This window comes from Balaenoptera ricei, chromosome 4, assembly GCF_028023285.1.
Source record: "Balaenoptera ricei isolate mBalRic1 chromosome 4, mBalRic1.hap2, whole genome shotgun sequence".
Classification (NCBI taxonomy): domain Eukaryota; kingdom Metazoa; phylum Chordata; class Mammalia; order Artiodactyla; family Balaenopteridae; genus Balaenoptera; species Balaenoptera ricei.
Window position 1 is genome coordinate 83748868 of NC_082642.1, and position 125541 is coordinate 83874408.

The window sequence follows — 125541 nt, forward strand, 5'->3', positions numbered from 1 at the left end:
AATTAAGGAATATGGAATTGGGTGACTACTGGTGAGTGCCTGCTGGTGCATTCTGGAGAGAAAATAACTAATCATCTATTAAAGGTAAGTGTGAAAGTCAGAGGTCTTCCTTGGCAGTCTTTAAAGAGATCCTTATCACCTGCAACTGAAAGGCATACTGAGCTGCTGAATAGGCAAAGGACTTGATATTGAGAACAGCAGAACTTCAGAGAAAGCTGAATTCACAGCCTAGGTGACTCTGGATGCCATGATAAGACACACAAGCCTCAGAGAGTAGGAAAGATAAGCCATACAGAGATCCAGTGGCTTGTCACATCTGTGATCCTTTTAGGGAGTCAATGGTCTGGGGCCCTGGTCCAAGGCAAAGGGGAAATTATTTCACCTTGTGCATTCTACCATTAAATAAGAAGCAATGTGCAGCAAACATCACACTGCACTGAAAGATTTAGCAAGTTATGTGGAAAGCTTCCAGGCTTCAGTAGGGACCCTGGGCAAGAAAGGACACATAGAGGCCATAGTACAAGTAGTCCTACCACTTGGATCATGTAACCCAGAAGATCCTATAACGGTGCATGAGTTATTTGTAGGAGATGAAGATATTCATGGAGTCTCTGGCAAGCCCCAACAGAAGAGTTTCAAACAGGCAACTGAGATTTTGGAGCAAGAGCATGCCATCTGCTGCAGAGAACATCATTCAAAATGCAGCTGCTGGAAAGCTGCTCGGCATGGTGTATTAGTTCAGGTTCTTTGGAGAAACAAACCAATAATACACAAAATATATCTTATAAGTATAGATAAAATTATATATATATGTGTATTTATGATAGGACTTGGCCTTGAGTATGGAAGCTAAGAAGTCCTCCAATCTGCCATCTGCAAGCTGGAGACCCAGAAAACCTGGTAGTATAATTCAGTCCAATGCCAAAGACCAGAAAACTAGGAGCACCAATATCTGAGGACAGAAGAAGATGGATATCTTAGCTCAAGCAGAAAGCAAATTTACCCTTCTTTTGCCTTTCTGTGCTATTTAGGCCCTAAGTGTTTTGGATGATGCCAACCTGCATTGGTAAGGGAGATCTTCTTTACTCAATTTACTGATTCAAATGCTAATTTCTTCAGAGACACCCTCACAGACACACACATAAATAATGTTTTACAGATATGTGGGCATCTCTTAGCCCAGTCAAGTTGACACATAAAATTAACCATCACAAGTCTGCCTTTTGTCAACTTGGCATCTAAACATATGTTTAATTTTAATTTTATTTTATATTTTTATCGAAGTATAGTTTACTTAAATATTATATTAATTTCTGGTGTACAACATGGTGATCCAATGTTTTTTTAGATTATACTCCATTTAAAGTTATTATAAAATACTGGTTATATTCTCTGTTCTGCACAATATACTTTATAGCTTATTTATTTTACACATGGTAGTTTGTACCTCCTAATCCCCTGCCCCTAACTTGCCCCTCCCTTTCCCTCTCCCCACTGGTAACCACTACATTGTTCTCTATATCTGTGAGTCTGTTTCTGTTTTGTTATATTGATTCATATGCTTTATTTTCTTTTAGATCTTACATATAAATGATACAGTATTTATCTTTCTCTATCTGACTTATTTCATTAAGCATAATACCCTCCAGGTCCATCCATGTTGTTGAAATTGGCAAAATTTCTTTTTTTTGTGTGGGTAATATTCCATTTGTATATATATATATTCCATTGTGATATATGTGTATATACCACAACTTCTTTATCCATTCATCTGTTGATGGACCTTAGGTTGTTTCTATATCTTGGCTATTGCAAATAGTGCTGTTATGAACACTGAGGTGCTTCGAATTAGTGTTTCTCTTTTCTTGGGGTACATACCCAGAAGTGGAATTGCCGGGTTATATGCTAGTTTTATTTTAGTTTTTTGAGGAACCTCCATTCTGTTTTCCGTAGTGGCTGCACCAATATACATTCCCATCAGCAGTGTACAAGGGTTTCATTTTCTTCATATCCTCACCAACATTTGTAATTTGTAGTCTTTCTGATGAGAGCCATTCTGAAACGTGTGATGTGATGTCTCACTGTGGTTTTGATTTGCATTTCTCTGATGATTAGCAATGTTGAGCATTTTTTCTTGTTCATGTTGACCATCTGTATGTCTTCTTTGGAAAAAAATGTCTATTCAGGTATTTTTCCCCATTTTTAAATTGAGTTGTTTGTTTTTTTCATAGAGTTGTATGAGCTGTTTATATATTTTGGATACTAACCCTTTATCAGTTATAACATTTGCAAATATTTTCTCCATTTAGTAGGTTTTCTTTTCATTTTGCTGATGATTTTCCTTGCTGTGCAAAAACTTTTAAGTTTAATTAGGTCCCATTTGTTTATTTTTCCTTTTTTTCTTTTGCCTTAGGAACAGATAAAAAAAAAACATTGCTATGATTTATGTCAAAGAGTGTTCTGCCTATGTTTTCTTCTAGGAGTTTTATGATTTATAGTCTTACATTTAGATCTTTAATCCATTTTGATTTTACTTTTGTATGTGGTGTGAGAAAATATTCTAATTGCATTCTTTTACATGTGGTTGTCCAGATTTCTCAGCACTTCTTATTGAAGACACTGTCTTTTCCCATTGTATATTCTTACCTCCTTTGCCATAGATTAATTGACCATAAGTGCATGTGTTTATTTCTGGGCTCTCTATTCTGTTCCATTGATCTATGTGTCTGTTTTTGTGCTAGTACCATACTGTTTTGATTACTGTAGCTTTGCAGTATAGTCTGAAATCAGGGCATATGATACCTTCAGCTTTGTTCTTTTTTTCTTAAGATGGCTTTGGCGATTTGGGGTCTTTTGTGGTTCCATATAAATTTTAGGATTATTTGTTCTAGTTCTGTGAAGTGTCATGGATATTTTGATAGGGATTGCATTAAATATGTAGTTTGCTTTGGGTAGTATGGACATTTTATCAGTATTAATTCTTCTAATCCAAGAGCACAGGATATCTTTCCATTTGTATCATCTTCAATTTCCTTCATCACTGTTTTATAGTTTTCAGAGTATAAGTCTTTCACCTCCTTGGTTAAGTTTCTTTCTAGTTATTTTATTCTTTTTGATGCAGTTTTAAACAGGATTGTTTTATTTCTTCTTTTTCTGGTAGTTCATTATTAGTGTATAGAAAAGCAACAGATTTGCATGTATTAATTTTGTATCCTACAATTTTACTGAATTCATTTATTAGTTCTAATAGTTTTTTGTGGAGACTTCAGGGTTTTCTATACAGAGTATTATGTTATCTGAAAATAGTGACAGCATTGTTTCTTCCCTTCCATTTTGGATGCATTTTATTTCTTTTTCTTGTTTAACTGCTGTGGCTAGGACTTTCAGTACTATGTTAATGGAAGTGGCAAGCATGGGCATCCTTGTCTTGTTCCTGATTTTAGAGGAAAAGCTCTCAGCTTTTCACTAACTGTATGATGTTAGCGGTGGATTTGTCATAAATGCCCTTTATTATGTTGAGATATGTTCTCTCTCTATCCATTTGGACTAGAGTTTTTGTCATGAATGGATGTAGAATTTTATCAAATGATTTTTTTTTTACAACTATTGAAATGGTCATATAATTTTTATCCTTCCTTTTGATAACATGGTGTATGACTGATCGATTTGTGGATCTTGAACCATCCTTGCATCCCTAATAAATCCCACTCGATCATGGTATATGATCTTTTAAATATATTTTTGAATTCTATTTGCTAATTTTTCTAAGGATTTTTACATCTATATTCATTGGCGATATTGGTCTGTAATTTGCTTTTTTTGTAGTGTCTTTGTCTGGTTTTGGTATCAGGGTAATGGTAGCTTTGTAGAATGAATTTGCAAGCATTCTGTCCTCTTCAATTTTTGGAATAGTTTGACATGTTAGCTTTTCCTTATATGTTTGGTAGAATTCACCTGTGAAGCCATCAGGTTCTGACCTTTGGTTTGCTGGGAGATTTTTTTTTAATTCTAAATTCAGTTTCACTACTACTGATCAGTCTGTTCTGATTGTCTATTTCTTCCTGGTTCAGTCTTGGAAGATTGTATGTTTCTATAAATTTATCCATTTCTTCTAGGTTGTCCAATTTATTGGTATATAACTTTTCATAGTCTCTTATGACTTTATGCATCTCTTTAATATTGGCTGTTATTTCTACTTTTTCATTTCTTATTCTATTTATTTGCATCCGCTCTCTTTATTTCTTGATGAGCCTGGCTAAAAGCTTACCAATTTTGTTTATCTTTTCAAAAAACTAGATCTTGGTTTCACTGACCTTTTTTATTGCTTTTTTGGGGGTCTGTATTTCATTTATTTTCTCTCTAATCTTTATTATTTCCTTCTTTCTTCCCTCAAGGTGTGCTACCAGCTATGACCTTGGTGGAAGGTGGGACTGGAGAGTCTAGAGCCAGAACCAGGTAGGAGCTAGGACTTCTCTTCTGCTTAGTGTCAACACTACCTTATTGGGGGTGGGATTGGGTCCCAAGTTGCTGGAGTAGAAGCCCTGAGGATCCGGTCTGAGCTGTTTCTGTTCCCACTAAGTGTGTTCTCTTTCAGCTCCCAGCACCAGCACCCGCACCCCAGAGGTGAGCAGCGCTGGAGCAAGAGGGCTTGGAGTGGACACCTGGTGTGGGCCAGGGTGTGCATTGCAGTAGTCCCAGCACACCAGTTAGAGTTCCAGACCAATCCTGATCTGCTGCCTTCATGAGCACCAGTAATGGTTGCCCTTGCCCCACTCAGATGCTGTGCTGAGTCCAAACCGGCTTTGTCCCCCTCAACTGCATTCTCTCCTCGGCTGTGGCAGCCTTTACCCTAGTGTGGAGCTGCACTGAGGAGCAAGAGAGGTTGGAGAGGGCTCTAGTCCTGGGCTGGGGTGCACGCTGGGATGGTTGCAGGAAACCAGCTAGAGTCCTGGGCAGTTTTAATCTGCTCCCCCCAGCCTGTTTCTGGAGTAATCAAGTGTGTGTGCACTCCTCATGAATGGAGTCTAGACTTCTTACAGTCCACATGTCAGTCCACTGGTTTTCAAACCAGATAAGGGGACTCAGGCTCCGGGTCTCTGACCTATGTGGTTCAAACTGCTCATTCCCCAGGCAGGATCTCTGAGCCTGTGTCATCCTCCTTCTCTTCTGTGTCCCTTACTAGGGGCAAAGGTCCTGACATGATCACTTTTCTTCCCTTCCTACCTGATTCCGTGTGGATCTTTCTTACAGCCTTGGATGTGTAAAAGTCTTTCTGATAGTCTCCAGTTTGTTTCAGTGAGAATTGCTCCACATGTAGATGTATTTTTGATGTGTTCGTTGGAGGAGGTTAACTCTGCATCCTCTTATTCTGCCATCTTGGTCTCCTCCCCTATACATATCTTCTTAAACCATACTTAATCTCCAAAAAAGATAATAACAAAGTCATAGTATCACCTTACATGATACAGCTATCCTGCATACAACTGAAAATGCACTAATATTTTCTCCAGAGGAGGAAGTAAAATCCTTGACTGATGTTTACTCTTCTCCTGCTATCCCATAATTTAAATACTATGATTTAAAATTAACAATACTTAAATGCTGATAGAAAGTCAATAAATCTTATGTTATATGGTAAGGAAATATGAGAGGAAAGAAAACAAGGCTATTTGCTTAATATATGTATAAATACAAACAAAACTTATTCATAACAAATTAGGAGGAAATACTCATGATAGTTATAGTCATTATTTCTGATGCTAGTCACATGGTCACAACTGGTATTTATAAATAACTTCTTCTACTACCCATTCTGTATTTCCTTTACCTTCAGCAAATACCTCAGCTGGTTATGGTCCTTTATGTGGCAGTGTGACCCAAACCTTCATTTCCAAAGGATCTGGTAGTTCTTCCTGGATTATGTTGTTGTGCTTTTCCATTGACCTTAATCACAGGGCATGTTAATACTAAGAGATGCCCTAACGGATCTCCTGTATTTCAGACATACTTTTCCTTACCTCCATTGTGGAGTAGTAGCCCAACTTCTCCTTGATAGTCAGGATCACAGGCAGAATAAATATCTGGCCAAGGAACATCAAGTAGCTGTGACACAAAAACTGCTCACTGCTGGTGGCTGTCAAACCCAGCAAATCATAAACTTTAGCAGCCCAAGCAGCAATTATTTATAAAAATGGAAGGGTTACATCTTAGATCAGCCTTAAGCAGTTCCAAAGGGCATAAGTGAGCTGGAAACATAAGTGTCTCAGACTTCCATGTCACCCAGCACAGTCTCAAAACATACCACTCACACAGCTCACAACTGTGGTCTCATGGGGTGATTCTTTATGACCAGCTTAGGAGAAGAAGAAAATAACCCAGACTTGGTCCATGGATAGTTCAGCCTGGTGTTTTAGTTTGGGCCCCAAATGGGCTGCGGTTACAGTACAGCCCACTCAGAGGAAGGCTTGAAAGACAGTAGTGATGAGCAAATTCAAACAGTAGAGAGGGCTTTGGTCAGTATTATTCATCACCCAATTTTGTTGAGAGGCATGTGACTCAAAACAAAGATATACAGGAATGCATAGGCAGTGGTGAATGACTTGGTTAATTGGCTGTAGGCATGTAAGGAACAAAATTGGCAGTTTAGGGACAAGGATGTCTAAGGAAGTAGAATGTGAGTGGACATATGGGAATGGACACAAAATAAGAGGAATTTACCATATGTTAACGAGGTATGGAGGATGACTGGTCCAATAGATTATAAACCAACTTCTATGCTTGCTGAATAGACTCCTGAATGGAGTAGCCATGATGACAGAGATGGAGACTACCTCTGGACCGAATAGCATGGGTTCCCTTCTCACTGAAGTTGATCTAGCTAATGCCCCAGCTAAATGTCCATCCTATCCAGAAACAGATTCTAATGCTGAATCCCTGATATGATACCATACTTTGATGAAACCAAACAGACACTTGATGGTAATTTGATAACACTGTGCCCTTCTTATCCTGACAAGGGCAATAATTTGTCTTGAGCAGAGTGACACATATTCCAAATACGTGTTTACCTTTTTTCTTTAACAGCAGTATCTCAGTCAGCATAATATGCAAGGGCTCACAGAGTGATGTATAGAATGGGATCCCACATATTGTCTCCTCAGACCAAGAGACCCTTTTAATGGCAAAAGAAGCATGATGATGGGAACATGGCAAATAAATCCGCTGGTGTTACCATATATTGAATCATTTGGAGGCTGCTGACCTGACAGAGCATGGAAATGCCCATTTAAGGCACATCTGCAATATCAGTTTGGAGATGATACCCCTTAATTGGGACACTATCCTTCAGAAAGCAGTACCTTTATCCTAAACCAATGGCCATATATGGTGCTATGTCCCGTATTATTCAATGAGTTCAGAAACCAAGAGATGGAGGAAGGTGTGACTTCATTTCACAGTCACTCCAGGGCCCGACTGAGAGAATTTGTGTTTTCCATTTGCTCAACTTAAGACCCTGTGGACCTAGAGGTCCTATTTCCCAGAAGAGGGATGCTTTCACTCAAAGACACTGCAAAAGTCTCACTAAACTTAAGCCATGGCTGACAGCTGATCACTTAGAGTTTTTCAAATTGACCAGCAAACAAAGAAAGGAGTTACCATACTGGCACAATTGTATACACTTGGGTATTTTAACCTGATGATCCTAAGGAGATATGGTTGTTGTTACTTAATAGGAGCATGGAGGAATATGTTTAGTACTTAGGTTAACTACAGGATATTTCTTGGTACTTCCATGCCTAACCTAATTATAAATGAACAAGTACAGCAATCATTGCCTGGTAAAGGTATGGTAATGATGGTATCAAGCCTCTCAGCGATGAGAGTCTGCATCATCTCACCAAACAAGCTACTGAGGCCATCTGAAGTTCTAGGTGAGAATAAGAGGAATTTAGAAGGAGAAGGAGAAGGAGATGATAAGTATCATTTACAAATTTAAAATCAATTGAAGTAAAGAAGGCTGCAATTCACCCTACTAATACTTCTTTTACAAGTTTTTCCAGAAATTTAGACCAACCCAAGTTCTACAATCTATGTTCTGAAGTGTCCTATGGGATTAGATTGAACCTAAACCTCTCCTGAAATCACATTTTTGCTTAATTTCATCTTTTGCCTTTTCTCACTTTCCTTCCTCCCTTACAGATTTCACCTCAGAACTTCCTCAAAGATCACTTGCACAGGACTACCTGTCATATGCTCTACTTCTAGGTTACCTGATCCAAATCAATTGGGTGTGGCAACAACTGCTTTCCTCAACCTAGGGCCACAATCTCATCTGGAAGTCCTTTCCTGTAGCTACAGATCTCTTGCCTGGTTTTGGTAAAGGCCCTCTCCCTTTTCCCTTTTAGAATGCCTTGTGGTAGTGTCTTTCTCTTGTTGAGAGTCCTGAGGTCTTTACCATTCCTTTGACCTTGCTCATATCTTTGAAAACAGTCCCTTCATTTAAATCTTCTCCATTGCCCCATTTGTGTGTGACACTGATTTCCCATCACAGTCCTGACTAATAAAGTAGGGACAAGCAGGGAGTGATCTGATCAGATTAACACTTAGAAAGATCAATTTGGCAGCAGTGTAGAAGAGAGTATAAGAAAGGCAAGTCCAGCTGCAGAGAGATTATTTAGTGGGTGATTGTAATAATCCAGAAAATAATTGAAAATATTTAAATGTCAATATCCATGGAGACAGCATATTGGGGGGTAAATTTGAGAGATAAGTAAGCAGTAAAATTTAAGGATTAAAATATCCTAACATCCTGAGAGAAATAAAATTACGTATGATGTCTTATGAATTCATTAAACAATGATTGTGTTACTACTTCAAATACATTTACTCTTACCCTGTAAGACTTGTGGTCTGGATGGAGACTCATTCCTAATTTGGTAGTTATTATAAAAGGCAAAACAAAGTAAATGTTATACTAGAGTTATAAGCAAAAGACTTTGAAGGCACATAATAAGGAATAGCCATCACTCTAAAGTTATAAAGTACAGAATTACCTAATTTCTTTAACTAAATATATGTCTTCAAAGAAATTGCTACATTACCCAAACATCTCTGATTAATTTCTTAAAGTCTTCAAAAGGACATACGTGGATTTTTAGGCATTCATTTCCCAGGGGGAATATTTAACTACCTTAATCATATTCACTGCTACTATTAAAAGAATTACAAAGAAATGCCTATTAAATATTATTTAAACTGTCATTAGCATTTGATGAGTTTAATGTGCATATAAATTGCTAACTCTAAATTTTCATATAAGTATAGTGGAGTAGGGACTAATGTCTATAATATGTATATAGATTTCATAATTAAACATGCTGGATACTTTATTCCTTATTATATATAATATATATGTGAAAATATATTAAAATAATATAATATATTAAAATTGTGTATGATTATATAATTTTAGCCCAAACTTTTATTTTGGCAAAACATTCAGAATTGAATAACTAAATAACCCCTTTCTCCTCCAGACACAAACAAAAATGTGAAAATGTAAAAAATACAGTAAGTCCCCTACGTATGAACAAGTTCCATTCCAAGAGGGCATTCATAAGTCCAATTTGTTAGTAGGCCCAACAAATTTAGCCTAGGTACCCAACTAAAACAATTGGCTATATATTACTGTACTATAATAGATTTATAATACTTTTCACACAAATAATACATAAATAAACACAAAATAATGAAAACACGTTTAATCTTACAGTACAGTACCTTGAAAAGTACAGTAGTACAGTACAACAGCTGGCATACAGGGGCTGGCATCGAGTGAACAGGCAAGAAGAGCTACTGACTGGAGGAGGGAGAGGAGGTGGGAGATGGCAGAGCTGAAGGATCGTCAGCAATAGGAGACGGAGGGCAAGCTGCAAGTTCACTCACGCCTGACGTTGATGGCACAGGTTCGGTTCCTTGCTGGATTCAATTCTATCTACCCTCTTGAAAAAATGATCCAGTGATGTCTGGGTAGTAGCTCTTTTTTTCTCATCATAGATGACACAGTAGCACTGGATTGCATTCTGAATGGCTGCTGCAACCCTCATGTACCGTTTTATGTTCGGGTCCTGTACCTCAAAAACTAACAGTGCCTCCTCAGATAAAAACAATCCCCTTGCCATTTCCTGCATTGTGAATCTCTTCGGTTCTTCAGTTACTTCTTCTTCCTCTTGTCTCTCTTCGTCCTTTTTCTGGGCTTCCAATTCCATCAGGCCTTCATTAGTAAGCTCCTCGTGTTGCACAGCAAGGAGTTCAGTGAAAGCGTCCTCTTGCAGATCTATCTCCAGCTTCCTGCTGAGGGTCACTAAGTTGCTGAAGACTTCTTTGGACTCCTCATCCACCTTCTCAAATACACGGAAACCGTGAATAAACTGCAGGCAAAGCTTCTTCTAAACCCTGTTCATGGTGATGGCTGTAACCTCATGCCAAGTGAAGTCAATGTTTTTTATGGCTTTGTAGATGTTATAGTCCTTCCAAAATTGTCACAAGGTTGTTCCCAATTCATCACTCACCTTTGCTGCCTGACAAGAAATGTGATGTAAATAATATTTCTTGAAAGTCGCTATAACTCCCTGGTCCATAAGTTGGATAAGCAACGTAGTATTTGGTGGCAGATGCACTACTTTGATGTTGGGATGAAAGTCGTCCATGAATGGGGGGTGGCCTGGAGCATTGTCGAGCAGCAAAAGAATGTTGAATGGGATGTCCTTCTCCAAGCAATATTTCTCCACCTCCTGGATAAAGTGGTGGAAAAACCAGTCCTGGAAAACGGCCTGTGTAACCCAAACTTTGGGGTTACTCTTCCACACAACTGGGAGAGAGCCCTTGGCTATGTTTTGAAGGGCTCTTGGGTTCTCTGAATGATAAACTAAGCGGGGCTTCAGCTTCATATCACCGGAAACATTGCCACCAAACAACAGTTAGCTTATCCTTTGCTGCTTTATAGCCTGGCATCAACTTTTCCTCCTTCCTGATGTAATTTTGGTCTGGCATCCTCTTCCAGTACAGTCCTGCCTCATCTACATTAAAAATCTGCTCGGGTAAATAAGTGCCTTCATCAATAATTTCTGAGAGCACACTGCGGGGGCCGCCCCAGCTGCTGCCAACCCTGCCGCATCTCTGTCTATGGTTTCTCCCTAGAGCTTTGCCTTTGGGGGTAGCTGCTGCGGCTCCGTCCGCCCCGCGTGGCAGCGACATGGAGGAATTCGAATCTGAAGACTTCTCCACCTCGGAGGAGGACGAAGACTGCGTGCCATCGGGTGGAGAGTATAGTGAAGATGATGTAACTGAATTAGTGAAGGAAGATGAAGTGGATGGTGAAAAGCAGACACAGAAAACCAAAGGGAGAAAAAGAAAGGCTCAGAGCATTCCGGCCAGGAAGAGAAAACAAGGCGGTCTCTCATTAGAAGAGGACGAGGGGGACGCCAACGTGGAATCTGGAGGAAGTAGTAGCGAGGGGGAAGATGCAGCTGCAGAGCAAGAAAAAGGCATTGAGTCAGAGGATGCAAGGAAAAAGAAGGAAGATGAACTATGGGCCAGCTTCCTCAATGACGTAAGACTAAAATCAAAAGTGCCTCCCTGTACACAAGTTAAAAGAGGAGAGGAGGCTGAAGAGACAAGTTCAAGTAAATTGTTGGTCAGAGCAGAAGAGCTAGAGAAACCTAAAGACACAGAAAAAGTTAAAATCACCAAGGTGTTTGATTTTGCTGGTGAAGAAGTCAGGGTGGCTAAGGAAGTGGATGCTACATTAAAAAAAGCCAAATCCTTCTTCAAGCAAAATGAGAAAGAAAAAACCCCAGGCTAATGTCCCTTCAGCTCTGCCGTCACTTCCTGCCGGGTCAGGGTTAAAAAAGATCAAGGGGCACGAGCAGCCTTTTGGGGAAAATAGGAGCCAAGAAGCAGAAGATGAGCACCCTAGAGAAGTCCGAGCTGAACTGGGAGGGCTTCAAGGAGGAAGAGGGCATTGGCGAAGCACTAGCCAGCCACAATCGAGGGAAGGAGGGGTACATTGAATGGAAAGCTTTTCTAGACCGAGTGGATCACAGGCAGTTTGAAATCGAGTGAGATCTCAGGCTGAGCAAAATGAAACCCTGATGTGATGAGGAACCTACAGCAGCTTAATCCTGTTTACAACGTGAGCTTTTTGTGCGTCTATGAAATGCTTCCCGTGTTTCCCATTGATTGTTTCCCAGCAAGGTCTTTTTTTCTACATTGAATTTCTGTCTTTGTATCTTGATCTCATGTGATTTCATTCATTTTACCTTTAATAGTTTGTCTTTTAAAAAATAAAAATAAAAAAGTACAGGTTGGTCTTGTGGGGGGAAGAAAAAAAAATTCTCAGAGCATTTCAGGAAATTCCCGGGCAGCTACTGTATCTGCACTTGCTGCCTCACCGCTTACTTTTACATTGTGAAGGTTGGCTCTAGCCTTGAACTGATGAAACCAGCCATGGCTGGCATTAAAAGATGTGCCCTCTGATTCTTGGCCATGTTTATTCTTCAAGCTTCATAAAGGCTTTTGGCTTTCTCTTGAATCAGCATTAAGCTGAGAGGGACTCAGTGCTGATGCTGATTCTGCACCCACACACTGAGAAGCTTCTCTATCTCCTCCATCGCTTTTCCACGCTTCTTCGCTATTACCATTGACATCATTGGCACAGCAGACTTCACATATTCCATGATCTTGTCCTTGTTCTTTAGAATTGTACTGATGGTTGAACGATTCATGTTATAAGAGTGAGTGACGTTTACTGTTTTTTCACCTCGCTCCACTATCTCAATTATTTTCACTTTTGTTTCCATCGTTATCACTTGGTGCTTCTTAGCAGTACCACCTACATCACCGCTGCTTTTACGCTTGCTTCTGGACATCCTGGGCTTGAAATAAAGATACTGTACTCTATACAGTACTGTACAGTAAAGTACACAAAAGCACAACCACTTGTAAAGGATGCAGGCATGTGACAATGCATGCCAGACACATGAACTAACTTATGTGATTGGACATGAGAACGCATGTTCGCATCTTTCAAATTTTGCAACTTGAAGGTTTGTATGTAGGGAACTTACTGTATGTAAAGATTTCAGAGGACAGTGTGGCCAGAGTATAGGGTATATGAGGATAAATATTTGGAGAAAGGGTTGTAAAAGTAGGCTGAGACCAAGCTATAAAAAGTCTTCTTGTCCGTGTTAGGAATTTGGTTGGGATTTAATAACTGATTGGACATTGGCAGAGGAGGGTCAGGTAACTATGAGTTTTCCAGACTGGTTGATTGAGTAGATATAAGTCTATCTACCCAGAAGTATAAGTAGAGTGAATAGGAAGACTGGGCTTTTACTCAGAGAAAAGTATAGGAAAAATAGGCAGAATTCCAGGATAGAGGAAGAGTTAACACTGGAATTTGTGGATTTAGGGTGTAAAAGAATCTGACTAAAGACACTTCCTCCCCGCCCTGATACACACAGTGCTGCTCTGTTATCTGTGTTAAACTGCACTGTTAGTTCCTAGTTCTTGTTGTCTTATCAATCTGATGACATCCAGGGAGATAGACAGTTGGCGAGAGCTATTAGGGGCAGGTAGGCAGGCAGGATTTGGGCTTGGATGGATACTATTAGATAACAGGTCTTTCATAAATTCTCTGTTCCTTCTGCGGTGTATCTCAATTTAGGGAATTTCTCTTCTCTTCCTTCCCGGATCACACACTTGTTGCACTTCAGGAATTTAATTTATCCTCCCTTAGTTACACATCCTCTGACTGCACTTAAGGAATTTGAGTTCCTTCCTATCAGTTTTGAATCACCCTATTTGGCAATCTTGGAGTCATTTGAACATATTCTCATCTCATCACTATTATTTCCATCCTCTGTAAACAAGTCTAGTGTTTTACCCAGGTTCATTCCTTCAGTTGCATTATCTCTTCTTCATTTATTTTTTAAAGGTCCCGCATCCATCTCTCTTAGTATAAGCAGCATAATGCTGTGGAAGAACTCTTTGGAGAGGAAAAGGTCTAGTTTTGCCATTGATGGCTATTCAGCTTTAGGCAAATGCTTTACCTCATTCAGCTTCTGGATCATAAAATACAGGAAGACGCTAAAATAAATGTGCTTTGGAGATTTCCTATTCACAAAATTCTATGACTCGCAGTTTGTCCTAGGTGGCCTGAGAGCCTACCCATCTGTTCTCCCTTTGTGGGCTACGATTGTATCTTTATTATTGTATATATGGCATTGTAATTAAATAATCTTATTCATTTATTTATGTGATATTTATTTATTGAATTACTGCTGACTATACGCCAGATACTGGCAAGCACAAAGAAGAGAACAGTTGTGGTCAGTCCTTTTAGAGTTTACAGGGTAGCTAGGAATGTGATATGATGATATATGACTTGATGAAAGTAGCAGAAGATAAAAGTACAGAATATTAAGGGATTCAAGAGAGATCTCTCCTAATCAGGAAAGCCTCCCTTAAAGGACTTTATGCAGAGTCCTAGAGGAGGAGAAAGGAAAGGGAAGAATGCTCCAGACAGAAGGAATAGCATGTTAGAATGCTTGGAGATGGGAGAGCACAAGGGTTTCAAAGAAGGTCAGTATAGTTGGAGAAGAATGAATGAAGGAGAGAGAAGTATACAGAAGCGGTCGTGTGGTCAGGTTTCGTTCAGGGCATTTTGAGCTGTCTTAAGGTTTTAGATTCTATCCTGTGGGCAATAGAAAGTCTCTGAAAAGTTTAAAGTAGGAATGTGCCCTAATCATATTTACATTTTGTGTTTCAATCTGGATTCATAATGATAATGAAAATAAAATAATAACTAATTTTTATTGCATGCTTACTGTAGGCACGGCTATAAATTCTTTACAGAAATTGTCCTACTTAATCCTCACAGTAACTGTATTAGTTTCCTAGGGCTGCTGTAACAAATTGCAGCAAACTGAGTGACTTAGAGTAACAGAATTTTTTCACAGTTCTGGAGTCCAGAAGTCTGAAATCAGGATGTCTCCTAGGTCATGCTCTCTCTGAAGGCTCTGGGGTAGAATACTTCCTTGTTTCTTCCTATCTTCTAGTGGTTGCCAACAATCCTTGGCATTCCTTGACTTATAGATTTATCATTGCAATCTCTGCCTTCATCTTTACATGGCATTCTTCCCTATGTCTCACATTTTCTTCCCTCTGTCTCTGTCTCTGTGTCCAAATTTCCCTCTTCTTATAAGGATACCAGTCATTGGATCAGGGCCCATCCTAGTGCAGTATGACTCCATTTTAACTTGACTACATCTGCAAAGACTCTATTTCCAAATGATTACGTTCTGAGGTTATGGGTAAACATCATTTTGGGGGGACACAAACCTACCACAATAGCATTAAGAGGTTAACCCAGGTTGAGATGTGAGGAAACATAGGAGCAAATGACTGGCATTTATAGAGGTTAGATTAATTAATGGAACCTTTTATTATTGTTGTTGTCATTAATATTACTTCTTGTTTTTTTTTTTAAGTGAAAAACGTGCATTAGCAGGTCTGGGCTGAGGACTATCTGTTGCTAGGGAGAAATAGGTATAAAATAAATGGAAATGAAATAATAATCAAGAAACACACTGTATACACAATTAATGCAAATATAAGTAGTCAAATAAATCACAAAGATGTAAGATTATTTCACCTGTTAGCCATCTAAAGTGAAAGGTGATATTTGATCCCAGGGTGAAGTAACCTGGCCTTGGTGTTATAGAGACACTGGGGATTGATTTTTCTTTTGATGATGGAAAAATTCAAGAGCATTTAGGTTAAACCAGGCCATCATTTCCCAAGGAAATCAGAATGTTAGAGAGAGGTCTAGCAAGTGCAGCAAAATGTTTTTTCCTGGCTTGAATTATCCCAGTAATTATATACATTCTACATTTTGCTTAGGTTGAAGGCACACAGGTAATTAATGGTCTTAATTTGATAGTGATTACAATTTGGATCATGCTTTACTCAACATTATTTGACTGAAACTGGAGGGCAACTGAAGGTGGTTTTTTTGTTTGTTTGTTTTTAAGGAAAATAACTTAATAAAACTTAAAAGGGGAAAGGAGTTCAGGATTGCTTCTTTCTAATGTCAAACATAATTAAAAATTTTTAAAGAATAAGGAAGGATTACTGAGGGAATTAGTTTTCTTTTTTGAAACACTGTGCCTAGCACATAAATTTTCAATAAGTATGCTGTATTTAATTGTACTGGAATATTTCAGAAACAGGATACAGCATTGGAATCATCTTAATGTAGGTCTGCCCTATATACCTAAGTAGAAGGATGAATGAGATGATCATTCAAGATCATTTCCAGCTTTAGGAATATTTATAACACTATTTTGGAATGTTTAATCCAACTGTAAATTCCACTTTCTAGTAAAGTGCTGTTTGAATTACTTATTTCAGACAGAGCTAATCAGGTTAACTTCTAATCATGTAATTAGAAATCAAATTAGCTATGGCTGGGAAAAGTTGGACAAAAAAATTTCTGTATTTGTTTTTTTTTTCTTTTTTGGGGGCTTATTAGTATAAGTCAAAGCTACAATTCTGGGACATCAAAAAGACCTTGAAATGTTGCTGTTGCCTCAGAAGAGTTTGGGACCCCCAGTGAGCATTTCTTAGAGTTTATCAGGGTTCTGTTGCTTTCCTCATATTAACTCCTCCAGGTAATGAGTAGATCATTGGTTTTAAGCAGTTACAATAGTGCTAAATTATTTCATATTTTACTCTCCTCTTTTTTCTGTCCTTCATTCTGCCCTTCAGAAATAGGTGTCACACAGACCTGAATGTGACAGCATCTCAGTAAGTAGAAGTTGTGTGTCCTTGGGAAAGGACCTTGACCCCAACTTAATCTTAATTTCCTCCCCAATTCCTAATAAACTACTAAGCCCATAGTAAATACTCAATAATATTTGTTGAATAAATGATTTTGTGAAATGGAATCAACAGTGTATTCACCCCAAATAATTATTATGAGTATTAATACAAAGTCACTGAGACTGCCACACACTTGTGAATCCTGTATGTTGCTAATTATTATATTATTAACTATAGTAATGATAGGACTGTGCTACCTTCATTCACAATTCAGTTTGAATGACCTAGTGTGAATAATCTACTCCAATAACCTCTTAACCTCTCCCTGTTTTCTGTCTCTTCTCTTTAACCCTTACTTTCCACAATAATACCAAAAGTTATTTTTTAATATAAATTTTATTATGACAAGTCCATGACCTGGAGCCTCTAATAGCTCCCATTTTTTTTAATGGAAATGGCCTTCAAACTCCTAACAGTAAGAAAACCAAAAACAACAGAAAACTAAAGCTCATACCCCCGAAATATGTATATTTAATTATTTATTTATTATAGCCATGGACCACTAAGTTGTCATACTACTTACATTATAAAACCTAAAAATAAACCTTAAAAAAATTGTGATCATGATTAAAAGGTTTTGCTGATCATAGTGGCTCTATTTTAATATTCAAGCCCCCATATACACTTAGGATAAAGTCCATATTAATAATTGAGATATCAGGTTGTCCTCTTGATACACACATATATATATATATATATATATATATTTTTTTTTTTTTTTCTGACCTTGCTAGACTTGCTTGAAATTACAGTTTTATTCATAAGTTGCTGACAGAGAGCTGGTTCTAGTATTAAAAGTGACAACCCTGCCCTTCTCATGGAGTTGGCCTCTTTGTACATGATTAGTCTTACCTTTAATTCATGGTTTCTGTGTTCATTTCCTATGGTTACTGTAAAAAATTACCAGAGACTCGGTGGCTTAAAAGAACAAGAATGTATTTTCTTACAACTATGGAGGCTAGATGTTTGAAATTAGTTTCACTGGGCTGAAAACAAGGTGTTGGCAGGGCTGCATTCCCTCTGCAGTCATCCTCCAGAGGACGATCCTTCCGTTGCCTCTTCTAACTTCTGGTGGCTGCAGGGATTACTTGGTCTGTGACCACATCACTCCAATTTCTGCCTTCATAATTACATTGCCTTCTCTTCTATCTCTATCAAGTTTCCCTCTATCTCTCTTTTATTAGGATGCATGTGATTGCATTTAGGGCCTGGATAATTTACCCATCTCAAGATCCTTAATTTAATCACAGCTGCAAAGTCCCTTTTTGTAATATAAGATAACATTCACAGGTTTCAGGGATCGGGACATAGATATCTTGCGTAAGGGAGCATTATTCAATCTACCACAGTTTCTCTGCAGAAATGTTTAATAAACCTGGGTAGGCAGAATTCTGCAATGGCTCTCAAAATTCCCACTCCCTGGTGTATATGTCTTGTATGAGTGCCTCCCCTTTAGTGTGGGTGGTGCTGTGATAGGATGGATTTCATTCCTATCATTATGTTATGTTATATATGGCAAAATGGATTTTGAAGATGCGATTCAGGTCCCAAATCAGTTTATTTTGAGTTAATCAAAAGGAGGACTATCTGGGTGGCTCCAGCTTAATCAGGCAGAAGCCCTTACAAAGGAAGAAATTTGAAACATGAGAGAGATTTTTCTCTTCCTGGTGTTGGAAAAGGTGGAAGCCATTGTGAGTTCTACAGCCAAAAGGAAGTAAATTCTGCCAACAACTTGAATGAGCTTGGAAGAGGATGGAAAGTCTCAGGTAGGATGGAAGCTCCAGTCACCACTTTGATTGCAAACATATGAGACCTGAGCAAAGAATCCAGCTGACCCATGCCAGACTCCTGACCAATGAAAACTGAGATAATAAATGGGTGTTCTTTTAAGCCACTTAATTTGTGGTACATTGTTAGTCAGAAACAGAAAATAGTAATAGAATAGCAGTACAAGGCCACTTAGCCTTTTCTGAGAATGAGATTAGCTAAACCTAGACAAAATTGTCCACTGATAGGAACCCATGTAAACTGCCACATGTGACTGTACTCTCAATGAGAATAAAGGAGAGGAAGTGCCATTGTCAATCTCTCAGCCATGTGGGCCTCCCAATTTATTCATCTTAGGATACTTTGTTTAACATGTATTTGACATATAACTGGTGGACAAGTTGAGTATCTGGCTGGTCTAACAGTATCTGAAATTATCACCATGACATTTAAGGACCTCTACAGTGTGGTGTCAACTATGTTTTGATTCCTCTCCCTCAGTCCACCTCTCATCCTCTTGGTCCATTTGTTAAATGATGCTGGAACACTCACTGCTCTCCAAATGCAGAGTTCTGTTTTCCACGTTTTTTAAAACTGTATTTCAACAGCTTCACTATGAATGCCCTGTTTCTCTTCACTTGCTAAACTTTCTTTCATTATTCAAGTTCCAGCTCAAGTACAACCTCTTTAGGAATCCTTTTCCACCAAATACCATATTTGGTAGAGCTAAAATTTGTCATTGTCCATTAGGCCTTTGCACATATCTTGAGTATAACACTCATATTACAGTATTATAGTTCATTTTTATTGCATTTATTGCTAAATTGTGAATGTCTTGAGGCCAAGAACTGCATTTTGTCAATGTCTCATTTCCCTATGGTGGTGGGCATCTCCCTTCTGATAATAGAACATCCTTTTCCTCGGGAAGCACTTCTTTCTCCATGTGTTTTGTGTTGACCATCATGGTTTTCTTGCCCCATGTTGGCAAGACAGGTGGACCAATCATCATAACTTGATGTCTGAGCCAAAGACTGGGATGGCACAAGACATAAACTGGGCCATTACAAGCCCTTTCTACTTTGTAAAAATGATTCCAATAGGGAAGAGTTCTCTTCTCTTTGTAAGATTGTGGAGAATGGAAGACTAGAACCACCTGAAACCATAAGCTGGGTCTTGTGGAGTTTCTTTCATTAAAGGATGAAGCCAATAGGTAGGAGAAGTAAAGAGAAGAGATGGGAAATCCTAAAGGACCCTGAATGGGGATGTCCCTGAGACTAGATCTAGCCCTGCCTTTTCAGATATCCCTACCTTTTTATATTAGCTCATAAAGTCTTCTTTTTTTGCTCAGGGCAAGTGGGTTTCTATATACTTTACAGAGTTCTGCTTAATACTTCTAGAGTACCTAACAAGTAGACTGGCTCACAGACTATGCACACAGTAGTTGTTCAATAAATAAACATTATTCTAAAGATTTTTAATTTTTTGGTGTGTGTGTGGGGGCACTATTATATTTACCTGAAGAAAAGAGATTAAAAGAATCTCAAACATACATGAAACATTAAAAAGTTATTGTTAGAACTCCATTGTGTTGGCCTTACTCTTGCATACAACAAATCCTCCTAGTAATCTGGCCTCTGTTTCTTATACCATCATTACACACTTTCAGAGGTAATTAAATGTCTATGATGAGTAGGGATTACCATGGCTAGACTTAGACTCATTTGCTTTTGACTTGTTAACACCTTTAACTTTGTTGTTTTCATATTTTCATTTCTACTAACACATTGATTTCTGTGATCTTTCTTTACCCCACTTCAGCCAAATACTTAAACAATTACTGACTTGTGGAAAACCCCCAAGTCCTAATCCTTTCTCTTTCAATTTTTGATTTGGGAATACAAGGGCAATGTACTATGCACTTCTGTTTATTCATTACTTTTTGAAAACTTTCTAAGAAAAACTATTTGAGAAATAATTTTGTAGACAGCTTTACTTTTTCTCTAGGATGATGATTTATAATAAGAATTTAGAAAATCTCAGGTCTCACATTATTACAAAAGGTGTAATTTATAGGCTTTAAATATCATTCTCAATAATTCTAATAGTAAAAACTTAAGTTGTTATACTTTCTTAAGAGAAAAATTTCCTCACAATCCTGTGAGAACGAATATAGGACATTTTAATGGAGTGTTCCCATTCACAAACATCCCAGTGGCATGCTCATAGTCAATGTCAGGAGATGACCCATATAGAAGGAAAACTGCAATATAATTAATGATTACTGGAGCTTAGGTATGCAAACAAAAAAGAATGGAGCAGTACCCAGGTCCATAACTAGATTTTTAATTTGTGGATTTTTAAATCTATTTTATTTTATTTTTTTACTTTCTATTTGACAGACATCTGAAGTCCTCAACTTTTACCTTTTACGGTCTGTCACATGAGGATCTTCAGTCATTAAAAGTTGAACTGAGCCTAAAAGAAATTAAGAGGAAAACCAATATGATTTTTGCAGAAAATAGTAAAAACCATCATCTTGGTGGACTGTGAATGTGACACCTTTTTTCTTTTCAGGCTCATACATCAAACAAGTGTAAACAATAATTAATAATTACATCTTTAGTTTATTTTTATAACTGTATTTTATGAGATTGACAAACAAGCTTGAATATGTCTTTTTTCAGAGTGTTCTGCTTTAATTACTGGTAAAATACTGTTATAGTAAGCATAATATGATCAGAGAGCTGCAATAACTTTCAGATTTAGATGATTCTTTTTTGTAACACAATGTTTGTATACATGGAGCATAGATACATCGTGTCTGGACGAATCTGTAGATTTTCCGACTAATGGAAAGTTTTTGAACTGCCAGGCACAAATAATACTGTAGTAAATTACCTATCTGTGGTAAACCAAAGGCATGTTTAACCAAAATGATTATATAACCCTTCCCTAGTCTCATCTAAAACACAGTGTTATTCATATTGAAACATATAAAGTAGTTCGTAACAAAGCTGGCATTTAAAACCGTAGGGTTATGATATTCAATAGGTGGTATTGAAATAGCTCTCATTTTGAAGAAAATAAAGTTACATCTTTTTCTTACACCATAAAGTCTTGCTCAAATAAATATTCAGTGTTACAAAAGAAAGCAAGGATTATCATTATGACTATAAATCATTTATATCATTTTGAATTTTAATGATTACAGATAACATTAATCATTTAGGTTTAAAATACCTTATTATTCAATGATGAAGCATGTTATGCAATATTGTATTCAAATTTGGAACTTGTGTGAATTAGTAAATAAGGACATTAGTATAGTAGGTATATGATTCTTTATACTAGATTATACACAGTCCTGCATTTTATATTCTCAAAAGATAAAAATTAATACTCATATTATGGAAATACCTTCTGATTGTTATCTGATTATGCAAAATCCTTTTAAATATACCCACTTTAAAGGAATTCAACTTAATCATAATCCTCATTTTTTGTTTTTTAACTTAAGAAATTGCCTCCATTTTTACAGAGGATGTTCATATGGCATGAGTATCCTATGGAGTGTGTCATATTAGCTAAATTTTGGCAGAATTCTGGAGATGTGCTTATAAAACATGAAACTTCTCCAAGACTATGTAACTAGTAAACATCAGAGCTAGGATTAGAACCAAGAAAACCTTGGCTACACTTAATCATTAAGCTATACTCTTCCCTGAGAACTTTGAATTTATCTCTGAAAAATTTCTCATAGGGCTTCCCTGGTGGTGCAGTGGTTGAGAGTCTGCCTGCTAATGCAGGGGACACGGGTTCGAGCCCTGGTCTGGGAGGATCCCACATGCCGCGGAGCAACTGGGCCCGTGAGCCACAACTACTGAGCCTGCGGGTCTGGAGCCTGTGCTCCGCAACAAGAGAGGCCGCGATAGTGAGAGGCCCGCGCACAGCGATGAAGAGTGGTCCCCGCTTGCCGCAACTGGAGGAAGCCCTCGCACAGAAACGAAGACCCAACACAGCCAAAGATAAATAAATAAATAAATTTTAATAAATAAATAAATAAATAGCACCACAAAATTAAATTAAAAAAAATTTCTCATATTCATCACCTCCTCTTTATCCTCACAGCCAACACTTTGGTTCAGATGCTCTTCACTTTTAAAAAAAATTATGTGGTAAAATACATGTAATAAAATTTGCCACCCTAACCATTTTTAAGTATACAAGGCAATGGTATTAAGTACATTCATAATGTCATGTAACCATCACCACCATCCATCTCCATAACTCTTTTCATCATGTAAAACTGAAACTTTGTACCCATTAAACAATAACTCTCCATTTTCTTCTCCCTCCAGCCCCTGGTAACTACCATTCTACTTTCTGTGTCTGTGATTTTGACTACTCTAAATACCTCATATAAGTGGAGTCGTACGTACATGTAAAGGTTCTAAGATCCTATTACAATGTTGGGGGTGGAGGTCACCTAAATATCCACCAAGCAATTCTCTGTGGCCCTAGCTGGGTATACTACAATGTAACTCAATTCTGACACTATCTACCTGGAGATGGTGTCAGATCCCACGGGCTCAGTCCCACAAGATGCCCCTCCCCTGCCACACACATCAGAAGCCTGGTGCAAGCCCAGGTAATCACCTGTGCTTCTGATCAACCAGCTATAGAGCAGAGGTTTCAACTACCCTGTATTTGGGTTCAATTAGTTTGCTAGAGCGGCTCACAAAACCCAGGGAAACACGTAGTTTACCAGTTTATTACAGGATGTGATAAAGGATACAGATGAACAGTCAGATGAAAAGATACCCTAGGGCAAGTTCTGGGACAGTCCTAAGTGCAGGAACTTCTATCCCTGTGGAGTGAGAGTGTCTCACCCTCCCGATGTGGATGTGTTTGCCCACCTGGAAGCTCCCTGAACCCTGTACTATTAGGGTTTTATAGAGGCTTCCTCATATAGGTATGATCAAATATTTATGCCATTCCAGCCTCTCTCTCCTCTCTGGAGGATGAGGATGAGTGTGGGTGGAACTGAAAATTCCAAGTTTCTAATGCTGGCTTGATTTTTCTGGTGACAGCCCCTATCCAGGAGTCATCCAGGAGACTACCTAGAGTCACCTCATTAGAACAAAAGGTTGTCCTAGTGCTTTTATCACTTAGAAATTTACAAGGGCTTAAGGAGCCCTGTGTCAGGGATGGGCTCAAAGACAAATATTAGAACAAGAAATGCTCCTGGTGCTCTTGTCACTTAGAAAATTACACGGGTTTTAGGAGCCCTGTGCCAGGCACCAGGCCCAGAGGCATATGTGTATGAATGTGTGTGTATATATCATATATATATATATATATATAGAGAGAGAGAGAGAGAGAGAGAGAGAGAGAGGGAGAGTTTTTTCCCCCTCTTATCTCAAATAGAGTATTTGTCTTTTTTGACTGGCTTGTTTCACTTAGTATAATGTTCTTAAGATTCATACATGTTGTAGCATATGTCAAAATTTACTCCTTTTTAAGGCTCAATAATACTCCATTGTATGTATATACTGCATTTTGCTTATCCATTTATCCTTTGATGGGCACTTGGATTGTTTCCATGTTTTAGTTGTTGTGACTAATGCTGCTATGAACAAATATTCTTCAAGACTTTGCTTTCAGTTTTTTTTTTTTTTTTTTGCCTGTATACTAGAAGCGGAATTACTGTATTATATGGTAATTTTATTTTTAATTTTTTGAGGAACTGCCATACTCTTTTCCATAGTGACTGTATCAGTTTACATTCCCGACAATAGTGCACTAGGGTTCCAATTTCTCTACATCCTTGCCAACACTTGTTTTCTTTCTTTCTTTCTTTCCTTCCTTCCTTCTTTCTTCCTTTCTTTCTTCCTTTCTTTCTTCCTTCCTTTCTTTCTTTCTTTCTTTCTTTCTTTCTTTCTTTCTTTCTTTCTTTCTCTCTCTCTCTCTCTCTCTCTCTCTCTTTCTTTCTTTCTTTCTGACAGTAGCCATTCTAATGAGTATGAGGTAGTATCTCATTGTAGTATTGATTTGCATCTTCTTAATAGTGACATTGATCATATTTTCATGTGTTTATTGACTATTTGTATATCTTTTTTGGAGAAATGTCTATTCAAGTCCTTTGCCCATTTTTGAGTTGGATTATTTGTGCTTTTTTGTTGAGTTTTAGGAGTTACCTATATATTCTGTTTGTTATTCCCTTATCAGATATATGATTTGCAAATATTTTCTCCCATTCTGTGCATTCCTTTTTTATTCTATCAATATTGTCTTTTGACGCATACACTTTTAAATATTCATGAAGTCCAATTTGTCTATTTTTTCTTTTGTTACCTATGCCTTTGGTCATATCCAAAACATCAATGTCAAATCCAACGTGAAGATTTTGTCTTCTGTTCTCTTCTAAGAGTTTTATTGTTTTAGGTATTATATTTAGGACTTTGATCCATTTTGAGTTACTTTTTTAATATGGTACTAGGTAAGAGTCCAACTTCATTCTTTTGCTTGTGGATATCCAGTTTTCTCAGCACCATTTGTCAAAATGACTGTCCTTTCCCCATTGAATGGTCTAGGCACAGTTGTTAAAATCATTTGTATGTATACAGGAGGGTTTATTTCTGGGCTCTCTATTCTATTCCATTGGTCTATATGTCTGTCTTTTTGTCAAAACCACAATGTTTTGATTACTGTAGATTTATAGTATGTTTTGAAATCAGAACTGTGAGTCCTCCAGTTTTGTTCTTCTTTTTTATAATTGTTTTGGCTATTCAGGGTCCCTTGAAATTCTATATGAATTTTAAGATGTGTTTTTCTATTTTTGCAAAAAACATCATTGGGATATTGATAGGGATTGTATTGAATTTATTGATTGCTTTGGGTAGTATTGACATTTCAACAATATTAAATCTTCCAATCCATGAACATGAGATGTGTTTCCATTTATTTATGTCTTTTTAATATTAACATTATGTCTTAATATTATGTCTTCTTAATTTATTTCAGCAATGTTTTGTGGTTTTCTTTGTACAAGTCTTTCACTTCCTTGTTTAAGTTAATCTCTAAGTATTTTATTCCTTTTGATGCTATTGTAAATGGAATTGATTTTGTAATTTTATTTTTAGATTGTTCACTGTTGGTGTATAGAAATGCAATTGATTTTTGTGTGTTGACTTTGTTTCCCACTATTTTGCTGAGATCATTTTAGTTCTAACAGGTTTTGTGTATGTATGTGTGTGTGAAATCGTTAGGGTTTTCTACATGTAAGATCATATCATTTGCAAACAGATGCTTTTACTTCTTCCTTTCCAATTTGGTATTTCTTTTTCTTGCCTAATTTCTCTGGCTAGAATTTCCATTACTATGCAAATGCTCTTTATCTTTGCTTGGACTAAAACAATAAGCCCGAACTATTTTGCTTGTTTTTATTTTTTTATTTTTCTCTCCTCATTTCAGTTATTCTTTCACATTTTATTCTGTTCTAGAGGACTCTTTCTACACTTCAAACATGATCTTTAAGGGCCTCTGATTTCCCAAAAACTAAAGTCCAATTTCTTAGCACTATACTCAAAGTTCTTCATAAACCTGATCTGAACTTACCTTTCTGATTCCTACACCACACCCTGCACTCTTTTACATAGACTACAATTTACATTTTCCCACTTTGGTGCTTTACTCATGGTTTTCTGTCAGCCTAGATTGCAGGTCTTCTTCTTTCTTGCCATTCATAAATCTTCTCTTCCTTTAAAATCCAGTTTAAACATCTCAACCTGTCTAAAGCCATCTTTGAATCTCCCTGTCACTTACATTTCCTTCTAATTTATCCCATGACACTTTATACTAGTCTCATGGCCCTTTTTACACTTTAATTCATATTAGCATTAGTTTATCTCTCTGCCACAACCTTTAAGTTCCTTGAGGGAGGGATTGTTTATTTTACTTTTTACGTTTGCATCTTCTCCAGGTCATAGGGAGTAGCACAGAGGCATGTTAGTAGTAAATGTTCAATACATAGTTGCAGATTGGGATTCTAAATGTGAGATTTATAAATGTTGAGGAACAAGAAGTACAAAATAGTAGGGATCTGAGATTTTGATTTCTGTTCCTTGGGTTCTCTGATCTTTACATTTCTTTCACAAATGAGATTAAATATAATTTTTCTTTGTGATATGGGGAAAATTATTTTCTTCCTGTCTCAAATTCCTGTTTTGTAAGCCCAGAGTGTGACTCTGTGAATTTTATACCATAATAAGGGCCACTGAGAGATGCTATAAAGATAAACCAGAAATAAGTATATTTTATAGAGCAAGTTTTCTCTCACAATGTAAGAAGAATATCTAACCATTAATGCACTCATTTCTCCAGTTCAGCAATTTTCAAAGTAGAATTGCTGCATAGGCCTGAATATGTAAAGTAGAATAAAAACCTGGCAAATCCCTCCTGGGTACAAAAAACGGATCAGTCAGATAGAGAAACTCACTCTATAAATTCTCCAGCACACACAAAAGGTAGATTAGAAAGTAAGAGCATCCCCAGAGACAGCACCACTTGCAAGAGGATTGTAAATTGTGTGGGATTTTGAGATGAGAGCTAGATACTTATTCCCAGTGTATCATAATTAGTCTCTGCAGTGAATTTTTTCCTGGAAAATTCAAACTTAAGTTCATTGCCCGAGACTTTAACAAGCCAAGATTATATTAGAAAACAGATGGTGTCCTGAACAATTGTATGGGCCCATCTAAAGTGACATACAATGAATGTAATATTTTAATTAAATCAAATCCTACTGCAGATCATATTTCTTTCTCCCAGTTGTCATTCTTGGAAGGGCTTCAGTAGTTCTTGAAATTTATATTTCAATTTAGTTGGTAAATTTACCTGAATAAGAGATATTATGGCCCTTCCTTTGGAAAATATTCAAAATCCAGGACATTACTGAAACCTAATTTATTATTATTATTTTTAGAATACAATCTTACACATTGCAGGTGGTCTCATTATGGAATAACTTCCTAATATTCTGTTGTTTTGATACATACATTTATTCAAATTAATTAATAAACTGTTGTTGAAGCCTTTTGAACATTTCTTATAGCACAGTAAGTATGATTTGTAATCAGAGTATCAATTTTCTGTATTAATTGGATACTTAAAAAGTGCTAGAATTTGGTTATCAAAGTGTTTTTAGCACTTTCCTCAATCTTGTTTGTACTATAGTTTGCCCTATCTCTGCAAAAATGTTGCTGAATAAAGATTATTATCAATTTTGCTCCTGAACAAACGTAACATTTAAATTAAGTTCAGACTTTACACACCTTATATGAGAGACTTCTAAATTTGGCCTCTCTCTACCTATTCTGTATTATTAACCATAAGTTCCTTCCCTAGACTCTTGAATTCTAACTCTATGTAAGTTCTTAGTGAATTCTGGTTGAATTAAATAAGTGAATTCAGTGCGATTTTATTGCAATTCTACACTTGTTTCTAACCAGTTAATGAGTATAACTCTCCATTCTTTTTTCATAGGTTTCATGTTCTAGGTTGTGACAAACTATGTTTCCTCAACTGTCACTTAGTGAAAATCTTTTAAATATTTTCATTAGTAATAAGAGCAAAGAGGATACAATGATAAAATCTTTTTCCTCACAGGTTAATGGTTGGAGAAGGCAGACAGTACTTAACAATTTAATGTGATCTGTCCTGGTTCAAAGTAGCTTGGGACACTGAGGAAGAGGAGGCAGACTAACTCTGATTATTGTAGGTGTGAGATTTCAGCCACGTCTTAGAGGATGAGTAAGAGTCCCCAGAGCAGAGAAGATGGTTAGGGTATTTCAGAAGGAAGAGGGAGCATAAAAATGCAAACGAATGACATGGAAAGGCATGTCCAGGGAATTTCTGAAATTTTGTAGCTGTAAGCTATGGTTTAAGAAGGAGCTGTGGGGCATGACATGAAGGAAACTGTGTGGTCGAGCTTTGACAATGCAAAGTATTTGAATGTTCCTGCTGGCCAAGCTGGTAATATTCTGACAAAGACTGGGATTCTTAACTGGGTTTAGCTACCTATGTTGTTGGGTTGGGCTCAGTCGGGATTGAGGCTTGGTTGACCTTTTGCCCCTAATTGTGGAGCAAAGAAGAGACTGACTACAGTATTCAGGACAAAATAAACAGGAAACAAAGAAACCTTGCAAACCAAGTATAGATGCCCGAAGAACTAGAACAGAGAGTCAGAAATCTAGTCCAAGATAAAAGGTCTGCAAAATTCTCTAAAACAGTAGAGGCTATTTCCAGGAAGGGCAATAGGGACATTTCCCCAGATTCCAACATACAGGTCCAGACCCTCTTTTGTAGATAAGAGACCTGTGACCGCATATCTAGGTGGAAAAGTAACTGGGCAGGCAATAAGCAGAATTGTGTGAGCTGTTCTGTGACAAAGTTTGGGTTTCAGAAAGATTTATCTGGTATTGGTGTGGCATGTGAGGAAGCTGAGGCAGGAAGACCATTTTAGGAAGCCTTCTCAGTCATTAAAATGGAGATGATAAGAAACTGAACTGGTGTAATAAGAGAAAAAATGGGGAGGACGAGTGAGGGAAGAACAATGTGTAGCTAGAGTTTTCAGGCCATTTACATTTAATGCAATTATTGATTTGGTTGAAATTAATCCTACCGTCATGTTATTTGTTTTTATTTTTCCCATTGTTTTTATATGTCTTTGTTCCTCCTTTGCTGCTTTCTTTAGATAAACTTTGATATCTTCTTAGAATTTCACGTAATTTTCTCTATTGCCATTTTGACTATGTCCTTTTTTTTTCCCCCCAATGTTTACTCTAGGGATTAAAATATGCATTCTTAAATTATCACAGTCTATCTAGGGGTAATATTATAACACTTAGAAAAGTAAAACCCTTACAAAATATACATATATTTGCCCCTTCTCTTCTCTGTGCTATTTTCAAATGTGATAAAACCCATAATTCTTTGTTACTGTTCTTGCTTTAAACCATCAAATGATTTTTAAATAAATTAGTTTAAGGAAATTAAGGCATTATGTTTAGTGTGAGTTTTCTGGGAGGAAATAATTCCTTAAATTTTTATTTATCAGAAAATGTCTTTTTCTTCACCTTATTGTTATTTTTTCTGATAAAGAGCAAACATTTATTATAATCACACAGACAAATGTAATGAGATTATTTCATTCTTTCATTCGGCCAATATTTATTGAGTACCCACTACATGAGAGTTACCTAATAGTCAGCGAGAGCTTAGTCTTTATACTATTTATGAAATATTCATTATTGATTGGACATTTGAGCATGCATTATCTCATTTAGTCCTTATTTTAACTTCATATTTGAAGGATATTTTTATTGGATTAAATTTATAGATTGACCTTTTGTTTTGATTTGCTTTTGTTCTACCCTTTAAAGTGCCCTTCTATTGTTTTTTAACTTGCATTGTTTCTAATGAGAAAACAGTCATTCCTGTATTTCTGTTTCCCTATACATTATATGTTTTTTTCTTTTCTTTTTTTCTTTGCCTCTGGCTTCTTTCAAGATTTTCCCTTTATTTTTGGTTTTCTTCAAAAACATGTCTAGGGGCTTCCCTGGTGACACAGTGGTTAAGAGTCTGCCTGCCAATGCAAGGGACATGGGTTTGAGCCCTGGTCTGGGAAGATCCCACATGCCGCGGAGCAACTAAGCCTGTGCACCCCAGCTGCTGAGCCTGCACTCTAGAGCCTGCGAGCCACAACTGCTGGAGCCTATGCACCTAGAGCCTGTGCTCCGCAACAAGATAAACCACCGCAATGAGAAGCCTGCCCACTGCAACAAAGAGTAGCTCCCACTCACGGCAACTAGAGAAAACCCACATGCAGCAACAAAGACCCAATTCAGACAAAAATAAATAAAATAAAATAAATAAATTTATATTAAAAAAAAAAAAAACGTGTCTAGGTGTGCTTCTCTTTGTATTTTTCCTGTTTAGGTTTAATGAACTTTTTGGATTTGTACATTGATATTTTTTTCATCAAATTAAAAAAAAATTGAGCAATAACTTTTAAAGTATATTTTTCCCTTCCAATTTTATCTTTCCTTTCTTTCTGAGACTCCAATTATGACCCTGTTACACACTTGCTATTTATTCACAAGTTACTAATCCCCCCAATCCCCACCTTTTTTCTCTCTGTTTCAGTTTAGTTTAGGTTATTTTTATTGACTTATCTTCAAGTTCACTAATTTGTTTTTCTTTTACTTTCCAGTATGCTATTGAGTCCACTCAGTTAATATTATAATTTCAGATATTGAATTTTTCAGTTATAAACTTTCCTTTTGGTTCTTTTTAGAGTTTCCATTTCTTTCTCTCTCATTGTATCTATCTTTACCTGTAAAAGTTTTATCACATTTATAATTTTAAAGTCTTTGCTAATTCCAATAAGTAGGTCTGGATCATTTGTGAGACTGTATCTATCAACTGTGTTTTCTCTTGATTATTGGTCACAAGTTTCTGCTTCATTGACTGCTTTATACTTTTTAATTATATTTTTATTTATAGTTCAGATGTTGAGAATAAAAAGACAGTGAAGACCAAAGTATCATTTTGCTTTGTTTTGTTTCTTTCCTCTGTCTGGCAGTTAGGGTAATGTGCTGGTCAGTTAGATTTCTCCAAGTGTTGAGTTGAGGCTAATTTATGCAGCTATGCAAACAAGTTATACTTACTGGCTGATGTCAACTGCCTATTTGATTGTTTATTGCCTCTTTCATAATAGATATCCTCTGGTGGGCATTAACATGTGATCCAAGGATCACACTTCGTGCCCAGCCCCATAGATCTATCCCTAGACCTCCTTTTTCCAAATCTAATCTTTCTTCCAGTCTCCTGGCCAACCATTTGCCATTGTCCTTGAGGTTATGTATAATCTTACTAAGAAATATTTATCTTATCACACATGGTGAATGATTACTTGTACTACCTGAAGTTCTGCCTACTAGGAGGATTTCTCCTCCCTGCTGTTTTTAGTGCTGTCCTGAATAAGGCTGAAATGTGAAATGATCCACTTTTGGTTCTCAGCACATGTTGAGTCAAACTATCTGTGAATGAAACTTGTCCTTTTTCCCTCTTCCTTCATCCAGCCAGATATAAGGAAGCCCTATGTGAACATACTTTTGGCTCAGAGACAGGTACCAATATTACAGTGATATATGGGTTGGGAGTCCAGACCACCTGTTCATGTAGCTCTGGCCCTGTTCATGCCATCCTGGATGTACCTCTTCGGTCTAACAATAAATTGCTGTGGACATACATGCCTGATCTTATGACTTTGTGGTTCTGATAGGATATAGTTCATGATGGGTAGCTCTCGCTAAATGTCTTTTTGTTGTCCCATGGATACTCTATCTCTACCAGGCCCCAGTAACACATCAGGGACAATTTTCCAAATGGTGTTTACTTGCATGGCCTTTTACCAGAACTTGCTCCATAAATCTAGGGATTTATATGTTATTCTCCTATCGGAACTTGCCATACTTCTAGTAACATAAAGGTTTGCTTGTTCATATGGCTCAAGTGATAAGGCTGCCTTCACTAGAGTCTAAATTAGTAACAGAACCCTTTATGATCTGGGCCCTCTCAAAGCTGGCAGACTTGCATATCATTTGGTAAATGAGGCAGAATATATTGTCTTCAAAGAGGGCTGCTCAGTGTTTTTTGTTTGTTTGTTTGTTTCTGTGAGAGAAGCCTTAGCATGTCTTGCACTAGAGAGTCCCTCAAAACTTCACTGGTGTGGCAGGCCCCTGGATATTTTTAGATGTTCTCATTGAGACCTTGTCTCTTATTTCTCTCCTTTAGCCAATGGGTGCTGTTCTTGAGAACTGGCTCAGATCTGGAAACTAGGACTTTTATTAAGACAGTTGCTCCCAGCCTCCTATTTATCCATCCTTGATTCATTTGGTTGTATAAATTAAGCAACACAGTTTTGGCTATCCAATTCTCTTGTGCCTGAGAACACCATGGTCTATTAACCATCTTCATAGGTGTGCACATCTCTCACCTCCCCTGGCTGCCACTTTGATCTTCACGATAATTACATGTCTTTGATTCGGATGGTGAGTTGCCACCACTGGCCTATCTTCTTCTGGAATCCTCATAATTCTGTAACTGCCTCTCCTGTCATCAGTTTTGATCTACTGATGACAGCCATGACTGATCTTTTCAACCATGCTGATGCCCCACTCATTCTTTATTATATTGGTAAATGGAACATCTTTTGGGCTTTTCCATAGAAAATAATTGGGTGGTGGGCTTCCAGCCTTAGGTAGTATAACTGTTCTGGCATACTCATGTCTTTATTTATTTATTTATTTATTTATTTATTTATTTATGGCTTGTTGGGTCTTCATTTCTGTGCGAGGGCTTTCTCTAGTTGCGGCAAGTGGGGGCCACTCTTTTTTAAATTTATTTATTTATTTATTTATTTTTGGCTGTGTTGGGACTTTGTTTCTGTGCGAGGGCTTTCTCCAGTTGTGGCGAGCGGGGGCCACTCTTCATCGCCGTGCGCGGGCCTCTCACTGTCGCGGCCTCTCCCGTTGCGGAGCACAGGCTCCAGACGCGCAGGCTCAGTACTTGTGGCTCACGGGTTTAGTTGCTCCGTGGCATGTGGGATCTTCCCAGACCAGGGCACGAACCTGTGTCCCCTGCATTGGCAGGCAGACTCCCAACCACTGCGCCACCAGGGAAGCCCCATACTCATGTCTTTAAGCCACTTGATATCTCCTGCCACCATCCTGCATGAGAGTTCTAGTATTTTTACTTCACCTAATATGAGCCATTTCTCTCCTCAAGCTTCCTAGAGCCATCCTAGAAGCCTGTTAGTACTGTCTTCTAGAGTCCTTGATGGAGCATTAAATCTTGCATCATGGAAGAGTGATTCCCATATCAATCAATCTTCCTTACAGAGCTTTGAGTTCTGCCCACCCTCTTTCACTTTGCACTCTTAGGACCTCATCCTCTACATACTCTCCCACCTCCTGTCACTGTATTTTGGCTAAATCCAGTAATTTCTTCAGCACTGTGTCTCATTCCTCCCTTATGTGGCCCAGTTCTTCCCAGCCATGTTATGTTGTTACTTAACCCTAATTACTGGTCTAGAGGAGAAGTGTTGGTATATTCAAAGGTGGGTGGGGAGGTATGTATTGCCTTGCAAGGCAGAAGCCTCTACATAATTCTCAAGTAGGGGGAAACTAGTCTACAACTTGGAGGAGTGGGCCACTCTTACAGGCCCAGAACATTCAGGTTGAGTTCTTCCAGTTCATAAACTCAGTTATTCCCATTCCAAATCTAAGGATCCTACTCCATCCCAATCAGAGCTCTGATCTTGGCATAGCAGACTTTCCAGGCAGCAGTTCAATACTCTTTGGAGCTCTTGAGTCCTGCTTTGCTCCCTTCAGCTATGAGAGGTGAGAGTCTTTGTATATATTGCCTGTGAATTGTACTTTAAGTTGGTAATTTAAATAGGTAATTTATCACCTTTGAGTTTCTGTTGTTTTTCTTCACATGTATGGAATATTGTACCATCAGGGTATTCCATTCCAACATTATGCCATCCAAGTTAATCACCAGTGAAAGTTTTAACAATTTCACTAATATAGTATGACAATAACTATAAGTACTCCACCAGCAGGTAATCTGGCTTCTAAAATCCCATTTTAAAATCTGTTTTTCAGTCCCACTCTGAATACTAGTGGTCTTAAGTCAAATTCCCTGGGAATGAGGATTCAGAGATGGAGACTAGGAATCAGATTTACTGAGACATACTCATTGGAACATACCTGTGAGTGGTGAGGGGAGAAGATTGGACAGAGGGAGAAGTTGAATTGTGATGCAGTTGCAGCAAGGACTTGGGTAATCCCATAGGGAAATCTTGACTTGGGATGACAAGAGTTGTCCCAAATTGGGGAAAGGGGCCATGAATTTGTTTCCCTACATTCCAAGACGTAAGCTGCTTTTGAGGAGGGAGTATGTGCTTGGGTGAGAAGTTCCCTATAACTGAGAGCAATACTGGAAGAGGGGCTTAGTTAGCTATGATTCAGCAGTATCCAACACTCCCAGAATCTTAATGGAGTGAGTGCTTTATTTTTTAGGGAGGTTTGGGCAACATACCACAGCTTCCACTATATTTGATATGGCATGAGCTGGGGCCTCCAAAAAATAAGAATGTCTGAAGATTACAAAAACCTTAAAATTGCTCTGGGGCAGGAAGTGGGAGTGTTCAAGGAACAAGATAAATGAAAACATTCAAAATGTTCATTTCAACCCAAGATTTGAAACCATGAGTTATTTCTAAATCCTTTTTATTGTAAGTGAAGACTATCTTTCATATTCTGCTTCTTTTTGAGTAGGGAGATTAATTTTTTATTCTGAAAGAAAAGTTTTTTTCTTCTTTGTTTTATGACGGGGTAATATATTCTGTCCTGATAACTACAAACATTTGCATTTGACAATGGATATAAAAAGTGCAGCGTGAAACTGTAGAGTGGGATAGAAAGCAGGATAATATATATCATTATTACTTCCATGAAACAATCCTTCTATCCTGTGAGCTTCTGGAAAATTGGTGATGCCTAGGACTTGAAACTATAGGCATAAATTATCTTCCCTCAAGAATTTACTCACACTCCAGCTGAAACCTATCAACTAGTGAATTTGGCCCATGAACTAGAGACTCAGAACTACTATTCTAGTGTGAATTTCTCCAGTGGGGACTTTCACTACACACTTGTTGACTAATCAAGGAGTATATAACATATTAGGATTAGAGGGGGATCAAGGTGAATATTTTCTCCAAGTGTCCAATTAATTTTTGCCAAAGAGAATTCCATAGAAAACAGGGCCCACAGAATATTTTGTTTTAAAGAAGTTTTATTATCCAAAAAGAAACACGTTAGTTTTGTGTTGTTGCCTGAACTCTTCTGGTCACAGACTCCACTTTTTTGTGAAACTCCTTATAATCCATTAGAATTAGTGCTCCATGGGAACACAATGAGGTGTTCCCACGAGGTGTTAGGGAAGTGGATACTGCTCCTGGTTGCAGAGTGGTACATGGATGGGGTAGCCGGCCTCCAAAATAGCTAGCCTCCAAAATAGCTCCCCCATCCTGGTATTCACACCCTGTGTAGTCCCCTCCCACATTTTACAAGTCTGACTGGTAAAATTTGGCAGAATTGATGGTATTTTTGAGATTAGGTCATAAAAATGACTGCAGCTTCCTTCCTGGGAGCACACTCTCTCTTTTTCTCTTCCTGACCACTAGTCTGTGGGAAGTCAGCTGTCATGTCTTGAACACACTAGGCAGCCAATGGATACACCCCTATCATGAAGATCTGAAGTAATCAGCCAATAATCAGTGAGGACCTAGGGCCTGCCAACAATAGTGGAGTGGAAGCAGAGTTCTAAACTTATTGTGATAACCATTTCATGATGTATGTAAGTCAAATCATTATGCTGTACACCTGAAACTTAGTGCTATAAGTCAATTATATCTCAATAAAACTGGAAGAAATGTAAGTATATATATATATATATATATATATATATATATATATATCTGATGGATATATTTTAGATTATTTTAATTGAGAGAGTGGTTTACTTATCTAGATTTTCTACTTTTTCTACAATGAACATTCCCTGAATAATAAAAATGATAGAATAATCAAATTTCACCAATCTTTCACTTCATGTTCCTTTATGAACATTTATTTCTCAAGTCTAAAAGATCTCTTATGTATCCTATATACATTTACTGAGCAACTATTATAAAATCAGACCTACACACAATTTCATTTGAATCTCATAATGGCTTCGTGAGTGAGTCAGTTAAAAGATATACTGGACCTGGGACCTTAGTGGTAATCGCCAGATAGAAAAAGAAAGGTATGGCCAGGTAGAATGGACCTGTAGAATAGACCTGCCTTTAGCCTGGTCTCTCAAAGGCAGTTAATATCTGGATATAGTGTCTGAATTAGAGAGTGGCATATGGAAGCAGGATTTGCTACTCAGTAGACAAATGGGGTGAACAACAGAGTTATGTCGAAGGGAATTCATCTGTTAAGAAACAAGACTCAAGACAGCATAATCCAGAGAAAGGGAAAGGAGAGCTAATCAGGTTGTTAAGCTCTATGACCAGGTGTTTGAGATCCAGAGAATCAGGATATTTTATAAGACTAGTCTTTATGCTCTAATAATACATTATAAGCTAAGATGCTTGTTAAGGTTTAAAGGCATAGTCTTTGCCTGTGTATAAACTGAGATATTTCTTTTGGTAGCAAGTTGACAGAAAACCCAAATCAAATTAGTTTAAACAACGAAAGTGTTTGGTTGGCTTGGATAAGTGAAAAGATATAGAGGAATGATGGAAACACAAGCATTTTTTAAAAATCACAGTTCTGGGTATGTCTCCACAATTCTTTATGTTCTACCCTCTTCAGAATGACAGCTTTGTCCTCCAGGTGGCTTTCCTCATCCTGGCAGAATGGATCCAACATTTACATATGCACGTTTTACCATCTAAGAGACAGGAGACTCTCCATGTACTGGAATCCCCACTAAGAATCTTGAAAGTCACCCCAAATGCACTAACTTAGATCAAATGCCCACCATTCTATCACTGTGGCAAGATGAATGAAATGCACTGATTGGATTAGTTTAAATTATTACGTTAGGTATCTAATGTTGTATTACAAATTATCCCCAAATTTAGCAGACTGGAATAACAAACATTTGTTTCCATGGGTCAGGAACACAGGGTCAGCTTAGTTGGGTGTTTCTGATTCAGAATTGGTCAGGGCTGCAGTCTCATCTGGAGGCACAACTGTATATATACAGGAATATTACTCAGCCATAAAAAACAGAATGAAATCTTGCCATTTGTGTTAACATTGATGGACCTAGAAGGTATTATACTAAAAGGGAACTATTGACTGTTTAAATTTTGGAGTAAATTATCCTAGCCTTTTTCTTACAGAAACTGAACTCAGTAGGTGCAAAATAAATTATTGATTTGCTAATTAATGGATAAGACACTGGATTATTCTGTCCAATTCAACTGGCAGCTGAGATTTTGCCCACTCCTGAACCCTAGTTCCAAGTTAGGCACCCAGACATCTGCCCTGACTTTCTGCCATTCTTCTTGGTTCTATATGTTGCCAGACCCCAGACTCTCTGACACTGGAGCCTACATGCCTGCTGCCCCAGGTGGTTGAATATCTGCCTGGCTGGGCTGCTTCCTGTCCATGGCTACCACGATCTTTTTTTCTGTCTTCTACCTCCTGTGCTGTTTACCTTCATATCTCAGTGGGTTTAGTGTGGCTCTGAGTACCTGCTCTAACATGAAGTATGTTTCATCTCTGGGTCCCAGGCCCTACCTCCTAGTTTTCCTCATTTCCTACTTAGCTCACATCCTGGCAGGACTTACTGTACTTGAAGTCTGGTTAATGATAGATCTTTAATTTTGACAGCATTTGAAGGTTTTTTGTTTTTTGTTTTTCCCAACCTAAAGAATTGAAAAGCTTTGCAAAAAGAAACAGGGTTCACTTTCAGCCAAAGGGCTCATCACCAGATCCTTTCAGAATTGACACCGAGCTCTTTCATGCCCCCTTGAATCTTGGGCCAGTTAGTAACACTCTCTGAACCTCAGTTTCCTCAAAAGTAAGTGGAATTAAAGAGCTAGCATTTGTGGAAATACATAATATGGCCCTTGGCACCTAACAATTACATGCAAATTAGCTCTCTATTCCTTTTCTTAAACAGAAACACAAAGGCTTGGGAATTGGCAAAGACCTACCTTAGTTATCAAGGTCTTCGTAATGCAGGTGGCTTGTTTCTGATCTGTGTATCTGATCTACTTGCCAGGGCCTGCTTCTCAGGCTCCTATTCCTGACTATTGGCATTAGCCTTTGACAGCTCACCTCTGGTATTTTTGGCTGCCTCTCATTCCTTATTGTATATGCTGATATCTGCCCAGTTCTCAAAATGCAGCCTCTTTTTGTTTTTTCTGCCTCCAGTCCCTGACATAACTAACCCTACTCTGTCCCTGTTCCGTGTTTGACATATGTAGGGTTTAGGAAATTCAAATTAGAATAAGACTTTTACGGAGCTGAGAGTTCCCTTCCCTTCCTCCCCTTGCTTTGAAGATGAGTCTAAAGGCAATGAAATATTTTTCTTAAAATAATGAATATATGTCTGAGTCAGAGCTGAAACTTGGGTCTTGCAGAGCCTTTGTCCATTGAGTCATTCGCCTTGCTCCTTGTTCCTTATCCATAACTTACCTCCAACTCAAGGGTGTCACTGAGACTATTAGCTAACAAATTCTTACTTCATACCTATGACAGTAGAAACATTTTATTAGTGATTCCATAAACCATACAGGCAAAGAACATGTTGTATTTTTAAGAGTGACTCATTTATGAAAAAAAAAAATATGTTCCCTGGTTCCTAGTCTGCTTGGCAAGCTCGAGTAGAGAAACTTTGAATTCATTCTGTTTTTTTAACAAAAGTCTTAAAAGAGACTCTTCTTTTTTGAAACTTCTTTAGTACGAGGAGTGTATATGCCTCAAATATAGCTGTAACACATGGTATTTAACTAACTTACATTACCCCAAGTGATGCTATTATGCTCAAGGTAGATTGTGAGCTCCTAGAAAACATTCTGTTAGTCATCTTTGATTATCCAATATCTAATACAGTGCTCAGGCAACGGTTTTTTTTTTTTTTTTTTTTAATGAATAAATTTCTCAGAATCCGGCAATGATGTAGAAAATCTATGACTGGTTCTTCAGAACCAATCAATGACATAGAAAATATATGACAGTTCAGAATGTGCCCATACTTTTATAAATAGAAGGCAGTCATAGTACTGTTTTTATAGTCTAGTTAGAGATCCAAGAGATCCTTATACATAGTTACCCTGCAATTAAAAAGCTCTTCTTGCTTGTTAGGAAACTCCTGACTCCCCTTTTCTTCCACTTTCGTAAGGAGAAACTTCCCAGGGGTTATCTCGGGTGCTTCTCATCTCTTATACTTGATGACAGTAAGAGGAGGGATTTTAGGCAGCAGAATTTGAGCTTGTTAGTTTATATCTTATGTAAGCATAGAACTCAGACACAGAAAGGTTCTATAGAGATCAAAATGCAGATCAAAAAACTCCAGATACCGAGAATCTATATTGATCTACCATGTGAGAGGTAGGACCATCCATCACTGGAAGCAACAATACGAGTTTCTCCATTTTCCCTCAACATTGAAAATAGCCTGTGTGTGTGTGTGGGGGGGTGGTGGTGGTGGTGGTGGTTTCCCCTGAGACAGTCAGAGGTCCTTAATGTGTACAGGGTCAAACATGTAAGTTTTCAACAAGTTCCATGAACTGCTTTAGACCTGAAAAATTTCAGTTTCTGAAGGATGCTATTGAAAGGAGTGGCAAGCTGACTGTTTACTTCCCTCTCCTCCTTCCCTTTCTAATACCATGAAACACTCAATTCCCTAACACTCTGCAGGACTGGACTCACAGTTGGCCATCCGTTTGGAAAACAATCTTCTTGTGGTTGAACCTAGTACGTGCAGCATGTGCAGTTCAGCAGGTAAGATTCATGAGTTCTCGCCCACATCCAGACACCAACTTATCTAGCTAGATCCAGGCACATCATTCGTTAGAATTAATTTTTCAGTTGACACCTATTTAAAAAAAATTCAACAATACCAGTTATTAAACAGAAAAGAGTCTTTTTTGTTGTTTAAAAAAAACTCTGAAGGCTACAATACCTAAAAGAACATTCTAAAAAGTTTATACATACTATATGCTGAGTTTTAATCTATATTTGCTCTAAATTTAAGCCTATTTAATAAGAATATAACCAAAGAGTAATTAGGTCTATCATTGTATGTGGCATCTTCAAATTCAAAGTAGCAGAGTAGGGAACAGTTAAATAAGTTTAAATGGCATTAGATTTATAGGTCTATGGATTTATATCTGAACCATGTTTCTTTATAAAAAGGGGTATATGTTTGCAAAACTTTCAAAGATCTCTTGTGTGTTATTGTGAAGTACTATATTTCTGTTTTTCTCCTCCCTACACCTACCCCTCTTATTTTTATACATTCAGAAGGAATGTCCAAACTCCAGTTTAGTGAATTACACTTTAGATAAATGGTAAGCAGTCCTACCTTTTCCTTTCACATATAATTCTGGAAGATCAAATAAATGGTGTTCGCTTAAAAACTTACTGACAGCATTTTTGCAAATGTTAACTGACCAAGGGGATTTAGGCTATTTTATTTTGTTTTGAAGACTTAGCATGTAATTTTGCTTCAACCTCTGGGCTCTTCGGAATGTCAGGGTTATGAGTATAGCCTCATTATAGGTCTGAGTTGGGTCAGACCGGAGAAAACCCTTAGCCATGCAGGACCTCAGCTGAAGGGAGACCCACATAATGGGAGTAAGAGAAAATGCTTCAGACATGGATATGGCTCATTAAGGAAGAAACCAGTTTGTTCTGTGTTGTAACCCAGTTACAGTTGAGAGATTTAGACATGTCTGCTTAAAGAGGATGGCAGAAGTTTTAAAGAACAGAGTGTAATGGTACTACTTGAAATTATGGACATAAATTGAGCCAGATACTCTTTCATGTATTCATTCATTAATTATTTATCTGTTTATTCAACATTTGCAGTTGATTCCCTTCAAGAGTCTACCCTCTACCCAACAAGATATTTGTGAGTTAATCCAAAGTGATTCATAGGTTTTCTATTTTTAGACGATTCAGCTTCTCCAACTCAAATGTTACCTTCCCCTGGTCATGTTCCTTCTCTAAACCTTGTCCATTCTTCACTCTTTCCTTAGCTTAGCTCTTTCACTTAAAAAATACTTGACTAGTTACCTAGTTCCAAAATTATGTCTCTGTTGTCTCAGTATCTTGATTTCAGATTTTCACATCTGGAACAGTAAGTCCAGTAACCACCTCCTTCACTTTGTCAAGCATCACAACCATTCTCACTTACTGTTTTACTGACAGGTCCTGCTTGGCATAGCTTGGAACTGAAGGAACATTGGGGTTGGCTGGTTGAGGCACAATTTGCAAACGAATCCACACTGCCTTCAGAATAAATTTTTCCAAAACCATCTATTACAGATTTATTTATTATTAAGAATCTTGTCTCTTTGGAAGAGCTTCAAGATGGTGGAGGAGTAAGACATGGAGATCACCTTCCTCCTCACAAATACATCTACATGTGGAACAACTCCTACAGAACACCTACTGAACACTGACAGAAGACCTCAGACTTCCCAAAAGGCAAGAAACTACCCACGTACCTGGGTAGGGCAAAAGAAAAAAGAAAAAACAGAGACAAAAGAATAGGGATGGGACCTGCACCTCTGGGAGGGAGCTATGAAGGAGGAAAAGTTTCCACACACTAAGGAACCACTTCACTGGTAGAAATGGGGGGTAGGCGGGGGGGAAGCTTTGGAGCCACAGAGGAGAGCCCAGCAACAGGGGTGCAGAGGGCAAAATGGAGAGATTCCCACACAGAGGATTGCTGCCGACTAGCACTCACCAGCCTGAGAGGCTTGTCTGCTCACCCGCCAGGGCGGGTGGGGGCTGGGAGCTGAGGCTCAGGCTTCGGTGGTCGGATCCCAGGGGGAGGACTGGGGTTGGTGGCGTGAACACAGCCTGAAGGGTGCTAGTGTGCCACCACTAGCTGGGAGGGAGTCCGGGAAAATGTCTGGACCTCCTTAAGAGGCAAGAGACCATTGTTTTGGGGTGCGCGAGGAGAGGGGATTCAGAGCACTGCCTAAACCAGCTCCAGAGACGGGCGTGAGCCGCGGCTAACAGCGTGGACCCCAGAGACGGGCAGGAGACGCTAAGGCTGCTGCTGCTGCCACCAAGCAGCCTGTGTGCAAGCACAGGTCACTCTCTACACCGCCCCTCCGGGAGTCTGTGCAGCCCGCCACTGCCAGGGTCCCGTGAGCCAGGGACAACTTCCCCGGGAGAACACAGGGTGCACCTCAGGCTGGTGCAACGTCACGCCGGCCTCTGCCACCGCAGGCTCGCCCCGCATCCGTACCCCTCCCTCCCCCCGGCCTAAGTGAGCCAGAGCCCCTGAATTAGCTGCTCCTTTAACCCCGTCCTGTCTGAGAGAAGAACAGACACCCTCAAGTGACCTACATGCAGAGGCGGGGCCAACTCCAAAGCTGAACCCCGGGAGCTGTGCGAACAAAGAGGAGAAAGGGAAATCTCTCCCAGCAGCCTCAGAAGCAGTGGATTAAATCTCCACAATCAACTTGATGTACCCTGCATCTGTGGAATACCTGAATAGACAATGAATCATCCCAAAATTCAGGCGGTGGACTTTGGGAGCAAGGATAGACTTGGGGTTTGCTGTATGCAACAGACTACTTTCTGATTTTTATGTTTATCTTAGTATAGATTTTAGCACTTGTTATCATTGGTGGATTTGTTTATTGGTTTGGTTGGTCTATTCCTTTTAATTTTTAAATTAATTTTTAATTTTTTTATTTTAATAATATAGTTTTGTAATTTTTTATTTTAATAACTTTATTTTATTTTATTTATTTTCTTTGTTTCTTTTACTTTTTCTTGCTTTTCTTCTGAGCCATGTGGCTGACAGGGTCTTGGTGCTCTGGCCAGGTGTCAGGCCTGAGCCTCTGAGGTGGGAGAGCCGAGTTCAGAACATTGGACCACCAGAGACATCCCAGTCCCACATAATATCAATTGGTGAGAGCTCTCCCAGAGATCTCCATCTCAACACTAAAAGACCCAGCTCCACTTAGAGACCAAGAAGCTCCAGTGCTGGACACCCCATGCCAAACAACAACCAAGACAGGAACACAACCCCATCCATTAGCAGAGAGGCTGCCTAAAATCAAAATAAAATCACAAACAGCCCAAAACACACCACCTGACACACATCAGAAAGACAAGATTCAGCCTCATTCACCAGAACACAGGCACGAGTCTCCTCCACCAGGAAGCCTACACAACCCACTGAACCAACCTTAGCCACTGGGGACAGACCAAAAGCAACAGGAAAACAGGAACTACGAACCTGCAGCCTGCGAAAAGGAGACCCCAAGACAATACATTAAGCAAAATGAGAAGACAGAGAAATACGCAGCAGATGAAAGAACAAAGTAAAAAACCGCCAGACCAAACAAATGAAGAGGAAATAGGCAGTCTACCTGAAAAAGAATTGAGAGTAATGATAGTAAAGATGATCCAAAATCTTGGAAATACAATGGAGAAAATAAAGAAACGTTTAACAAGGACTTACAAGAACTAAAGAGCAAACAAACAATGATGAAGAACACAATAAATTAAATAAAAAATTCTCTAGAAGAAATCAATATCAGAATAACTGTGGCAGAAGAACGGATAAGTGACCTGGAAGATAAAATAGTGTAAATAACTACTGCAGAGCAGAATAAAGAAAAAAGAATGAAAAGAATTGAAGACAGTCTCATAGACCTCTGAGACAACATTAAATGCACCAACATTCGAATTATAGTGGTCCCAGAAGAAGTGGAGAAAAAGAAAGGAACTAAGAAAATATTTGAAGAGAATATAGTTGAAAACTTCCCTAATATGGGAAAGGAAATAATCAAACAAGTCCAGGAAGTGCAGAGAGTCCCATAAAGGGTAAATCCAAGGAGAAACATGCCAAGGCATGCATTAATCAAACTAACAAAAATTAAATGCAAAGAAAAAATATTAAAAGCAGCAAGGGAAAAACAACAAATAACATAAAAGTGAATCCCCATAAGGTTAACAGCTGATCTTTCAGCAGAAACTCTGCAAGCCAGAAGGGTGTGGCAGGACACACTTAAAGTGATGAAAGGGAAAAACCTACAACCAAGATTACTCTACCCACCAAAGATCTCATTCAGATTCGATGGAGAAATGAAAAACTTTACAGACAAGCAAAAGCTAAGAGAATTCAGCACCACCAAACCAGCTTTACAACAAATCCTAAAGGAACTTCTCTAGGCAGGAAACACAAGAAAAGGAAAAGACCTACAATAACAAAAACAAAACAATTAAGAAAATGTGAAAAGGAACATACATGTTGATAATTACCTTAAATGTAAAAGGATTAAATGTTCCAACCAAAAGACCTAAACTGGCTGAATGGATACAAAAACAAGACCCGTATATATGCTGTCTACAAGAGACCCACTTCAGACCTAGGAACACATACAGACTGAAAGTGAGGGGATGGAAAAAACATATTCCATGCAAAGGGGAATCAAAAGAAAGCTGGAGTAGCAATTCTCATATCACACAAAACAAAGTTTAAAATAAAGACTATTTCAAGAGACAAAGAAGGACACTACATAATGATCAAGGCATCAATCCTAGAAGAAGATATAAATATTGTAAAAATTTATGCACCCAACATAGGAGCACCTCAATACCTCAATTAGCACCTAATTGCCTCAATTAGGCAAATGCTAACAGCAAACAAAGGGGAAATAGACAGTAACACAGTCATTGTAGGGAAGTTTAATGCCCCACTTTCACCAATGGACAGATCATCCAAAATGAAAATAAATAAGGAAACACAAGCTTTAAATGACACATTAAACAAGATGGACTTAACTGATATTTATAGGACATTCCATCCAAAAACAACAGAATACACTTTGTTCTCAAGTGCTCATGGAACATTCTCCAGGATAGATCATATCTTTGGTCACAAATCAAGCCTTGGTAAATTTAAGAAAATTGAAATAGTATCAATTATCTTTTCCAACCACAATGCTATGAGATTAGATATAAATTACAGGAAAAAAATGTAAAAAATACAAACACATGGAGGCTAAAAAATACACAGCTAAGTAACCAAGAGATCACTTAAGAAATCATAGAGGAAATCAAAAAATACCTAGAAACAAATGACAATGAAAACACAATGACCCAAAAACTATGAGATGCAGCAAAAGCAGTTCTAAGAGGGAAGTTTATAGAAATACAGTCTTACCTCAAGAAACAAGAAAAATCTCAAATAAACAACCTGACCTTACACTTAAAGCAATTAGAGAAAGAAGAGCAAAAAAATCCCTAAAAGCACAAGGAAAGAAATCATAAAGATCAGATCAGAAATAAGTGAATAATAACTGAAGGAAATGATAACAAACATCAATAAAACTAAAAGCTGGTTCTTTGAGAAGATAAACAAAATTGATAAACACTTAGCCAGACTCATCAAGAAAAAAAGGGAGAAGACTCAAATCAACAGAATTACAATGAAAAAGGAGAAGTAAGAGCTGACACTACAAAAATTCAAAGGATCATGAGAGATTGCTACAAGCAACTATATACCAATAAAATGGACAACCTGGAAAAAATAGACAAATTCTTAGAAAAGCACAACCTTCAAAGACTGAACCAGGAAGAAATAGAAAATATAAACAGACCAATCACATGCACTGAAATTGAAACTGTGATTAAAAATCTTCCAACAAACAAAAGCCCAGGACTAGATGGCTTCACAGGCGAATTCTATCAAACATTTACAGAAGAGTTAACACCTAACCTTCTCAAATTCTTCCAAAATATAGCAGAGGGAGAAACTCTCTCAAAATCATTCTACGAGGCCACCATCACCCTGATACGAAAACAATACAAAGATGTCACAGAAAAAGAAAACTACAGGCCAGTACACTGATGAATATACATGCAAAAATCCTCAACAAAATACTAGCAAACAGAATCCAACAGCACATTAAAAGGATCATACGGATGATCAAGTGGGGTTTATCCCAGGAATGCAAGGATTCTTCAATATATGCAAATCAATCAATGTGATAAACCATATTAGCAAATTGAAGGATAAAAACCATATGATTATCTCAATAGATGCAGAAAAAGCTTTCGACAAAATTCAACACCCATTTATGATAAAGACCCTACAGAAAGTAAGCATAAAGAGAACTTACCTCAACATAATAAAGGCCATATATGACAAACCCACAGGCAACATTGCTCTCAGTGGTGAAAAATGAAACCATTTCCACTAAGATCAGGAACAAGACAAGGTTGCTCACCCTCACCACTATTATTGAACATAGTTTTGGAAGTTTTAGCCACAGCAATCAGAGAAGAAATAGAAATAAAAGGAATCCAAATTCGTAAAGAAGAAGTAAAACTGTTACTGTTTGCAGATGACGTGATAGTATACATAGAGTATTCTAAAGATGCTACTAGAAAACTCATAGAGCTAATCAATGAATCTGGTAAAGTAGCAGGATACAAAATTAATGCACAGGAATCTCTTGCATTCCTATACACTAATGATGAAAAATCTGAAAGAGAAATTAAGAAAACACTCTCATTTACCATTGCAACAAAAAGAATAAAATACCTAGGAATAAACCTACCTAAGGAGACAAAAGACCTGTATGCAGAAAACTATAAGACACTGATGAAAGAAATTAAAGATGATACAAACAGATGGAGAGATATACCATGTTCTTGGACTGGAAGAATCAACATTTTGAAAATAACTCTACTACCCAAAGCAATCTACAGATTCAGTGCAATCCTTATCAAACTACCAATGGCATTTTTCACAGAACTAGAACAAAAAATTTCACAATTGGTATGGAAACACAAAATACCCCGAATAGCAAAAGCAATCTTGAGAAAGAAAAACGGAGCTGGAGGAATCAGGCTCCTGAACTTCAGACTGGGAAAGCTGAAGTACACCTTCAAAGCTACAGTACAAAGCTACAGTAATCAAGACAGTATGGTACTGGCACAAAAACAGAAATATAGATCAATGGAACAGGATAGAAAGCCCAGAGATAAACCAACACACATATGGTCACCTTATTTTTGATAAAGGAGGCAAGAATATACAATGGAGAAAAGACAGCCTCTTCAAGAAGTGGTGCTGGGAAAATTGGACAGCTACACGTAAAAGAAAGAAATTAGAACACTTCCTAACACCATACACAAAAATAAACTCAAAATGGATTAAAGACCTAAATATAAAGCCAGACACTATAAAGCTCTTAGAGGAAAACATAGGCAGAACTCTCTATGACATAAATCACAGCAAGATCCTTTTCGACCCACCTCCTAGAGAAATGGAAATAAAAACAAAAATAACAGATGGGACCTAATGAAACTTAAATGCTTTTGCACAGCAAAGGAAACCATAAACAAGATAAAAAGACAACCCTCAGAATGGGAGAAAATATTTGCAAATGAAGCAACTGACGAAGGTTTAATGTTCACAATATACAAGCAGCTCATACAACTCCATATCAATAAAACAAACAACCCAATCCAAAAATGGGCAGAAGCTCTAAACAGACATTTCTTCAAAGAAGATATACAGATTGCCAACAAACACATGAAAGGATGCTCAACATCACTAATCATTAGAGGAATGCAAATCAAAACTACAATGAGGTATCACCTCACACCTGTCAGAATGGCCATCATCAAAAAATCTACAAACAGTAAATGCTGGAGAGTGTGTGGAGAAAAGGGAACCCTCTTGTGCTGTTGTTGGGTATGTAAACTGATACAGCCACTATGGACAACAGTATGGAGGTTCCTTAAAATACTAAAAATAGAACTACCATACGACCCAGCAATCCCACTACTGAGCGTATACCCAGAGACAACCATAATTCAAAAAGAGTCATGTACCACAATGTTCATTGCAGCACTATTTACAGTAGCCAGGACATGGAAGCAACCTAAGTGTCCATCAACAAATGAATGGATAAAGAAGATGTGGCACGTATATACAATGGAAGATTACTCAGCCATAAAAAGAAACAAGTTTTTGGTAGTGAGGTGGATGGACCTAGAGTCTGTCATACAGAGTGAAGTAAGTCAGAAAGGGAAAAAGAAATACCATATACTAACACATATATATGGAATCTAAAAAAAAAAAATGGTTCTGAAGAACCTAGGGGCAAGAGAGGAATAAAGACACAGACGTAGAGAATGGACTTGAGGACGCGGGGAGGGGGAAGGGTAAGCTGGGACGAAGTGAGAGAGTAGCATCGACATATATACACTACCAAATGTAAAATAGATAGCTAGTGGGAAGCAGCCGCATAGCACAGGGAGATCAGCTCGGTGCTTTGTGACCACCTAGAGGGGTGGAATAGGGAGGGTGGGAGGGAGACACAAGAGGGAGGGGATATGGGGATGTATGTATGTGTATAGCTGATTCACTTTGTTATACAGCAGAAACTAACACACCATTGTAAAGCAATTATACTCCAATAAAGATGTTAAAAAAGAAAAAATTAATGTTGTGACATTGTACTCTTGTACAGATTATGTCCTACTCCAAAGGTCTGAAACCTCATCTCTCTTCTTGTTGGAGGTGTGTGTGTGTGTGTGTGTGTGTGTGTGTGTGTGTGTGTGTGTGTGTTATACATATATATATATATATGCATACATATACATATGCATACATATATAGATATCACATTGATATGAGTGTGGTCCTCATAAAGCTTGGGAATCAAAAGCTTTGCATATGAGATCAACTTAAGATTATTGGATGTATTTCTGCATGTTATATGTTATGTGATCATAAGGATTTTATTTACTCTGGGAATATGAAAGATTAGAACCTAAAGAAATTAAAATTTTGGTTTAATTCAACAAGTATGGATAGCATATATTGATGATTGCTTAAAGAGTCACAAAATTGAAAAAGACTTAGTCTCTGACATCTGGGGTTCAGAATTCAGAGGGATCCATGCACAAATACATAAATATAAATCAGGCTATAAAGTGTTACAAGAGAAAAAGAAATAAAAATATCTGCCATAGTAATATACAGCAAGGAGAGATTAACTTTAAGAGAATATGAAAAGGTTATCAGAAAATAATGGTATAGATATGCTCATGTATAGCCAGAGGAAACAATTTGAGCAAAGATGCTGATGATTTGCCCACTTCATTTATTCATCCAGTGTTTATTACTGATCTAATGCCAGCTAGCATTAGAGAAATGGAAGGCATGTCTCTGCTGATAAAGACCTCTTAACCTGTTAGGGAGGAGAGACACAGACAATAACAGTCTGATGTAAAAGGGAAGTTATCTATGGCAGTAAATTCCCGGAATCTCTGGGAGATATTTAAGAATTTATGATGTTTGGAAATCACAATCTCTGCGGGTATCTACTTTTTGGTAACCACACCCCAGGTGATTCTGTTGAGCAAACAGGTTTTAGAGTCAACCAGCTATGAGGTAATGAAACCTGAGTCCAGAAGGAGGCAGAGGAGTTAGTTAAGTGGTGAGGAGAGGGGAAGGGCAAGGATCTTCCAGGCAGAGGGAAAAGTTTTTCCAGATGCTGGAGAGATAGTCATTGGTTCAAAGGAACATCACTGCATGTTAGAAGTCATAACAGGTGAATCTAGAGAAGCAGAGAAGGGTCAGATTGAGAAAGATCTTGCATGCTATGTTAAACACTTTGTATTTTATCCTTAGAGTGATGGGAATCTTTAAAAGGGTAATGGGGAGCAATGTGGTAAAGGAGGCATGAAGGAATTACTCCTAATGCATTTGATCCCCAAAGAATTTTTTTCACTAATGTTTGAATTTTGTAGTTGGAACATTTCACTAAAATGGAGGAATCACATGATTGGTCTCCTTCTACCATAAGAGTTTCCACTCTTGGGCTCTATTTTGGGCTTTATCAATTTTAGTTAGTTTTATCTCTGTAAATCAGTTTAGCTTAGCAGAATTTAGTTGGTCCCAGGTTAAAAAAACAAAACCCAAACCAACTTTTTGCTCTTCTGTTTTAACGACTCCTTAGATATGCAAGTAAATTATAGTTACTAGTGTGTATTCTATGTGTGTAATTAATAATCATGGTATGCTGTAATATCTCAGTGTGTTCTAATTAATGATCTCTGATCACAAAAAATTCCAATAAATTGAATTCTTAAGCACTTGCTATAAACAAGATATCTGTGCAATACTGCAGGTGATAAGAGGATGAGGAGGTGCCCTCCATGGCCTTATGAATCTCTCAGGCACTATGTAAAGTGTGAAGTGGAGGGGTTTTGGGTCTAATTAATCTCAGTAACAATTGAGTCACCTAGGATAAGATATTTTCCTGAAGCCTCAGTTTCCTCATCTGTTAATCCAAGGTAGTTTTCCAATTTTAACCATGGGTTTCCAGTGACCTAGTAGAAAAAGGTATGGTGATAATGCAATGTGGAAGTCTATAGTGCATAGTGATATCAGGACCACCTTCTCTGGAGTCAGTCAGACCTGGGTTTGGATCCTGGCTCCATTATTTGCTAGTTGTGAAAACTGGGACAAGTTACAATATCACCCTAATCATCTGTTTCCTTATCCATAAAGTATATGTTTATAATAGAACTACCTCTTATGATTGTTGGGAGAATGTAAAAAGATAATACTCAAAAATCAATTAGCTTAGTCCATAGCATGTAATAGGCCCTCAATAAATGTTATACAAGCTAAGAGTTAATATTGATTCAAAGGAGAGATTACATAAAAATAGGAGCCTTGCGATGCACTGAAACAATGATAACATTTGAGAAGAGCCTGGAAGATGGAAGAGCGTCTCAGCAGGTAGGTTTGGGAGACAAGAGTGAGAAGAGGCAAGAGTGGGAGGAGAAAGTTTTCCTGAAGGAGGGTAGAACTTCACAGTGTTTCTACACGTACATAAAACAGGACATGAAGTACAATGGAGCTTTCCACCCTTCATGAGTGATGTCACTGCCTCCCTGAGGGCAGATTGGTTGAAACTATTTCACTGATAAATTCAAACAAGTAAAATGACATGCTTCATAGTATCAGCAGAGAGCTTTCATCCTACCAGGATGGTAATCCAAATATCACGAGAGCCAGGTCCTGATTCTTTCCTATTCAGTGGTGGTTAGGACGGATCTTACATATGACTCCTACTTTAGGATTAAGGAGTCAGAATGTTGGACAGGTAACAGGTGGAGTGGAACTGTCCCTGAACACTTGCCAGGTTTAAGTGGGTCTGCTATCCTCGGGAGGACTTCCATTTCCCTGACTTACCTCCATTGGCTTTTATAGTTTCCATTGGCTGCTTGTCTCTGCTCCACTTTGGTTGCCTTGGATCCAAACTCTGATTTTGCCACCTTCCAGCTCCATCAGGTTGGGTAAGTAATTAAACAAATGATCCTTATTTTCCTCTTCTGTATATGTGATATGATGCCTCTCCAATTGTGTCTTTAATACAAAATGAAATAATACAAATGAAAATGCCTATAAACTCCAATTAAATATGATTAAAATTAGGAATGCTGATACAGAGTTTTTTCATAAATCCTTTAAGCACTGGTATATAGACCTTTTTGCTCATTTGATGCATAAGTAGAGAAATATACTTGATTTTTTTGTTTTAAGCCTCAGTTATATAGATTGGCTATCTACAATGATCAAATTACTGGACAGTTGTTAAAGGACCTTTTTAACATTTATTTTATTATTTTATTTATTTTGTTTTACAATATTGTGTTAATTTCTGCTGCATAGCAAAGTGATTCTGTTATACATATGTATACATTCTTTTTCATATTCTTTTCCATTATGGTTTATCACAGGATATTGAATATAGTTCCCTGTGCTATACAGTAGGATTAAAGGTCCTTTATTTTCATGTAATACAAGCTAAGAAAATCTAAAATGTACCTTAGACTGAAACCAAGTATATGGAATTCCAGCCCAATATTTTCTATTAAAATGCCCTGCATCTAGAACATAAGATACATTCCAAATAAGCTATATTATAACTGGGCCACCTTTGAAGGACCTCTTTAGAATACTCATGCTAAATTTATAGCTTTATCTCACAGAAAAACATCAAATATCTATTAAGAGCCTAAATACTATTGAATATCTTTCCTCCACTAGAATATTTTGTTCTTTGATGTGTTTCTAGTGTCTAGCATGATGCCTGGCACATGGAACTTATTCATTCATTTATTCATTCACTCACATGTATTTATTGAAACCTAGCATTCAATAAGCTACTCACATAGTTCCTATTTCTATGGGGCTTAAAATTTTAAACAAACAAATAAACATCCCCAGCATGTGCGCTTCTACAATGATGCCATCACTGTACTCGATATTGTGGAGCATTTAAAGTACAGGCAAAAAATGAAATAAAATATAAAAGGATTCCTGCTTGCTTATTGGTGCTTGTCACAAACTCATTTCTCAATAATGTGATGCACATTCACACACCTCTCTCTTTGTTCAAGATGTTTCCCTTGTCTGTTCCCTTCCTTTATGTTTAGCGAATTATTATCACTTAAGAACCAAATCAGCCATTTTCTTTTCCACGAAGCTTTTTGTAAGGATTGCCTAGAGATATCAATCACTCCATCATTTATGCTCCTAAAACATTTTTTCAAAAACATATATTTCAATACAAGATTGATCTATCTATCTATGTATCTATCATCTATCTCTTCATCTCTTCTCCCAATCAACTGCAAACTTCTTGAATGGCGTTTTATTAATATTTGGATATGAAGTAACTAACCCTGTGCCTGACACATACTTTCTACTTGGTGAATTTTGTTTGTTTGTTTGTTAAACATCATCTGGAGACATCAAACTAATGTATAGAAAACTTGAAATGATGTCATGCTAAACTATGTGGTTATTGATCACATGTCAGACAGAGAGGTGAGTGAGCTAGAGACATCATATAAGGCTTTGTGAAGTTAATATTCATCCCTTGGTTGATGATTAGGATTATAATAAATGGTGAGAAAAATAAAAAGCATTCCATCCAGAAGAGATAGCATAAACATATGTTAAGAGACAGAAGTAACCAGAGGTTAAGAAAGAAACTGCATAATGTCTAGAATGGAAACTCTGTTGAGAAGGACTGAATGAGCAAAGAGAGGTGATATATAATCTTCTTATTAGATGTGTATTAGGGTTCTCCAGAGAAATAAACACACACACACACACAAACACACACACACACACACACACACACACACACACATACACATACACTTGATTATGGAGGTGGGCAAATCAAATCGCAAGATCTGCATGGTGAGTAGGCAAGACCCAGGTGACCCAGGAGAACTAGATACAAAGTGCACAGGTCTGAAAACCAGGAAGGCCAATGGTGTAGTTCTCATTTTAAGGTTGGCAGGCTCTAGACCCAAGTTCAGTTTCAATTCAAGGCTGAAGGGAGGAAAAAAGCCAAATGCCAGTTCTAAGGCAGTCCAGCAGGAAGAATTCTCTCTTATTCAAGGAAAGGTCAGGGCTTTTGTTCTACTCAGGCCTTCAATGGATTGGACGAGGCCCACTCACATTAGGGAGGGCAATCTGCTTGACTTAGAGTACTGATTTACATGTTAATCTCACCCAAAACACCCTCACAGAAATACCCGGTTATCTTGACCAAATATCTGGTCACCCTCTAGCTCAATCAGTTTGACACAGAAAGTTAACTATCACAAGATGTATAGAGGAAACATTAGAAAGATAATTTTCATCCAGCATTATTAGTAAGAGGCTTTATGAAAAAGACATCTTTAAGGATATATAGGTTTGGGATAAGTGGACTTTGGGTTTTATTGGGGGTCATTCCTGATGACAAAGCAGCATGAACAAAGGTATAATTCAGGAAAGGATAGGGTATTCGTGGTTCGGGCAATGGTCACCTACATGGACCATCAGTGAGGATACAGGAAGGGAGTGGCAAAGTACCCATCCTTACCTCCTCTCCCCTCAACAGTCAAGACCTTTGAGTTTCTGTTCTCTTCTCATTCCCTCCTGCTTTTCCAGCTCGAAGTTGACTGTGAAAATACTGCTGGAAAAAATTATGAAGATTTACAAAACTTAGGCTGGTGGATTTTTTATAAATTAGTAAAATTTTAGCTCACCTGCCAAGGAATCAGAGAGACAATCAAGGCTTGGAGTTGCTTCCCCTTGGTGGGCAGAAGGAAATAGATCTTGCAAATTAACTGATACCAAGTAGGGCCCCCAGGACCAGAGCTGCAGAGGATGCAATGGAGGTTATTCAGATTGGCCAGGAGGGTGAGTATGAGCTACGCCTTAGGGAGCACCAAAGGTAAAAGCTAGGGAATACAGTCAACTCCCCAAGTCCAAGGGGTCAGTGCTGGGATTTAAATGACAGATAAACTACAAAGGCTCTGGATCCAGGAAGACAGGGCAGTGGTACAGGGTGATGTGCAGCAAAGTGCAAGGGACAGAGTGAAGAGGGAGGACCCGAAATAGTTTCCTAAAATATAATTAGTCGACTAGAACTTGTTTTTATTAGCTTTCCCCACACTTGGCTGGTAGCAGATCTTCTGGTTTAAAGGCTAAGGATTAGGGCAGTTAGGAATTAATTTTATAAGTCGTAGTAAGAAGGGAGGCTACCTGACCTGTCTGCTACTTGACCACTCTCGCTCTCTTGTCTAAAACCTTCAGTGGCTCTCAACAAATAGCACGTTAATCCACACTCCTTAATCTAGGATTGAGGATCTTCTGCAATGTGACTGTAACTTGCCACTCCCACTTTCTTTTCCTCTACTGTCCTAAATATATACTTAACTCTCTGCACAGCAGAGTACTCAGGGCTTATTCATCATATACTTTGTCCTTCTGCCTCTAGGCCCTTTATACTATTATTTTTATCACTGATGTCATCTAGCACCAGTGTATTGAATGAAACCCCAAATTAGTCATCTATTGTCTTAGATAGGGACTTTGTGCAATTTTCATTCCAAATGAGCTGAGTTAAGAATACATCAATTGGGCTTCCCTGGTGGCGCAGTGGTTGAGAATCTGCTTGCCAATGCGGGGGACACGGGTTCGAGCCCTGGTCTGGGAAGATCCCACATGCCGCGGAGCAACTAGGCCTGTGAGCCACAACTACTGAGCCTGCGCGTCGGGAGCCTGTGCTCCGCAACAAGAGAGGCCGCGATAGTGAGAGGCCCGCGCACCGCGATGAAGAGTGGCCCCCACTTGCCGCAACTAGAGAAAGCCCTCGCACAGAAACGAAGACCCAACACAGCCATAAATAAATAAATAAATAAAAAAGAATACATCAATTAAGCCAACTGGATTGTAAAGGTGAGCACAAGGGCAATGATAAGGACACAACCTGATAGTTTATAAGAACATCTCCTACAATTTCCTGACAATTTCAATATTTTCCTGCTCAATGTGGACTAAGTATACACTGAACATTCACCATTCATATAGCCTTCATAATTTACAAAGAAGAACTGAAACTGACTCCCTAAGTGAATGCTTAAATATGCGGAGAGAAAAGAAGAAGAAGGAAATGCAAAATGGTGAGGAAAAAAAATCACAGTTGTCAAGTGAATGCGCTTGAGTCAAATGAAGAAAGTTCAATTTGTGAAATAAACCCTGATTCTGATAGATTTATTTAATACTAATTTAATAATGAACATAAGGATATATATGGAACGGTGCAGGCCATTCAAGAGAAAAGTTTCATGTTAGAATGGCTTCATGAGTTACCTGTTAACTCAAAGAGAATAAAATGCTAACCTTTGATACCAGGTTTATTACATTGCAGTTCCCCTAGAGCACCCTTGATAGCTTAATCATACTGTACCATGATGAAAATCTTGTTTTTCAAGGTGAAATAAGTTACAGAATGAGTAATGATACATACATTGCTGCTGAAGTTGAGGTGTGATTTTTGACGAATGATTCAGAGTCATCGTTAAGGTTTGCTTAAGAAAGACTCAAATTCTGTGTAAGGTAAGAGATAAATTAGGAGCACAAGTTTTCCTGGACCCCATGCTCTCCAAGCATTCTCCAAATCAGAGTACAATTATCCCATCATGAACTGATTCATGAACCCTCTGCCAATGGTAATCCTTTCTCTGTTTGAACAGTTCCAGTATCAAGAAACCCATAAGACCAGACCACTTCCTTTTCAGTCAGTTCTGATTTTTGGAAATTCTTCCTGAATTGAACACAACTTTGCCTTTCTGTGCTTTTACAATATTTTCTAGTTATGTTTTCTGAAGCCTCCTAGAAAGATTATTATTATTATTATTAAGGATTATTATTCCTTTCCCATTTGACAACCCTTCCATTATTTAAAACCCACTGTCGTGTTTACTATCTCCTTTATTTAGATTTAAAATACCCTCTTCTTCCCAACTTCCTTCAGTTATACTTAATATGAGATAGCTGCCAATCTCCTCACTAACTTCACTAACTGGAACCTTCTCCTCTAGGTGGGCTCCAGTCTTTCTTAAATGATGGTACTCAGGAGTAAACTCAGTGAATCCAGGTGTGGTCTAGCCAGGATGAGCACTAGAGTTTCAGTCTAACACTAAATGAGTGTGTGTAGAGGTTTTTCCATTGAAACCATTTTAGTTCCAGTTTTGACTGAAGTCACTAGACAGTAAATACCACACTCCCCAAGCAGGAGCTGCAAAAGAGGTGTCTTAGAACCAGTTTTGCAACTCTTAGTGGGCCAGCTATCTCCACCCTGCCCACTCTTCCCCATTCCTCGACAAAAAAAGACAAAGTTATCTCCAAGAAAAGAGATGAATATTAGGAGAGATTTTTGGAGACTGACATGTATTGAGTCCCACTTCCCTGGCACCATAGAGGAGAATGATAGTTCTAATACCTTACTTTAAGCCCAGAGAAAGGAGTTCCAACTCGTCTACACTGAAAGCCTGGTATTTGTTCCCTGGACCTGGAGAGACATAATGGACTGCTGTTCGTCTGGGGCCCAAGAAATCTAAAGGGCAGAGACCATGGCAGGCGCGTTGCTATGAGGGAGGCCTGCACGAAGGAGGATTGGCTACAAAGGGCTTGACCTCTGTACACTAGTACAGATGTTTACATAACTGGAATGAGGCTGTGTCTTTGTGCCTTGAAATGACCAGAAGAATTTATATTACCTAAGAATGACAGAAATGTCATGGGACCTAACCTAGATTTCATCCTAGAGGCAGGGGAAGAAATGGCCCAAAAACGAATGTATTTGAAAGGATCATGGGAGAGAAAAATGAAATTTCTTCATGGTTACACCTTTTGTTTCCTCTGTGTTCAATTGACTAAGTTGTTTTACTATGTATCTATGTATGTATCTATGTATCTATGACGTCTATGTGTACGTACATATATGCATACACCACGTATACATACCTATACACACGTGTATATATATTGATATATATATATGGCACATATGTAGAAGAGCAAGATTGTAACATAAAAATAATAATAGCTATAACTTATTGATTGTTTATTATGTTCCAGGCACTGTATTAAGACCTCTACAAATGTTATTTATTTTTCACAGCCATCTTAGACAGAATTTGTCATTTTCATTTTATTGAGCCAGCTATTAATTAAGTAGCAAGTTGTGTGCCCAAGAGCTCACGTATGTTAAGTGGCTTAGTCTGAACTTGGGTCTGCCTGACTCTGAGGTCCAAACATTTTAACCACTGGTTTATTTTGCCCTTAGTTATAGGCAGTATGGCCTTTGACAACAACAAATGATTTTATTATGTACTTTTTTTCCAGTGAACATTGGGAAATTAAAAAGGAGTGAGAAGATTATTCATAAGATGTGGTATAAATCAGCTTATTCCTCCTAAGGACGTATAATGAACATAGAAGGAACAGTGTGTGACCCTAACAGAAACAACAGTTAGCACAAAAACAACTTGCTGTTTTTCTCAACTGAAAATGCAGAGCTACTTCCACCTGCAGGCCAAAGGGACAACTGCAGTATTTATCCAGCTGAGCAGAGACTGACAGTTAGGGTGTTGGACCGAGGGCACCACTCACTTCATCACCAGGTGGCTCTAATTCTTCAACCAGGAGTAATGCACGTACTGGGTGAGTGGAAACACAGTGCTAACGAATCGACCACGATGTCTTAGGGATCCTGCAGAATGAAAAGCTCTGGAGCTGCAAAGATGACTGAGCCACTTCTGCCAGCCCAGTATTTATCCTGGGGGGCCCTGGATGATTCAGAAAGAGCAAGCCCACCTTTACTATCTCTTCTGTCGAACATGGGGGCTTTGAGGATTATATGAAATTCATCACCTAGTTGTTGAGAGCCTACTATAAGCCAGGCAGAATTTTAAGCATTTGGGGTACATTGATGAATAAAATAAAGCTGTCTGTCTTCATAGAGTTTAGATGAGATAATGTATTTGAAAATATTTGATAAATACTACTGGGTCACATGCAGAGGGATGATTGTCCTTTGTGTTTATACTATAATGGGAATCCCTGCATGTTTTTAACCAATGTGTCCATTTACTACTATCTGAAGTCATACTATCACTTAAGACTGTACTCAGGGTTGCCTGAACGGAGCTTTTCACTTCCTCTCATGTGCCGGGCTCTGGTCCACTCACCGTAGCTTCTCAAGGACAGGGACCAGGTCTTCCATATCCTGTTTTCTCTGTGTCTCCAGAACCTAGCATAATGCTGGTCAGAGTAGGCTATATGTATATGTGTACTGAGTGGAATGGAGCTAAACTAGGATTGAGTAGATAAAGCTAAGTATTGGAATCTAGAGCATGGGCAGAAAGAAGAATTGATTTAACTACATAGGCTCCTGAATGTTTTTTGTTTTTGTTTTGTTTTAGTTTTATTGAAGTATAGTTAATTTACAATGTTGTGTTAGTTTCAAGTGTACAGCAAAGTGATTCAGTTATATATATATATATATATATATATATATATATATATATACACACACACATATATACATATATATAATTTCTTTTTTCAGATTCTTTTCCATCATAGTTATTATAAGATACTGAGTATAGTTCGCTGTGCTATATAGTTGGTCCTTGTTGTTTACCTATTTTACATATAATAGTGTGTACTTGTTAATCCCAAATGCCTATTTAACCCGTCCCCCGTCCCACTATCCCCTTTGGTAACCATAAGTTTGTTTTCTAGACTCGTGAATGGTTTATTCTTCATGTGCACCTCCGTGCTCACAGCTCCCAACACATTTGTCTCCTCCTTTGAAGTGCACTCACACTCCACCCACGGAGTCCTTCTTACACATCGGTTAGTCTGCATGTCTCTCCTTTCTTGGATCTCCTATCATATTATGGCCTCACCCACAGAAATGGACCCTTAAGCATGTTTGTCTTACGTTACTCTCTAAAAGTGCTATACTTTGATTCAGGAACAGCTCTATAGTCACATTAATAGTCTCCCAATTCTTAACCACATAAGACGTCCAGTACAATTTGGGGAATGAAATAAATTAAGGTACAGCCTATATATTTCCTGTGAAGGAATCTCTGATTTCCAGAGATATATGTGTACTGGTGTGTGTTTGCATGCATAGTGCATGCATGGTGCTCAGTGTTTTTTTCCTTTACTTCACCTTCTTCATTAAGTCCTGATATTTGGATTTGGGACCTGTTATGGTACTAATTAGGGAAGACTTTGGTACCAAAGATGTAATTCTGGTGTCCCCCTCCCGCAGCTTTGTCTGTGAGCTATAGTATATGAGTCTGTAAAGTAATATGCTGGTTTTAATGCTGATTTTTCTTCTCTTCTTCTTAGTCTCTCAAAGCATGGTCCTCTGGTTCAGAATCAGAATTTTATACAAGACATTTACAAAATGTGAACTCTTGACTTCCGTTCCCAATTTCCCGAATCCAGATCTCTGAGGGTGGACCTCCCAAGTCTGCATTTATAACAAGTGGCTTTGGAGATTCCATTGTGCACTCAAGTTTAAGAACCATTGCCCTGGGGTGCACTCTTAGCAGGAAAAGTACATTGTGGAAGGTCCCTGGGTGGCAAGCTAGCAGCCAAGTCCAGGACTTTTCCTGTAATGGGCATGTGCTTTTGGAATTGGTTTCCCTCCCAGATCAACAGAGCATGAGCATTTTAGATTTTAGGGCACAGGGACAGATTCGCTTTGACTCACCAAAGCTGCATGTGTGCGTTGTAGCTGCCTTACACCATAGGTAGTTCCATTCTTTGAATGAATACTTTAAAAAATAAGTGTTCTTTTCCCCAATTGTTAAGTGAAATAAGTCAAATAGAATAAATAAAATTAAAAGCAATTGTAATGCCGCTCACAAACTAATGATAATTACTGATAACATATATACTTTATTTATGGCAGTAAATAGACATATTCCACATATGGTTTTACAAATGATTTTACATTTATATTTACAGTTTATACTTTTGAACACAATCAATTAAAATTAGAAAACAACAAATTTTAGTCACAAAAGTTTATTATTTTAATATAGACTTGAAGGATGTTTTATCAATACTGATTTTAGTCTTTTACCCTAAATATTATGACTGAATCATTATTAAGTGGAAAAAAGTAATCCCTTCCTGAGCTGCCACTAAAATAACTTTCTTAGTAGATGATTCTTCCCAGAGTAATGACCTATTTCTAATCCTTTTTTCCTTGTTCCTCTTTCTCTTTCTCTCTCAATCTCTCTCTCCCCCGCCTTTCTCATTCCCTCTCTTGCATTAAAAACCATGTAAAATATTTTTTATTATCACTTAAAAATCTGTATTTTAGTGTAGAGAGGTCTATCTGATAATGATTAAATGAGGGTATGTATGCTGTTTTAAGTATTTTTTTTTTTAATTCTACTGGTTATGGAATATTTATACTCAATAAGGCTATCCATTCTGGTGTAGGTAAAACTCTAGTTGCCCCTGCTATATCACAGACTTAAAAAAATCCTTTTATTCTAGAATAAACAGTTTCTTTCTCAAGCATATTTTCAAACATTGGTTCATGGGGGAAAAGTAATCATATAGGGAATTCTTGGTCATGTTAATATTTACCATTTAGCTACTTTTGTCAGACACTGTTCTAAGTGATTTACAGACAGTATCGTTTAATTTTCCCAAACATTTCATGATGTCTGTTTGTATTAATATCCCCATTTTACAGAAACCACAGCCCAAGTGCCTTCAGCCTGTAAACTTCAGAGCAAGGATTTATACCCAGAGCTCTTTGGGTTAAAATGTGCACTCTTTCCCACTGAATGATGTCGAAAGGTTAGGAGCCATGGCTCTACCTGGGGCCCAGGTGCTTGGAAACCCTTTATGGGCTGTTCTGCCCAGCACTTTGGAATGCAAACTCCCTTGAGCAAGCCCTTGTTAGCATAGTTTCACCAGTGGCCTGTCTGTCTAAGGTAGTCAGCGAATATTAAAATAGTCCTAATAATAAAAGCACTCAGTCAACCATATAGCCCCCTTACTGAGGGGAGGAGGAGAATAACTCACTTTCTCTGGAGGGCCTGAGAAAGATCAGTTTACAGGCGTCAGCATGGGGTGTAACCCTTCTTCCTTCTCTCCATCTTGACGCTGGCACGTGCCTCTGGTGACCATCATCTCACACTAGCCCAAGGTCTGGGCAGAAAACATTACCGGGGCTCCTTTTCTCCCCCACCCAAAACATTCTCAGTCCTTTCACTGACCTGGCTTCTGATTGGAGGCTCGTTGCTTCAGATAATGACCTCCAGGACCCCTCTGTGGGTTACAGCCTGTTCATATTACTCTTACCGCAGCTTAAGACTCCTGCAGTGGGGAGTAAGGAAAAGGAAAAGACCAGCATTTTCAACATCCCCAGGTACCAGAAGCACAGAAGACTGACGGCATTCCAGCTACCTGCATGGGTCCAGGGCTGACAGCTGCCCATGTGTCCCTTGCAGACAGGCTGTTCGTTAAGATGAGGGATCTTTTTCAGTATGTCGCCTGCTTCTTTGCATTTTTCTCTACTGGGTTCTTGGTTGTGGCCACCTGGACAGACTGTTGGACGGTGAATGCAGATGACTCCCTGGAGGTAAGAAGTCAGCAGCTTCTTTTACTGACCCGAGGCTGTCCAACTTTTCTCTAAGCCCCACTGGCCCATTACATTCACTAGGACTAAGATAGTAATAATAGTCAACATGGTTGGACTTGCTTCTTACTTACTATTTACTGAGTCTTTACATTATTAGCTTATTTAATCCTAACAGCTCATCTATGTGGTAGGTATTGCTGTTATCCCATTTTACAGATGAGGTAACTGAATAAGCCCTTTTTTCATAAAGGTAAATTTACACAAGCGTAATAAGCTTTCCAGAAATTCACCTCTTCCATTGCTGCATATACCAAATTGAATAACATTCCATTAACATCCTTTCTCACAAACAGAAATTTGTTAATCTTGAAGACAACATTAAAAGTAGTATGATAGACTTTCTTAAGGAGTGATCATCTAAATGTTGATCAAGTGATCAAACTCAAGCCATATAAAACCTACCCAATTACTGTGCAATGGAGAAATGTCATTGTAAGGAGTTTCCAAGTAGGAGAAAACATTCTGTGGGAAACCAAGTTTTTCCAGTGTGTCCCAAAGTACAGGAGACAGATATGGGTTTAAGAAACGCTCTTTTAAAAATGAGTTGCTCTTGGGAACCTACTGTTCATGTACAAGATGAGTGAGTGGTTCATATTTGAAAATTTTATTTTTCTCACTGGAGAAACTCTGAAAGAAGTAATTTTCAAATTTAGAATTATTGTCTGTGGTTAAAGGAATCTGAGAGAGGTAAAACTAAGTAAAAATCAATTCTTCCGACTCAGCAACTATTCATTTGTAAGGTTTCAAAAAGTGTAGGTGAGAGAAAGAAAGAATATATCAGGAACTCACTGAGAATATACAGCAACTCACTATGTTCTCCTATGTACATCCTGAATGGAACAATTTACTCTAGCAAATGCTATACCTTTATGAAGTTTAAGAAAGATACCTGAGGGCAAGTTTTTATATTTTTTCTTCTAATTTTATTTATTAAACTCCCAAGTTGGAGTTTCGAATGGAAAGTAATAATCTTTTATTTTTCTGTGTATTATTTTTGTGTTTTATTTTTTTCTTGCTTTTAAATTTCCTCTGACTCTCACATGGTATTTCAAAACCAAGAGAGTTTTTAGTACTTCTTTAGCACTAGAAAATTATTTTTCTGAAAATTGTGATAGAACTGAAATACTATAAAGGATGTCTGCTATATGTTGGTCCAGTGATGCATTATCTGGCCATGCACATAAGTGGTGAATGAAAAAAAAAAACCCAAACTGTCCTTTGAACAGTACTCAGAAAAGTGCAGATAGACATGTTCTGCTGCCATTAGCTTGCTAGAATATGGGCTGCCAGTAGTAGGTGATGAATACAGAAATATGTTGGACTTGAGCTCACTTAAAATTATGTTTTTAAAAACATGCAAAATCTCATCTAAAAGCATTCTTAAAATATTTTCCAAAACAATTTGAAAATCTTTCTCCTTAAGCTGATGGAATTACTAACTTCACTTGATAAGAAATGAAAGTTTAGAAAGGGTCAGACCTTGCTGAGGCAGATTGGGAGTTCTGGTATTTAAAGTGCCTTCTTGCTTTCATCTCAGTACATACAACCAATCTGCCATCTGTTCTTTGCCAAGAACACTTCTAGGTAAAATGAGTGGAATGAGTAGTCTAGTTTATTCACCTTGAGTAAATCCTTGCTAACCTCGGACTATAGTTAGTAGTTCTTAGCTTCTTTCATATTTCCCATACTTGAGATGTATTGCAATAAATCTTCCCCAAGAAGCCTCCCCATTAAAAGAAGAACCCTTTAGTCATTTGTAGAGACGTGGATGGATCTAGAGACTGTCATATAGAGTGAAGTAAGTCAGAAAGAGAAAAACAAATATTGAATATTAACGCATATATGTGGAACCTAGAAAAATGGTACAGATGAACCGGTTTGCAGGGCAGAAATAGAGACACAGATGTAGAGAACAAACGTATGAACACCAAGGGGGCAAGGGAGGGTGGTATGAATTGGGAGATTGGGATTGACATATATACACCAATATATATAAAATAGATAACTAATAAGAACCTGCTGTATAAAAAATAAATAATATTCTAAAATTAAAAATAAAAAGAAGAACCCTTTAACAGATGAGGCCCCCTCCTCTCCAACAGTCTCTTTATTTGCCAGTATTTTTAAAGGGACATGGATCTCTCATAATAATTACTCCTTCAGTTGGCAGATAAAGTCATAATATTATCCATAAATGTCAAGGTTCTGATACTCACTGACTCAATTTTACTGTTCTGTCTCTTTGCTTCCTTCCTTGTGTATATATCGTCATTGGTCCATATTAACAGCTCACTTCAAACAACTACTGGACAAAAACTGGCAAAATAAAAGGGCTTTAAAAAAAAAGCATACCCATAGAAAATTTAAACAAAAAGGAATATAATGAATTTTTCGCTTTGTTAATCTTTGACAGTGATGTAGGCATCAGTGTTGGAAAATGGATTCTGTAGTTCAGTTCAACATAACAAACATGAACTGTATGTCATTTCAAAGGTGCTGTGCTAATCCTCCAAGGAGAGTCAAAGCTAAAGCAAGAGCCATTCCTGCCTTTCATGAAAACACGTTTAGGGAGGAACAAAGATGCACATGAAACTCTAATAAAGGGTGTAGGCCAATTCATATTTGAGAAAGAAATGAACAAAGTGCCACTGGAGGAAAGAAGAGAGAACGATTATTTCCTGTCAGGGACATTGAGACAGGCCTAAAGGAGGAAAAGACATTTGAACAAAGCGTCAAAAAAGATGCCAAGGATTTCAAAAGGTAGAAATGGCAGCAGAGGTCTTCCAAGAGAGAGGACAAATAACAAAACTACAGGCTAAAGGTGAGTAACAGGGAGTAAGAAGCAGATAGAGCTCAGGTATCCTTTTGCCTTACTAGAGAATACTCAAAATACTACAAAATAGTATTGGGCCTCATTTATACCTGTCTTGAAGAGGGAAGTTCTTTGAGTTAAGTAAAAACATTAGGAAAAAGAAATAGCACACTGAATTGTGCACAGCCCCAAGTCAGGGACCAGGGGTCCTGAGCTACCATGCTGCCCCTGTCATTCTTGATTCATGTGTGTCTTGGGGAAGACTGATGTGTGAAGAGAACTTGGGTTTTGAAATTATTCCAGCCTGTGTTCGCATCTTAACTGTCTTCTGTTGAGCAGTCTCAGCTTGTGTCTTCGGCTCAGTTTCCTCAATTATAAAATGAAGTTGAACTCAGTTGTTTTAAGGTCCTTTTTAGTCCTCCATTCTTTAACATCAGAACTTCTTGACTATGACTATTTCTAGAGACATGACTATGTCTTCTAGAGAGATGGCCAGCCGCTGGAGGACTGATGGCATCTAGAGCCTCCCTAGAAATTTCCACTAGGAAATCTAGTGTGAATAGTCTTCATTTTTCTGTTAACTTTATATGTTCTTTCTTCCTATTCCCCACTCTACTTCTCTCCTTACTTTTTTTCTCCCTTTCTTTCTTCTTTCTTCACTGCCTCTTTCCTCTTTCTTCTTCTTCTTCTCCCTTCCTTCTCCCCTTCTCCCTTTTCCTCCCTTTTAATAAACCTTTTATCCCCTACTTCTCTTTTATTCTTCTTTTTCTCCCCCCACCTTTCTCCTTTTTCTCTTTATCTCTCTCTTTTGTGCTCCCCTTTTTTTCTTTTCTTTCTATAATCTTTCATTCCACAAATGCTCTTTGATACCTACTATCTACTTGGTATTGTGGTGGGTACAGGTTATGAAGGAGGAGGAAACTTGGATCTTCCTTAGGTTTCTCCCAGCATATTGGGGGAGACAGACAGGTAAACTGATAGTATGATATGACCAGTGCTATGATTACAGATAACTCTGAGTGGCCAGCTCACTCAATCGTGTATAATCAGTGAAGGTTACCCAGAAGAAATATCTAAACTAGGCTTGAAGAACAAGTGAAGGGGGCAGAAGAAGTAGAGAGTATTGCACACACAGGAGATGATATAGGCAGAGATCTAGGTATGAGAGTGCTGTACGTTTATCACTTTGGACATATTGGAAAAAGTTTCCAACATAGGGAGGAGAATATAGGGGCTGGATCATTGAGGGCTTGTATTCATGTAAAATATAGATCTTATACCATAGACAAGGGTGGTTCACTGTAAACAAATATATATGTGTGTTTTAGAAAGAGCAATCATTCTGGCTAATGTGGGGAATGATTAGAAAGGGTAAAATGAGTTATAGGGAGATCAACTAGGCAGATTTCCCATAAAACAGGAGGAAAACATTGATGGTCTGAACTAGTGTGGCAGCAAGCATAAAAAGGGTACAAATGAACTTGTTTACAAAACAGAAGTAGAGTCACAGATGTAGAAAACAAACTTATGGTTACCAGGGGATAAGCAGGGAGGGATAAATTGGGAGACTGGGATTGACATATACACACTACTATGTATAAAATAGACAACTAATAGGAACCTACTGTATAGCACAGGGAACTCTACTCAATACTCTGTAACAGCCTATATGGGAAAACAATCTGAAAAGAGTAGATATATGTATATGTATAACTGATTCACTTTGCTGTACATCTGAAACTAATACAACATTGTAAATCAACTATAATTCAATAAAAAAATTTTAAAAAGGCATAAAAAGGCATAATGTGGGAAACTAAAGAACTCAAATTGATGATTAATAATTGATTGCATGTGGGGAAAGAAGGCTGATGGAGAAGGAGAAGTAAAATTTGAAATCTACTTTACTGTTTCGGGGTAATTGGAGGAAGGTTGGAGCCACTCACCTAGAGCTTAAATGGAGGAAAATTAGTCTCTATACAGAAGTCATTAAGCAGCAATATCCCTGGACCATGCCACTATTTTTTTCTTACTTAGATTGTTGCACAGCACCTTGAGGGGGCCAGGAAGGGAATGCTTTTCAGTGTGGATGTTTACAGGTTGAACTTGATGTTACAGGGACCTGAGATTAAATCCCACCCTGCCAGGCAGTAGCTGTGTGAATTTAGACAGATGTTTAAGTTGTGTAAAACTGCATTTCCTCTTCTATAAAGGGAGAGTAACAATATACACATAGTAAGTGTCTTGTGAGGGTTAAATGAGCCTGTCTATCTAGTTTGCCGCAGTACCAGTCAAATACAAATCAGTCAATAAATGTTAGATATATTATCGTCTATTTGCAGTTTATTGTTTTGTTTTTGTTCTGGAGGAGGAGATGACATTTTGTACAATGTTCACTGAAGGGAGAAATATGAGATTTAAGTTTTGTTCCTATTTTCTCTGTTGATTCTCTTGGGCAAATTTTGTTTACTTCTCTGAGCTGTTGTTTTTTCCATTTTTACACTTATGACTGTTCCCTTTTTGTCTAACCAGGGGAATAAGGCAGAGAATAGAGACGAAATAGCATAAGTTATATATTAAATACATTTTGAAAGAAAATAAATTATGAATTAATAACATAAATATGCTAATTACATCATAAAATGTGTAATTCTTCATTATCCACAGTAAAATAGAAAAGTAGCTTCTTCACAAAGTTACTGGTCTCTCAATTATCGGAAAGAAAAAAATGTTTTAACAAGTTTATTTCATTTTTAAGTTCAACTTTTGTTAATTATTTACTGAGAATTTGTCATGTACCAAGCACTGTTATGATTAAAATTTTATGACCTCAAATGAAAGGTAATCCACATTTGGATTTATTTTATCTTCATTACCAGGTTCTCCCCTGGGATTTCTATTTTCATTAATGATGCTACAATTCTTTCATACATAAATATTGAAATTATTAGAGCTAGCATGTACTCTGATTATCTATACACTTGCTTTGCTTTCCAACTGATTTTAAACTCCTTTAGCAGATATTTGAGCCTAGAAATATTCTTTAATTCACCTCATGGTCTCCTACAGCTCCTAGCACCCCCTTCTACATAATGGGATCTCAGGATGCATTTGTTAATATGAAGTGAATGGGTACCTATTATGATACTTGACATACTTACTAAAAGAGTGAATAAATGAGTGAAATATAATGTGAAGTGATATTTGGAAATCTCACGTTGAACACTAAATAAGAAGTATCTCTGTAGAAAGACCATCACTTTTTCTTAGGGAAGATCTTTCATCTTGCTGCAGTTTAAATTTTTTCAAGATATGGATTTGGTCCCTCTTTTTAATCAGATAGGAAAAAAGAGCCAATCCCCTGAAATGTATAATAAAGTTGGTGAAGAGTGTATTCTTACCTAGAAAATATAGCTTTTCTTCCTGGTGCTTCAAAGAGGGAAAGAAATGAAGAAAAGGAGAGAGAGAAAAGGAAATTAATATTTTGTAATAATTCACTCAACGTAAATTGTGATCTCTGCCACTGGCCAGTAATCTTTGCAAAGTTGTGATTCCATACTTTCATAAGGAAAACATTCTAAAATGATTAAATGTATGACTTAAATTAAATAATAAATATTAAAATTGAAATATTTATATAGTCCATATATGTAAATTAGGTAATATGACCATGAAGGCCACAAACATTATATTATTACCTACTAGGTTTGCATTATCCCATTCTTGCCATTTATACCTTTAGCCAGTGCTCCACAGCTAAGCAAGAAGAGTTAAACCAAATATATTTTAGCAAATAAACTCATGGTACATAAATGGAGTAAAAAAGAAAGGTGACATCTATTATATTTATTTTAATCTTGCTTTCTCATCCTTATAAATACCTGTCTTGAGTTCTTTTAGGCCCTGGGATAGTGAGAAAAAGAAAAGAAAAGGTAAAAATTAAAAGTTCAGAACTCTAGTATGAGAAAATTCAAATGCCTTTTTGTTCAAAGTGAAAATGTTTCATGTTTTAGGAGTAAAACATTATTTACCATAGTATTATTAAAACTTTTGCACCCCAATAAATATACTTAATTAAGTACTGGAAACAAGTAAGTTGCATCTTCAACATTAAAGTACACTAGCACAGGGATGGTAAAGTTGTGTGAAAACAATAAATCTCTATTTTATGCATATGCAAGGTGGTTTTTGAAAGAATATATCTTCATGACTTATCCCATTTTTCTTTTGGCTAATGATTATTCTTCCTATATATATTACATTTACACATAAATTCCAATGCATATGCATTTATAACATAATGCATAGTGACAAAGAAAAATCTTGTTTAATTGTGGTCAACCAAAAAAAAACATTTACTAAGCCTGCTGTGTATAATTACTATATATATTGGGTTGGCCAAACGGTTGGTTCGTTTTTTCCCATAAGATGGTTCTAGTAGCACTTAGTTGTCTTTTAAATTCATTGAAAACAATTTTGTTAGATTGTATGTGACAGCTGTCATATCAGCATGCATTTAAAAAAGATCAAAATTGGTGAATTTTTGTGTAGCCATTTTAATATTGAAGACGGAAGAAAAAAAGCAACGTTTTCAGCATATTATGCTCTATTATTTCAAGAAAGGTAAAAATGCAACCTAAATGCAAGAAAAGATTTGTGCAGCATATGGAGAAGGTGCTGTGACTGAAGGTGTCAAAAGTTGTTCACCAAGTTTCATGCTGGAGATTTCTCTCTGGACGATGCTCCATGGTTGGGTAGAGCAATTAAAGTTGATAGCAAACAAATCGAGACATTAATTGAGAACAATCAACGTTGTACCACATGGGAGATAGCCGACATACTCAAAATATCCAAATCAAACACTGAAAATCATTTGCACCAGCTTGGTTATGTGAATCGCTTTGATGTTTGGGTTCCACATAAGTTAAGTGAAAAAAACCTTCTTGACCATATTTCCGCATGCGATTCTCTACTTAAACATAATGAAAACATTCCGTTTTTAAAACAAATTGTGACGGGAGATGAAAAGTGGATACTGTACGATAATGTGGAACAGAAGAGATGGTGGGGCAAGCAAAATGAACCACCACCAACCTCACCAAAGGCCGGTCTTTATCCAAACAAGGTGATGTTGTGTATATGGTGGGATTGGAAGGGAGTCCTCTATTATGAGCTCCTTCTGGAAAACCAAACGATTAATTCCAACAAGTACTGCTCCCAATTAGACCAAATGAAAGCAGCACTCGATGAAAAGCATCCGGAATTCGTCAACAGAAAACACATCATCTTCCATCAGGATAACACAAGACCGCATGTTTGTTTGATGACCAGGCAAAAACTGTTACAGCTTGGCTGGGAAGTTCTCATTCATCCACCATATTCAACAGACATTGCACCTTCGGATTTCCATTTACTTTGGCCTTTACAAAATTATCTTAATGAAAAAAATTTCAATTCCCTGGAAGATTGTAAAAGGCACTTGGAACAGTTCTTTGCTCAGAAAGACAAAAAGTTTGGGGAAGATCGAATTATGAAGTTGCCTGAAAAATGGGAGAAAGTAGTGGAACAAAACGGTGAATATATTGTTCAATAAAGTTCTTGGTGAAAATGAAAAATGTGGTTTTTATTTTTACTTAAAAACCGAAGACACTTTTTGGCCAACCCAATAGATATATACATAAATTTCTCCTATGTAACAGGAGGAGAAAATGACAATTAATTAAAGTATTTTTAAGCTTCTCTCTTCTCAAAAGGTATATAAAATATATGGAGGCATGACAGGCACACTCAAAACTGCAGAAGATAAGACAATGCAGGCAAAATTGTGTGTTGCTACTTGTAAATATTTTCAGAGGGATAAGAAAAGGGAAATTGGCAAAGGCTACGATAGAGAAACCTTAATTGGAAACTGCTAAAGAGGTTAGAATAAGAAATCCCAGGATTAAGGAATTAATTTATGCCATTATAAACTCACCTAGGAAGAGGGACCATCAGTCCCTCTTCCTGAAAGTATACTGAAACTATTTTTCTGTGTGGTATCCTGCTTGCTCATCCTTAGTATTGTGGTAAACACTTTCCAGAGCCAGTTGAGTAGATAGGGTCCAGGCTGACACCAAATCAGCATAAACTCTCTGGTCTCAATAATATTTCTTTAACTCCTGGATTTAGACGTTCTAGTCTGTTCAGTCAAGTCAAAAGGACATATTAAGCCTCAATTGTGTCTACAGTATATCAGTAACCATTTTCTATGCCAAATGAGAGCTAATGTGTATGAATTAGAAAAACTGACAAATATTTTCCCTCAGTAAACATCTATTGAGCATCTATTATATACTGAGAAGGAGGGTTTGTACGCTCCTTGAAGCAAGGTGCCATGCCTATCTTGGTCATTGCTGTATCCCCAGCACTTGGCTGGTTGACTGACACACGACAGACATTCAGTGAACATAGTCTGAAAGGCAGACTTGGGAGACAGATGCACATAAATGCACATAAAAAGATAACGCAATATTATACATGCTATAGAAATATGGACTAGTTACTGTGGGATCCAAGAAGAGATTAACTCCAGCTGGAGAGACTGGGAGAATCTCATGGAAGGAGGGATATCTTTGAGGTGAGATTTAAATGAGAGGTAAAAATTTGAAGATCCACTCAGCTCCGGCTAATTGCTGTTATGTGGAACCAGGGAGTCCAGGTGGCCAGACTGACCAAGTTTCCAAGGGAAGCCAGAAATCTGTACTCTTCTGTAAACTCTCTATGTTTCACTGTCGGCAGGTAATTAATATTAAGAAATTTAGGTTGGCCTCATGTTTGTGACTTGCACCTTTATTGCCACACCTTGGATAAACTGACTTCTTCCCACTTCAGGACCAACAAATATTTATTGAAATGATATAAAAATTCCCTGAGTATTATTTTATATGTTATTTGTTAATATATGAATCACGTGTTAAGAGTACAAAGCTTAAATTTGTAATCGTCTATTTTGGACAACGCTATGAGATAAAATTATTAGTTAACATTGTTTTTACCCGTTAAGTAAGGTTAACCGTAATATTTTAAGCATGAGTCTGCTTTGTAAAAACCTTGTCTTAAAACTTTAAGAATGTAGATTTGCTTGTTTTAGAGAGTTCTTAATAAGCCATTGTACAACAGGAGGATAAGTGAAGATTCTAAATTATAGGCAAGGAGGGCTTTCCTAAATGTGATAAATAACGAACAGTCTTTTAACCTTGTATTTTGTGCACAAAGGCACCTTTAAGGGTGTCTCCAGTAAGTGCTATATTAACACAGAAGTTTAGTTAATTACAGCCACTATTCTCACGTACCTTAACTGAGTGTGAATACCAAGCAATCTAATATTGTGCCCCTAAGCATTAATACATAATGAAATTGGATTCCTTGTTTCCTTTAATGAGCTCATTGCTTTTCTAAATATGGTCATTGCAGGTAAATGATCAATAGCCTTGAAAATGACACCACTACTGGTTTATTTTGGCAAGAAAAAAATACTCTTTTTAGTCTAAATATCCTCACATATATAGCTCAGCTCATTTTCTAAATAACCTCACATATAATGAGAATGACTATAGTAGGTTTTATTTGTTTGTCTTAGTGGCTGAGTTAGACAGCAGGAAATTGGGGACAGTCACTCTCTGATTATAGAATAGTGACTTCAGGTCCATATAACCTAGCTCAAATTGGAATGAACTGGATCCAGTGTGTTCCTGTTAATTGAGAGACTGAAGGGTAATAGGCTATGAGAAGGCTTGTCTTCTGTTGTGGTATAATAGTTCAGTACAAATCGTCTCTACTATCCATTTCCTAGGGCTTCCATAACACATTGCCACAATTTGGTGGCTTAACACAAGAGACATTTTTCTCTTACAGTTCTGAAGGCCAGAATTTTGAAATCAAAGTTTTGGCAGGGCTACACCGCCTCTGAAGGCTCTAGAGGAGAATGCATTCCTCGCCTCTTCCAGCTTCTGGTGACATAGGCATTCCTTGACGTGGGCCCACGTCACTCCAGTGTCTGTGTCTGTGGGCACATTGCTTCCTTCTCTTCTGTCTGTCTCTCCTCTGTGTGTCTCTTCTTATAAGGACACTTGTCATTAGATTTAGAGCCCACCCTGGTAATCCAAGAGGATCTCCTTATCTCAAAACCCTTAATTTAACTATGTATGCAAAGTCCCTTTTTCCAAATAAGGTCACATTCACAGGTTCTGGGGATTAGAACATGGATACATCTTTTGGGGGGCTGCCATTCTACCCATTACATCTGCCTTTCTCCACTTTCATACGGTTAGTTAGTAATGCTGAACTTAGTCACTACTCAGGTTACTATGCTGTTTAAGTACTTTACTAGTATTATCATTTATTGAGCAAATCATTTATGTTGTGTGTGTTTGTAATTTTTAATTCTTAGTCACCCTAGCATTAGCTCCTTTATAAAGATAAGGAGATTGGGCTCAAAAAAGGTAAGGCCTTGCCAAGGATGCAACACAGCTAATAAGAGTGTCAATTTAAAGTCTGTGTTTTTTCAGTTATAGCTTAAATTTCATGTGCGTGTAAGTTTAGATATTCACATCCTTCTTTAGAAATTGATATATTAGGTTTCACAAGATGGTTTTTCTTTATTAATATTTTGGTCTCTGTGGTGCCTCAGGTCAGATAATATTCCAACATTCTAAAACATCACTACTAGATTTAATCTTAGGAAGAGAAAGCCAAAGTGGGGTTTCATAGAATAATGGCCATAGGATGAGATTAAAGTTAGGGCTTACTACTTCACCCGAAACTATCTTCCAGTTTCCAATTCTGGAGTACTTTCACCTGAAGTAAAATTGGAATTAAAAAAAATAGGTTTTAAGTATACTGCAATGCTTAAGAGCGTACACACAGACTGCTGTGTTTGAATCCTATCTCCTCCATTTAACTACACTTTCTGGGGTTATCACTTAACTTTCCTGTGCCTCATTTTCCTTATTTGTAAAATGGACAGTAATAATGATAGATCACAGGATCCTTTAATTAATAAGTGAGGTGATAATACACTTAAACAGTAACTGCTTCAGAGTATAGATTCAATATAGAATTATTAATTATTACCAATTATAAGCATTTTACATACAAAGTGAAAATAGAAGTACAACATTCAAAATTGTGATGGAGTAGCCAGCAGTAGAGTTTTATTTGGTGCACAACACAACTTCAAATCAGAACATGGGTCAAAAAGTTTCACAGAGCAAATATTCTCTGATATCATTTTCTTTTGCAAATCAAAATGTTTCATGTTCCTTCCTTTCTTCTCCGCGCCAGTTATAATCTCCCTGTCTTTGCATTTCTCTTCCCACTCTGCTCTGTTATTTATTCTTACTTTAAGGAAAACTTTAAGCTTTCATTTTCCAAGATAATTTGTGGTTAAATCTTACTAAACTATTTCCAGATTGCCAAGGTAATGTGAATCTGTAATCAAATCAGAACAAACAGTCATATTAGTTCTGTTCCATATGTATGAGCTCTGTCAAGAATACTTGAAAACATTTTCTGTTGGCATGTTTCCAATTCTAGAAAATCTATTTTGACTTACAGCTTATAGGTAAAGTATGAGAAGGCTCAGGACACTTGTACCTTTTAGCTCTAAGTGGATACTTAGAATCATCTGTACAGCATTTCTAAGTGATTTACGACTGCAAGGTTGTATGAAATTAATGTTCAGTTTGTTTACATCCATCTCATAGCTTAAACATTGGTAGTCCATCAGTTGAGCAAGGAAGAAGTAGTATGGTCTTTATATTTCATTTATGGTCGTCTTTATGTATAACTTTCTTTGACCATTATTTTAAATTTATGAGCCTCATATATAATAACATGTTTCTTCATGGGACTCATTGTTCATGATGAAGAAAAATTAATGTACATTCCTAATAGACTCAAGATGTCAACAGTTATCACCTATTGTTATATTGATTTTTTTTTTTTTTTTGGATAAGTAAATGTCAGCATATGGTAGTGAAATGAATTGTCGCCCTATTAAACTGACTTGATGATAGAACCAGCCATAGGCATTTGCATATGTTTAATTCTGATTTTATCCATCTTAGGCATGACTTCTTCCTGCCCCCCACCCCCAAATCAGGAAGTGATTTTACTTCCTGGTGGTGAAAGCCTTGAATTGTTAGTGCTTAAGGGAAAATACTCTAAAATGCATTGTGTTTGTTGTAAATGAAATTCCGATCATGCTTGTAACCACTGTACTTTGCTATCAAACTCACAACAGCCAAGTTCTTCCTTTGATCAAGGTGAATTGAAGTGTGTCTGCCTGAATTGTTTCACACAGTGTCTTCTCCAACATCTAGGTGAGCACAAAATGCCGAGGCCTCTGGTGGGAGTGTGTCACAAATGCTTTTGATGGGATTCGCACCTGTGATGAGTACGATTCTATATTTGCTGAACACTCCTGTACGTATGCCTTAGACATCACCCTTGTCAGGGAGGGAAGACCAAAGGAAATTGAACTCAGGTTTCCATTATGTGTTTTTGTTTTTTACTATTCTATATTAAGGTTCTGTCCAGTTTTAAGTGTTTCAATTAGAAATTTAGTTTATTTCTAAAATGTGAATTGAAACATTTTTAGCATATTTTATCTTTTCCCATGTATTTATAAATTCCTTTAGGGTAAAAATATTATCTTATTCAGTTCTGTTCTCCCACGAAGGGTCTGGTATAGTGTCTTATACACAGCAGGCTTATAGTAAACAATTTTTAAATTGAAATGAAATCTTCAGGGTGCAGTGATTTTATGATTAGAATTGACCGGTCAGATGAAAAGCATTTCGGAGATGTCTTTTAGCTATGACTTAGGTCAGATAGAAAGTTTACAGTATTTCAATGGATGACTTGTTAAGAAAGAGAGACAGTGGATATAGAGGGGCAGAGACAGAGACAGAAAAACAGATAGGGAGACAGATAGGCAAAGAGAGACCAGACTGTGGGATCAGGGAATGAAAAACATTAAAATATGTGACACATTCTTAGCAGAAATAATAAAGCCATCTCCTTCACCTTCCCTACCTTTAGCTTTAAATTATAATTAGGTGTTAACAAGGCCCATGTTTCTATGAATAAAAGATTTCATAGATTGAAAAACCTTATTACTGATTCTCTCAACTCTTCTCCATACCATTTATTTATTTATTTGTGTGTTTGTTTGTTTATTTATTTACTTATTAGAACACCCAATCGTGCCAAGAAATACTGGTGCTGTTATTAAAGCAAATTGGTTTTAGTCTCTTTCAAATCAAATGATGGGTGGTGGTACAATATCACAACTTCTTTTCTCAAGATAAATGAAAAGTAAACCCTTAGAGTGTGACTTTTCCCCTGAACAGCTATTTCAGTCCAGGGAAAAGCACTTAAAAGGAGCTGTGCTCTACAAATATCTTTCTGTGCCATTTAGGATTTGAGTGCCTGAAACATTTTTTAATTCATAAAGCTTTTATTTCATTTTTTAGAAAAAGGCCTTTTATGTTTTCCTCTTTTTTCCCTTCTTGCACTAACCTAGTTCTATCTACAAAGAGGCATGATTTGGTCAATAGGAATGGGCATTCATGTTCATGTGGACCCTAGGCTATTCCAGAAATACAGTGCTATGGTTAGAGTTGAGAAGAAAATAGAAATATGAAATATTTCAAACTTTTAAATATTTGTTATGTACATTTATGTAAGAAGAAAATAAAATTATTCATAAGCCTACTACACAGAAAAAAATCACTGTTTATATTTTAAAATGGTCCTTTATCTTTTGCCTATACTATCTCACATTTGTCTTTTGATATATTTTTACCTATTACTTTCAAATAATATACTAAAAATCCATTGATTTTCTTTAAAAAATTCTATCATATGCTTAAAGACAAGAGAGATGAAAATGTGTTCTAAGAAAATAATATAACTGTACCCTCTAAGGATGTTACCTGTAAGAGAGTAGGATTTTATTTTTAGTCTTTGGTATCTTTTATACAATCACAATTAGATCACCTTTCTCATTACCTTGTATACTTAAAGTATTTAGACCCAGATGCCTTTTTTAGGGTTCCTGTTGATACTGTTAATTTTAACCCTTCTCCACCCCCCAAATCAGGGTATTTAACATTATTCTGGCAGCCAAATCTCAGATAATCTCCAAAAGGAAATTCCTGGCTGGCCAGCATTAGCAATCTCTTGCAGAGCTGCCCTCTTGGAACTGGGCTAGCCATGTGGCCCCTGGATGACACCTTAGGCATGAGTCCTGTAGTTCCACAGACCATCTGAGACACACTTTGCATGGGAGCAAGGGTCAGAGAGGGGAAGACCAGGGCCCACAATGATTTCAGGGCACCCCATCCAGATAGCAACCCTGGCCCTGTTGATCCCAGGTTCCAGAAGAGGACTTAGAAAATTTCAAGGGAGGCACTCCAAAATGTGGGACCACTTGGTTTGGGGTGCTGAATAGGAAGCCCACTTATATATAACATTTGAGGATCAAGGAGATCTGCGAAAATATAAAAACTGATATCACCTAATGAGTTACATATTTTTCTCTTTCCTTAATTTGGAAAAAAAAAAAAAAAAAAAGAACCTTAGATTTGGCCTAAATTTGAAATTTGAGCCTAAATTTTAAAAAATAATGTCACATTTTGAGATCTTAAATATTCACCTATTAATAAGGTAGAAACTGATTTTATGCATTGATTTCCTCTCTTAGATGGATTATAAAAATATTTTATATTTGAAATGAGGAAAATTGGCCACATTTTTACAAGCCATCTATAACTAAATAGCCCCTAAAGTTGTCTCATCATTGGGGAAAAATTATTTCAATACAAGTAAACTCCAGATCACTATGAAAATAAAACATAATTATGATACCATCAAAGGAATAAATTTTATTACTCCTCTCCAGTAGCCAGCTAAAGTAACAATAGTTCTGACTTCAGATAATTAACCCTCCGTTTGTGACAACATTATTCTAGTTTTAATTTAGTGTCACTGGGACTCACAGGTGAGGAGGCTTTTACAGTTGATGGTGCTCCCATTGCAGGTGACTGCTACTATTCTACTTCTATTTACCTGATCTTCTCTTTCCTGGACTTTCTACCACATATTCTCATTGGCAATAGCTTTAAAATATGCTACGTTGACAATGCAAGGTTTAAGGATTAATGCAGGGTGTTGGCCGAGAAGGGTCACAACCTGAAGGAATAAAAGAAAATAAATAGTCTTCTGTTTAATAACGGAAGCTCCTTCTCCTTCTAAAGATCTGCTGATGGCTCCTACCTGAACTGGCATGAGATGTCTTGAAGTATTTTATTCTGCTCCCCTATTTTAACCAATTTGTTACATTTTTTTCAATAACACTTCAAACAAATGTAGTGATTATTTATTTATTGAATATTTATTGGTTGTCTTCAGAAGAAGAGATACTCTACTTTCAATTCAGCATTAAGCTAATACTTGTGAATGAGACTCATTCCAAAACAGGAGGCAAAAAGGAAATAGTTATTTAGTCCCCACCATATGGCAGGCATTTTACTAGATGGCCAACAAGACTATAATAAACAGTCCTTAACCAAATAATACTGTTGATAGTCTCATACTGTTTTTGCATTTTGTGAAAAATTAAGGGTATTTATTTCCAAGTTCATGCATATTTAAAGTCTGATTTTATTCAGTGGGCATGTGTTAATGTACGTGGTTTTCTGTTATTTGGTGTACCTCTGTGTATTAACATGTCTCCTTCCTCTGATTATGCTGAAACCACATGCTCTGATCTTCTAGTGAAGCTGGTGGTAACTCGGGCACTGATGATTACTGCAGATATTTTAGCTGGATTTGGATTTATTACCCTGCTCCTTGGTCTTGACTGTGTGAAATTGCTCCCTGATGAGCCATACATCAAAGTCCGCATCTGCTTTGTTGCTGGAACCACATTACTTATAGCAGGTATTGGTCTGGACTAGTGATGGGGATAAAGATACTCAACTAAGGTCTTGGGATGAAGAAGGGTGCTGTTCTGAAGTAGTTCATTTTAGGATAATATTTGACTTGTTTTTCTAGATTGAAGGAATAAGGAGCACATCCACCAACCCTGCTTTCCTTAGTTTTGGAATCAGATAATTAATCTTTTGTTAATATCCCTGGTCAGGGTTTATTGATGTCCTCGAACTATTTTTTAACTATTTAAAAAGTTATATAAAGCTTTAAATTAAAAAAAAAAATTTGTGATTATTCCTGAAGTTAAATCCTAAAATAAGCCTCCAGCCGCCACCTTCTTGCCTGTACACACCCTTACCAGTTCTTCGTGGCAATGAACTAAATTGTACCAAGTCCTGTGTTAGACTTTTCTCATGTGCCAACTCACATGATCATATCTGTAACAATAAACAGATTATGCTATTGTCTCTACTTAAGAAGCTGGTGGATAAATGGAGTTCTGAAGACATAAATCAAGCATGAGTAATAAACAATAAATCAAGAATCACTTTATATGGTGTTTATTAGTGAAACAGCAAAATTGATATTTTACTGAGGTCTGTCATCAAATTCAATTTAGTCTTCCTTTATCACCATGTCTTTTTTGGATCATAATACAAGTTGGGAGGAAGTACACTGTGAAAGAAATCAAAGTGTAGGAAGATTGAAAACCAATGTGTCCACCCTCCAGAGAGAAAACCATCTTCTTTTATGGTAGCAGCAAAAAGTTAGCAAATGCTTGCATATATATATATATATATATATATATATATACACATATATAAAATGTGTGACCTTAGGCCAGTTAATCTGTCTCCTTTTCTTGGTCTGCAAATTAGGGTGAAGCCTCAGCAATAATATCTACTCCTAATTGTTGTTGTAAAGATCCCAATGTGGGCAGAGTAAGCCCATAGCTGAAAGTCTCACCCATCACATAGTCAAGAGTGGGGCCTCCCTGATATTTTCACACAAGGCCCTAAGGATCCTTAGGTTGTACTAAAAAGTCACAAGAATTTAGTACTTTTTTTTCCTTTTAAAGATATTCATTCCCATATCCAGCCTAGTGATAACATAAAGCTTTTGTATGTAACAACGTGTTCATGTAACAAATTTAAACATCATTTAATGTTTTGCAATTTTATTCTAGAATGCTTTTTGAGACATCACTAATCTACTCCATTTTTTGTAAAATAGCAAAACGAATTAAATTTAAAGAAAAATAAGTCACTGAAGAAAATCCCTGCAGGAAGGGCTAAAGAGATACTAAATTAAATTGCCAGAGATGGCCAAAGCCTTGGAATCATCATTTGAAATTAGTATACCATGTATATATTTATATATATACACGCATACACATATATATATACACACACATAGATATATACACGTAACTAAAAGTGGGGTGTTGTTGCTCGCCGCTCAAAAGCCAATAAAGAGGTAAAGATGGTGGAATAGAAAGTTTGCTTTATTTTGGATGCAGGCAACCAGTGGGGAGGGCAGACACCTGTCCAAAGGCTCACCGGCCCCCCCCTTCCCCGACAATCGGGGGGCAAGAGCTTTTATAGGTGGAGGGAAGGGGCTCCATGTAGAAACAGCACAGGCAGCTCTGACAGTCGTCTTGAAATCGGTCATTGGTGGTCTGACCAGCATCATCTTGATTGTTTTAAGTACAGTTAATCTTCAGTTCCAGGGTCAGTTTGTTCCCATTTCTTTGAGGCCAGTTCTCGGAATTGTGGCAGCTTATGTCATGGCTACAGTCTGCTCATCATGTAGTTAACTTCTTCCACCTGGTAGGGGTTTCAGTATCTACAAAACAGCTCAAAGGATATGGCTCAGAGTACTATCCATAGTCCTTGAGAAGGAACTAAAGGTCCTTGACTTTGCTTACTGACTAAACTATCGTTGTTTTGTCCTGTCTGACTGCTTTTCTTTTCTTCTGCATTTTCTCACATCTCTGATTAAACTTATTATTTGGCTAAAGTTTTTCCACAGACAAAAGGCAGACTGAGGACATGGGGGAGAAAGGACCATAGGGTCCTGCTCCGTTTCACACACATACATATATATGTGTGTATATATATATGTGTGTGTATATATATATATATGCATATGTATATATATGCACACACACACACATATATATATATATATATATATATATATATATATATATGTATATATACCGTGATCTGTTTTTAAGTTTCAAAAAAAGAGTTTTCATCCTAAACCTATGGGTTACAGTATTATGGAAAAGGTGTGGTAATTTACATCCTGTTTTTTAATGGTTACTATGTGTTCTTGATCTGGTCCTTCTTAAACTTCTTGCATTAAACAATTGGGAAAATAATGCAATTAAATTGTGACTTCAATAGATATCACACACAGACTTATTAGAGAAAAAATGTGAGAGTTTCTTGGGGGTTACAGATTTCAGAAACACCATTTTCATATAGCCTTTTGTCTCACAACTCCCCACTCTTTTTTCTTACCTCTGAGCCCTGACATGAAATGTATACCTTTAAAGCAAGAGGACTCTAGTGGCATCGTTCCAAGACAATCAATTTTCAGAAAGACTAATCTGTGAGGATTAAATTTTATTTAAAATGAACAAAATTTCTTAGTCTATCCTAATATGGTGTGGGAGTGTTAGATAAATTTTCAATTTCTGCTTTAATTATTTGTTTTTAACCTCAAAGTACTAAAATGAAGGACTTTAAAAACATAGTTTCCAAATGGGTGCTGATTATGTAGCTGACATAACTTCAGTCATGGGTCTGGGGAGCCATAGAATACTCTTAAATACAATACAATACAATACTCTTAAATCTCCTTGGATTTAACTTTTTAAAAGGCCTGCATTATTTTTAGCAATTTTCATCTCCTTCAGGTGCCCCGGGAATCATTGGCTCTGTGTGGTATGCTGTTGATGTTTATGTGGAACGTTCTTCTCTGGTTTTGCACAATATATTTATTGGCATCCAATATAAATTTGGTTGGTCCTGCTGGCTTGGAATGGCTGGGTCTCTGGGTTGCTTCTTGGCTGGTGCTGTCCTCACATGCTGCTTATACATCTTCAAAGGTAAGAACAAAATAAAATAGCACACTTCCTTGCCTCCAGTATCATTCCTCCCAACCCAATGGAAACACATCTCACCAGCTCAAAGTAATGTTGATAACTTGATCCCTACCTATTACCATTAGAAATTTCAGTTGTTCAAGGACAACTGATTTGCAATACTAGAACCTTACTATCCTGTTAGTGGTATATTTGTTGAAAAGAAAAAAAAAAATCCTACAGCTACAACTGTATCTAACATTCAAATATATAATTTTTATTTTGACGTGTCATAATCTTATATATCTCACTTCACCCAATCAACTAAATTTATATCTAGAGTTAAACAGAGAAGTAGACAGAAAGCCAAGTCAAATGCATACTTGTTGTTAAAGAGTGTAATGTGTTACTATTGGGTTTCTCAAAATGTCACTGAAAAAAAATAAGGAAATCCCTCTTCCCATAAGAAAGAAAAGAAAAGGAAATTACTTGACTGAATTTTAAATGTAAAAATAACTTCAAATTGAAAATCTTAGAGTTTCTTCTAGGTTCTTAGATGATTCCTTCTTATAATATTTATATTATTGCCTCTTTGGGGGAAAATGTAATTTTATATACTCTTACCCAAAAGTTTACTGAGCCATAATTATTTTTATATCGCTATGTTTATTTCTTCCAAACAGATGTTGGACCTGAGAGGAACTATCCTTATTCCAGGAGGAAAGCCTATTCAACTACAGCTGTTTCCATGGCCCCGTCATACGCAGCCCCTCGGACACAGACTGCCAAAATGTATGCTGTAGACACTAGGGTGTGAAGTGACACATATCAGTCTGTGTGTATATGTTGTTTAACTAACCAATCAATATGTTCAAGTTAATAAAATAGCTGGCCAATCCAGGAACAGTTATCTAGACTTCCTGTTCAACTAAATTAATTGCTTAGCTTAATCAAAAAGTTTGATTCTCCTATCACTTCTCCTTCTCAATTATTCTTATATTCTTCCACATTCTTTTACCCTCTCTCTCTCACATATATACACATGTACACTTTCACTGTATTTTAAGATAAGGTTGCTGGGATATAAAACTGTTTGTTGTGATATTGCTGCTAGAGATAGTGACATGTTGATATTAAAATTAAATGACACTTTAAGAATAGAAAACAACTTTCAAAAGAGGTCAGAGATTCTAATCTTTGAAAGGATTGACAAGCTCTTAGCTCTTTCCCTGGCTTTTGGCTCACTTTTTGTATTCTCAACTGAGTGAGTTATTTGATAACTTTGAAGAAGATGATTCTTCCAAATTCAAACCAGTATATCAAAACTTACCATTGCTCTGATACTGTTAAAATAGAAAAAGAAAATAACAGCTTCATGTACCAGCCACTGGTGGGAGTTAAAGATAAAAAGGTCCCCCTCCAAACTCTAAATGTCAAAAGCAAATGCTAAATTAATACCAGAGTCAGTGCTGACCTTCTTCCTCATTAACCACATTAAAGATCTGTGTATTTTTTTAATCACTACTCCAAGTTTGCCTATATATTTTCAAATATTAAACTACAGCAGTTAATACCTAAACCGGGGAGTTCACTTAGTATTGATTGAGCATCCAAATGTATCTCAAGAATGTACCATATTAGAATTTGCCAATTCAGGTGTCCTCTCACCACTGGATCCTCAGCACCCAGCAAAAGAGCTGACATATGATAAAATGTAAAAAATATTTGTTGCTTGAAAGCAATAAAGGCTCAACAATTCTCTACTGAAAAAAATCAATTTTCCTCACAAAATATGTGCTTTTTTGAAAAAATAGAATTATATACACACTGAAAGAAATCAATGAATAATTGCTAATGGGATTTTGTTCATATCCATAATATAACCATATTTCAATTTTTTTAATTGTAGAGGTTTTTTTTTTAAGTTATAAAATTTAACCTCAGGTTTTCTGGTTCCTTGAAACTCACATGAATAGCATTAATAGCCATACAGTACCTTAACAGACTATCAACTGAACTAAAAATTAGTTCTTTGGAAAATGGAAATTTAGTTGTGAACGTCTGAAGCTCCCAAAAGAAGTGTTTCCAATTTAAAAAGCTAAAAATAATGTGAAAACGAGATGATGGAAACTGGTACATACATTGCTGAGAATGATGTTCATGACTTCATACGACATCTCTTTACTAGTATCTCAGGAGAATTTATAATCTAATCTTAGAATTAAGAGCAATTGATTCACTTTTATTTCATGGATGTTATTAACTGTAACTGACATTTAACAAAAGTAATTGTAGATTATGTTTACTAGTTATATGGGTATTATTCTAAGCATTTTAAAGCTTATTTTGTGTTGTTCTTTTTTCTCAACCTGAGCTTTTAAATTTTTTATTCCCATATTTATTTTATGATATATTGTCTGTCATGTTTTATATATTCTAATAAGTCTCTTGAAATGCTTCTGGGGAAAGCCAAGGTAAAATTAATTAAATAATTAATTAGATTTTAGAGATACAAATTTTTCCCTCCTTAAAGGTTTCATTTCTATGAGGAAATATTTCAGAGGATTATGGTGATAATCGAAATCTATTAATGTTTTGAATATTTTTCTCAATAAAAACATTTTGCATATCCTGGGAAGAATATTAGTTTTTTTTAAAAAAAATCCCCTTGGGAATTTTCATTCCTAATCCACTGTAATCTAATGAAGCATTCCAAAATAAAGCATAACAAAGAATATACTTTGTATAGCAACTACAAAATATATTTGTTGTATAGTGAACAGCAAAATAAATATCAAATTGTGAAGAAGCAATAATTGACATAGTGGTAGCTCAACATACTCAGAAAGAAAAAAATAACATAAGCCCAAAGTATACTCATATCTGGTTATTAGGTTGAATCGTTAAAATAGCCCACAAAATTCTGAGTACTATAATTTAGTCATGTCCTGTTAATTGCAATAGGAAAAAATAAAAAATGTATAAAATGGAACAATCTTATTTACCTATCCCTTTATTAATCATGACTTTCTAATATCACATTTTTAACTGAAATTAGCCTTTTGTTATTATAAAAGTTATATATGTGCATTGTAGAAAGTTGGAAAACAAAAACAACCAAAAATGTATCTTGTTTAAATATCATGGGACCATATTCTCTCCACCTATATCACTACTCCTAAAACCCTATTGAACATCTGCACATTCTTCCACATATTCTGTTTATACACATACACACAAAGACTATATATTCTTCTTTAAAAGATCATTCCATATCTGTGGCTTTGTAACCTAATTTCCCCCCATTAATTATCATTGTCTTTTCATAGCAATAAATGTTCATCTTATTGATAACCAATCCATGTTTAAATTTACCCAAGTTTCTCAAAATGCACCATACTACTGGTTTGTTTAAACCAGTATTTGCATTTCCTCTGATTATTATGCCCCTTAAGTCTCTTTTAATCAAGCTACATTTTTTCATCATCCCTGATTTATTTTAAAAAAAAGCAAAAAAAAAACTGAACCAGTTTTCCTACAGTTTATTCCACCTTCTGGATTTGTCTGGTGATGTCACTTAGCTTGTTTCTCTATACCTTGTGTTTTAAGTAAATTGAAATTTAAATCAAAAGGCTTTGATGGAATCAAGTTAAATAGTTTCTAAAATAAACCATAGGTGATGTGAAGCATATCTGGAGACCTAATATCTTGTTGATTTAGCCTTAATTATGATAAAAGTTGTTCACTGGATTAGGGTGATGCTAATCTGATCCCTCCATTCTTCAGTTGTATGTACTTCTCCTTTAGTGACAAAAACAAGTGATTATTGTGGTGTTATTTTGGAAACCATAGGAATATCCTATGCTCCATCAACCATAATAATAATTTTAAAATAATACTTTTAACAATTGATAATCTTTATTGGAGACAGTACATTTGTTACAGTTTGTAGAAAGATGGTTCTCTAATTCTATTTTATCTTCATCTGTAGTAAAAACTCTTCTGTAAAATAAGCCTTGGTCTCTTCATTTGAGTCTATTTAGTTACCCTGAAAAGGCAGGATAAATGCTTAAAATTCTTCCCCTTCATTTATCAATTCACAATACAAAATAAGGAGCTGGCTTATTAGTGAGATAATATGTAATTTATCAGCCAAACAGGGACAATTTGAGAGTAGAAGTGGGACCCATTAATAATTAAATCCTGGGAAAGTAAGGAGGTACTGTCTTTCTTTTAGCTCAAAGAGTGATGCATATTATTTTTCGATATTTCTTTATATTTGAGTGTCATTGTGAACCTACATATTACCATTGATTCAATGTGCTTTGATCCATAATAACTATTATTATTATGGTACTTAAATTGTTCATCTTTGGTCTGTGTGGGCTTTTTTAAACCGGCTCCTGTGTTTTCTTGATACAGTACTTACAAAAAATTTTTCTTTGGTAATCATAATGTTGAGGTACATCCAGAAGAGTACATGTTTACAGCTAGATGAATTTTCACAGAGCGAATATACCTGCATAATCTGCATTCATGTCAATAAATAGATTATCCTTTCCCAGAAGCTCCCTTTGCCCCACCTTCTTGTCCTTACCCTCACCGTTCTGTGGGTAACCACTATCCTGACTTCCAAAACCATAGATTAGTTTTGTCTGTTTTCGAACTACTGTATATTTAATTCTTTGAATCTAACTTCTTACCCAACATTATGTCCTAAGATTCAAAATTCATCTATATGGTTTCATGTAGTTTAGTTCACTTATTTTCATTGCAGTACAGTATTCTATTGCAGAATATACCACATCAAAATGTTTAATCCATTTTACCGGTAATGGACATTTGGTACGTTTCCAGTTTTTAGCTATTACAAATAGTGCTGCTATGAACATTCTTTGTTTCTGTTTTTTATTGAAGTGTAGTTGATTTACAATATTGTGTTAGTTTAAGGTATACAGCATAGTGATTCAGTATTTTTGCAGATTATATTCCATTATAGGTTATTACAAGATATTGGGTATAATTTCCTGTGCTATACAGTAAATCATTATGCTTAAACGTTCTTGTACTTGATTTGGGGAGAGCTATACCTTCCCTTCTCTGATACCTAGGAGTGGAATTGCTCCATCACAGGTGCGCTTGGGTTCAGGGGTAGTGGATATTGCCAAACCATGTTCCAAAGTGCTTGTACCAATTTACACACTCACAGCAGTACATGATGTTCCACATCCTTGTCAATGCCTAATATTATCTATGTTCTTTCATTTTAACCATTCTAGTAGGTATGTAGGGGGTCAAAAAATAAAAATTTGTAGTTTTTAACTCATCTTCCTAATAACTAATGAAGCCATACACATTTTACTAAGGTTATTATCTATTTGAATATTCGATTTAGTAAATTATATGTTCAATTTCTTTGCCAATCATTCTATTTTCTTTTTTCTTCAAAGAGTTCTTTATATATTCTTGATCTGAGTCCTTTATCAGATATATGTGTTACAAATATCTTCTCCTAGCCTGTGGGCTGCTTTTCCACATTATTAATGAAATTTTCTAATGACAAGTTATTTTTAATGTAGTCCAGTTCATCATTTTTTCCCTTTATGATGATAATTTCTTTGTATCCTGGTTAAGAAATTTTTGTATGCCCAAAATCGTGATGATATTCTCTTCTGTTTTCTTCTAAACTATTTTAGTGATCCCTTGTATATTCTTTTATGTATTTTCTTTCTTGTATTTAAGTATAACATATATACAGAAAAGTACACAGAGAATAAGTGTATAATTTGATAAATTTTTACAAAGTGAGCATACTATGTAATCAGCATCCAGATCAAAAATAATACTATGCCAGAATTTCAGATTTATTTTTAATATACTTCCTAGGTGATTCCTATGCAGCTTGCATCGTCCCACTTAACCGACCCAAGGGTGAAAATCACTTTTAGAAAAATATCTAGGTAAAGATAATTTCCATAAAAGGAGATAGGATAATACAACTGTACAGATTCCCGATTATGTCCTTCACCATATAATTTCCTTGTTCATAGTACCGTAAACTTTAAAATTTTCAGATATACTGATATTAGAATGATCAATATATAATTCACAATTGATTGTGCATGCACACGTGCATGCACGCGCACACACACACGCATCCTTACACACACAATACTTACCGGGAGTAAAATCAAGTAGAGCAACTGGAGTACAATGTTGAAGAGTTTTTCTTAGATCTCCAGAGTTTAAGTCCTCTAAACATAGGTTATATTTCATGGGTGCCTGGGATTCATAAAGATTCAATCTTCCATTTTGTTTGAAAGCATGAACAACTGTTTCTTTTTAAGTACAATAGGAATCTCTGTCACTTATTCACCTTAGGGATCAAGTTTGCTACTTAATTTAAATATGAATCCAAGTGGTTTTGAATAAATTTAAAGAACAAAATAAATAGTATCCATAACCAGCATTTTATTGGAAGATTAAAAGAGTCGAGGAAAAACATCTTATACATATCTCCAATGAGTAGGTCAATTGGCTTTAACAAATTTCTTATAAAAACGTTAATACATTTGGTTAGAATTTGTTCCCAGACAACTGAAATGAGGTCCTGAAAATACAGTTCTAAGATTTATTTTTAATTTGACAATTACTCAAACTAATAATTTTAAAATAATTGATTCTTTTCAGTTTTTCTTCATAAAAATGTATATAAAAATATAAAATATAAAAAAATAAAGAAAGGGTTAGGGTATTCCAGAAAACTTTATAATAATGCAAAATATGTAAGAAATAATAGGATGTCATCTAGATTATTATTCTATTTGAAAATTAGCCTTCCATAGTGACACCTATCGGTTTAATTATTCATATCACCTTACCCTCATTTAACTCTCATGTTAGAGAGAAGTAATCATAGAAATGGAAATCTAAGTATCACAGGGTATCTTAACTAATTCTCTGCATAGAACTAGAAATTCACACACACACACACACACACACACACACAAACACGCACAGAGTGATCATTGGGAATATGGCTATTTTCTTTCAAATTGTTTTTTAAAATATAAAAGAAAAAGTTTAATGTTAGAAAGGAATCACTACAATAATGATTTAGAAGTAGAGATTTAGTCCTAGAATGAATTTTTGAGGTCATCTTGTTTAACTCCCTCATTCTATAAATGTGCTTACTGTTTCAATTACTTTTGATAATAACATGATAGAAGTAAAATAGAGAAGTGGTGTGGTGGTGGTGGGATGAATTGGGAGATTGGGATTGACATATATATACTAATATGTATAAAATGGATAATTAATAAGAACCTACTGTATAAAAAAATAGATAAAATAAAATTCAAAAATTCAAAAAAAAAGATGTAAAATAGAGGATTTTTTTAATGTAAGAGGTGTCATACACCACTAGACACAGTATTATTCATTAAACATAGTGTTACTATTACTATATAATATTCTGTAAAAAATATTCTTAATCTATGAGACTCTGTTGTTAGTTCATTCAAAAACATTTATGTTGTTCTGTGGGCTAGATACCAGGTATTTTATGCTTAATAGAAAAATGAGAAAGTTGTCTTTGTCTCTCTTATTACCTTCATTTCTTATTTTATTTTTTTTTAATAAATTGCTCAGTTTTCTTTTTTTTTTTACTATTTGAAATGCATCCTCTTTATTTATTTATTCCTTTATGGCTGTGTTGGGTCTTCGTTTCTGTGCGAGGGCTTTCTCTAGTTGTGGCGAGCGGGGGCCACTCTTCATCGCGGTGCGCGGGCCTCTCACTATCGCAGCCTCTCTCGTTGCGGAGCACAGGCTCCAGACGCGCAGGCTCAGCAATTGTGGCTCACGGGCCCAGCCGAGGCATGTGGGATCCTCTCAGACCAGGGCTCGAACCCGTGTGCCCTGCATTGGCAGGCAGATTCTCAACCACTGTGCCACCAGGGAAGCCCCTTACCTTCATTTCTACAGCCAGATGAACATTAAATGTCCTTAAAAGCCCTGTAAATAATTGTTTTGTTTCAAGTCATTATCTCCATCCTAGTCCAAATTGTTATCTTTTCTCTCTTTGATGGTGGTGGCAGCTTCCTCTTTTCCTTTTTCCAATCCATGTTTACACTACAGCCAGATAGAGCTTTTGAAAATACATATCCAATCATGTTACCTCTTTGCTTAAATGTCTTCCTATTTTTTCTAGGATAAATTAACAAAAATTTTAACATGATTTTTAAAGGTCAATCATGACTTGGTCCTTGGGTACCTCTCCTACTTCTTTTAGCACTCTCTCCTTTGCTCCACCCTCCAACCAGACTGCATTTCTTTCTCTGCCTCAAAAGCCCCATGTTTCTCTTGCCTCTGGCTCTGGAACAGCTTCTTCCTTTTCCAGTTCTTATCCCTATCATCCTTCCTATCTCCAGTAACACATCACATCTTCAAGGGAGGCCTTCCTGACTTCCACTGGACTAGGTTCCCTAACACCTGAGGGCTCTGCTTTCATTGCCCCCATTGCACTTCACTTATGAGTGCGTGATCTCCTGCAAGTTTGTAAGCTCTAAAAGGGTAAAACACTTTATTCTTTGTATACTGCTCTGTTCCCAGCAACTGGCACAGTGCCTGATGCATAGTAGACCTTCAATACATATTTTTGAATAAATGAGTGAGTGAATGATGATAATACCCTAGCCTGGAGAAACTAAGCATTTTATTTGTATCCATTGTATGCAATTATTTGTTCATTGGATTATTCCTTCCATTATTAATGCATACATTTGTGCAGTTTTATTGAAAGACCATCTCTATGTTTTCAAGCAACCAAAGACACAGAGAGGACAGAGGCATAAAAAAAGAAGAAACTTAGAGTACAATAAAATAATTGCTATAATGTGGGTATGTATGGAATGTCATGGAAAAAGCAATCTCTGCATCTGCCTGTGGAGTCAGGGAGGCTTCATAGAGGAGGGAAATTTCAGTTGCATGAAGCAAGATGACAGGCATTTTCAAAGAAAACAAATTAGGGGAAAGAATTCTGTGTAAAGAGGAAAACATGCACAAAGAAATAGAATCAAGAGAGGGCAAGTAATTTGCTGAAAATTACATGTAGTTCAATGTCCTCAGAGCATAATTGGGATAAGGAGGTTTTGATATATTCAGAAATTAACTTTAAAATGAAAACCCTAGGAAGATAGTATTTCCTTCTTTCCAAGTAGGAAAGTGGAGATGAAGATGTTTGCTAAAAAGCCCTCAGTGCTACCATCAGAAATGCAAGCCAAGGTCATAAGGTGCTAGTTTTATTCTGTAGGATAACTATCCTGGTTTCCCTCCTACAGTCAGCTGCTTTGAGGCATGACCCAAGGAGCAAAGTCTTATTAAAGACAACCTTCACCATCACAGATAGAAGTTTCATTCCCAAATTAATATTCCTACCATATCTTCTCCTTTACACTTTCATCTTCTTTCAAATCAGTTCTTTTACCTTATTGGTTTTGTTTCTTTATCTCAACATCCTCATGCTGGAGAGAATAGTTCCAATTTCATTTTAAGGAGATAAACTGGGGATTATGTGGAAAAAGCATTCCTAGAGCAGGTTCTGCAGCTTCTGAGCTACAAAATAAATGCTCTCCAGTGAATAATGTTGGCCCTTGATATGCTGTAATTAATTGGAAAACAATATAGTACACAGTCCTATATTGGTTACTCTATGTTTCCATTCAAAAAAGCTGGTGATTTGTCATTTAAAATTTTATTGAAGTAATCTTTACTTTTTTAAAACAGAAAAGAATAAAGAATAAAACAAACAAAAACACCATTTATCCCTGTACCCAGAGAGTGTTTGTTAACATAGAGGAAAATTATACGTGCATAAGATTTTTCAGAAATTAATAGTACAGAAATGTAAATATTAAACAATGTCTCTCTTACCCATCTCCATGGCTTCCCCCCACCACCTCTCTCCCAAGAGGTGTACCTATCACATATTTCTTATGTCTTTATAAAGAAAATAAATTTTATGGCATATATAGATCCTTTGAAAATGTATACACCATACTCTTACTCTTTATCTTCCCTTTAAAAATAAAATTAATAGTTAACTGTACTTATTGGCATTTTCCATATCACCTTATTCTTTTTAATGGCTGCATAGTTCTTTGTTCATATGTATCATTATTTGTCTAATTTGTCCCCTTAAATGTCTCCATTGCTTCCTCTGCTTTTTGTGTCATAAGCACTGTGGCAATGAATATTCTTTTAAAAGCATCTTTGCCTTCTTATAGGATTACAACTACAGAATTACTTTCCAACTGTGTCTAAAAGTAGAAATGCTGAATCTATGAGAATATGTATTAACATTTTTGATACACATAGCCAAATTGGGTTCCAAAAAATGTTATGCTAATTCACACTTCTCCGAGTGGTATATAAAAAGGCTTGTTTCCTCATATCCTTGCCAACATAAGATATTAGCAACGTTTAATATTGTTACCACTTTTATGGGTAAAAAAATGATATCATATTATTGTTTGGATTTGCATTTATTTAACTAAATTGAGTACAGTTGATAAACTTTTAAAAATAATCACTAATTGTTTGAATATTTATTTCTGCAGATGGAAATTATTTTTTTATTGTTTTTACTACCCTGCTATGGTCTAGTCCCAATTTCAAAACATACATTTATTTTCTCAAAGTGTGTTATACTTCCTACCCATGGTATTTGAAATATTTTTAGGTGGTACATTGAATATTTTTATTTTACAGCCGTCTATTTATTTTTATGTGGATATGAAAAACCATGTTTTCCACTTAGAATACAATTTGAACTTTTCATTTAAATACATTTAAGTTTGAAACTGCATTGATTTTGAAATACATTAAATAAAAATAAGTAAAAATGCTTTTTGGGTTATCAAAAATGGGTAAGTCCATATTTGGCTGACTGAATTTTGGTATACAATGGGCTAATCAACGTAATATTCTTAAAATAAAATATATGCTAAGCAAAAGGTTCAGTAGTTTATTAAGTTTCATTGCTCAGGCAAAGTAGAGACACAGGTTAGAATTAGAGTTAGCAAGTGAAAAATGGACATATGCTCAGATTCAACCTATAGGCTTTCTCCAGAGCCAAAAACTAAGAAAATAAGAGTATTTATTTATTTGGTTATTTAAAATAGATCTCAGAAATCAAATCATTTCACTCATAAATACCTTATTATATATATATAAATAACAGATAAAGACTTTTTAACAATGTAACTACAATACCATTATCACAGTCAACAACATAAACAATTAACAGCTCCTTAACATCATTCTTTCCAATGTCTATTTTGTTCCAATTGTCTGAAAAATGTCTTTTCCTTTTACTAAATTTAAACTACATTATACAGTGCCTTTGTTTTCTAAAACTATGGAGCAAGAAGTATTGATTAGAGGAGGAAATCAGAGGCGGGCTTTATTTTATTGGTGAAGGGAAAAGCTTCAAGTTTAGTAAATAAAAACAAAATAAGCTAATTGGGTTAATATAGCAGCAACTGAAGCAGTTAGCAAACCTTGTCTAAAACAGACAAAATAAAGGTGAAGGAAACTAAGAATAAAATGCATTATTGGAAAATAAAAATTGGAGGCTAAAAACACAGTGGAGACTTAATCACATGGAGTTAATGTTCCAGTATTGGCTGTTCTGAGCATATGTCAATTCTTGTTTTCTTCTTAATGGAATCCTCTCCTTATGCTAATAAATTTATAGTAAAACTGTATTTATAAAGTAGAAAAACTCTCCTCTGAAGCCTTACACAGTTTAGTTTTGGCCCCAAACACTTAAACCTTAAACAGCAAAGCAGAGTTCCTGGGGTTACACAGACTTACCCTTTTTAGTGATCATCTATTGTTACTTGAGTGTGTCCCTTGACTGGCTTACACAGCTTATCAAAGCGTTCTTTCAACCACAAACTCTCCTTTAAAAAAACCCTTATCTCCAGAAAGACCTTAGAACCTCAGTAATGTTTTGGTATCCTTGAGAGATTGGCCTCCCAACCCTTCATCCAACTCTCCTCATATAGCATCAATCTATTTTGTTGGCCATGTCACAGGTGACAAGCATTCCACATGGTATCAGGTAAGCATGCAATCGTCCACTGATTGTTTAAAATCAGTCCCTAGGCTTTCTTATTTTGTGTCTCTCAATACCCTTCATGAAAAAATAATAGCTCCAGACCTTCTAAATCTAAAAGGCAATTAGTCAGTGGTACCTAAGGCTTTTTAACAGTATAAATTTATCCAGATTTAGATAAATAAATGAGAGAATAATCTGAATTGACAGATGAATTCAGGTTTCATATTCGATGAAAAAAGTTAAAGTTGAAAATTTACTAAATATAAAGAGAGACAAAATTATATTAATTACTAGTGAAAGGGAAATTCTCTTAGTTTTGCTTACTGCATCCCATAAACAGATTTTCCAAAGAGGAAACTTTTCCTCAATAAACATGAGAATGAAACTAAGACACCTGAATTCTTTGATAATTTCAGTGCTTCTGAGCAATACCATTTTTCATCTTACTAATATAAAAATATGACATCTTGATTGATATACATTGCTTGCTTCATGAATCAGATAGATCTAGGCTGGCATAATTTTAGAAGGGGAAAAATAACTATTTCCAAATGCACAAATATAAATTACAGTTTGTTTATCACCAAATTATATCATTTTGTAAAAGGATATTGCTTTCATTTCATTTTCCCAGAACTACATTTAGTAAAATAACAAAAAAAAAAATATAATATTTTTCCAAGATATAGTATTAAACAGGAAGAAAAAAGCTTGTATTGTTATTTTGTACAAAATCACAAAGCAAAATGGATTTAAAAGTGAAAGATTCCTTTGGAATGTATATTCTATTTCCTTTCTTTGTTCTGATTAAAAAAATCTTTATTGAAAGTGGAGCCTTATAGCCAACACATTTTCATGGTGTCATTTTCTCTTATTCAAACCTGAAGTATTTCACATTTTGCCTTAAATATAATATTCTGGTTGAATTTCATTTCATTGTCCAGCTGAATGCTATTCAGTCTTATCCTAGCTCTATTTCATTTCCATGAAAGATATTGAATTCTATAGTTGTCTTTTATAAAAGTTGTGCTCCTAACACAAATGAAACAAATTGGAACCACAAAACTGAAAATTAAAGGGGAACTCATGGTCAGGTAGCAAAGTAATAGACTAGACCTATAGGGTCAGTGCTGTAGATGTTATAGACCACATAAGGAGCATATACACAAATTACCCTGCCTTTTTAGGCAACTCAAACTTACAAGTGTCACCCGCAGAAGTACAAGTATATTTCAAATTTTCTAGACTCTCTGATGGCAGGCATCTCACCTGATGCTCAGCTTCATTGTGAGTAACACGAGCTAAAGTACTAAATTCCTCTTTGCAAATTTGAACCTCATTATTATTCTATTCTGCTAGAGTGTGTCAAAAGCCTAGCTTCATGATTTCCCTTAGCCATTAAATTAAATCTAGCTATTGGGCTGGAATCATGGATAGGCTTTCATGCCCTCTGCTGGACATTCAAAGAAAAAGCTACACCCTTCAGCAGTAAGAAAAACCTCCTTTTAAAAAATGAATGCTCTTTAACATGGGAAGAAAAAGAAAATCTAGTCCTATCAAAATTAAAATCTGAGATGCCAGGTTAAATTGAATTTTAATGATTTACTGATGAACTAAGATGCAGGCAAAGATTTTCAGAAATGAGATGACAGAAAGGAGCACAGTTTTCTTTTTTTTAATTTCTATTTTAAATATCATGATAATCTTATAATCCAAATTAGTTTTATCATTTTATTATTTGCAGTAGTTTTCAGTGGACCATAAAGGGCACTTGCTACGGAACTTTCAAGTCTCTGTCTGGAGGTCAGATTAAAGTAGTGGAAACTCTAGTATCATGAAAAATAATAATAACAAAGTTTATCGGAGAAATATATCCAGAACCTTGTACAATACTTGACATACAGCAGTCATTCAGTAAGTATTTCTAAGACATTAAATTAAAATGTGACCTGTGATATTCGATAAAAAATCTTTGTCAGAAAATTTCTCTGAAAACAAACTATTTTCTGTCAACCCTGCCCACCCGCTTACAGCCTATTCTCCACACTTCTTCCCCAGCCCCCAAAAGTAAACCAACCAACCACACACCAAGCATGAACTTTGGTTAGACTTGCACTGACACATAAAATGCAAGTCACTTAAAAATGAATTCTGACGGCTTCAACCCTGACTTTCACTAATGTCTTCATCAAACTCCAGGTGCTGAATCACTAGCCCTGTTTCCAGATGTGCTTATACTTTTCTATGTGTTAATTATAACCTCTGCCTGTTCTGTAACTGGAATGGATTTTAGCATACGTAGCTTATAGGATATGACCAAAATCTCTTTTGTTAGAGTTACTTATTTGAAATAAACATAATTATAACCCACATTCTCTGATGTTTATTTCTATAACCACTTTTGAAGATAAAAGATCATAGTGAAAAAATACTTGCAACAGGAATTAAAAGATCAAAATAGTCTCTAGTTTTGTCTCACACTAATTAGCTATGTACCTTGAGTAGTCAATTATATTTCCAAAGCCCATTTTTCTCATCTATTAAATGAAGGCAGTGTTTTGTGCTTTTTTAAAACAGAATTTTGCTGAGATTTTCAATTATAAAAGTAATGTACACATGTTACTGAGCAATTAGAAAAATCCAAAAAAGTGAATAAAAAATAAAATCACCTGTAGCCCCACCACCTAAAGACACTTACGTTTAACATTTTTCCTTGTGATATGATTTCCTCTGTTTGTTTGCAACTGCAAAGTATAAATCTGCCAAACCTTTATTTGTTTACCTTTATTTTTATTAAAGTAATACTTGCATTTAGTTTTAAAAGTCAAATAGTACTATAGGCTCATGATGAAAATCAACACATCTCTGCTCTACCTGTTCCCACACAGCATTATCTCCAAATACTATTTCTTGAGGAAATAATTTTCAACTCTTTGGCATTTTGTTTCAGATATTTATGATATTTCCACATGATGTACTTTACTACTATTTCTTGATTTTTAAAAAATTTAGATATTATTCATTGATTCCACACAATCTGAGATTAGGATATACTTTCTAACCCTAACCCACCTCCCCTCATCCAAACTTTCCTCCTCTGCCTACACTGTCAATATGAATAACCCTCATTTTATAATTCAACATCAATTATTTACATTATTCACAACTTAACCATTTGGGTCGTTAATCCAACTTTTGTTTTTCATAGATTTATAATCACCTTGTTTTTTCAGTTTCTTCACTTTCCATTTACCAATCGTTAGTTTATCACCACATTTTCATTACGGATTTTTCCTTAATCTTACCTCTTATTCTCCTATAGCTATTCACTGTCATGTTCTGATTGGAACTGGCTCTTCTATGGGCTGCTTCAATGCTATCTTCCTGTAGATGAAGTTCATCATCATTCCCAAAATTCTCTTCACCTCTCTTGCCTCTAACTCTTGGGCATTTCTGCATTGGTACAGTAGGAATTTGCTTGATTATTCTCAGTTTCTTTCCATAAGTCCTTTAGCATAGCGGAGAAACTTGAAACCCCAGTCAGTTATGATTTATCTATCTTTATCTATCTTAGACATCTTTCCATGTACTAAAACTTGTTGCTAATTTTCTTCATCATCTTCTTGCCACTCTCTTTGTTCTTGTGAATTCAAAAGCCCTCTTACTCCTTTACTATAATCTTCGTGGGTTTAAGAAGAGAATGGATATGTTCAATCTACCATGTATAACTTAAAGTTATACAACATTGTCAGCTGTCCCTGGCTCTTAGCCACAGTCACTTTTGTAAGGCTTCATTCCCGTCAAATTCCCGTCCAGTTATTTTTGGAAATTTCGAGAACTAGTGAGCTTTACTTATAAAATTGTTTGAATACATACTAAGTGCCAGGCTGCTTTAGAGGCTTGGGATATAAATTAGTGTATAACACAAAGATACCTCCTTTCATGGATTTATGTTCTAGCAAGGGAAGGCCGACAGCAGATTATAAATATAATTTTACTATGCAGTATTGTAGAAGATGATAAGTAGAAGACAATAGATGTTATGGGAAAAGGAGTAGTGTACCTGAGACAAGGAGGTGAAAGTGCTAGAGTTGGGAGAAATTGCAATTTAAAGTAGGGTAATCAGGGCGGACCGCACTGAAAAAGTGACTTTCAAACAAAGATTTACAGGAGGTGAAGGCGTGAAGCAATGTTGATATCGGGGAGAAGAGTTTTGCAGGCAAAAGGAACAGAAAGCGCTAAGGCAGGAAAGGTCAGATGGGGGTAAGGTACAGCCTGGCAGGCTTGAGGGCAGGGTTCCTGGAGCAAATGAGTAAGGGCGGGAGTCACTAGAAAGGAGAACTGAGAGGCATATGGATCCTCTAGGGCCATGTGTCGAGGACTTTTGTCATTTTCTGAGTGAGAAGTGTTGTCATTGGAGTTTAGTTAAGGAACATGATCCTCCTTATGCTATAAGAAATGCTACTCTAGTTACTGTGTTGGAAATAGAATATAGGAGGGCAAAGCTGGGAGCAAACAGACCCGTTTAGATGCTATTACAGTAATCCAGGGAAGAACTGACAGTACATGTCTCACACCAGAGATGGAGTAAGAAATGTTCAGAATCTAGAACTATTCTGAAGGTAGAGCCAAGCTAAGGCATTTCCTGACGTAGGAAGTCACATCAACGGAAAACTCAAGGCTCAAGTTATTTGGTCTGAGCACCTGGAAGGTTGCTGTTACCATCGATTAAGATAGGGAAGGTTTGGATAAACATGGTTGGGAAGAAATTAGGAGATAAGCTTGGTCAAAGTTAAATTTGAAAGGTATATTAGACTAACAAGTGAAGCTGTCAACCGTCTGTTCAACAAAGACCATATGGCGTCTGCCATGGATGTCTTTTCCTGGACCCCTTGCTCATGGCCACTGCAAAAATGTCACTTGATGATATCTTACTGCTACTTCTGTAGGTAGAGTCCTCAATGGGAATACTGATATCTATGCCAAGGGTTCTTACCATGGTTGGCTAAGAAATGTCAAGTCTTGAGGCACCGGTCTTGGGCTCTGGAGTCTGCACTCACTCATATAAAATGGGAGCCTCTGCTTCTCCACACTGTGGGATTACATGTGCCTCACAGCTTAAATAGTCTCCTTCAGCTTCAATCAACACTTTCTCCCTTCTCAGGCTGTGGCATACAACTCCTTGAACTTTTAATCTTCCTCTTCATTCATCCTTCACCCTTCAACTCCAAATGGTCCTTCTTCCTACTCTCTCCCCTCACCCTAATTCAAATATTCTCTTTCTGGTTCTGGGTCTGGACATGTATGCATCTCTATTTGGGTCACTGTTAAATTATGATAATTTTATTCACTCCGAACTAGGGAAGAGGTCAAATTAAAATAGAGATTGAGGCAGAAAAATTTGTGATGTGTACGACAGCGGAATCCTAAACTTAATGGGAGCCACTCCGTGAGTTAAGTACTGCCTATCTGAGTACATGGAGAAACTTGATTAGGAGCGTAAAAGTATAAAGCAGCAGTGCCATACCAAGAGTCCACTGATTTACTATGGAAACATCTCCATGCCCCAAATTCTTTTCCTACATTCATGCTTTTGTCTATTTGTCCTTTTTTAGACTACATTAATTGATCTCTAGGAATTCCCACTAAATGAAAGAACTGTTCTTAAATTTTATGTTTTGGAATTAAAAATATTTCTAATAATTTCGATTAATCATCCAGATCTAAAATCGGCTTGATTTTAGAATTTTTTCATATGGAGGTGGGGGGCCTAAAGCACCAAAACATGGAACATGATACAGTTCAGGATTTTGAGTTTGAAGGTGCATTCCAACAGTTGGATTCACAGCTGCTTCTGTCCCTGGAAAGAGAAAGGTGGAGACATAATCTTTCTAGTCAGCATAAAACAGAAGCACATGAACTGCCTAATAAAATCTGGCATTTCTTGGATCACTGGAGCAACAGAAAATTGGTTTTTCCCTTGAGAAAAAAGTTACAACCATATCACTCTCTGCCATGATAGTTTTAGTCATTACAGCAAGAAAATTTGCTCTCATGAACCGATTAGACCATCATTGACTAAGTCATCAAGAAACATCTACAACTTAACAGCTGAAACTAGAAGAAATATCCCTTTTGGAAGATCAGAAGACAAGATTCCTGTAAACATTAATGGCATTTTAGCTAATGCTTCCATCATGAGATATGCAAATATCACTAGAAACGTTAAAGTATTACCCCTGAACTTCATTATTTTATATGTATGCTCTGTAAACTGCAACTAACACAATTAATTAATTTCAACATCTCTATGATGAATAGTAAAAATATCAAGTTGTGAAAAGTTTGTAATTAAAGTATACACATGCAAAAATGAAAGGTACTCTCAAATTTTAAATTTTGAAATCAAAGCTCTTGACTTTAGATTATGCACACTACAAGCCATTAAATATCAAAAACAAACATTTTCTTCCTTAAACTGATCACCTTGAGAGATCATGCACTTATTCCAATAGTTCCTTGGGAAGTCTTCTACTAGTATTGGCTTGAAAGACTGTTTTTGAGTTACACAGGAAGTCAACAGTAATATTTTATAGCCATTTCTCTCTTTATATTTTTTCTTTTATTCACAGGGGTATTTACCTTTCTGGGAATGATTTGGCTTCTTCTTCCCAAAACAATAATAACAACCATAAATTCACCTTTAAAAAAGAGACTACACCCTTAAACTAAATCTGGCCCTTTGACTGTTTTTGTATATTAAATTGAAATAGCACAAACATGTTCATTCATTTGCATATTGTCTCTGGCTGCTTTTTCTACTATAATTGCAGAAGTGAGTCGTCCACACAGAGACCATACGCTTGCAAAGTCAAACATATTTTGGCCTTTAATATAAAAAATGTGCTGACCTCTTTCTTAAAGGATTAAGATTCAATACCATTGAGAAGATTCCAAAGAACACGCCACAATTATCAAAATGATTCCAAGAGTAGTTACATATTAGGCAATAGCTGCTTCACTGGAATCCATATGCAGATTACTCAAAATTATTACTATGGAGTGCATTCTATTTATTTAGAACCACTAATTTCCATAGTATAATAATTCAAATATTATTATACTATGTGAAGGGTGGGGTCATATTTAGAATATAAATCTCACCTCCTGGTTCAACACTTTTCTTAAGGGGTTATTTATTTAATTGAATAACCTACTCCTAGGTTATTACACAATTTTTTACACCTCAGTTTGCTGTTGTGCCATAAAAATCTAGTGATGGTATCTACATCTATAAAAACAAGGCTAAATGAATGTAAAGTGCTTAAAACAAAGCCTGACACACATTAAAATTGATTGTCACTAATATTAGTAGTGATAGTAGTATTAGCATTATTACTATACAGCAAGAATTGTACTATGTTAGGAGTATGATGCATTTTCTTTTATTTACAATAGTATTTCCTAAACTATCCTATCTTAATGGTTAAATAATGATTTAATCATTATCCTTACTAATGTTACAACACAGAGATTACTGAATGAAAACTTTCTTGGAGTTAGAGCCTTGAATAGTTAGGAAGTTTAGGATGACGTAGGCTAAGTCTGAGGGTCCTGATAAAACAGAGTTAACACTGTCAAAGTGGACTTGCCTCAGTACTTCCCTCCATATGGATACCAGTAGTAAGTACTATCCATTTTCCAGATGAACTGCTCCTGGTATATCCAATACAAAGTCAGAGGTCATTTGGCTATCATTGTACCTGGAGTGGTTGACCAGATTGACTCGACACAATTATTAGCTCACATTTATTTCCACCACTACCATTATTAATATCATGCTCCAAGCAACAAGTTATTGACACTTGCTCTATGCAATAGAAAAGTTTTACTGTTATTTCCTTACTACAAATTTGCCCATTGCTCTTAAACTTGTGAAAACCACAGGGCATTCATTTGATAAACAGAACTAAGCTCAGAGAGCTTTTGTAAAATTGGACATAAACCACTTTTCAATTTTTTTTCACAGCATGTTTACATACAATATCATGTGATTGTGAGGGGGACAGGTATTATTTTTATCTTTTGCAAACTAAGAACCTGAGAGAACTCAGTTAAAAATGCCTACAAAAATCCTATGGTTTTGACAGAGCTGTTGGTAAAGATATTAGAGTTTGTTTTTAATTTTGTAAAATACACTCACTGCCAAGTTTTTACAGCCAGGTTTCAGATTGCCCAAGTCATTAAGAATCACTCCAATGGACTTAGCTTATTTTAACATGCCTGTCTTCCTCTTTCTGCTCTGTTCCCTTCTCTGTGTCATTCTGTTCTCTTACAGGGGGGTGGCTAAGATTGCCTGAATTTGAGTCACTATTCTACCATCTACTCTGTTGCTTAATCTCTAAGTGCCTTTGTTCCCTCATCTTTAATGTTCACAATGTTAGTGAACCCCTCACGGAGTTGTAGGGAAGAATAAATGAGATGAGAGATGTCAAGGGTTAGCCCAGCGCATGACACATGAGTGCTCAATAAACGTGAACCATTACTATTATCATGCCCGTGCATGACAATGTATAAAGGAAATACTCTCATTCCTTTCCTACAATGAGTCCCAGAATATTTACATGAAGAACACAAAGTACATGAAAATGACATTTCAAAAAGGATCCTAAAAAAAAAAAAAAAAAAAAGGATCCTAAAATAAGACAGGATCCTGGGAGAGGGGAAGGGAGATGAGAGCAGAGTGTGTAAGGACCAGCTTTTTGCCTGACTCTGTCCAGTCCTCCTTCCCCTCTGCAAGTCGGAGCACTCACATTTAATCATTGCTGGAAGACTGGTGTTTCTATTTGCCCTGAAATAAGAAAAAGGTAAGATTATTTCTGAAATTGCAGAAGAAATGAGGTCAGGGAGATTGGATAGTTGAAAGGCAGCATTATCAAGGAGATCAGGCCAAGGCGGAGCTAAGCCAGAATGAGTCCCAGGAGGGGTGTCTCTGTGGCTCTCACCTTGCTGTCTTCTCAGGAAAGGCACGGGACCTGCCTGCTGCCTCGTCAGGGACCCAGCTCTGATCCACGTGAGGTAGGAAGAAAAGGATTCCATGTAGATTTTATAGTAACTTATTATTTTTTGTTAAAGCTTATCTTTTGTTAAGACAGGTAATGGTTGGGACCCCTCTCCTAAGCTCTTAAATTCTCTCTTCTCTAATGAACACTAGATTTTTTTTCTGCTTCAAGCCTTTTGTTCTTCTCTCACCTCCTAAACCCCAAACTTCTTTCTCTTCATTATCTTTAAATGTCATATTCTTCATAAATAAGGGCTTTCATTCAGCTTCACAACCTTATTTCCAATGAAAACTTATTTTCATCCATATTTTTGGTGAATTTGGGAAAAAAATTGTTTTTAATAAATTTTAAAACTCCTCTGTCACTACTTATTTTTAAATACAAATTTAAAAAATAAAGCAATTAATCTAACAAACCCAAAACATTTTTTTTTAAATCATTTTATTTTCTACCTCTTCACCCTGCCTGTATAGACTTATAAAGTGGAGAGCATTGATCACAAATAATAGATATTTGGGATATGGATTTTTGTGTGAGAATTTTAATAATTTTCTCCTCTTCTTTTCCATCTTTACTAAAAATTTGCATACATCCTTTTAAAAAATCACTTTCTATGGTCCAATATGTGTTCTCATTCTCCATGTATACATTTGGGGAAAGAAAAAAAAAAACAATCTCCTATGTTTTCTGCTGAATTATCAGAAAGGAGGTTGTCCAAAGCATCATTAAAATAGGAAATATAATGAGATAAGAAAGCTTTGAAACACTAAATTATTTTTACCCCTTAGATAGGTGCTAAAAAAAATGAATTATACCAGAACTGTTAGGCTCTGATGGTTGAGAGAAGAGAGCAAGAAGGTCTCAGAGACTACTTCATGGATGATCCCATTCAAAAAGATGGAGAGCACAGAATGGATCCCTTCTAGGCTTAGAGCAAAGATGGTAAGGGAAAACTGGATCCAGAAGATGAGCCAGGGGTAAGGGCAGGAAAATAACAGAAGAAGGAACCGTTTAGGAGACCCTGGACCTGGGTCCAAGAAGAGGAGGTGGGCCTGAAGAAGAAGAAAGAGAATAATTTTAGGGCTTGTATAAAATAAATAGGTTTAATTTCTGCCTTTAAAATATCTCCAACTTCAAACTGTAAGTTCCTTCTCCTTTAGCTCTTCATTCTTCCCCTCCCCCTGCACTTTCTTGACCTTATTTTGGTCTTCCTCCTTCTCCTTTTTCTCCAACAATACCTCCCCTTCCTCCGTAACCTCCACAGGGGTATCAGAGAGATCAATTCTCCTTTTATTGGTGCATAAAGAGCTTCATCATAACATGTTATGACATGGAAACATAGATCCTATAAAAGGGGAAGGAAAAGTGAGAGATCTGATCACCGAGCCAGCAGAGAACTGTGAAAAGGCATGATTCTTGGTCCAGGAGATGCTCTTGAGGCCTGAGTGTTTGGCTGAGATTCCTAAGGACCTTTCCCAGACAGAAATCTCATCAGACACTGTGATGGGCTGGGCTGGCAAGGCTTTCCTTAAACACATTTTACAAGGATTCCCAAGCCAAGTGTTTCCCTTTCTCTCTTTAATATTTCTAATCAAGATAATTGACTACCTGAGCCATGAAATATTGTCAGGAGTTCTCAGTGAGAGAAATTTCCTATTTTATATATTTCAACATCAGTGAAGTTCACTCCATTCCAGCCTCTGATAATCAATCAAAATTCTCCTCTTTGCTCTTCTCAGTTGAGGGCAGCTTTCATGGGATCCTGGGAGTCAGACTTCTGACCCACAGGTCAGAAGAGCAGAGTTATTTCAACTAATATATTCAGCAAATAATGGGAATAACATGAAATACGTTTTGAAGAAATAAAAGGAAGGTCTCGGAGGAACCTGAGGTTTATATATCAAATCTAGTCTCACCTTTAAGATGTTTTAAATGACTTATTTCTTATATTCTGTATTCAGGAGGGAAGGTCCTATCTGCCCCTTTGTGCTCAAGGGGTGGCAGGGAGTCCAGAAACCCTATATTCTAATATGTCACCAGTATTTTTCAAACGAGTTCTCATTTTCCTTTCCTGCTTCTGAACAGAGGCTATAGGGAAGACTCAGAAGTACAAACCCATAAGCTGCGGTGTAGACGGATGAATCCAGCAGTAGTGGACTCAGCTCTAAGCTGGGAGCACAAACTTTTTCAGGGCTGTGAAGGTAGAAGCTGTGGTTCGACCCTTACTTTCCTCTGTAGCCATAAAAAGATCCCGTAGTATTTCCCTCACTTCTCTTTTGGAGAGCACCTCCTTTTATGGAAATAGTAGGTAGGGAGGATCGTTTGTCTGGAGAAGTAAACGTGTAATGAGAATCCAGTGTGGAAAGGAAATCCAGTGTGGGTCTGGGTTTCAGACTACCTTAAAATATTGGTTCTCTAGAGTTTACTTCCAGAAATTACTAGCTAAGAAGAGGTGACTAGAGATCACAGAGAATACCACTTCCTAAATTACTCTTTTGTGTTTTGTTTTGGAGGGCAGAAACAGGAATGGCAAGAAGCACAGCTCTGAGAGCCATATCCACATCAAAGATGATGTGAATGGCTCTTTACTGCCTGTACAGCCACCCTGGGCTTCCATAGGACAGGATGGGAGGTGGACGGTGGGTGGGAGAACCCAACACTGATCCCAGCATAGGTGAGGATAAAAATAAACGCAAAGAGGCCACTGAGGTTGTATTCTCTGAGATGAATATCAACAGAAGTGAACTTGGTAATGCAATTTATGCTGAGAAATAGTTAAATGTTCCTTGTGCAAAAGAGCCAGAGCTATACCCGAGGGATTAGGGAGGAAAGGATAGAATGAGGAAGGGAATGAGGGAGGAAGTGAGGATTCTGGAGAGCAATACCTACCATCGCGGAATCACCCAATGGAAAAGTCTGGAGGTTCAGGATATAGAGCCGTACTTAGTGTCCAGGGGTAAGGTGGCTAAGCCATGTGTGCCCTGCCTAAATTTTCATTGTTCTCTACCCTCAATTCTGGACAATCTGTAGTTGGACTGCAGCAAAGATTTATGGGGTATATTTATACAGTAGAGTGAGAAAAGTAGATAACATCCTCTATCGGAAGTAAAAGCAACTTTTCTGAGTTGGTATTTAGGAATTAGAGATAATATCTGAGAAGCCCCTGACCTAGTGCCTAGTACTTGGTAGGTGTGAATTAAATTGTGAGATATATATATATATATATATATATTCTAAACAATTTCTTCCTACGTATTTTCTTCTGTCCATAATGCCTTCAGGGTAATGTAGAGAATGTGACTCTATTGTAACTCACTGCACTCAGTGCTATTACATGCAGATTATTGAAGTACTATCTCAGTCTTGACTCCTTTTCTCACACTCATATGTGTTCAGGGAAATTCAGACAAATTCAAAAGCATGTATGTAAACCACCATCCAGGAAATATAAAAACATTAGATAAATGGGGATTTAACTGTGGCACATAAACTGCCTGAAAAGTTATAACAGTCTAACTGGGTAGCTTATTTACTGATAATTAAAAACAAATTTTTTTATGCTTCAAGGCCGTCTAGTGAAAGAGTCTCCCTCAGAATGAGAGAGGGCTGAAAAGACCACTGTGGATTTTCCTCTTTAGGAACTCAGGTCAAGTTGGAAGGAACATAATTGCATTTATTTATTAAATACCTCTTGTTAGATAAAGAAAAATAGACCAGTGTGACCATGTTGATCCCTTTGACTAACGTATTTTGTTAGAAGGTCAGTGACCCTATTTCCCTGTACACTCAGTGGAAAGTGTTTTTGATTTTAGAAGAAAAAGCTATTTTCATTGGAGACTTTAATTATTCTTCCCCAAATAACCATTTCTCAAATTGACAATGTGTTTCCCTGTTAAATAATAACTTTTAAAAAACCCAATAGTGAATATAATCACTAAATCTTAGTACTGAATTTTGATATTAAAACATTTTAGCTTATTTTTACCCCACTTCCTATTTAGCTGTTAGTTTTTCCAGGACATCTCCTGCTCTGTTGAAAATCTTATGCTGATCCAAGTTTCTGAAGGGCAGCTGTTAATCTCTACCAAGCACTCTTGAGGCAACTGTAGTATACAATGCAGTGCCTTAACTGGAAAGACTCATAGCAGACGGTCTCTGGATGAGGACACTGCTTAACATGAAGAAATAAACTATCAATTGTCACTTGCCAGAAATCAGAAAATTATCATTTCTCTATTTACAGCTGAGGCTGGCAATTACAAATAACTCAAGACCATACTTTCCTCCATTTCATACCTCTTAATGCAGACTGGAAAATAATAGGAAAGGCATGGTTTGGGGGGTGGGGTTTGGGAGCAGACAGAATCAGGATGCCGCCAGTATGTTTGGGGAGAAAGGACATGAGTATTGACACTCGCCTGTCCTATTCCAGTATTTCAGGCTCTGCAGTGGCAGCAGACAATCTGAAAATTGTTGTTCAATATTACTGAGGGTAAGTGAGACATGGAGAGCTTTGTAAATGAGACTATGAACACGGGGTAGGATAGATGGATATCAAAAGCCCAGAGATGCTCTTCTGTACCTTAAACCTTACCATTCACTTGGAGTGGCCAGCCCTGTGTATCTTTTCCCTTCTGCTTGTTGACTGAATGACATGTTTAGGTTCTATCCCCATACTCAACTCTGAGTCACTTCCCCAGGACACTTTTTTTTTTTTTTTTTTTCTTTTGGGGTCTTTTTCTTCTGAAGTTTTCTCATTTAGACTCTCTCCCCAGTGCATGCCTTTGAGTCTTCAATAAACCATGTCTTGTTCTATGTTTACAAATCTGCTTTTCATAGATTAGCTTTTCAACCCACACAAAACTATAAGGTTTCCAAAGAGGAAGTCTAGAAGTGTGTAGACAGCTTACCATAGACAGGGTCCAAGTCTCCAACAGCAAAAACAGCCATGGTGCGTCTTCGGGGACCATTTTGGAGTTTCCTCAGCCACCACTGGAGGCAGAAGAGCACTGCTCCACAGAGAAGAGCCACCAGGAAAATGAGCAGCAAGAACCTTATGGCAGAAGAAGAAGGGGAGGAGTGAGCTGGAGCATGCTGGGAAGTTAAGAGCTCCTGCTACTTCCCGGAAAGGGGCAAAAACTCAGCAAGACTGGATGCAAGCCATCTGGGAAGCCAAATTCCTTAAGCAATCCCCCACCACCACTCATACATTTTCACTGACTCTGGAATGTTCTCTGAGCTTAGAGGGGGTCAGTCTTGCCAGGTAATCTTAACTGTTTTCTCTTTAGAAATTGGAGAGTTGTTCAAAGGAGCAGCATCTTGATTCCTTAACTCATTCATCCATTATTCCTTCTATTCAGCCATCCATTCATTCATTCAACTAATACGTAAGTGACCAAATAGATTTTAGATGTTGGAGCTGGGGATTCACAGGTTGACAAGACAGGGTCTCTGTCTTTGAGGAGCTAACCATCTAACTGAGGGAACTGGTAATGTTTAGTTTTGAAAATACAGAAGCCAGGGTTTAGGAAGTTATAACAATCCTTTTTTGTCATATTCTGAATGGCTTTTAAGGTCAGAACTCAAATCAGTGGAGGAGTCATTTTGGGAGATTTCAAGATAAAGAACAATGATTTTACCTTTAAAAATATCCAACTTGGGAATAAACTATTATTCTTAAAAATAGTAAGTTCCCTGTCATAGGAAGTGTTTAAGTAAACACTGGCCAACAACCTGAAAGTGATGTTTCTGTTGATCTACATGAGCCCTAAAGTTTTCTTATGCTCTATGATGTCATATTTTATCTCAATTATTTAGGAAAAGGAGTGTCATATACCACCAAAGGTTTTTTTTATTTTTTAAATTTATTTAATTAATTAATTAATTAATTAATTTTTGGCTGTGTTGGGTCTTCGTTTCTGTGCGAGGGCCTCTCTTGTTGCGGAGCACAGGCTCCAGACGCGCAGGCTCAGTAGTTGTGGCTCACGGGCCTAGTTGCTCTGCGGCATGTGGGATCTTCCCAGATCAGGGATAGAACCTGTGTCCCCTGCATTGGCAGGCGGATTCTCAACCACTGCACCACCAGGGAAGCCCCATATACTACCAAAGGTTTTATAACACAAATTGAGGATGTCCTTACCAGATATACCAGCCACTTGTGTACTGATCTTTATAGTTTGTGCACCTGGTAATAAAGGAAGAGCAGTTAGTGCTGGACCTCTAGATGGACAAGGATTATTCTTCTGGACCATAGTATTTGTTCTGACCACACTTGTTTCCTCAACAATCACCTACTCACTGCACTCCCCATAATTAAACACATGTTTACTGAATGTCCACTTCATTTAAGGCACTGAGAATACAGGTAAATGTGAAACTGTCAGATATGTAAGCAGATAGTTGCACTGTAATAGACTTGATTCTAGAGTTACAAATACTGTTGTGCATTGAGAAGGTAGTGACTAACTTTTCAGGGCTAACGTGTCATAGGTGTTAGGCATTAGGCAGATAACCATAGCAGTATTCTGTTTATTCAGAGACCTAGAGTTTTTCAAAATGCAAATTCTCCAGGGAAATTTCATAATCTCTATTATCCTTTAATATCTTGGTAAGGAAGATTTTACTAAACCAGGCCTGTAACCTGGTTGGAGAAAAAAAGTTAGAATAAAAGGAAAATGGGTGTGTGTGGTCACACATACCATTTACCAAGGAGTTAGAAGTTGATCTTCCATTAGGATGGTTAAACCATTTTTGTATCTAGGCACAACTCAGTCATTCCTGGGTTTAGGTTAAAAAGATGTCACAAAAACAAAGTTCATAGTGTAATTTTCAGGAGGTTTAACTCCCCAGGGATAGACACTCAAGTGCTATTCATTCCAGAGACACTCACTATATCAGACACGGGCACTAAATGTATGTTTGCTGATGGAACTTTTTCACACCTTGCTGTATGGGCCGCTGTTAAAGTATTGTAGCATTAAATAGTGGAAAACCATTCATCACAGCCTGATAAACTTCTGAGATGGAGCTGTGCTTAATCATGTCTTCTTCAGCCATTGCTAAAATAATACTTAGTACTTTTCAGCTTGAAAGCATTTTTAAATGTCAGCTAATTTATTGCTCCCAGCATCTCTAAAGAGGCAGTGTGTCATGTTTTTTATTATACTAGTCAGAAATGACTTTTTAAAATATGTGAAGTATCAACTTAAAAATTTTACCACAAATATTTAAGACAAACATCAGTCACCCAGATGACAAGACTTTTTTGTGTGTGTGCACCTAGAGCGTTTAACCAAGTACATAGGTACAAATGGCAGGGGGAAAAATGGCAGCTGAAGTATAAATTTCAAAAACATCCTAAAACAAGTGATCATCAATAAAGGATTATAAAGATAATTAATGGAACACCCTTATAAAGGAATATTACCCATTCATCAAAGAGAATATAGATTTATATTTATAATTAAATAAAATAATACAGAGAGCTCAATTCTATTTTGTATATTTCCTTTTATGTAAATACAATGATTTCACTACATAGGTGTTATACAGTTAGTATGTATATATATATATACCAAATTACTAACAATGCTTGCTTCTCTTGAAGATGGTATTGTGAGGCACTTTATATTTTCAGTATTTCTATATTGTTTGAATTTTTATAATGTACATGCATCACTTTTGTAGTCATAAAATTTTTACATAGTATATTATAAATACAAAAAATCTTTAAAATGTAGTATGCCACTTTAAAGATGTATGTAAGGAAATTCTCCTGGTGTCCTGGCTCAATAAAACAGCTCAAAGTTCTTGGTTTTGAATCTTGAAATCTAAGCTTATGACCAGAAAAAAGTATGGATTGCTTTATCTTCCTCCATATATAAATCTCTGCTTCTCTTCTTTACATTTGAAAATAAACCATATACTTATTAAAATGTCAATTCTAAATATTAACTACCTTATATCATTTCTTTTTGACACTCAATAAGTGTCAATTATTGAGTGGCTCTTATTGAACCACTCAATATTTTTTTCAAGTGCTAACAATTATCCAAACTTATTTACTTTACTTCCTTTTTCTGACCCTGTGCACACACTGGTGAAGTTACTGATATGCAATAAAATGGCCAGGAAGCAGTTAGCTGGAGAAATGCAAAGTGGTCATACAATTTCAAAACTGCAGGCTCCTTTGGTATCATTTATTTCACCTTTAGGATTTTGCACACTATGCAACAGACACTCACAGTGGGAAAGGAAATGGGGAGGTCACTACCTGACCAAAGAACTTAAACTAGAATAGAGGTCTTCTGACTTCATGTGCCTCCTTCTTCACCACTGTTTCCATGTCTTTCACAAGTTCAGTTTTTAAACAGAAATTTTTTGAGTTCTTAAAAAAAATTAAAAGTGTCTGAACAGTATCAATATTTTAAATATTCAAATTTTAGGTGCAAGATCTTCAGTGTAGAAAAAGTTATTTACTCAGAGATTTACTTATGCTTGATCAAATTAGGATGAGGGTGCCAAAAAGATAAAAAAAATCCAGGAGAAGTGAGAGCTGAATATAACATTTAAGGAAGACATTTCCAATAATCAGAGCTCTCTAGAAGTAGGTGTCGAAGGAGATAATTTCTGTCCCTTCCAGAACAACCAGTGCCCTACTTTGATGTATGGAGATAATTCCTGCTCTATAGGGATGGTTAAACTAGTTGATCTTAATTTTTTTTCTCAGTGCTGAGAATCTGTGGACCTAAGATTAATTGAAAATTCATTACTTTGATAAATAGAAGAAGAGTGCGAAGTTGTTTCATTGGCTTCTCTACTAGAATTATCCATAATTTCCTGTGCTGGGCATTCTTCTAAACCAGTTGTATAACTTCATGTGAATTAACTCATTTTCAAACTTAAAATGCTATAAAGTGGGGTCACACTATTATAATCCTCACTTTACAGTTGAGACAATTCAGTCATAAAGAGGTTAAGTAACTTGTTCATGATAACATGGCTGGAAGTGGCAGAGACAGGCTTTAAACCCAAATGGTCTGGCTGTGGAGTTCATGTCTCTTACCACCATGCAGCATTGTAACTGGGGAGAGTAAAATTCATCTCTAGCCTCATATTACTATGTGGACTACTGCCTGAATGGATTCAATATCCTGTGTTCCAAAATGCTTTAAGAAAATATTAAAAATACAAAAAAAAAAAATTAGAAATGAGAGCACAGAGAGTATCAGACAAAGAGAATAAGCCAAGAGTGAGATCAGTTTGTAAACTGAATATAGTAAATCCCATATATAAAATTAGTACTGAACTCCAGATCTGGCTTAAGCTTTCTAGCAGTTAATAGGATGAAAGAGAGAATTGGTTATATAGTATCCTCTAAAATTAACAAAAACAGGCAGCATTATTCACCAAATGCACAACTATTCCAGCTATAGAAACGAGAGACAAATTCAAACTATTGGGCTTCATAAAGAGGCTGTCTTTAACGACAGGAACAATGTTTCTCACAGTACTCTTAGAATAAATGCAATAATAAATTTCATGGGTCCTTTTTGTAAAAATTACTCTTAACAGAAGCCAGAATGCAATTCAGCTACAATAATTTGGGGGAGGGATGGGTGCCAAACCATATCATCCAGAGACTAGTGGCCTGACCTAATTAATCTGGGGTGGGTAAATTGTACAGTACCCAGAAGGATGGATGGATTGTGTATCCCTAAGTATTTCACCAGGTGTGTAATTTTATCTACATATTGGACATGCAGTGTGGATTTGTAGTGAAAATCCCAGGCTCAGGAATCAGTCATAGGCCCAGATGCAAGCTCTGCCTTTTACTTGTTTACTCTTGAGCAAAATACTTAACTTCCCCAAGCCAGGTAATATGGTAGACTATCATCAGCAATGTATTAATGAAATTACTTTACAGAATCCCATATGTGTATGATTTTATTTATGTTTTGTAAAATACCCTGTTTATGTACATACATGTACATCAGTGTACGTGGTTATTTCTGGGGAAGGGAAAAGATTAAAGGTGTAATTTTTCAGAGGGACTCTGACATGTTTGATTTCATACACTAAATTACTTATAATATCTAAATTATACACAAAAAGTCTAGCAATGCATTGTTTATACTAAAAATGCTGTTATAAAAATAAATTGATCGGCAGCCGCATAGCACAGGGAGATCAGCTCCGTGCTTTGTGACCACCTAGAAGGGTGGGATAGGGAGGGTGGGAGGGAGACGCAAGAGGGAGAAGATATGGGGATACATATATATGTATAGCTGATTCACTTTGTTGTACAGCAGAAACTAACACACCATTGTAAGGCAATTATACTCCAATAAAGATGTTAAAATAAATAAATAAATAAATAAATTGATCGGGTTAGAGCAGAAAAAATTAGTCTTGTGCTGGAAAAAAAATGTAAATAGAACTAATAATAGATCCCACAAACACCTTCCTGTGGTGGCAAAATATTTGAAATATTGTGTCTGCCTTCAATACATTTACTTACCTTATCCGAGTTCTCCACAAAATCAGCCACTTTCTTGCCTTCTCTGTCTTAATTTTCTGTTAATTTGCATTATATTTGAGGTGGTTTCTTGTTTTTATTCAAAAGCAATGATATTAAATAATGACTGATATAACAGACATTTACATGCAAAATGATGTAGCCAAAAATTTTGTACCTAAGTACTAATTTAAGTCCTGCGATTAATTTGTTACTATCTCTCTTTGGGCCTCAATTTCTTCACCTGAAAAAAAGGCCAATAGCCTCAGTGACTCTAAAGTTAGCTTATAAAGTTCCTTAATACCATATTCTCCTGTCCTGTTGATTGGGGAATTAGATTCAACATTTCTGATCCTTTCCAATTATGAATTTCTTTATTCTATTGTTCTGGGTCAAAGGCAGAAGATGAAAGGGCAAGATGAGACAGCCATGAGGTCCAAAGTTAGGTAAGCACACCAATAGTCAAAAGTCCATTATGTCACCAACACCAGAAGACAGAGAAAAAAGCAAGTCCAAAATCAATGCAAAGAAACAACAATGGAGAGCCATGCAGTAGCTGAAAGAGTGGCACACGTTTAATAAGCAGATGATCAATGATGGGATGATCCATCAGAAATAGGTGAAGGATTCCAGGGCCAAGGAAAGCATCCCACCCAGCATGGCCTCGTAATCTGGAGACAATGCCCGGAGACCCCGGCCTTGAGGGTAACAGTCAATGATAATTAAAAACAGCTAGCTGGCAATGAGGGCTGCTCCCAGGAGAAGATAGGGCTTGGCAGAAGTGCTTTCTGACACTTGCACAAAGTCTCAGTACATTACAGTTATCGTTAATCATCAGCAGCTTTATTAATGGCACCTTCTCTCCATCTCCCGAATAGAATTCTGAGAAGAATTAAGCCTACAGTACGAAAAGTGAGAAAATAGTGTCAATTATTCACATAACATATCAAAAGCAGTTTGAAAGGTACACATAATACAGGTTAGATCTTTGGTAGTTTGCTTATATTTGAAACCAAATTATCCAGAAAACTGTCTCCCATCATCCCTGTGAGTTACACATGTGGGTGGAGTCATAGAGGAAGTCATGATTCTTTCATGAACTTAAAGGACGCTTAAAACTTCAAGGGTGGAGAATGCAGTGAGCAAAAATACCTAGAAATCAACTAGGCCCCTTATTTGTTTAACAAAGCTGATCATAATGAAAGTGCATCTTTTCTGCTTTTAGAAAAATTGAGCCATTTGCATTTAAAAGCAATTTACTTTTTATTTTTCTTGCATGATCATAATGATCATTTGAAACTCATTTGGGGATTCTCAAATGACTTGAGACATTTTTATTCTTTGAATTTTGAAAATGCTGAATAAAACCATGGGGCCTCTTGTTATTTACTTACATTTTGTTTTCTTCACATGGTGAGTCCGATAGCACCAACTGAAACACATGTTTAGAACAATGAAATCCAAACATCTCATGTCTAATCCTTTAATACAAACAGTGCCTAGAGACAATGCGGGTTTATATTATTTCATTTGTTTTTCTTTTTTAATTAAAAGCTCCGCAGCAGAGTCTATTGGTGCACAGAATTGTAATTGAAAAAAATCTCTGGGTAGATTCTCCAGCTCAGCAGTGACAGGAGATATATACTGGGAGCCAGATTCCTATCCTACACACCGCCATAGGTGGGTGTGGAAACACTTTGTTTTTTCTATAGGCAGATTTTGCTTTATCTAAAGAGCTTTTGTGCACCTTGCAGTTTTTCTTTGTTTTCACATATTAGCTAGAGGAAGGAGCTTCATTACTTGTGAATATTATTTTCACGCAAAGGAATCAAGTTCCCTACATGAAAACTGAAGTCCATTCTCTTAGCGTTAGTGGATATTAAATACATGCATGAAGGAGGGAGTGATTTTAACCTGCTCTAAGGCTAAGGTCAACCTAAGATCCATTGACATTCCTGTTGAGATTTACATTTTTCTCTTTATCAAAGAAGAGGGGAAAATTAATAACCTTGATTGCTTTGTTTTAAAAGACCCGAACCATAAGTTTTCTAACACAATTATCTTAGTCCTCTGTGTCGAGTCTTATAGGTTACAATAACTCACGTCACAGAGGAAAGAAAGTACCCCTATCTAGAGGACTTGCTTGCAGGTTTGTTTTTCTCTTGAACTGAGACCCTTTTCACGTACAATGAGAAAAATTGTTGAATATTATTTATATGTAGCCCTAAAAATTGTGTTGATAAGGTCAGTGAAGTATTTATTTTCCTGGACCCTACATACAAATATCAATACAAGTAAGATGTTACAAAATTTAAAATCATAGACTTGGAAATTTTGTGTGAGATACGTTTTTCTTCCCTTAAGCCCAAACTCATCTTCTTCAGCACCTCATATTTATTCCACCAAGTTTGTCTGGGCAAAGAGATTTGTGGAGTTGCTGATGGAGTCATGAATTGGCCATCAGAGAGCGTGGTAATGAACAATTTATAAGCACAGAAAATGAGTTGCACTCTCTTTTGCTAGAATGCTGCAAATAGACTTGCATACTAACTGAGAGGAAAATGAACGTTCAAATTTTGTCCATAAAGAAAGTTTATTTATGAGCAGATGAAATCATTTAGGATCCAGCTTAACAGACAAACAAATAAAGCCAGCATTTCACTTTCAAGTCACTTCCTTGAAACCCTAGCAAGAAGTACACAGTGTTACATTATTACCACCTCACTTCCAATGTCAGACTTTGGAGTTATCAAGAAATGGGGAGTGAAGTCTTAATATATTTCATACCTAAATCTTTCAGATATGCTGCATTCAAGAAACACAGATACAGAAATGCAGGGATTAGTCAGAATGAGATACTAGAGCAGAGGAATCAAAATAGACTCTAAGATGGTTCTGTCTGCACTGTTCAGCACTGAAAAACTGTTGAACCTCAAGTATGTCTTTGGGCAACAGTAAACATGTCTTAAATTAATCCTGCCACGGCATTTTATGTCAATAGCACTTCTGATTTTTAAAAATTTTACAGCATAACAAAGTTAAAAAAAATTTAATCACATCATATTTCAATAGCAATAGAACTAAATAAAGAAGACATAGGACTAAGGTCATAAACCATTTTGTTATCTGCATGTTTAACCAATATATATAATGTCATAAGATTCTGGTAACACATTCTTAAAGGAAATCTTCTAACTGTCGGAGTCATTGTTACCCAAACCACAAATCTATAACAAATCAGATCCTTAGAGTAGTAGCTTTGAAAATCTTTTCCCAGAAAGAGAGATGGTTACCTGGAATAGTGGCAAACACAAGATTCCTGTTTTTGAGACCACCGAAGTGACACTTAGAAGTCTGGATCTCGACATATCTTAAAGGACAATAGGTTCAAAGATAGTGGTTTGCTGCCTGTGTTTAATCTCCGTCTTTCTCAGAACTTGTTAGCTTCTCTCTAAGTTCTGCTTCCTGCCAGGGCACTCATTAATGCTGGCTCCTTGTGACTGGTAAAGTGCTGCCAGGAGCAGGAATTTTAGGTGCAAGCTCACAGGTACTGAAAGTTCAAGGATTTCAGTTTAAACTCAGAACACTGATAATGTTTCTCAAACCCTTAAAAGCCAGGGTAATACATGCTGACCTGCAAAACTACCTGGCTGCTGAAATAGCTTACAACATTCAAGTGCATGTTTTATTCCAGGGTACTTCTGGGTTGTTTGTTTGTTTGTTTTGTAGAATTTTTTTTTTGGAAAATTTATTAGTTTTCTTCCCTTTGTTGGTCCTCTTTGCTCTTCTTTTCCAATACATCATTTTCAGTCCCAGGTGTAACCCAACCTTGGGCATAAAGCTTTCCCTGTCTCATAATAATTGCAGCTTACTTTTAAACAGAGTATATTTCAGTATTTATATAAATAAAACAACTCCAACACAACTGCCAACAAAAAAGTTACCAAAAATGTCTAAAGAAGTTCTGAAAAAGAACAATTAAATAGGCACTAAATTACTATATATTAAGACATTATAAAAGTATAAAAATTTACAAAAATCGGTACTGACACATGTAAACAAAAAGATAGATGGAACAGAATAGAGTTCAGAAATAAATTAAAATACACATAGAGATTTATTTCAGCTACCATTTTATTTTATTTTTTTAACATCTTTATTGGAGTATAATTGCTTTACAATGGTGTGTTAGTTTCTGCTGTATAACAAAATGAATCAGCTATATGTATACCTATATCCCCATATCCCCTCCCTCTTGCATCTCCCTCCCACCCTCACTATCCCACCCCTCTAGGTGGTCACAAAGCACTAAGCTGATCTCCCTGTGCTATGTGCTGCTTCCCACTAATGATCTATTTTACATTTGGTAGGGTATATATGTCAATTCCACTCTCTCACTTCATCCCAGCTTACCCTTCCCCCTCCCCGTGTCCTCAAGTCCATTCTCTACATCTGCGTCTTTATTCCTGTCCTACCCCTAGGTTCTTCAGACCATTTTCTTTTTTTAGATTCCATGTATATGTGTTAGCATATGGTATTTGTTTTTCTCTTTCTGACTTGCTGCACTCTGAATGACAGTCTCTAGGTCCATCCACCTCAATACAGATAAATCAATTTCATTTCTTTTTGTGGCTGAGTAATATTCCATTTTATATATGTGCCATGTCTTCTTTATCCATTCATCTGTTGATGGACACTTACATTGCTTCCATGTCCTGGCTATTTTATATAGAGCTGCAATGAACATTGTGGTACATGTATCTTTTTGAATTATGGTTTTCTCAGGTACATATACCCAATAGTGGGATTGTTGGGTCATATGGTAGTTCTATTTTTAGTTTTTAAGGAACCTCCATACTGTTCTCCATAGTGGCTGTATCAATTCACATTCCCACCAACAGTGCAAGAGGGTTCCCTTTTCTCCACACCCTCTCCAGCATTTACTGTTTGTAGATTTTTTGATGACGGCCATTCTGATGGTGTGAGGTGATACCTCATTGTAGTTTTGATTTGCATTTCTCTAATGATTAATGATGTTGAGCATCCTTTCATGTGTTTGTTGGCAATCTGTATATCTTCTTTGCAGAAATGTCTATTTAGGTCTTCTGCCCATTTTTGGATTGGGTTGTTTGCTTTCTGATTTTGAGCTGCATTAGCTGATTCTATAGTTTGGCGATTAATCTTTTGTCAGTTGCTTCACTTGCAAATATTTTCTCCCATTCTGAGAGTTGCATTTTTGTCTTGTTTATGGTTTCCTTTGCTGTGCAAAAGCTTTTAAGTTTCATTAGGTTCCATTTGTTTATTTTTGTTTTTATTTCTATTTCTCTGTGAGGTGGGTCAAAAGGATCTTGTTTTAATTTATGTCACAGAGTGTTCTGCCTATGTTTTCCTCTAAGAGTTTTATAGTGTCTGGCTTTACATTTAGGTCTTTAATCCATTTTGAGTTTGTTTTTCTGTATGGTGTTAGGGAGTGTTCTAATTTCATTCTTTTACATGTAGCTGTCCAGTTTTCCCTGCACCATTTATTGAAAAGGCTGTCTTTTCTCCATTGTATATTCTTGACTCCTTTATCAAAGATAAGGTGACCATATTTATGTGGGTTTATCTCTGGGCTTTCCATCCTGTTCCATTGATCTATATTTCTGTTTTTGTGCCAGTACCATACTGTCTTGATTACTGCAGCTTTGTAGTATAGTCTAAAGCCAGGGTGCCTGATTCCTCCAGCTCCGTTTTTCTTTCTCAAGATTGCTTTGGCTATTTGAGGTCTTTTGTTTTTCCATACAAATTGTGAAATTTTTTGTTCTAGTTCTGTGAAAAATGCCATTGGTAGTTTGACAGGGATTGCATTGAATCTATAGATTGCTTTGGGTAGTATAGTCATTTTCACAATGTTGATTCTTCCAATCCGAGAACATGATATATCTCTCCATCTGTTTGTATCATCTTTTTTTTTTAAATTAATTAATTAATTAATTAATTAATTTTTGGCTGTTTTGGGTCTTCTGTGCGAGGGCTTTCTCCAGTTGCAGCAAGCGGGGGCCACTCTTCATCGTGGTGCGTGGGCCTCTCCCGGTCACGGCCTCTCTTATTGCGGAGCACAGGCTCCAGACGCGCAGGCTCAGTAATTGTGGATCACAGGCCTAGTTGCTCTGCGGCATGTGGGATCCTCCCAGACCAGGGCTCGAACCCATGTCCCCTGCATTGGCAGGCAGACTCTCAACCACTGCGCCACTAGGGAAAACCCCTGTTTGTATCATCTTTAATTTCTTTCATCAGTGTCATAGTTTTCTGTATACAGGTCTTTTGTCTCCTTAGGTAGATTTATTCCTAGGTATTTTATTCTTTTTGTTGCAATGGTAAATGGGAGTGTTTCCTAAATTTCTCTTTCAGATTTTTCATCATTAGTGTATAGGAATGCAAGTGATTTCTGTGCATTAATTTTGTATCCTGCTACTGTATCAAATTCATTGATTAGCTCTACTAGTTTTCTCATAGCACCTTTAGGATTCTCTATGTATAGTACCATGTCATCTGCAGACAGTCACAGTTTTACTTCTTCTGTTCCAATTTGGATTCCTTTATTTCTTTTTCTTCTCTGATTCCTGTGGCTAAAACTTCCAAAACTATGTTGCATAATAGTGGTGAGAGTGGACAACCTTGTCTTGTTCCTGATCTTAATGGAAATGGTTTCAGTTTTCCACCATTGAGAACGATGTTGGCTGTGGGTTTGTCATATATGGCCTTTACTATGTTGACGTAGGTTCCCTCTATAACTACTTTCTGGAGGGTTTTTATCATAAATGTGTGCTGAATTTTGTTGAAAGCTTTTTTTGCATCTATTGAGATTATCATATGTTTTTTATCCTTCAATTTGTTAATATGGTTTACCACATTGATTGATTTGCATATATTGAAGAATCCTTGTATTCCTGGGATAAACCCCACTTGATCACAGTGTATGATCCTTTCAATGTGCTGTTGGATTCTGTTTGCTAGTATTTTGTTGAGGATTTTTGCATCTATGTTCATCAGTGATATTGACCTGTAGTTTTCTTTTTTTGTGACATCTTTGTCTGGTTTTGGTATCAGGGTGCTGGTGGCCTCATAGAATGAGTTTGGGAGTGTTCCTTCCTCTGCAATTTTTTGGAAGAGTTTGAGAAGGATAGGTGTTAGCTCTTCTCTAAATGCTTGCTAGAATTCACCTGTGAAGCTATCTGTCCTGGGCTTTTGTTTTTTGGCAGATTTTTAATCACAGTTTCAATTTCAGTGCTTGTGATTGGTCTGTTTATATTTTCTATTTCTTCCTGGTTCAGTCTCGGGAGGTTGTGCTTTTCTAAGAATTTGTCCATTTCTTCCAGGTTGTCCATTTTATTGGCATAGAGTTGCTTATAGTAATCTCTCATGACCCTTTATATTTCTGAAGTGTCGGTTGTTACTTCTCCTTTTTCATTTCTAATTCTATTGATTTGAGTGTTCTCCCTTTTTTTCTTGATGAGTCTGGCTAATGGTTTATCAATTTTGTTATCTTCTCAAAGAAACAGCTTTTAGTTTTACTGATGTTTACTATTGTTTCCTTCAGTTATTTGTCATTTATTTCTGATATGATCTTTATGATTTCTTTCCTTCTGCTAACTTTGGGTTTTTTCTGTTCTTCTTTCTCTAATTGCTTTCAGTGTAAAGTTAAGTTGTTTATTTGAGATTTTTCTTGTTTCTTGAGGTAGGATTGTATTGCTATAAACTTCTCTCTTGGAACTGCTTTTGCTGCATCCCATATGTTTTGGGTCTTCGTGCTTTCATTGTCATTTGTTTCTAGGTATTTTTTGATTTCCTTTTTGATTTCTTCAGTGATCTCTTGTTTATTTAGTAGCATATTGTTTAACCGCCATGTGTTTGTATTTTTTACAGATTTTTTCCTGTAATTGATATCTAGCCTCATAGCGGTGTGGTTGGAAAAAATACTTGTTACTATTTCAATATTCTTAAATTTACCAGGCTTGATTTGTGACCCAAGATATGATCTATCCTGGACAATATTCCATGAGCACTTGAGAAGAAGTGTATTCTGTTGTTTTTGGATGGAATGTCCTATAAATATCAATTAAGTCCATCTTGTTTAATGTGTCATTTAAAGCTTGTGTTTTCTTATTTATTTTCATTTTGGATGATCTCTCCATTGGTGAAAGTGAGGTGTTAAAGTCCCCTACTATGAATGTGTTACTGTCAATTTCCCCTTTTTTGGCTGTTAGCATTTGCCTTTTGTATTGAGGTGCTCCTATGTTGGGTGCATAAATAGTAACAATTTTTATATCTTCTTCTGGTATTGATCCCTAGATCATTATGTAGTGTCCTTCTTTGTCTCTTGTAATAGTCTTTGTTTAAAAGTCTATTTTGTCTGATATGAGAATTGCTACTCCAGCTTCCTTTTGATTTCCATTTGCATGGAATATCTGTTTTCCATCCCCTCACTTTCAGTCTCTATGTGTCCCTAGGTCTGAAGTGGTTCTCTTGTAGACAGCATATATACAGGTCTTGTTTTTTTTTTCCATTAGCCAGTCTATGTCTTTTGGTTGGAGCATTTAATCCATTTACATTTAAGGTAGTTATCAATATGTATGTTCTTATTTCCATTTTCTTAATTGTTTTGAGTTTGTTATTGTGGATCTTTTCCTTCTCTTGTGTTTCTGCCTAGAGAAGTTCCTTTAACATTTGTTTTAAAGCTGGTTTCGTGGTGCTGAATTCTCTTGCTTTTACTTGTCTGCAAAGATTTTAATTTCTCCGTCAAATCTGAATGAGATCCTTGGTGGGTAGAGTAATCTTGGTTGTAGGTTTTTCCCTTTCATCACTTTTAATATGTCCTGCCACAGCCTTCTGGCTTGCAGAGTTTCTGCTGAAAGATCAGCTGTTAACCTTATGGGGATTCCCTTGTATGTTATTTGTTGCTTTTCCCTTGATGCTTTTAATATTTTTTCTTTGTATTTAAATTTTTTAGTTTGATTAATATGTGTCCTGGCGTGTTTCTCCTTGGATTTATCCTGTATGGGACTCTCTGTGCTTCCTGGACTTGATTGACTATTTCCTTTCCCATATTAAGGAAGTTTACAACTATAGTCTCTCCAAATATTTTCTCAGTCCCTTTCTTTTTCTCTTCTTCTTCTGGTACCCCTATACTTCGAATGTTGGTGTGTTTAATGTTGTCCCAGAGGTTCTGAGACTGTCCTCAATTCTTTTCATTCTTTTTTCTTTATTCTGTTCTGCAGTAGTTGTTTCCACTATTTTATCTTCCAGGTCACTTCTTCTGCTTCAGTTATTCTGCTATTGATTCCTTCTAGAGAATTTTTAATTTCATTTATTGTGTTGTTCATCATTGTTTGTTTGCTCTTTAGTTCTTCTCGGTCCTTTTTAAACGTTTCTTGTATTTTCTCCATTATATTTGCAAGATTTTGGATCATCTTTACTATCATTACTCTGAATTCTTTTTCAGGTAGACTGCCTATTTCCTCTTCATTTGTTTGGTCTGGTGGGTTTTTACCTTGCTCCTTCATCTGCTGTGTGTTTCTCTGTCTTCTCATTTTGCTTAACTTATTCTATTTGGGGGTGTCCTTTTTGCAGGCTGCAGGTTCATTGTTCCCATTGTTTTTGTTGTCTGCCCCCAGTGGGTAAGGTTGGTTCTGTGGGTTGTGTAGGCTTCCTGTTAGAGGGGACTAGTGCCTGTGTTCTGGTGGATGAGGCTGGATCTTGTCTTTCTCATGAGCAGGACCACGTCCTGTGGTGTGTTTTGGGGTGTCTGTGAACTTATTATGATTTTAGGCATCCTCTCTGCTAATGGGTGGGGTTGTGTTCCTGTCTTGCTAGTTGTTTAGCTTGGGATGTCCAGCACTGGAGCTTGCTGTTGATTGAGGGGAGCTGGGTCTTAGCATTGAGAGGTAGATCCCTGGGAGAGCTCTTGCCAGTTGATATTATGTGGGGCCAGGAGATCTCTGGTGGCCCAGTGTCCTGAACTTGGCTCTCCCATCTCCAAGACTCAGGCCTGACACCTGGCTGGAACACCAAGACGCTGTCAGCAACATGGCTCAGAAGAAAAGGGAGAAAAAGTAAAAATAAAGAATGAAAAAAAATAAAATAAAATAAAATGCAGTTATTAAAATAAAAAAATTTAAAAATTGTTAAAGTTAAAAAAAAAAAAAGAGCAACCAACCAATAAACAAATCCACCAATGGTAACAAGCACTAAAATCTATACTTAAAAAAAAAAAAAAAAAAAAAAAAAAAAAAACCACAGACAGAACCCTAGGACAAATGGTAAAAGCAAAGCTATACAGACAAAATCACAAAAAGAAGCATACGTATGCACACTCACAAAAAGAGAAAAAAGAAAAATATATATATACAAAAAATAAAGCAAGAAAGCAAACCCCAAGTATACAGTTGCTCCCAAAGTCCACCACCTCAATTTTGGGATGATTTATTGTCTATTCAGGTATTCCACAGATGCAAGGTACATGAGGTTGATTGTGGAGATTTAATCAACTTCTCCTGAGGCTGCTCGGAGAAATTTCCCTTTCTCTTCTTTGTTTGCACAACTCCGGGGGTTCAGCTTTGGATCTGCCCCATCTCTGCATGTAGGTCACCATCTGGTGTCTGTTCTTCACCAAGACAGGAGGGGATTAAAGGAGTGGCTGATTAGGGGGCTCTGGCTCACTCAGGCATGGGGGAGGGAGGGGTACCTTAGTTATAATTGGAACGTGGGGTGAGCCTACGGCAGCAGAGGCCAGTGCGATGTTGCACCAGCCTGAGGCACACCATGTGTTCTCCTGGGGAAGTTGTCCCTGGTTCACAGGACCCTGGCAGTGGTGGGCTGCACAGGCTCCCGGGAGGGGAGGTGTGAATAGTGACCTGTGCTTGCACACAGGCTTCTTGGTGGCTGCAGCAGCAGCTTTAGCCTTTCATACCCATATCTGGTGTCCGCGCTGATAGCTGCAGCTCGAGCCCGTCTCTGGAGCTCGTTTAGGCGGTGCTCTGAATCCCCTCTCCTCGCGCACTGTGAGACAATGTTCTCTTGGCTCTTCGGCAGGTCCAGACTTTTTCCCGGACTCCCTCCAGGCTAGCTGTGGCGCACTAGTCCCCTTCAGGGTGTGTTCACACAGCCAACCCCAGTCCTCTCCCTGGGATCTGACCTCTGAGGCCCGAGCCTCAGCTCCCAGCCCTCACCCTCCCCAGCAGGTGAGCAGACAGGTCTCTCAGGCTGGTGAGTGCTGGTTGGCACCAATCCTCTGTGTGGAAATC

General features: G+C 36.9%; 2 protein-coding genes and 1 pseudogene across 2 annotated transcripts; 2 read left to right on the forward strand and 1 right to left on the reverse strand.

Annotated features, from left to right (window-relative positions):
* Window positions 1–11254: 11254 nt before the first annotated feature.
* LOC132365369 (craniofacial development protein 1-like) lies at window positions 11255–12223 on the forward strand (annotated as a pseudogene).
* A 49831-nt stretch (window positions 12224–62054) lies between these two features.
* On the forward strand, window positions 62055–86469 carry CLDN16 (claudin 16). The gene is made up of 5 exons (XM_059920773.1): window positions 62055–62617; window positions 75851–75953; window positions 79311–79475; window positions 82393–82584; window positions 83244–86469. The coding sequence occupies exons 1-5, from the start codon at window positions 62447–62449 to the stop codon at window positions 83375–83377; spliced, it is 765 nt and encodes a 254-aa protein (XP_059776756.1). The 5' UTR covers window positions 62055–62446; the 3' UTR covers window positions 83378–86469.
* Window positions 86470–97450: 10981 nt separating this feature from the next.
* TMEM207 (transmembrane protein 207) lies at window positions 97451–117835 on the reverse strand. Its single transcript, XM_059920776.1, has 6 exons — window positions 117553–117835; window positions 115654–115691; window positions 115116–115157; window positions 109883–109927; window positions 108654–108796; window positions 97451–100541 (listed from the first exon to the last, which is right to left on the reverse strand). Exons 1-6 carry the CDS (start codon window positions 117625–117627, stop codon window positions 100405–100407), a joined length of 480 nt encoding a protein of 159 aa, XP_059776759.1. The 5' UTR covers window positions 117628–117835; the 3' UTR covers window positions 97451–100404.
* Window positions 117836–125541: the final 7706 nt, after the last annotated feature.

Excerpts from the sequence above, each read along its gene's own strand:
- CLDN16 (XM_059920773.1), top strand. The coding sequence starts at position 62,447 with ATGGGTCCAGGGCTGACAGCTGCCCATGTGTCCCTTGCAGACAGGCTG. Across the intron at positions 62,618-75,850 it reads ATGCAGATGACTCCCTGGAG|GTGAGCACAAAATGCCGAGG; the intron begins GTAAGAAGTCAG and ends TCCAACATCTAG. Across the intron at positions 79,476-82,392 it reads AACCACATTACTTATAGCAG|GTGCCCCGGGAATCATTGGC; the intron begins GTATTGGTCTGG and ends CATCTCCTTCAG.
- TMEM207 (XM_059920776.1), bottom strand. The coding sequence starts at position 117,627 with ATGTCGAGATCCAGACTTCTAAGTGTCACTTCGGTGGTCTCAAAAACA. Across the intron at positions 115,692-117,552 it reads TGTGTTTGCCACTATTCCAG|TTGGTGCTATCGGACTCACC; the intron begins GTAACCATCTCT and ends CATGTGTTTCAG. Across the intron at positions 108,797-109,882 it reads ACAAGTGGCTGGTATATCTG|GTTCTTGCTGCTCATTTTCC; the intron begins GTAAGGACATCC and ends TTCTGCCATAAG.